At 43.4% G+C, this 141,308-nt stretch overlaps 7 protein-coding genes across 19 annotated transcripts; 5 read left to right on the plus strand and 2 right to left on the minus strand.

Moving 5' to 3' along the window:
* Nucleotides 1-342: 342 nt before the first annotated feature.
* Nucleotides 343-6,359, plus strand: SRP9 (signal recognition particle 9). Its single transcript, XM_056487979.1, has 3 exons — nt 343-514; nt 2,768-2,836; nt 4,062-6,359. Exons 1-3 carry the CDS (start codon nt 356-358, stop codon nt 4,179-4,181), a joined length of 348 nt encoding a protein of 115 aa, XP_056343954.1. The 5' UTR covers nt 343-355; the 3' UTR covers nt 4,182-6,359.
* A 7,455-nt stretch (nt 6,360-13,814) lies between these two features.
* On the plus strand, nt 13,815-41,065 carry EPHX1 (epoxide hydrolase 1). Of its 11 annotated transcripts, none has more exons than XR_008840141.1 (11): nt 13,839-13,912; nt 24,473-24,657; nt 26,070-26,250; nt 28,442-28,669; nt 29,475-29,604; nt 30,225-30,439; nt 32,459-32,567; nt 33,538-33,663; nt 35,142-35,387; nt 37,081-37,170; nt 39,739-41,065. XR_008840141.1 is itself a non-coding variant. In XM_056487973.1 (10 exons), the coding sequence occupies exons 1-9, from the start codon at nt 24,084-24,086 to the stop codon at nt 35,365-35,367; spliced, it is 1,404 nt and encodes a 467-aa protein (XP_056343948.1). In that variant the 5' UTR covers nt 24,002-24,083; the 3' UTR covers nt 35,368-35,387; nt 37,078-37,177. The 11 variants fall into 11 exon arrangements, 5 of the variants coding, with proteins under 5 accessions (XP_056343949.1, XP_056343950.1, XP_056343951.1 ...); XR_008840142.1 differs by having other exon boundaries at nt 37,078-37,170; nt 40,582-41,019; XR_008840137.1 differs by lacking the exon at nt 13,839-13,912 and adding an exon at nt 24,002-24,087 and having other exon boundaries at nt 37,078-37,170.
* A 2,595-nt stretch (nt 41,066-43,660) lies between these two features.
* On the minus strand, nt 43,661-74,127 carry TMEM63A (transmembrane protein 63A). Of its 3 annotated transcripts, none has more exons than XM_056487965.1 (24): nt 74,097-74,127; nt 72,844-73,186; nt 71,971-72,167; nt 69,965-70,044; nt 68,427-68,490; nt 67,219-67,256; nt 65,985-66,127; nt 63,480-63,531; nt 62,234-62,342; nt 61,789-61,859; nt 61,012-61,092; nt 60,281-60,404; nt 59,791-59,924; nt 57,396-57,533; nt 56,130-56,283; nt 55,290-55,396; nt 53,588-53,674; nt 52,897-52,959; nt 51,880-52,042; nt 50,911-51,016; nt 49,834-50,001; nt 46,390-46,505; nt 45,368-45,430; nt 43,661-44,777 (listed from the first exon to the last, which is right to left on the minus strand). In XM_056487965.1, exons 3-24 carry the CDS (start codon nt 72,154-72,156, stop codon nt 44,607-44,609), a joined length of 2,418 nt encoding a protein of 805 aa, XP_056343940.1. In that variant the 5' UTR covers nt 72,157-72,167; nt 72,844-73,186; nt 74,097-74,127; the 3' UTR covers nt 43,661-44,606. The 3 variants fall into 3 exon arrangements, with proteins under 3 accessions (XP_056343940.1, XP_056343939.1, XP_056343941.1); XM_056487964.1 differs by having other exon boundaries at nt 74,068-74,127; XM_056487966.1 differs by lacking the exon at nt 74,097-74,127 and adding an exon at nt 73,992-74,065.
* LOC130250869 (atherin-like) lies at nt 72,273-74,292 on the plus strand. The gene is made up of 2 exons (XM_056486981.1): nt 72,273-72,305; nt 73,633-74,292. The coding sequence occupies exons 1-2, from the start codon at nt 72,273-72,275 to the stop codon at nt 74,290-74,292; spliced, it is 693 nt and encodes a 230-aa protein (XP_056342956.1).
* A 14,545-nt stretch (nt 74,293-88,837) lies between these two features.
* On the plus strand, nt 88,838-92,155 carry LOC130251395 (left-right determination factor 2-like). Its single transcript, XM_056487978.1, has 4 exons — nt 88,838-89,102; nt 89,904-90,150; nt 90,909-91,148; nt 91,416-92,155. The coding sequence occupies exons 1-4, from the start codon at nt 88,838-88,840 to the stop codon at nt 91,747-91,749; spliced, it is 1,086 nt and encodes a 361-aa protein (XP_056343953.1). The 3' UTR covers nt 91,750-92,155.
* A 6,529-nt stretch (nt 92,156-98,684) lies between these two features.
* Nucleotides 98,685-104,596, minus strand: SDE2 (SDE2 telomere maintenance homolog). Its single transcript, XM_056487977.1, has 7 exons — nt 104,436-104,596; nt 102,933-103,050; nt 102,284-102,395; nt 101,952-102,121; nt 101,208-101,319; nt 100,239-100,635; nt 98,685-98,974 (listed from the first exon to the last, which is right to left on the minus strand). Exons 1-7 carry the CDS (start codon nt 104,559-104,561, stop codon nt 98,756-98,758), a joined length of 1,254 nt encoding a protein of 417 aa, XP_056343952.1. The 5' UTR covers nt 104,562-104,596; the 3' UTR covers nt 98,685-98,755.
* A 16,395-nt stretch (nt 104,597-120,991) lies between these two features.
* On the plus strand, nt 120,992-127,572 carry LOC130251207 (histone H3.3A). Its single transcript, XM_056487674.1, has 4 exons — nt 120,992-121,178; nt 122,580-122,734; nt 124,391-124,544; nt 126,916-127,572. Exons 2-4 carry the CDS (start codon nt 122,607-122,609, stop codon nt 127,042-127,044), a joined length of 411 nt encoding a protein of 136 aa, XP_056343649.1. The 5' UTR covers nt 120,992-121,178; nt 122,580-122,606; the 3' UTR covers nt 127,045-127,572.
* Nucleotides 127,573-141,308: the final 13,736 nt, after the last annotated feature.

Consider the following 141,308-nt stretch of genomic DNA (forward strand, 5'->3'; position numbering starts at 1 on the left):
TGGGAGGCCCACGATCGGACACAACAGAATACCTCAGGTGCACGGCCTGGGCCCTGCCTCACCTCCCGCCGGACCCCAGGCTCCCCGCAGCGTCCCCCGTGGCCTCAGACCGTGAGGTGACGCCGGGGACAGCCCGTACCTGGCCTGGCAGAGCCCCGCAGGTGCCAGCCCCGGCCAGGGGGCGCTCTGCCGGCGGCGGGGCTCGAACCCGCCACCTCCGGGCTCCCAGCGGGTGCCGCTCCCCGAGCAGCGAGCAGGGAGCGGCCGCCGCCATCCCGCCGCGCCTCCAGGGGTCGCTGTGGCGGGAGCGCCGAGTGACGCGCGCCGCCATTGGGCGGTGCTGTGCCGCGGGCCAATGGCAGGCGGCGTCTCAGCCCCGCGCCCGCCCGCCCGCCTCCGGCGCCATCTTGCCGCGGCCGCGGGGAGCCGAGCGGGCCCGGCCATGCCGCACTTCCAGGCCTGGGAGGAGTTCACCCGCGCCGCCGAGAAGCTCTACCTCGCCGACCCCATGAAGGTGCGACAGCCCTGCCGGGAGGGGAGGTGCGCGGCCCGGCCGCGGGAGCGGCGCTCTGGAGGCGGCTCCAGCTGCGCGCAGCTCGGCGGGGGCGGCGGGCGGCGTCGGGCTGAGGGGGTTCGGCGGGGACTGCACGGGGGAAGGCAGGAATCACAGAACTGCAGAATCGATGAGGTTGGAAAAGACTTCGGGGATCACCGAGTCCAACCTGTGAGCCAACACAGCCATGTTAAGGAGATCATAGATAGCACTGAGTGCCACGTCTAGTTAATTTTTGAGTACTTGCAGGGGTGGTGACACCAGCACCTCTCTGGGCAGCCCTTTCCAATGTCTAATCACCCTTTAAATGAATAAATTTCAAATGTCTAATTAGCCCTTCTATGAAGAAATTATAACCCCAAAAACATTCCTAGGGAACCGTGTTTCAGGTGGTGTTATTGGCAGCTGGGATGAACATCGCTTACTGAACTTCAGACATTGAGCTCGTTCACAGTGTACCTGTGTGTTAGAAACCGAGTTTAAGAGTTCTGCTGAAATATCAAGAATTGATTTATTTTATGAGTTTGTAGCTTTTAAGACTTGTATCATTTGTATTTGTCTTTTCATTAGCTCTTACATTGCATTGCTGCCTGCAGTGACGTTTCAGACCGGAATCCTAAAGAATAATTCCTCAAGGACTTAATTTCTTAGTTTATGGCTATTTCTTGTTTCCGGTGACTGTTTTGGGAATGTGTTTTATGCAAATATTAAAATTAACCTCAGTCTTCAGAACAAGCTTATAGTTCGCCTAAAAAGCAGCACAAAAAATGTGACATGGAATTCACACCTGGGAAGAGTTCAGTAAAAATGGCCTGGTGTTCTCCACCAAAAATAGGGGTACTGGTGAAAGCTTCAGAAGATTAAATTAATACCTGATTATTTAAAGCAGATTAGCGTCTGCCCTTTAATTAGCACAGAGACACCATATGCGATTGCTGCTGATAATAAAATTGCCCGGTTTTGCCTTCCTAGGGTCTGTGACATTCAGTTAAATGAAAAAGAAGGGATGTCACTGCAGCAAGGAATTGCTCTTCCCCTTTCCTTAAAGGGCCTCCAGAGGCAATCTCTTTCCATCCATGGCAGTAAACTTGTCTGGTTTCAGAGGGGTTTATATAGGCCCTGTTGTGGTAACACAAGTACCCTCCCGTTAATTTGGCAGAGATTTATCTTCTGCAGTTTTGCATTTGGGCTTTCTGGGAAGCTGAAGGAAGAACAAGAACTATGGGGGATGGGTGTGTGTTCTCCAGCCAGGTCCTGAGTGATCTTCCCTTTTGCAAGAGCAGGTTATTGATGCATTGAGTGTGGACCTGCTGCCTGTGGCTCCTCTCTTGTGCTTTGGGCTGCTCAGCAGGGAGATGTGCAGTTACACTGCTGCTGTGGTCAGAATGGGCAGTTTGTTCAGCAAAAAGGGTCTGTCTGTGATGAGATCCACTCTGGAACAGGAATTCCAAAATATGTTTGAAGGAGGTTGTTGACCATGAGCACAAATCACTGTACAATAAAAACTATTTGCACTGTGAGTTCAGAATGTTCTCAAAGGCCACCTTGCTTTGTTTGTAGTTACTGATGTTAGCTGAGGCTGCAAACAGAGCCTCTGTGTGTGGTTCTGTGCTCAGAAGGAACCGTTTAGTGCTCAGTCACTCAGGATGTGGATTTTTATGTGTGGCTTTGAGAACTTTGGTGATTGGAGGGTCCAGAGGGACTGGATGGGTTAGAGCTCAGGGCAGGTGACTGCAGAACTAATTGTGATAACAATTCAGGTGCTGTAGAAGAAAAAGTGGTGATGTTGAGCCTACCTCATTCAGCTGATCTCTTTCAAGTCTTCATGTAGAGCTACTCTTTTATGAAGTATTTCAAGCCTACAAACACAGGCTTCAAGTTGGTTTTTCTGGGGTGTGATACACAGTGAGAGGGGTCTTGTCTCAGCATGACTCTTATGGATTATCCTCCCTGTCTCCAATGTCTCTGTAGCTGTTGTTGCTGTCTTTGCAGCGTTTTTGAACATGCTCAGTGTTAGCCTTGCTGATGCTGCTAGAAAACCAGCCTACAGTGTTAGGCAGGTGTTGGGGGTTGGTTTTGGTTTCTTCTGGGCTGAAAACATGGGGCAGTACATAATTCTGATTAAGGGTAGTCTGAGTGTGGGCAGATTCCCTTCATTATATTCTGAGAACTGTTAGCTGTAAGTGCTAATTCTTAAAATGTTTGTCATTTCAGGTGCGTGTTGTTCTCAAATACCGACATTGTGATGGGAACCTCTGTATCAAAGTAACAGATGATGTGGCTGTAAGTATAGAACACATTCCCCTTTCAGAGCTTCTTGTACCACTCACAGACTTGTGTTATGCTGTCAGTCAGCTTGGGGGATCTTGGACATTGCCTTGAGAGTGCCAGACACTTTTCTAAAATTTGTGCTCAGCCTTCCCTCACTGCTGTGTCTGTGATTGACACTGACCAGTTCAGGAGCGTTTTCAAACAGGTATTTATTAGTGTGAGTGTGGTCCTTTCTATTTGCTCTGTGGTGAAAACTTCCCAACCACAGGTTAAATTCCTTCTTTGTGATTATGAGACTGAATGACAGCAATGTTACAGCTAAGGAATTGTTTTTTTGCAGTCCAGGGTGAGCCACAGTATTCTGCCCTGCTCTTGTCTTCAGACTTGGAAAAGAGTCAAATTTCTTCTTTCCAGGAAAAGTAGTCTGGTGTTGGAATTTCAAGTGCCTGGAAGGGATGTGAAACTCCAGTAAAGGCACTTCTTAATAGGGTAATAGGACTTAGCATGGGTGAGATGTTGAGTGTGGGGCACTGATTACAGGGAGTTTAAGGGTAATTTTGTTGAAATCTCCCATAGATTGGAGTCAGGTGATGCACAAACATGAGCTCTTCTGGGGTGTAGGCTGCATTACCTGCTTTCAGTCACAAAAAGATGATACACCAGGTAGGGGAAAATGAGGGCTGGTTTAAGGGTCTTGGTTGGGTTGTTTTAGCTTTTGTTTGTTTGGGTGTATTTTTTTTTTTAATCGGATGCTGTGTTCCCTATTTAGGGCTGCCTTAGAAATACAGGTTTTGCTTGGGTTAGGGGATCCCTTTCAATGGGAAATACTGAATTTTATTGTCCCTGGCAGTGAAACGTTAAGGACTGTGAAAGGCAAAATAAGCTTGCTTTCAGAATATAAAGAACTGGAAAGTAACTTCAGGTTTAAAGTCTGGTTCTATGTTTAGACAGCACCAAAAAAAATTAGCTTTAAAAGTTTTAACAGCTTTTTGGAGCTAGAAGAAACTAGAATAAGTTATGAGTTTCCCTGTGTTCAGTATGGGAGGCATGAGCATTAAGGAGAAGCTTAAAAAAGTAAACACAGCTATGTTTGTGCTTTGAAGCAGGTGCTGCCTAATGAACATTTCAATGCTCTCCTTGTTTTGTGTGCTCCAAACATACATGGAGCTGCATAGCAGCTCCAAACAAGATAAAACCAGTTGAAGTGAAATCTGATACCAGGAACTTTGTCTTGCAGTGTTTGCTGTACAGAACAGACCAGGCACAGGATGTGAAGAAGATCGAGAAATTCCACAGTCAGCTCATGCGGCTGATGGTGGCGAAGGAATCCCGCAGCGCTGCCATGGAAACAGACTGAAGGGCTGCACTAACATCAGCGCTCCCGTCGTATTTCACTGCAAGCAAATCTCTTGGATTTCAACGAAAAACTGGGGCAGGAGATGCTTTTATGTACTGGAGTGAACTGATGACAAGTCTGAAGCATTTTCACCCCTCAGACTCCACTTTGGAAATCTAGAAAAAGAAGTGCTTTCAATTGAAAGCTTATATTTATTTTTGGGTATTAAGCAGCTGTTCTTACACATTAGGTATGCTAAGAAGACAAGTAAATATTTGAAATCTACAATATGTTAGTCTGAATTTGATAGGCCACAGGCATACTTCTGGAAGGTTACTGTAAAATTTCATATAGGTTTCATTGTGTTCATACCTTATGCTGGTGTATTCCCAAAATGAGAGAGTTTATTAACCTAATTCTGTAGCATGGTGACTGGGTCTGATAAATACATACCTACATTATATAAATCTGTTGGGTTTAGGATAACAGATGTTTTCTGAACTGAAATGTTGAAATTGCCAATTTGTATTACCACTGTCACTGGCAGCACTCTAGCTTTTGGTATTGCTCTTAGTCATAAGATGTGCAGCATTTCTGTGATGCAGTTTGTAGAACTCTTATATTGGCTAAGTGATTAAACCTCTGTATTTTAAAAATTGAAATAGAACTTTACTTGAATATTGCTAGAGATCTGTGAGAAATTGGGAGGGTTTTTTTCTGCTTGTGCCAATACTATTACTAAAAAACAGTCAGTGGCTTTTTCACATACTTGAACAATTTTGTACTAGCAGGGGTTCCTTTTCTCATACTTGCTTCAGGCAGAGTTGAAGTATATCAGCAAGACAAATTCTATAAGCTCTTGACTGTTATGTTAATAGAAAATATCCAACCAAACACTATCCAGATTCCTTATTCTAGGAGCTTGTTAACTGCCTTTTCAAATGTTACATGTGCAGGTGGATGTCAGCCAAATGAATAAATGGATGAAAACAGCTTAATAAATACTTAAATGCCACTGTCAGAAAGAGACCAGTGCTCCTGTAGCTTAGGCATGTTTCTCACAGTAACCTCTGGTAGGCTGATGGAAGCTTTAATTGTCTCTTGTAGAAAAGGTTTTTGTTTGAAAGCCCAGTAGCTAAAATTGATGCTTGCTTTGACTAGGTCTTGCATACTTGAAAACAGATGAACATTTTAATGTAATTAGGCTATTGGTATAAGTAGGTGCTTTCAGAACTGATTTTTTGGGTTAAACCACACGACAAAAGTAAAGCAGGACCATACTTGTAGTGGCATTTATATATAACAAAAACAATCTACTTAAGTAGCTACCTGCTGTCATTTATATAAAAATAATGGAGCTACTGGGAAGCAGTGGACTTTTCACATTTGCCAAAAGCTTGGAAAAAACCCACCAGGCTTGAATATTGCATTAGTGTACCCTTTCAGCTGAACATAGAATGTTGCACGTTGTTGGAAAATATTGCAGTTCTAAATTCCTGCTCAAAATTCCAGTCTGCAACAGTGACTAGTACATATGTAACATTTTTGTATTGGCTTTTGAAATATAAATAAAGCCAGAGAGAAGGCTGGTCTCAGTTCATTGTTAAACTTTCATGAGACACTGTAATACTGAAATATTTCTTTGGTGCACCAAACAATTTTCCTAATACTTGCAATATAGTAATAGAGAGACTGGATGTACTGAGTGGCTGAAAGGCTTCAGCTTTATATTCCTGTAGGTTTTAGAGGAGGACCAATTACAGCACTGTATATTAGAGCAGCAGTTTTCAAAAACAGCAAGGGAATACATTTCTGCTTTTCTAAATTCAGATGTTATTTCTCTAAAACCTTGGGGAAATACTACTTTTATAAGGGTATGTGTTGTTAAGCCTGTTCTCCATATACTCAGAAAATACTATAGTGGTTCTGTGAAATCAGAATGCAAAAGAAAGTATTACAAAGCTGATGCTTTAAAAAATTAAATGGTATGGAAACTTCTTTAGAAAAACATAGGTGCTTCATAACTTTGTCCTGGAATTTTCAGGCATTTCCATACTGTGCTCATGGGGCAGCAGAGAAGCTCTGAATTCCAAGCTCTGTTTCTTTCATGCCTATACTCTTGCTGAGAATGTGTGCTTATGTACACTGATCACTTCCCTAATAAACAGTCACTGAGTTGGTCCATCATGTTCCCAGCTACTTGAATGTGTCCTCTGGTTTGTGATTAAAAAAGGAGTTTATTGTGGCTGCTGCAGCAAAAGGGTGCTCACAGTACCTGAATCTCTGCATTGGGCAGCCCAGCTTGCCAGAGACTCCTGCTCCAACCAGGAGCTGGTCCTGTGCAGTGACAGACAGGTGGCCTTTGCAGAAGTGGAATGATTGAAAAAAATAGGATGCTATTCCTTGCTACAGCTGATTTTGTTGCTGCCTGTAAGTTACCTTCAGTAATTGCTCTATTTTGTGAGAATAGTTTAATGTAAAGAGAACTTGGGTTAGTTTATCCATGGAATTTCTTCTGTTTCTCTGATGTTCTCACCTCCTGGGTTCCCTGAGTGTTGGTATCAATTCTTTGTACAAGGCACTTAGAATGACTGTGTCTGAGCTCTCTCATGTGCAACCTCACCACTTCTGTTTCCAGTTTTAGGGGTTTGAACCCTGAGCTGCTCCATATGTAATCCATTGTGGAAATGCCTTCTAGAGTGCAGGAATATTTTAAAATTATCTGGAGAAGTGAGAAGTTTGGTCACAGGTCTTGTTTTAGAGAGCCTTATGGAAGAGGCTTTCCTGTTAAAGTCCTGCCCTAACTTCTGGGAGTGACAAGTTTATTCTGGAAAACTGGATGCTTTGGGGCTGGAGACTGTCAAAGTGGGAAATGGAACTGAAGCCAAGCAGGTGCTTTTAAAAATGTTTTAACTTGTCAAAAGAATTACTTTTCATCTCAGTAAGTTTCTTCCCACAGTATAAAAGTGAGCAATGCTCAGCATTTTGCTGTTACAAATGTGGGGAAACTGGTTTCTCTCAGTAGGACTGGGATGATCACCTGTTACTGTAGACTAATCTTAAAGGATTAAGTAATTTTAGATGTTCTTAGGTGTTCATCCTGCTATAGGTGGGATGAGTCCCCTCACTTTTTGATCACCTGGAAGAAGGATGGGAACAGTTACCTTATTACCCACCTGTGCTCTCTCACTTCTGGCTTAGGGGAGGACAAACCTCTCACAGGAATTGTACTGTAACTACCTTTTTAATGAAGTTTGGATCTGAAGTGGAAGTACATAGAAGATAAGTGAGGTTTTTTGTTTTTGTTTTTTTTTTCTGTAAACTTACCTAGGCTGCTGATTATGCTCAAGTCCAGGTCCTTCAAGATTCTGTGATCATTAGTGGGTGTCCTTAGGGAGTAGGAGCTGAGCTGAAAACTGGTATTCTTTGTATTCTGTATGCTGAGGGGTGTTCCAATTGACTGAAGCAAAGCTGTTTTGATCAAACGAATCTAAGGAGTCCTTTTGTTAGATAACTGTCTTAAAGGATCTTCACTTTTTTTTTTTTTTAGAGGAAACTAGTCTATGAAGAGCTACCTCTAATTCCTAGCTTATGTTAGTAGTGATTTTGTTTTCAAGGCACGGAGGTGTCTATTCTGAAATGCAGATACTACTTTAAAGGTAGATGCTGTGTGACTCAACACAACTTCTGTTTATAAAGATATTATCTGTTAGAAGAGCTTTGGGAGTTCAAGGACTGGTATTTAAATACAAGCAACAGTTGAATTGTCTTTGTTTCTGGGGATGACATAAAAACATGACTTTCATCTCTTATTACTTTCACATAAGCAGATCTTCAGTCTAAGTAGACTCTTCAGGCTGGCTATCAGATAAACCTCCCCACCCTGATGCTGGGCTGAAATGTTTGAGTCAGTACAGACTGGAGAGAGATGTGGGCTTTTTAGTCTGTAGAAATGCTATTTTTGAGATGAGAATGATGCCACAGTATTTTAGCAGCAGATTAGTTACTCAGCAGAATGCAAAGCATTGTAGTTTGTAAACCCCTGTTTGTTATGCAAGCCTGTGTGTGTGCCCAGTACTGGCTCCACCAGAGTAAATGCTCCTGGGAGAATGTGGGCTTAAACTGGACCGTGTAAAACTGATGTTGGGAACTGAGCAAGCAAAAACATGGTCATGGCATGATAGCAGAGTTAACTGCCTTCGTGCAAGTCCGGGCCCATGTTGCTGAACATAATCTTTGTTTCTGGTGAAGGTGAGTTCTTCATGTTCTTACACTGTGCCAAGGTGGTTGTTGGGGTGTGTTCTTGGAGTCCTGTGATGAGAATGCAATTACTTTCTGCCACTGTAAAAGCATCTTAAGCCCTGAGTGCCATCTCAGAGTGCTCTTGTGTGGAAGTGCCTGGTCTTCTAGCAGGAACCAGAGTGCTTGACCCATTATGACTCCTCAGACAGACAGTTGCTGGGTGTTGTGAATGTTTGGATTACAAAACCAAGAGTATAGAGTTTCTCTTAAACTGTAATGCTGGTATTTATGAAAGTGTTTTCCATTTAAATTAAGACCAGCTCCAAGGATATTTTGCTTTGTTAAGCAAATTTTGGTTTTTAGTTCACATTCTTTTATTGCCTTTTTGGTGATGATCCTTAGTAACTTTTTTAGAACTTAAAACATCAGTCATACCAAGAGGTCTGGAATGGACTGATTTTTTTTTTTTTTTTTTTTTTTTTTAATTTCCTTTGAAGCTATGTGTGCATGTTAGATCCATTTTTTGTCTAGAAGAAGTGGTATCTGTTCTTGAAAGGATTGGTCTGTTTGTCCTGCCTTTACTGAGAACCTTCCTGGGTTTATACAGTAAGATTCCAAAGACTGGCTCCTTGCAGAGGGAGTTGTTTTTGGGACACCTCCTGAATAGCTGTGTTGGCTGGTAGTGAGCAAATGAGAGTTGGGGTGGCTGAAATATGCATTTTAACTGGGTTGCTCATGCATGTAAATGCAGCCACCTCGACTAGCAGCTCTGCTATCATTGTGTGGCCGGGAGATGAAAGGCTCGCCTCGGGGCGCTGACAAATGAGCTCTGGCAAGCTGTGTGCGGCTCAAAATGTTACTTTCCAAAGGTATCTGCTCGGGTAAGGAGTCAGCAAGGCAAGGGGATGAACTAATGCCGCACACACGTCCGTGTTAAATTCGGTGTCTTGCTTTAAATTGCCTTTCGAAATAGATTTTAAATTTGGGGGCAGGAGGGAATCTGACCTTTCAGTGATCGACAGTTCAGGGGTGGTTTGGTTGTTTTTTTTAACACATTTTCTGCGGCAGTGCTCTCATATAGCTGAGGTCAGGAGCCACAGGAATAAACAAATTTCATCAGGGGTTGTTGGTTTGTGCCCAGAGGCGAACCTCCTGTACTTGGTCACACAGCAGAGCCGGGTGACTCGTGAGTAAAACCGTGCAGAGAAGCAGCCGTGGTGTGAGCAGAGCAAGCAGCTGCTGTGCAAATAGCTCCTTACCCAGCACAGATGTGCAGCGTCCCAGGAATGTGCCATTCCACAGCAGCCTTGGTGCATAGAGCAGCTGCTGCTGGTCCCTCTCGCCCCTAGCACCGATTCCAGTGTCTGAAAGTTTCTGCCTTGTTCTAGTTCCTATGGATGATGCAGAAAGGGTGGAACCAAAGCCTGTAGATTATATTCTTCCTAGAAGCCTGTAACACTCTGGTAGTCTCTCAAACAAGAGTAGCCAGACCTGAACACATGGTACAAGGTGTAAATTATACAATGGATTTATAAAACTGTGTTGTAATTCCTAACATTCTTGAAGTGCCAGTGTTGGGACAGGGATTTAAGCAGGGATCAGCATGTTAAGGGCTTACTCCAGCAGTAAGGGTTCAGTGAGCTGTAGCTGCTCCAAAACAGTGGATTCTCAAGATGTCTCCAGAATGCGTCCAGGTGGCCAACCCTCCAAACACAACTACTGAAACACCTCCTGTGTGATTTCACTGGTGCTGAGAATGGACTACTTAGATTTTGCAGAGATGAATTTTCTTTCCCCTTTTTTTTTTTTTTTTTTGACTCCTACATTAAACTTCCTTCTTTTCTGACTCTTCAATCCCTTCTTTTTCATTTGTTTTAAACTTATTCTTTCTCTTTAGAGCCTTCATGCTCCCCTTATTTTCCTCTATGCAGTTAATTATGGTGATGTTACATCTGGCTTAGGGGAAGACAATTGTCACACAGTTGTATTTTTACCTTCTACTTGAGGGTGTTGATGAAGGATTTTGTTCTCAAGGTTGAGCTTCAATAGAATTGAGCTTCAATAAAGGGACATTCTGCATTGTCACACTTGGGAAGAGAGAGTATGTAGGTGTCACTGAAGTATTAATATTGAACTGCATGGCCACCTTCCTCAGCCAGTAATAGTATAAGAAAATGGTTTTACTGGATATAAACAAATTACACTTGGACTTCAGCAAACATAAAGATCCTTCAGCTCATACTCTGTGTTGGAGTATCTACATAGATTGTAGCAATTAATTTGCTTTCTTGTAGGGCAAATTACAATCTTCCTGGCATTATTTTATATGGCTGATGACTGTCTGCCAGTCTGCAACTTGTAAAAGATGAGCTATCAGCAGTTCTCCATAGTAATATTTATCAATACCTGTCATACAACATAAAGAGTGGTTTTTAAAGGTAAAAAAACCATTGTTTCATCTGTTGTTGTCAGTTTCTCTGTGCTTATATGAATCTTTGTTTGAACTCTCTGCAGTTCCCCTCCCACAAATAATCCCATAAGTTTCTATCATGGCCTTACCCTTATCCTCCCCTTAGTTTCTGTAACAAACTCCAGCTGCTTTGGAGATGGATATTGTGTACATTGTTCTTCTATGCTGTGTATTGTTCCTCTACCTCAGCCCGATGCTAAAGCAAAAATTACTTTGAGGAATGCCAGACCGTGGAGTTGCTCATGTTTTCCATGTCTTATTTAGAGTCATAGAATACCTCAAGCTGGAAGGAGTCCTCAAGGATCATCAATTCCAACTCCCTGCTCCTCACAGGAGTACCTAAAGCTAAACCAGATGATTAAGAGCATTGTGCAGATGCTTCTTGAAATCTGACAGGCTGGATGCCATGAGCACTTCCCTGTACCCTGGTCCAGTGACTGACCACTCCGTGAAGAACCTTTTCCTAATGTCTAATCTGAATTTCCTCTAATGCAGCTTCATTCAATTTTTTTTTTTTTTTTCTGTGTGTGTGTCCTGCTGCTGATCAGCAGAGAGAGGAGATCAGCACCTCCTCTGTGAGGAAGCTGCTGGGCTGTGATGAGTTCACCCCTCAGACTTCTCCAAGCTGAACAAACCAAGTGACCTCAGCTGCTCCTACTGAGTCTCACCAGGCTGCTCACTCTGCTCTGAACACACCTTAATTCATATTTCTCCTTAAATTGTGGGGCCCAAAACTGCCAACAGGACTTGAGGTGAGGCTTCACTGTCATGGAGCAGAGTAGGGCAATTATCTCCCTGTGATGCTGTTCCTGATGCACCTCAGGGTATGGTTGGCCTTTTGCCTTTAGGGGTATTTGCATCTCTGTGCTGTCCTCTGCTAGGCTGTGGGAGGTGTAGGGTTTCCACAATAAACAGCCACACCAGTTCCAGTTAGGAGGGATTCATGTAAAGCACTAAACCTGGTGCAATCCTCATCTGTTCCATGTCTGTTTGAGGTACCTACTTTGCTCATTGCTCTTTACTGCTGCTACTGCTATAAGGAATCATAGAATTGCTGATGTTGGAAAAGAGCCTCTAAGATCATCAAGTCCAACCATTGACCCAGCACTGCCAACCCCACCACTAAACTGTGTCTCCTAAGTGTTCAGTGCTGCTAAAGCACAGAGAAAATCTACTATTAAGTGAGTTGTCAATTTAAGAAGGTGGACACCCACAGGGAAATATCTATGCCACAGGGACATCTCCACAGCAGGGACTTTGAACTACCCTGTCCACTTCAAAAAGGGAATAACTGGAGCCTCTCAGTGGTAAAGAGGATGCTTTCCTGGATGACTGAGCACATGTGTTTTCAGAACATGGGACAGCCTGGATAAAGTATGACACTACCTCTTCAGCAAGTTACAGAGGCTGGAGTTACTAGCTAGAGATTAGAATTGGCATCCTTATAACAGATAGAGGACAGAAGACATGCACATTTTCATTAATTAAAATAGTCAAATTGAGTATTGTATTGGCTTTGGCTGGGGTAATTTTCTTTGCAGTAGCTGGTATGGAACTGTTTTGGATTTGTGCTGAAATCAGTGTTGATAACAGAGATGTTTTTGCTGTTGTTCAGCAGTGCTTGCACACAGCCAAGGCCCTCTCTGCTCCTCAGCCAGCAGTGAGGGGCTGGGGGTGCACAAGGAGCTGGGAGGGACAGAGCCAGGACAGCTGACCCCCACTGACCAAAGGGACACTGCACAGCACAGGACATCGGGTTCAGCATAGAAAGCTGGGGAAGAAGAAGGAGATGTTTGGAGTTACTCATTTCCCAGTAACTGCTGTGTGTGATGGAGCCTCTCTTCCCAGGAGATGGCTGAACACCTGCCTGCCCGTGGGAAGCAGGGAACTAATTCCTTGTTTCACTTTTCTTGCATGTACATCTTTTGCTTTACCTCTTAAAGTGTCTTTATTTCTATCCATGAGTTTTCTGACTTCTGCTCCTCTGATTGACTGTGCAGTACTTGGCTGCCAGCCGTGGTTAGAAGTGACTAGTGTCTGTGTGGTAGCTGTAATCAAAGGTTATGACCCTGGCACACAACACTGTTGCATTTTTAACTTCCATCCTATAGGAGCTATGTTTACTGTGAAATTCAACACAGTCTCATTTGTATGTAAGTGAAGTCCCTGTAGTCCTACAGAAGATGGACTGCTACTGACGCTTTTGGTGTCTCAGGAAAAGTGGTACAGAGCAGTTTGTGAAGATAGATGCCCCAAAAGGGGTAGAACTCAGCCAGCACATCTGGTGTGGAAGAAGAAGACAACAAAAAAGGACAAAACTTACTTACAGAACAGTTTAGGGACATGTTGCTTTAAAGAACAGTTTTTAATTTAGGTACTATTGCTGCTCATAACAAAAGAGTGTGAGAGTTGCACCAAAGGCTCTGGGCAAAGCACTGCTCGAGCAGACTGTGGTGATTGGGCTGAAGAGGTTGAAAGATGAGAATCGTTACCTGTGATCACAAGTCTGCCTGTGGAGACCCCAGCAATCCAAAGAGGAGCTGAGATGGCGTGGAGGTGATGAAAAAACATTTGATCTTAGGAGTGAAGTAATATGTGACAACTGAGGTTGAATGGAAAAGCCTCAGAGATGATGAAGAGTTATGGTGGGATCCCTGGTGGGATGAGTTGCTACAGCTTGACTTTCGGGGGCTTTTTAGCTGTCTTTGCCCAAGAGAGTTTAGAGAGGGTTTAGAGAACAAGCAGCCCTGTTAGGTGCATTTTCAGCGTCTCCCTTCTGTCTGGCGCAGCCCGTGTTTCTCCCGAGTCCTGCTGCGCGCAGCGAGCGCTGCTGAGCCCGGCTGAAGGCGCTGGGGCGGCTCGCAGGTGGGATCCGCGACAGCGGCGGCGACAAAAAGCAGCGGAACTACATCTCCCGGCGGGCTGCGGAGCGGGGGCACGGCCGGCCGGGCCGGGCCGGGCTGGGCTGGGGGCGGCCCCGGAGGCTCGGGAGGTTCGGGAGGTTCGGGTTCGGGAGCGCGGTGCTGCTCCAGCCCGGCAGGTGAGAGCGGCGGGGAGGGCGCGGCCCGGCACCTCGTCTCGGGAAGTTCCCCGGCGGGATGCGAGGTTGTCCCGGCGGGGAGAGGACGCTCAGCCCCCCGTGCGGGAGAGGAAAGCGCTTCCCGAGCAGTTCCGTGTGTCCCAGCCCGCGGCCGCCAATGCCGGAGGTGTAAAGAGCGCGCTGGGATCCGCAGCCGCTGCTCCGCGGGTTCCCAACAATGGGAATTGTTCGAGTGTGAACAACGCAGTGGGTCGGCTGGGGACTTTTTGTTGATTTCGGGAACAGGAAGGGCCCAGTCTGCATTCCTTGTGACATTCCCAGGGCTGCTTTTCCAGGGTAAGGTCCCTGATAGGAAACAATAATTTTATTTAGCGTTCCTCGGGAATGTGGCCAGGTTTCCCTGTTTAGTTAGAGTAAGTGGCTTTAACTGCTGGCGTGTAAATTGTTTAGGCTTTGTTTATTTGCTCATTTCTAAACGGGGTTATGAAATTGAAGATTTATTCATTTATGGGTAATTTTGCCAGACCTGAAAACAGTTTGAGTACTTTATGCATAATTCCTTTTGCTGAACAAGGGTTTTAGGCATGAGAAGAAAACCTTGTAAGTTTAATGCCTGTATTTTGTAGCTGAATATTCTCCAAAGACTAAGCAAATTATGTACTCTGCTCAAGCTGGGTTTAGTTTGTCAGAATTCAGGTGGGATTTTGATTGCCCAGGAGTTAAAACGTTCCATTATCAAGTGGTATGCCTAAGTTTCCAACTCTGTTGAGTTAGGCTGCTTTCTCTTCTTTTCCTAGCCTGGTCTTATCTAAAATAAGAGCAATTGCCTAGTAATTTTGGGATAGGATCAGTCTTGGAAGCCAGTGTCTCAAAGTTACTCAGAGAGCCACAGAAGCAGGGTTCATATTTTGATTGGCACTGCTCTTTGAAGATGCTGTGCTTCTCCCCTGAAGCAGATATTACTCCTGTTTGAAGTAAGCTAAAGCTGAGCTCTGAGTGCACAGATTGCTGATGCTTACTGAAAATCGATGGAAGATAGGCCCCAAAAGCAATTAAGCAGCTTTGAAAATCAATCCACAGTTGAAGTTGTCCAAGGACAGGGATTAGATCTTTGTCAGAGCTGAAGTCTTTGTGGGGAAGGTCCTGGCATGGTATCAAGTTCATGGCTCTTTGTTCTACGTCTTTTCCAGTCTGAATTAATCTAAAAACTTGTGTGTGATTTGCTTAAACTCTGCTGGCTTGTTATTTTCCCCAGAGTTTGTTGGGGTTTTTTGTGTGATCATAATGTTGAAGTAAATAATTTGAAATGGAGCATGGTTGGTAATAACCAGTGCAGCCAGAATCCATTTGCAATTTGCCTGTATAAATTGCCCAAAATAGGTTTTGGATTACTGGGTGTTTTAAAAGGCTTTTTTGCCCCTTGTTGATTTGCTGTGCTTTTAAGTATTTGGTCATTCTGTAGGGCAATACCATTCTTTTTAATCTGTTTGGTTATCCAGGGTTTCAACAAAGCTTTCGGACATATCCAATATTTTTAGGCATAAAATGGCAATGTTTAAATCTTGTAAGCACTGTGGAACAAGCTCAGGCTCCTTAGTGGAAGGACCAATTTGTTCTGAGTAATTACAAAAGGTGAATGAAACTGTTTGGGGTAATAATTCTGGAATAGTAATACTCCCAGAAATTCTTGTTGCTTCGGTAACAGTTTGTCAAGTAATTTGTCACTGGAGAAGCAGCTAAGCAGGGCTGAGGGTGGTAGGTGAAGTTCAATTTATAGCTCTAGGCAAAGCAAATCGATTATCTTACATGTTCCTATGCACATTTCTTGCATTATAGTTGGAGTATTCAAATTCTGTGGCCAGATGGGCAGAGGTAAAGCCTTACCTTTGTGGTAGTGTGTGCACTGTTTCATTGAGCCTGCAGGAGTATTTTCTTCATGCCATGCACAGTCCCAGAACCAGGGCAGTCTTCTTTAAAGTGCAAGTTCCAAATGTGGCAGATAGATCTCTAATTACTGTGTAAGCCCCTGAAGAAAAGTCACTTGGAAAGTAGAGCATCTTGCTTCTCTCTGAAGAGCTTTGGTCTGCTTGTAATTAATGTTGAAAATACTTTTTTCCCTTCTGAATACTACTGCTGAAAAAGTCCTGGATTCTTCCTCTGAACACATTATTTTTAATTAAAAGCATCATTGTATGTGTAAATGGGTATTTACATAAATAGTCAAGCACAAAACATCTTCTTATAAAGTGGCATTTGCTCTAATATCTTGGTCATGCTAGACATGGCAGGATGGCTGACAGTGACTGGAATATACCCTGGGATTTATTGTTGGTTTTTTGAAGCAGCATTCTCAGTTTTTATATATATTTAAGCATGTTGTTATGGATTAAATGCTTTCTGATTGGCAGGGCTGGGAATATTTTTGTGGGAATTGTGGTAGCCATGCTTTCTTAGCTGTTCTTTTCCACTGTGCATTTGCCAGAATGAAGGAATTACCTGTGACCATGTTTATGGAGGGATCCTGCTGGATTAAATAACAGGAGCTGTTTGTTAGGTTTCCTCTCTGAAAAGTGAGGTGTTACCTAACATCCCTCCAGGTTTTTTTTGGTTTTGTTTTTTTAAACATTTCTGTGGGAGATTATTAGGTGTAATCCATGGGACAAGAAAGGGCTCAGCAAACTTTTGGGTTTTGTTGTTCTTTCTTTGTCTCAAGCAATTCTCCTCACATTTATTGCACCCAGCAGTGAAATTTTGTTCATCTTTTGAATTCTGCAGTGAAGTCACACAGCTCTTGCTCTCCCTGTTTGTTCTGTGTCTGCAGCCTGGGTGGGCTTTGCTGCCCGACAGAAGACAAGTCTCCCTCTCAGGTGAAACACCATGTGTGATGAATCAGAACCCAAGCTCTGTTGGAGGACTTAGCCCTCCTGGGTTCATCAAGAGTGTTAATTGCTCTGATCTGGGTACAGGCAGTGCTCTTTTCTAGATGAAGGCTATGAATCCAAACAGAACTTAAATATTGTTATTAAGAGAGATATAAAGTAGCAAGAATTGTTCTTGTTACATGTTTACTCTGGCACATCCTTTTGGTGTTGCAGTTATTTGACAGAAAATGATGACTACCATCTGTTCCCCTCCTCTGGCATCACTCAAAGTTCCTTTCCTCACTGGGAATGAAGTCCTCGTAGAGAGTTAACAAGTTTTGATCTCTTCCTGTTTCCATAGTCACATTTAATATTATTTTTTCCTTTTACACTTACAGCTCTAGGCAAAATGAATTGATTATCCTATATATGATTTTGCACATTTCTTGCATTATACTCAGAATATTCAGGTTTTGTGGTCAGGGGGTCTGGTGTCCTGGAAAAAGAAGGAAATCTGAAACACTAGATGAAGTAAGGAGTCTCATCACAGTGCTAAGAGGGAGTCAGACATCATGGAGGAAGGAGGAATGGTGGCATCATAGAAAAAGGAGGAAATGTGGGAAAATTGGACATCACAGAGGATTGAGGTCATCTCACACTGAGGAAGGAGAGAGTCACACACAGGGAAGAGCGAGTCTGGCATCAGGAAGGAAGAAGAGAGGGGTCTGATATCACAGAGCTGTGACAGAGTTGGACATCACAGAGATTAGAGGGAATGTGGCATCCTGTAGGAAGGAGGGAGTCTGGTATCAAAGATTAAGGAGAGAGTCTGGCATCACTGAGAAGGAAGAAATCATCATAGAGATAAGAGAGAGTGTGGCATCACAGAGGAAAGAAAGAATCTGACATCATAGAAAAAAGCAGGAAATCTTCACTAATGGAGGATGGAGTCTCATCCTGGAGGTAAGAGGGAGACTGGTGTCACAGAGGTAAGAGGAAGTCTGGCATCACAGGAGATGGAGGGCATCTTGCATCACAGAGGAAGGAGGGAGCTTGGCATCACAGAGCTTAGAGGGAGTCTCACATCATGGGGGAAGGAAGACGTTTTCATTCATGCTGCCCTTACTACTTGGAGTCATGATCCTAATTTAAATTCACAATGTGCACCTCATCTGTCTTGCAGTTTGCCAGAAAATTCCTCTGGCAGTCTTTATATTCATCATTTCTATCTCCACACCTTCTTTTAACTGAAGGGTTGTCATGTACTTTGTTCTTATGTACCTCAAACTGCTTGTGCTCTTTTTTTTCTGCTCTGAAGCACCACATATACATCAATTCTGCATGTTTTAATAATTAAAGGTTTCAGTAACACAGTTTTCTAGTGCTAATACAGAAAGCTTGTAAATCTGCTAGCTGAAAAAATCTTTCCCTCCCTGATTCCATGGAAGAATCTTAAGAGACTTAACTAATGGAGGGTTCTGCAGTAAATAGAAGGGGACATGCTGTGCTGTACCACCAAGCAGTTTGGGATGAAAACAAATCTTATCTGGAGATCAGGGCAGGCAAAACATTGGCAATAACACCGTGGCAGGGAAGAAGGGTAACCTTTTCACTACTGGAGGATTTGGAAGCTAAAAATAGAGCCCAAATTTGCCTTAAGGCCTGAGGAACAATTACCTCAATCTCATTTCCTTATCTGTAATATCTCACACTCTTGGTTCATTTCCACCTCCTCTGTAAAATGCAGGTGCTGGCATAGGAAGAGGAGGTGAACCTCATTATTGCTAGAAACTCTAGTGGAAGGCAAAACAGAACCGTGTGCTGTTCATAATTTCTTTTCAGACATTAGGAATGAAAAGTTGAGGTAAAGCTCAAGATGTTGTTTGGACCCTGTTGGACTGTGTCATTTAGTTGGCTGGATAGTGGCTAAGAATTGTTTAAAAAAACTTCTTACTGGCATGGTATACTTCCCTCTTTTAACTGGAAGATGGAATTTGAGACAACTTTCAGCTGTGCTCACCCTCCATTGTATGCCAGGCTATTGTCACTTCTCTGCACCTGTGCAGAAAACCTGTTCTTGCTGGGATTTGAGGGTCATTAAATAGAGTAAAAGTTGGGTAGGATAAATAGGATAAAATCTTTGCATGATCTAACCTTAATGCATTATTATGGTAGTTTGAACAGTTCTTTCACCCTTAATTATCATGACTGAGCAGTGCTGATTTAAGAATCCTTTCGTGGCTTTTCTGTCTGCAGAGTCTTAAATAGAAATTATTGCAGATGCAGAGTGCATCTCCTTTCTCCTGAATCATGCACACAGTCATTAGATCACAATAATGGGCATCACACAGATCCCAGGCTGGATTCTGTCAGTTTGAGTTTATGTAGCCCAAAGGCTTTTTTTAGACTCTTGAAAGGGAGTGTGTTTGTTCAAGCATAATAGAAGCAAAACAAGGAAAATTGAGATAAACGAATCATGTTTTTAAGCAGTGTGGAAGAATGTGTGGGACATGGCTTTGAAAGAGCAAGTAATGTTGCTTAAATATGTGTTCCTGTAAATTGAGATTCTTCCTCTTAAGAAAGTGGTGTGCAGTATTTAAAATAATGATTGGGATATGAACTTTGACTGGCCAGTGGTTACATAAATATGATTGCTGCCCCTGAGTGAGGCAAAGTGGATAACAGTGGACTTAGTCCCATACTACTTTTCTTTTATGCTTAGCTAGACTTGGGTCTCAGTGCCTGTGGCCTTTCAGTGTAGTACTGGAGAGTTAACAATGGACTGTAATTGTAGGAAAAATGAGGTGGGAATGTTGTGTAAGGTGCTCAGCCACTCCCCTGGAATAATGTATCTCGAAGGACGAGTGCTCTAAGTGCAGTTTCTGGGTGATGCAGAGGGGCACCCCCAGAGCCTAAACTGGCCCTGCTGCTTGTTCCTGTTGTCCCAGGGACCAAGCAGTGAAGAGCTGCACGGGATCAGTGCCTCAGTGCCATGGGTGTGGGGTGTTCCTCAGCAGGGTATCCCAACCCTGTCTTGGGAGCAGCATGCCCCACTCCTGGGGGAGGCCTGACAGACTGTGGTTTCACTGCTTTGGGGACGTGACCTCACTCCTTGCTTGTAGCCTTCTAATTAAATTCCTTCTGTACTGGCTAATTTCTGATTGTGAACAGTCTAGGAAAAAAAAAAATTGTAAAATAGGATGATATAATCTCTTCCTGCTGTTTTGGAGATAGCATTGTGTGCCACCTCCCCGTGGCAATAAAAAATGTAAATGTTAAATTTCTTATCGAGACAAGCCAGAAACTCTGTTGGATTTGTATTTCCTGTCTTTGATTTGCTTTCCTGTGTAGGATGCTTTATTTCATCCCATGCCTGCCTCTCCTCCTCCCCTACAACGTTAATGTAGCATTTCATGCTCACCTGGGAGATGTTATCTCTTGTAGGCAAAGCAATTTCTGTGTTGCTAAGCTATTTTCAAGCTTGTCATAATGCTCCATAAACTACAGAAATAGGAAGATTTTCTCCTACGAGGGACTTGATGGTTTTCTGTCTGTTTCTGGTGCCACATGATGGCAAAAAGGTGATGCCTGGAGATGGTAGCACAGAGACTGAGGGTGAAGCCGTGAGGCTGTGTCTTGTTTTAGTCCCTTTTAGGCTGTGGCAGTGCTCAGGAACCCTGTAACAGGTGCCATGAGTTCTTGAAGTCCTTCAGTGGAGTTGCTTTTCCTTCCCAAGTTTCTTGGGAACAGTAACCTGCAATTGCTGCTCTTCGGGCAAACCAAAGTGTAAACAAAGATGCTGCAGCAGAGAGGTGTCTTCTTGGTAAAGCCTGATGTGGGACTTGATGTAAGAGAACAAAAATAAACAGAAGAATCACTTCTAAATTGAGCTGTTGTTTCTCCTGCAGAGTAATTATTAATCAATAAACCTTGTATCTCTCAGAGTAAGCCAAGTGCTCTGAGCTCCCTCTCAGTGTTCTGGCAAACCAGTCTTGGAGAGAAAATGTTATTAACCTAAGGCATGATTGACTCTGAAAGCAGCAGAGTCTCACAGCTCTTGCTTCAGCAGTTTTGCACTGGCAGGGGTTGGTAGCACCCTCAAAGCTGTGGGTGTTGTGCATAATTTGCTGCAGCTGGGTTGTGTTTGGGCCAGAATGCATTTCCAGCAATAAGTTGAAGGCTGCACAGTTGCTTGTTTCCCCAAAAACATGTTTCAGATGGATTCTAATGCTGCAAGGCTAAGATGGATGGTTACTCATAGAAGGAGAGGGGGATTTTGCCATTAAGCTGTTTCATAGATGACCTTACTGAAAACACAGAGCACTGTTCTCTGGGGCATCTCTTTCTGTGTGTTGATGAAGACAATGCAAAAGACAGGACATAGCTTTGATGTAAATCATAATTGCTCTGTTGCTGTGGACCCCTTAGCTCTGATGTTCATGCACAGTTAGGGGACAAATCAAAATGCAAAAAGGTGCTGAAAACCAGGAGTGTTTCCAATAGGGAGCAGTAAGACACTGTAAGGAAGTTTTGGGGTTTTCTTGCAAACATATTTCACAAGATGTGCTCAGCCTTCAAGAGGAGCTTGTTTTTGGGCTATTTACTGGGCCCATTGCATTTCAACATTTTTCTTTCAAAACACATTTTTGAAGCAGCTAACCAAAAACATTCCTCCTTGAACTCTTAGGATAAAAGTATTGTCGAAGGTATTTAAGTGTTGTCTGTAAACAATATCCACCCTGGGGTAGAGCAAAGCCTCAAAGCCTAAGGACCATGGAATAAATGGAAATATTTCCTTATAAGGTCTTGCCCTTAGTCACATAAAAAGAGGAAAAAGCCAAGCCAAAACATGAGCTCCCTTTGAAGCACTGGTTTATAAAGGCAATGTGCCAGTGTGGTTGCATCAGGAGACTTCAGATGATAAAACCACCAGCACTTTGTTGACTTCTCTGAAAACTGAGGGTAGAAAAGTGTTGTTGTACCTGTTGGTCCTTCCACATTCATGGTGCTGTATTGTTGAATCGTGGAACAAGTGTTGAGGAGCTGATAACTTCCATTTTACCACAGATTCTCTCTCAGCAATGATTTCTGGTGCAGATGCATCCTGGCTGAGGCTGCTTTGTGCTGCTCAAACCACACACAAGAGTTCCAGAGAAGCAGCTTGAAGAGTGAACTGGAGAAATCACTGCTCTGAGTGGCCTCCTCTGGGCCCAGGCTGGTAGGAACATGCAGCTCATCCCTCACAAAACCATGCCCTGGAGCAAAATGGTGCAGTTAAAATCCTGCTGATGCATTCGGTCCTTCCCTTCCTGGGCACTCACAGAAAAGTGTGACACAGTTGGAGCTCTGGGTCCTGTGTTCATTATAATCAGCAATTTTACAGGCACTTTCAAGGGAACTGGGAGAGATTGAATACAGAGAGTCTCTCTGTTAGCAAAACATAATCCAATCAACATCAGAGGCGCTTCTTCCAAGTCAGGATGACATCTCTTGCAAATCAATTTGTCACCAGCCCCAATAGAAAACAGGATTCTTCTCAGACCTGAAGCTGATTTTGGCACTTACTACTGGATTGTAAACAAGCTCATCCTCTAGTCTGTTTGGAATTCAGTGCAAAAATGGGTGTCTGTTCACACAGCGAGTTCTGCAAAATCCACACATTTGCACATAAACCCTCCCCAGGTCTTCTGGTGCAAAAATTCTGATTTCTCAGGTGTTCTTGAGGGCAGATGGAGGCAGCAGGAATGGTTCTGTATTTCTGGGCACTCCAGGGCCTTAGGACACGAGGGTTTGTGGGTCTGGAGCTGACAGCAGAGCTTCTGTTTGTTGGGGGTCTGTAAACAGATTGGAGCTGGCCAGGAGTTATGATGGTGAATCTTTCTAGTCTAGACATGGCCCAAGCTGTGCTGTGATTTTGGGGAAGTTGCTGTTTTCCTCTATGAAGGCTTAGGAGAAGAAATGTTATAAAATGCTGTGGTAGGTACTATTTCTGTGTAAAGTACTCTGAGGTTTCCAGAAGCCCCTCCAGTTCTGCTTTGCAGTTAAATTTAATTGTGCTCAGGATGCTCCTAAACTGCATTGGTTTGTGTGCTGAGGCAAAGTAAAATTGGATAAACTTTTTCATTCTGGGGTGAGTTATGGCCTGGGTGTTGTAAAGGTGGGAAGAGAATCTTGTCTTGTGCTCCAGATAACATTGTGAAGAAAAACAAGTGGCAGAAATTATGGAGGTACCAGTGAAACAAATAAACAGATCAAGTTTTTTCAGTGCCTATCATTCCCAATAGCTCCAGCCTCTGAGGATTCAGGCACTTTCAAAGCTGTAGCACTTGCTCTTGTGTAAAATAAGGTTTATTTTCTTTTTCTTGGGAGCTTGTTGAATCTGTACAGTGCCTGGCTTCTGTACAAATGTATTATGGGTGCTTATCTTGACTTTATTTATTTGTTTGTTTGTTTGTTGTCAGCCATTAGAAAATTAAACTCAAGAAGTTGGCTAAAACCTGTCCTGCCACATGAAGGCACTTAAACAATTCCGTTCAGTTTAATTCCTTCTCTAATTCTGTGAATTCTCATTGACTTGTGTTAAAATTCCTATTTTGATCCAGGAGTAAATTTGGTGCATTCTGATGACTCTTTTAGCCATTCCTGAGCATCAAATTACTCTGCAGCAGCAAAACCAACAAAACCTTCTGGCTCTAGAGAGAATGAAGACGTTCTGGGTCATAAACAATCCTTGCCCTACAGAAGTTTTGAAATACTTGATGCCTTAGCAATTCCCCAGCAAATCAGTGTTTGAAGCACGACATTCTTCAAAATTGTGCATTAAAATGGTGACAGTACTATTCCCCAAACCACCTTGCAAACATTTCATACAGTTAAAGGCATGCTTGAAAACATTAATTATTGAAGACAAGTCTAAGTGTTTTTTCTACTTGCAGCATGAAACAGTCCAAATATATTCAGGGTTTTTTTTGTTGGGGTGTTCTGTTTGACTGAAGCACAGCAGCCTTGCAGCTGGGTTATGCAGATGTGCTGTGAAATCAGGTCATTCTGCACCTTGACAGAGTTTTATCACTTGGGAATGTGATCACATTTTAGAGCATGGGCTTTTGTTCTCTCTTTAAAGGAGTTCACAGGGAGAAGGAAAGGGAAGGTCCAAGTGCCCTTTGCACTGCTGTTCAAGGGTTGTGCAAATAAATCCCTGCTCCATTTCCTGGCTGACTGGGAGGTACAAGGTGTCTGCCCTTATGCTATTCACTTTTTATTCTGTATATGTGTCTTGCTTTTCTTTCCCTCTGAATCTTCAGCAGTAGATGTGTTAGCCTTGCTGAAGAGATGCTCTGCCTTGGGATTTGTGGGGAATCTGGAGGTTCAGAGGAAGAGAAAGCATTAAAAGTGAATAATATAGTTGTAATTATTAAGTTATGTTATATTTACATTATAATGGCTATTTAATTGCCACATTATCTCTTTACTTGCTTTGAATTCTGTTTTTATTATGTGTCTCTTATTTAAAACAATTCTTCCTCATTTGGGTAGGTTAAAACATTCTATTTCAGAAATTTCACAGAAGTATTGATATCATGTGAGTACCAGAACATCCTGTAGCTGGAATCCTGTCTAAAAAGGGAAAAGTCTTCACCAAGAATGTGTGTCTCTCTGAGCTGATTTGGCTCACCAGAGTTCTGCTCTTCTCTTGCAGGCATTATGCTGCTGGAGGTGCTCCTGGTCCTGGGGACACTCCTCATCTACTTCTTATTTTCCAAGAAGAAAGAAGAGACACTGCCCTTCAAAGATGGGTGGTGGGGCAGGGGACAAAAGCCTGTGACTAAAGAAGACTCAAGTATTCGGCCATTTAAGGTGGAGACTACAGAGGAAGAGCTGAGTGTAAGCAAATCTCTGTGCAGGGGGAAGGGAAGGGAGAAATGGCCAAATAGATGCAGAACATGTTGGGAAGTAATTTTGAAATTGAACCAACAGAGTGCCAGTGATGTCCAGGTCTTGGGGGAAGGGATTTTTCAGTACTTCAGAAGATAGGTATGAATAGGCAAATCTTACTGTGTAATTTTGTTCTCAGCTGGCTCTTGCATGACTGCTGGTAAATAAACCTACTCTGCAAAGCCTAATAAACATAAAAATCATATTACAGATTACTCAACTCTGTTTTTCTGTTTGTGCATTTTCCTCAGTTTGTGTAGAACAGAATAAGAACAATGTCCTTTTTTTCCCCCCTTTCTTTTCAAGGCAGTTACAAATACCTCCTTTTCTTGACTGCTTTATGTTTGCAGCTGTGTTGGATGCTGATTCTTCTGTAATTAATAGTCTACTTTGGTCAACACTAAATTACTGTGGTAATTACAGTAAACACATACGTTGCAGAATTTGTTGGATAGAAAGATTTTGATTGTGTGTGTTTAAGCCAGAGATTGAACGATTTCATAGATCTTTGTGGAGTCATGGTTCAAACAATACTCATGGGATTGCTCATATTATTAATTTATAATGGATTCCGAATTTCTCGGCAAGGCCTGGGTTTTTTAACACTTTCCTTGCCCTTCTTAGTAATATCAAGGGACATTGGTCTCCATTATGTTTTCTCCTTACACTGCAGACACTAAGATGGATAATTTCTAACTTAAAGATGATTGAGGAGGGTTAGATTTCCAGATCTGCCTTTCAGCTGCTCTGTGGTTCTGTTGGCAGTGGGAAGGGGCTCTTGGCTGTTTTACCCTGCTGAGTGATTTTGGAGTCATTTTGCAGAATCACCAGCATCCTCTGTACCCCTGAAGTGCAGTGGGAAGGTGACTGTCATTGTCATTCAAGATTGGCAAACTTTAATTTCAGTCTAGTTTCACCAACTTTCTGTCCATGCAAAATCTTCTGCCTGTTTCCTGGTGAAGACCTCCCAGTCCTGGGTTTGGGAAGGAAAGCAAAAGGTTTGGGCTGGGTTCATGCATTGACTGTGAGGAAAGTACCCTGGAAAGGCAGCAGGACTTACCCTTTGAAGCCACAGCAGTGCCAGCAGAGCATCCTGCCCTTTGTGGTTCTCAGCCTGGCAGACAGGTTAGGCAGCCCTGCAGAACAAAGGCTGAGAACAGCTGTGGATGGAAGAGGAAGGAGGCCATCTGGAGGAGGAAAAGAATGGGAACAGCTGAAGGAGCATCAGCAAAAGGCACAGGTGTCTAATCAGAGATGTTATTTCCATGTTCTCGTGTCACATGGGAATAACTAGAAACCATACACAGCCCAGGACAGCAGACACAAGTGCTTTTAAGGTCTCTTCTCTCTTTTTCCTGTAGGATTTATTTAGGAGACTTGACCAGGCTCGATTCACTGAGCCACTGGAGAACAGCTGCTTCCATTATGGAACTAACTCAGTGCATCTCAGGAAGATTGTGTCCTACTGGAAAAACCAGTTCAATTGGAAGAAACAAGTTGAAGTCCTCAACAAGTACCCACAATTCAAAACAAAGATTCAAGGTGTGTAGCTTTAAAATATAAACAATATTAAAATTATAAAAATATAGAAACAATAGATAAATTATATAGATATTGTTTAAATATAAGCAATAGATAAATTTGTCTGCAAGGGAGCTTGGTGGGAAGAAGGCTCTGGTTGTGTCACAGGGCCTTCCCTCCCTGGCTGCTGTGGTCTGGATCATTGGCATCACTGCTGAAGGAGCAGGGAACTCCTTCCTTGTAACTGAAGCCTGTAGGACAAGGAATGACAAATGGAATTCCCTGTGCATGAGCGGGCTGTCAGCTGGTGTTAACAGGAGCCAAGCACGGGTGTTTGGAAGCAGAAGCAGATCTTCAGATGTACACATGTTCCCTGCCCTGCATGCAGTCATGCAGGAATTCCCACAGATGTCTCCTCATGCTCCAAGGAGCTTCCCAGCTGCTGCTGTCACAGTGAAGCCATCAGCCTGGCAGCCCTGCTCAGCTGGGCAGCCTGCCCCTGCCTGGCAGGGCAGATGTGCTCTGCTGCACCTCCTCCAACATTCCCAGGCCTAGGAGTGCACAGTGCCTCTCTCCTGATGTGCTGCCAGGTGTGAGGAATGGTTTCTTTTCATTCAGAGCACACTGCACCTTTCCAAAGAGTTAATTCAAGACAAGGTCTGCAGGTGCTGGAGCTTGGTCAGACTGGGCTTTTTAAAATGCCTGATTTAGGATGGTGCTTGGGTCTAGTCGTAGATCTAGAGCACAGCAGGAAATTGTCTCTCATATTGACAAAATTTAACCTTTACAGAGTATTTTGTTCAATTTTTTCTTGCACCCATAATGTGTGTTATTTCAAAAGGTGCAGCTTGCCATAATATTTCAAATGGATTGGGACAATAAATGGTGCTACATAGTGGTTAGAGCTTAAAGCATTTATTTAAATGATGGTTAGTGTTGAAAGAGATAAAACCAGAAGGTCTTCCCTCAAAAAAGAAGAAAAAAGCACCATGTGGGACTAGAAAGGGTGAAGCAGCTAAGGACAATGCACTATGTATGGTAATGGAAAGGGAGATTTCTGTGTTGGGGAAGATTACAGAGAGGGGATATGAAAAGACAAGGTCAAACATGCTGTATATCAGATTCCTACCTTCTGTCATCACTTGAAAGCTTTTCAGAGAGTACAGGGATTCACAGAAGTGTCAAGGATGAGGAAATCTCAAGTCAGTGAAAGAGGGTGGGATTGCTGGTGAAGTGGAGTTGATGTGAGTAAATTATGCTTAAATACAAGAAGAAATGAGGCATTCAGGCTTTGCCAGGAGTAAATTCCTGTTTCCTAGAAAACAAAGCTTTGAGTTAGTTTGAGGAACAGCAGCTCACCTGAAGCAGGTGGTGCAATGCTGTGTCAGGCTTTCCTGCTGGGAAGAGTCACAATGGAAACCACACTGCAGATTTTACCTTTTACTGAACAAGTAGGTTCCTGTTTTGGTTTACTCACTTAGAGATAATGAAAGCTTTGGACAAAGGGTAGGAAAGAACTACAAAAATGAATACTTTAAATCTCTTTTAGCAAGGTTGATTGGTTTATCTGCAGTTAAGATGTGTGACCTGATTGCAGGAGGCTTCCACAGGCAGAACACTTAGTGAAGGCTTTTAAAATTCCTTTTGCTGTAGTGTTTAGGGTCAGTGGCTGGGGACAGAAGCCAGACATTTTCAAATGGAAAGTAAGGCATGCACCAAATGAAGAAAGTGATTCATGCCCCCAGTGAACAGCTGCAAGTTGTGATGGATTCCCTGTATCTTGGTGCCTTTGAGCTGCAATTGTAGGCCTTTCAGGAAGAAAAATCTAGGCTGACTGAAGCCTATCCTGTGCCATGCAGGGACATTCTGGTAAAATTTAAGAGCACTTGGGCTAAATGATGTAATTGTCTCCTCTGCCTGTAATCTGTGTGAGTCACTGTGTTACCGTTGGTAGATTGCTTCACTTCTATGTCTTAATTTGCCAATTTATTTTAAAACAGAAATAGCCAATCTCATTTGGCTGCTGTGACACTTAATTGCCCATTATAAAGTACTTTAAGGTCCTTGGGTAAATGTATCCAGAGAGGTGCAGTGTCTTTGGGCACTCACCATAAAAAAGGACTGAAGAAAAGCTTTATTTGTAATCTCTTCTGTGATAAATTTCAGTGCCAAGGTAAATTTGGGCATGCTAATAATGATTTTGTTTTTACAGGCCTTGATATCCATTTTGTTCATGTCAAGCCTCCTCGTTTGCCCGAGGGCCAGGCTGCAAAGCCACTGTTAATGGTTCATGGTTGGCCTGGCTCATTTTACGAGTTTTACAAAATTATCCCTCTCCTAACGGATCCTGCAAGCCATGGCCTTGGTGAAGAGCACGTTTTTGAAGTCATTTGCCCATCTATCCCTGGTTATGGTTTCTCAGAAGCACCCCACAAAAAAGGTAGGACACAGAAGAAGAAACTGAGCCCCCACACGCCCAGTCTCACAGCAAGGCTGTGAGCAGAACAGCACTTCTTGTTTTCCCAGAGAGGAAACAGAGATCCTGTGTGTCCTGTGGGAGGAGGGAGATAAGGGTGGCTTTGGGTGACATCACTGGCCAGTTTCTGGAGCAGTGTGTAGATAATTTTAAAAGAACCATAAAAAGCTATGAAGTGACAACCCGATAATTGTAATTGCATCCATTAATTGTCTGTGAGTGAGCAGGCAGGCTGAATTTAATTTATTACTGCTCCTTTTGGGTGTTTTGCATCCATATTCGACAGCATTGTACAGGTAGGTGAGAAGGAAAAGTTGAAACAAAGCAGTTAATGCATCCATGTGGCAGATTGCAGCCAAATACCTGCTTGCTTAGTTTGTACTCAGAATTATGCAAACACAAGCTGCAGCAAATTGAAGCAAGGTAGTGTTTAAAGTGATACTGAGTTTAGTATTTAATTGCATGTGCAGGTGAATAATGTGGGGAAGGTTGGGTTTGCTTTTCTCTGCTTCCCTGGTTATGATTTTCGTGGTCAGTGTTCAGAGCAGTGAGAGGTCTGCAACAAAGGCTGGAGTTTGTCCACCTCGTGGTTTCTGCTTGCTCTCTGTGCTTGGCTGCTGAGCAAGGGCTTCCTTACAGTCAGGCAAGAGAAATGGGCTTGAAGCTTTTGAGGAGCTTGAACGTGGCCTTGATGTGGAGAATCAGTGCTGCAGGGTTGGAAGTGTGGGTGCAATTAATGCAACAAAAGTGTTCTTTTCTTTTAATGCAGACTTCAACTCTGTGAGTGCTGCTTCTGTTTTTTATGAATTGATGCTCAGACTTGGATTCAATGAGTTCTACATCCAGGGTGGTGACTGGGGCTGGCTCATCTGCACCAACCTGGCCCAGATAGCTCCCAAGTGAGTATCCCCTTGCTACAGCTCTTTTACTGTGTGAATAGTTATTTCCTGTGCACTTGGCAGTTCCTGCCCTGTGTAGTTTCTCTCTTTGGTGCTCAGTGTTAAGCAAAGATCCAAAACTACATACCTTAGTTTATATTGAATGTTTTTTCTTTCAAACAGTTGTGCAGTAGTTTTGTAGTGGCCTCACTGAGGTCTGGAGTGGGACAAGTACTTTCAATGAAAAAAAGGAGGATGTGTGGCTGAGTGCTCTGGAGTGTGTGCTGATTACTGACAGTTGTCCCTTTGATTCATCATTTTTTGTGAAAAGCCACACTACAAAGGGTAGCTGAGGTCATGATGTAATGAGCAGGCTGGAATTCAAGCATGTCCATTTTTGTTAATACATTTTAAACATTACAGGTCACAGCACCAAGCCTGGAAGAGTCGAAGAAGCGTTTGGACAAAGCTCTCATGCACAGGGTGTGATTTTTGGGGCTGTCCTGTGAAGGGCCAGGAATTGGACTTTGATCATCTTTGTGGGTCCCTTCCAATTCAGGGTATTCTATGATTCTGGAGACAACTTTGAACTTGTGTTAACTGTTTGTTAACTTGTGGTGTTTTTCTGTTTTTGTCTTTAGCCATGTGAAAGGTCTCCATTTAAACATGGTCTCGGTTTCGAAGCTGGGACTCACTCACCTGCTCTCCGTCCTGCTGGGCCGCTACTTCCCAGGGCTCTTCGGATTCCAGGATGAAGATGTCAGGAGGATGTTCCCTTTCCTGAAAAAAGGGCTCTACAGGATCTTGTCTGAGTCTGGCTATGCTCACATACAGGCTACAAAGCCAGACACTGTTGGTAAAACAAACAAAAAAAAACCCCCCAACCTTTTATGAGCTCAGAATACTTAAGTCTCTTCACTTTAGTTGTAGTTTCATACAAACAAAATGTACTGCTCAAAATATGCAGAAAATAATTTCTTTTGCAGTGTATCTGCACATCCAAACTGAGCATGCTCCAAGTGCCACTGACCTAATTTTCCAGTTTTCATAAATAAAATAGATTGTTTAATATTTTTCCACTTCTGCTATCACTGGGGACTGTAATTCCATTTCAAATGCAGCTCTGCTGAGAGCAAAAGATAATTTCTTCTCAGAGAATGGATCACATTCAAGTAATGTAAACTACAAGAAGCTTTTAGCTGTCTCAGCACACAATGTAGCTTATTTATTACAGTGATAAGTAATACCTGAGAAGTAAAATAACATTTCACTTTCTCTCATTGTTGTGAATAAATTACAGACTTTCAAGGAAAAAAATTTTAGCTATGAATGTTCTTTCTACATGAGCTAGTCACTCAGATGGTTTAACTGCTTTCAGTATCTGAGTATTAAATGTTTCTGTTTTTAAAACATCTTTTGTGACTAAATTAGACAACTGAGTCAAGAGTACTGACTACATTTTAGTTTGGTGCAGCAGCAATTTAGTGGTGGATTTTATTAAAAACAGAGCTAAGGGAAATATTTCTTAATGGTTTTCAATAAGCTTACCTACAGAGGCAGGTATGCTCTTAAAATGTGGAGGCAAAAGAATAATTGTATGGATTTAAAATAATTTTTCTTCCATTGAGTTTTGGTTTCTAAAAATTGCCAGTCTTGTGTGCTTTAGGAAAGAGAGGAAGGCTGATATCTGAAAGAGCCGTGCTCCTTCTCAAAAAGAATTCTGGCTGATTCTTGTCTTTACCAGTCTCGTGTCAGACTGTGGAGGCTGGGAACTAGAAGCCAGTTCATGCTTTGGGAGCTGGAGCATTCCTGCAGTTCACCAAAGGACAAAGAAGAGAGGAGCAGGGCAGTGGCAGGTTCCTGAAAGGAGGAAAACACTCTGAAGAAATTTCTGACAGAAATGTCTGCATTCCAAGTGCTATTAGAACCAATGCCATTTTTTCTCTATGTGAGCAGATATACTCTACTCACAGTGAGATGAGAACAGGCTATTGCTTGTCATGTCCAGCACATCTGGAAAGTGCTCAACAGAACTTTTTCAAACCCTTACTATTTCAGTTATCATTAGCAGTTGCTTAATAATTGAAACACCACTGTCACATTTAAATAGCAATTACTGATAAAATTGTGCCAGCTGCAGTGTTAGGCACCTTCCTGGAAGGCTGGGTTGCATGGATGGAACTTCAAATACATTGCTGTTCCTTGGGAACAGCTTTTTCTCATGTTTTACTGAGAAGCTGGGACAGTTTTCCAAAATACAGTTCCTGTATTTCACAGCACTAGGATGTGTGATCAGAGTTCCACGTGCAGGTGTGTTCTTTCTGTCCAAGAGAAGCCAGCTGTAAAATCTATATGAAGGCTTGTTCTACATGAAGGCAGTTTGCTATTGCTAATTCAGAGGATGGACCATTTAGCAGAGACTTGCTGTTCCTTAATGACTTTCTAATAATCCTTAAAATGTTTTTGCTGTTAGATAATGCTGCAAATCCTCCTGGTCATGTGTAGGCATGTGGAGTTTGGCTCTGTAATGCTGTTTAATTCATGACAACTTCCAGATTAATGGAGGCAAACCCTCCTTGGCACATAGAGCTTAATCTTATTAGCTTACCAGAAAAAAAGAAAAGCCAGCAGAAATCCAATACTGTTACATCAGTTCAAAAAACGTTCAGTGTGAGCTAATGTGGAGCCTGCTTGTTTGCAGATACTCTCAGTTTATGATTTGGCATTAAATGGCTCCAACTCATTGTACTATTTTATCTAAGAAAGCAGCTGATGGAACATCTTTGTAAAGTTACATCCCCTGTATTATAACAGGCAGCTTCTCTAACACTCTGTTGGATATCAGTTACAGTTAAATTTTCCTCCTCCTTTACAGGCTGTGGCTTGAATGACTCTCCTGTGGGACTGGCTGCATACATCTTGGAGAAGTTTTCTTCATGGACTGATATGGAATTCCAGAATCTAGAGGATGGAGGACTAGAGAGGTAAGCCCTTTCTCTCCTGACATTTTGGATGAGGTGACTAAGTCCAGAGTCACAGCTGAAGATGTCTGTCTGAAGTGGTCACCTCATACTCAGGGAGCTGTAGTGACCACAGCTGGTGCAGGGCTGAACTCCAGCACACAGAGAGGCAGCCAGACCATGCAGGGCGATGGATTCCCTTCCCACTTCAATTTCCAAGAAAAGAAATACACCCTGCAACTCCTGGATGTTAGAAACTGACTTGGGGGAAGAATCTCTTTAGGACACAAAATACAAAAGTTTAACCCACATTAAGAGGCTGGCAACTCATGATTCATTATAATACTGACAATCAGCTCTCTGTGAATTGGCTTTGGATTGATGGTTACTCCTTCATTTACCTACCATTTGCTAATATAGGATTATGTTTATTGTGCAGCAGAAATCAGCTGAAATCCCCTTGGAGAGCTACCTGGCAGGAATGGAGAGGGGGGCATGCTATGGAAAGGCCCAGTGGTAGCAGATTTGCATGGAATGTTTGCTCTGCATACAACTGATAGTTTTATATGAAACATGCACTGTTTACAGCACATGTTGGTGTGTAAGGGCTCTGTTGAAGGCTCACAGTAGCATTTCAGATTATCATTAATAAATGGCACAAGCTGTTGCATGTGCTGTTCTGCTCCCACCCTCCTAGTCTGTGGACAGGAGACACAGCCATGCTGGAGCATAAGGTGCTTGCTGGAATCTGCCTTCTGTGTAGGAGTTAAAATGTGACTTCCCAGTTTGTGTCTGAAAGCCTTTAATTGGTCCTTAATTGGTCACTGGCAGACAGAGGGGGAGTAATAACTTCTCCTCTCCACTCTTAACCACTATTTTTTCCTATAACTTTTTTTTTTTTCCCTTACAGCTAAACCAAAGTCAGGTTCTTGCTAAAGTGATGTAAATCAGTTTTCAGTTCTAATTAAGCAATGTCTTGGGCTTGCCTCTTCAGGAAGTTCAGCATGGATGATCTGCTCACCAATATCATGATCTACTGGGTGTCAGGCTGCATTGTCTCCTCCATGCGTTTCTACAAAGAAAACTTGCAGAAGGGGATAGGCACACAGAAACATGAAAAGTAAGTGTGGCTTCTTCTCTTAAAATATTTTGTCCTGATCTTAATTTTATAGTTGCATGCCTTATAGATTTCTGGATGCTGAGTTAAAACACTGCTCTGTCACAGTGTTCATCTGTAAGACAGACCAGGTTGTTGAGGTACGGTGCTGTGCTGGGAAAACACGGTGCTCAGGAATCCTGAGCCATCAGAGAGGAGATCTGACTGGAGGCACTGCTTGAGGGCCTCCCATTCATGGTGTATCCATGTACTTTCCAATTTGATTTCAGTTACTAAATCAGCCTCTGACTGAGTCACACAGTTGTGTTTAGTTTAGTTGGTTGTTGTTTTAGTACTTTTCTAGACACACTTTTCCTGTTTCTGCAAAAGGCTTAGGTTCTTCCTTTGGAAGCAACTTCAACCTGCTGACAAAGTGCATCATGCAGGAGTCAGTGAGACTGATGTGCCTGCTGCTGCTCAGACTCCAGACAGCAGCTTGGTTGCATGTACTTGTGTCAGCTGAGTCTGAGTGAAGGCTTAAACCTGCCCCGAGGTATTTGCCACCACAGCTGAGTGCCATGGTATTTATTTAACTGTGAAATGATGCTCCCAGGAAGCTGACTCAGTTCCTGAAGTCATTGTGGCTATGCTGTGGGTAGTATCTTGCTCTGGTTCTGCCTGCATGAGATGAGCTGTGTGAGTTTCTATGTGCCTAGAGGACAGAGTCTCAAAGTCTTGTGTAAAGTTCTGACCTCAGGCTTCCAATGGCTACTGGAAGTGCCCAACACATTTTGTATCTACATTTGAAAGTCTGTCACTTCTGACAGTGCAGTTTATTTAAAGATAAGCTGGGATATTTAAAGCTAGAAAATGTGGCTCTTTTAACAAGCACAGATCATTCACATCTTTCAAATCCAGTTGCTTCCTTACATTTCCTAGTGTGCAGAATTTTTTGTAGTGTGCATTTGTGCCTGTTAAAAGCAAGAGCTATTTTATAAGGTATAGTTTCTCATACAGAAATGTTGCTTCTGAGCTAGTCTAGATTATTAGTATTCTTCTCTTCTATCCCCCTATGTAGTAATTCTTCTCCTGCCTACCCTCCACTTGTCCTGCCAGGGTTAGCATATTTGAGTGGTTATCTTCTCTGTAAATCTCTCTCCAGCTCTTATCAAATTGTGTGCTTGTCCCTCAATGTAAGCCCTATGTGCAGCAAGAGATTTGCTGCCCACCACCTCCTAGGGCTCTCCTCTCCCATTCCATGCTTCTGAGCCTCATGCCCTGCATCTCTTGCAAAATTGCCATAATATCACTGTATGCAAAAATGAAAAATAGCTTTTTTCTTTAGGAATTAGAGTGTTGTCTTCATTTTTAGGATCTGGAAGTCAAATTTTTAATTTTTAATAAGAGTGTGCTCAACTGTTTAGGAACATTTCCTTAGGACTTTTGATTTGTTGCAGATTTAAGTGTTTAGAAGATTACAGTGATTCTTTCTCCTCTCTCAGGCTCACAGTACAGGTACCCACTGGTATTGCCTCCTTCCCCAATGAAATCCTGCACACACCCCAGGCTTGGGCCAAGAAGAAATACACCAACATTGTCTCCTTCCACTTCATGCCTCGAGGTGGCCATTTTGCAGCTTTTGAGGAACCTGAGCTTCTTGCTAAAGATATTCTGCAATTTGTTGACAAAGTAGAGAAAGAGCAACTCTGGAAGAAGAAAGGGGAATAACTTCCCTAAGAAACAGCAGGGTAATTACTTTTAGCTTAGTACATGTACAGGGCTCACTAAGTCTACTCTAATCCATGTAATTAGATCTTATTGTTGACCAGATGTGAGCAAGGTCAGAAAGAAAAATGCAGTGTATCTCCATGAGATAATGCCATGGGGACCAATGGATTTTTTTTTATTTTTTTCTTCAGCTAGGCTAAGGAAGTAGCATGAAGAGTACTTGTGTATCTTCTGAAACATGTTCTGTAGTATTCTTGACTCTTGCTTTGAGATTGAAAATAGACCTCACAACTAGTAACAGTTTAATTGATATGAAAGACTTTCTTTTTTTTTTATGGCAGCGGTAAAATTTGAGTTGCTGTGAGTATGAAGTTCCTCACATAGAGAGCGGGGAGCTGCTTGGCAGGACCTAACTTGCATGAGTGTATCAATCAATCAATCAATCAAACAATTAGCATGAATCAAACTGCCTTCTGCTGGCTGCCTTTCTCTTCCAGCCTGGGCTGTAAAGCAGCTTCCTGGCTGTGAAGAAGCTGGACTGCCCTGTGCCAGGCTCCTGGATATGTGAGGAGAAGCTGAAACATGCAGGTGCCTGTAGCTCAGACCAAGAGGAGGGGCTGGGTAGGAGCAACTACAGCCCTAGTTACCTCGGCACTGAATTTGTACTCTTAACTTAAATCATAGCCCTATAGGTAGGCTCAACACACCGTGGCTTTGCACTGTTTTGGCAGGATATTGTAAATACCTCTTACTAAAGAATAAAAATATGATTAATTCAGAATTAAAAGTGCATTAAATTTTTAAATTAATTCTCTGTGATTCTTTTAATTCTTTTAACAACTGAGATTTTGCTTGGTACCAGCTGAGAGAAGCATCAGCTCAGAACCTATCAATTCTGTACTGCATCTGTCACAAAGATCAGATTGAAAGCAAACTGCTCAAAGAAAATTGAAGGGCTGTATGGGTTTACAGCTCCTGCCCCTAGTGTGTGCAGCTGAGCATCAAACAGGCCTTAGACCATATCCAGATGACTGATTTCCATGTGGTTTTGTTCTCCAGTCACTTCTGAAGTCCATCTCTACTTCTGAAAGCACAGAGATACAATCTATCAATAGCACTTGCATGGATTAGTATTATTTCACAATTTTAATTGAAGTGGAAGCTAAGATCAGAAGCTCCATGCCACAAGGCTTTGGACTCGAGCATACCACGTAGTTTGTTTCACAAAAGGCAAGTGGATTCTCCTGCTGGGCACATTCAAATCCTAGTGCTGAAAGCCACCACCAACCCTGACAGAAAATCAGGCAGAAGGACTGTGAACCAGCCTGAATCAGTTTTCTGAGCAGAGATGAGATCTCTTGCTCCCTTTCTCTGCCTGCTGCACCTGGGTGCCAGTAGAGTAAGGCAGAGGAGCTCCCAGATCCCTACTGGATTTGATGCTCAAGCTGTTCTTGAGTTCTTTAGGACTCTTTAAGACAGCTACTTGCTTCCAGAATAGTAGTGAGCACTAATTCCATGCTTACTTGTAAAATGCTTTCCTTCAGTCAAAGTTTGTGTTCACATTTGCAAAATGTGTGATGCAGCCCAGTCTGTTTTGAACACTCAGGAGGAAAACAGAGAGTCATTCCCTTTGAAATAGACTCTCCCTGGAGAAGACCCTGCCCAAACTTGTTTCAGGAGCAGCACAGTGAAAGAGGGTTCTTTATTCAGCAGGAATTGGCTCACCTCTGACAAGAACAGCTGCTACAGGCACCATTCCACAGCCTCCTGCACAAATCTGTCCTGCCCTGCTCTGCTCACCAGGTAAGTGCTCTTTAGGGTTTGATAAGCTGTTGTCTGAAAGAGAGACAAATCTGGACTTAAAAGATCTAGATTTTAAGAGCTTAGAAATTATAATTAAACACTGATATATAGCAGAGTTTATTCTGAATTTTGATGTCACTTCTCAAACCTTAAGCCCACAGCTATCAGCAGCTATTGCTCATCACCCACTTACCTACAGTTAGATACAAATGCAGTGAAATACTATGACAAAGTGAAAAAGTATGAAATTATCTTACCCTCAATTCCTTTTCCCTTTTTAAAATAACTCTCTGGTTTTAGCAAAACAGAGCACATCCAATCACCTTTAGTGCAAGGTTTAACACTGATGAAGTATCTGTGAGCCAGTGTTAGCATCTGCATCTCATCCTGTAGCAAGCAACTTGTCCAGGAGCCTGAGATCTGGATTTGACAAGCACCTTGAGTGAATCCAGATTCACTTCTGATACTCTCTGATACTGACTACAGGCAATTATTTGGTACAGATAACCAGAAATAGTTTTAACATTTCTGTTAGCAAGTAACTGCATATCAGATTATTGCAGTAATAAGAAGCAGTACAGAAGGAGTTCCTGCTCTGTTACAGTTGTTCTTATTTATGTCAGCCAGCTGAGGACTTGCCATTCAGCCTGGGAACTTTCTCTAAAAAAGCCAAATGTGATGCTCTTGGGCTGGCTGAGCTGTTTGTTGGGAATAAAGCTCTGAAAGAGTAGCTACAGCCTTCCAGATAACACAGAATCTGGTGACACTTTAGTGCTCAAAACATTATGTTTTGGTCCAGGGCCATTTCTAAGTGCAGCTTCAATTTCTGGCCCAAAGTTGCCCCAAAGTCTCTGCTCAAAGAAACTGCTGTCCTAAAAGCCCTGCCACATTAATTGCTCCAAAACATGCATTTATCCCACGCTAAAACCAGAAGTAGCTGACCTAAACCCTGCTTTTTAATTATCCAGTTATAGCCCACTGAGAGTCTTGATAAGGGGTTTGGAATCATGCAGATGCCTCCAAAAATAAACAACTTTCACTCTTCCTCCCCAGCTGAAGTGCTTTGGAAAGTGTCTGCTTCTGGTATGGAAAAATACAAGCAAGGTCATAATCTTCTCATACAGCTCTAGCTAAACAAACTCCCAGTACAACCAAATTTGACTTCTGATTTTTAAACTGCATAATGCCCTGAAAAACCCAAGTCACCATATGCAGCCTTTGGACATCTTACATAACAAGACAGGACTTCATATACATTAAACAAAAATGTCAGGTGTTACTCAGATCATAAATGAAAAAAAAAAGTGAATAGAAATTACACTTTCATAAAAAAAAGGAAGTGAATCCATCATTTAAAGGAAATTAGGATGTGTTAAGCTTAGCATCAGAGTTTGCTCTAGATCCATGAGGAGCACCAGTCATCACCACTGAGTCAGCTGCACTTGCTCAGGGGCAGGACTCAGGTTCAAGGCAGTCAACCAAATGCACAATTCTGTTTTACAGCAGGTGCAATACATAATATACGCTAAATGAAGATACATTTTTGTCTGAAAGAGGACTGGAAAGCTCCTCCTGGGTGCTGTGGAAAGAGACAAGGAATAAATCCATATTGATTTCAGTACAGCTTATTTTAAAACACTGAGAAATGATGCTGCTTGTTTTACTTGCTGTAATAGCACTTCAAGGAACATAAGTCACACTAAAACTGTCTTGCTCAGGATTAGTTTTCTTTCATGGAAGAAATACCCTGTGCAGTGCCAGACAGCCCTGATGGTGTTATGCCAGTGCTGCTAGAAGAATTAGCCCCATTACAATTGTCAGCTGTCTTCTGGAACTGATATTTATAAACAGGTCTGTGGTGAGTGACAGCTCCTTCCCCTGGCTAGATGTAGTCCAAAACTCAGGCTTCCAAATACCTTCCTGGCTGGATTTAAAGGTGCTTGTGCCCTCCCTGTGCTTAATAACTGAATGTCAGCAGTTTTGAGGATACTATGAACAATAAAAGATATTTAAATGATGAATTTCATCACCTTCTTAAATGAAGTATAATCCTTTGCAGCAGTACTTCAAACCACTGCAGGTGACCAGAGGGAGTGCAGCACAGGGAAGAGGTGAGCAGAAACACAAAGGAACAAACTCCAGTCAAGCACCTAGTCAAAGAACCAACAGTTCTTAAGCTCTTTGTTCAGCCTGCATTGTTGGGATGGTTTTGTGTGCAAACACATTTGTACCTCATGAATTCTAGGAATTCTTGTATAGGCTTCAGGGAGTTAAGGTCCACCCCTGCATTTTTGTCTCAGTGGAAGTAATTTTATCACCTCAGGTCTTTTGTGGTTAATAAAGCTTTTTGCAGCGATCAGAAGGCAATTTGTAATATTTCAGAGAAACTAGAGGCAAAGAAGGTTTAAGCAATATCTCACACAAACTGAGCAGAACCCACTACAGAACAGAGATGATGTCATTCTCTTAATTTTTCCTCTCTATCTTTTTGATGATAAATAACTTAAATGATTCCTCTTAAAGCTGCTCATTGATTTATTTCTCAATTTCTCCTTTTCTTCCCAGCAGATTTTGATTCCTCATCTCAAAAGGGAGTGAATTCTTCCTATTTTAGGAACATTTTTGTAATTACAGATTTAAAACATAAAAGAACAAGAAAACCCTACTTCATTCTCTAAATCTAGAATCCTATCATAAAGTATTTCAATGCCTGCAACCAAATTGTGGTATTTAGCAATTCTTTAAATCACTTGTTTTTCAATTTTCATCCATGGAGATAGCTGCTGGTTTTATTTATCTGTGTCTGTAGATGGAGGGGGGAAAATACTGATAATTTGCTTAGAAAAAAAACCCTTTGTAGAATTCCAAGTAAGTTTTGACATGGAACATCTTCACTTGAGAGAAGCAACTCAGTGCTTTTCATTTCAGGAGAGCAGGCTATAAAAAAGCCAATCAGTCTGAAAATCCAAGCATAAACCAGCACCAAATGCATGAAAGATTTTCATACAGAAGGGAGGCCAGCTGTGTATAAAAATACATCTCTCTTAAATTTCCTCAGCTCTCAGTCTTCCTCCTGTACTGCAACTTTTTTTTTTTTTTTTAAATTTCAATGAACATACAAAAAGGCAACAGATAGGTACCTTTCAAAACCTAACTTCTATCACAAACTTTCACCCTTTTGTGCCATTGCATAAAAATCACACAGCAGTAATGATGAGACAGCAACAAAATCTGGCTCCTGCTTTATTTAGGAGCACCTTATGACATACAATACATTGGACTTCTAGAACTCAATCTTCAGCATCATTTCTGAGAAGAGTGCTTTCATTAATTATTAACCAGCACTTAGTTAACCACTGAGTCTGGGAGCAGATACAAAAATTTGCTTCTCTCCTTCTTGGTTATTTACAGTCCCACCCATTTCCATTTGAATTTGTATTGGCTGCAGCTGAGATGCTCCATTCTAACCAACAGGATGTGGGATACCAAGCAAATGCCAAGACTTCACCCAAGAACCAAAAAATTATAGGGAAGAATGTTCCATTATAATGACCCAATCTTCAGTCTCTCTACTTTTAGTTGTTTCCTTTCTGTTTTTATCCTTCAGACAGCTGTTCTCAGAAAGAAAAAAAAAACTACTTCTGTATTTCTGAAGTATCTGAAACAGACACTTGCAGCTGTTACAGACAGGTGACAAGCAGAATCCTTCAAGAAGTCTTGTCTAGATAAGACAAAGAAGGAATTTGCAAGAGCACTTTCAGATAAGTCACATGGCCATTATTTGGAATTCAAAGTGTGCATTTCCTTATGTCGTTGCAGTTTTGAGACAATAAAGGGTGTTTTTTCTTTGTAGTCAATAGACTTGGGATAAAGCTCCTTTATCCCCAAATCTTCTGCCTCTCACCTCACTTTTGTTAAAGCCAGGTGAAAAACTCTGGTCTGTTGCTTCTGGGACAAGTCCACCTTCTTGAAGAGAAGGCTTTCAAAAGTAAAAGGTTCATAACCAGATTATCTGCAGAACAGACACAAGAAAGCTTCAGTTGTGCTGCCAGCATGTGTGGGCAAGCAGAGCTGGGAACTGGACCTCTGTAAAAAGACAGAAAGAACATGGCCTACTGCTACACTGGAGCACTTGGAAACTTAGCCAGAACAAAGATCTGCTTTTGGCTCAGGACATGGGAAAAGCCCAGAGGAAAACAAAGCATGAACGTGTGCACCTCATGCAAATGAGAAATTGCAATAATTTGGGTGTTGAGGATGTGTTGTAAGAGGGCTGGAAGTGAGCCAGATGGACCTGGCACACAGAATCCTGGCACAGAACTCCGTGTATTCAAGCAAGCCAAGGTTTCTGAGCCTCAGCAAACCATGTAGCATTTTCCCCACTCTGGAAGAAATCCATCTTCCCTGAAGTCTTTGCAGAAGTGAACCCTGTTGTACAGCATCAAATGAGCTCCATTCTTCAAAGTGTTGGAGGTTGCCCCCCTCAGCTGTGCCAATCCCATCAGGACCATGCTCTGGGGCTTCCTCCTGCAGAGGTAGAGTGCCAGATTGTCCAGGATTCCTGCACCCGGGAGCACTGCTGGAGGTGGCTGCTGGAAGGTGGGGAAGGACTTAGCAAGGAGCAGGGTGGGGGAGGCGCTGCTCCAACTGAGCAATGCAAGGCAAGCAGCAGGCACTGGATCCCAACAAATATGGGTTCTGGGAGCCACAGGCAGCAACTCCAGCTGGGCCATTTGCTTAGGCTGCCTGCCAAAAGGTTTATAAAAAGAACAGTAAAGAATGTGCCATGGCTTTAAATATGAATTGCAAATACAGTGCAGCCAATATCCACATTTGTTGAGGCTTCCATCCCTCAGCTTTTCTCTAAAGCTCAGTCAGGAATGCAAGGAGTTTCTCCTGCTGATCTAATTTTATCCCCTCACAGATATCCAGCATAAAGGAATGAAGTAGAGCCAGGGCAGTTTCCTAATTACTTCCAGCTCTCAGAGAGGGACCCAAAAGATAATAGTGAAGCAAGCACAACACAGCAAAAATGCTAACCCAGCCTATAATTTGTGTGCTGCTGTACACAGATCTTGTGATAATTTACTAATAGGTGACCCCGGCCTTTTCTCCAACTGGTGCCTGTCCTCATACCAAAGACATTTCTATGAGTTTAACTGCAACAGAACACAGTAGCTAACAGGAATGGCTGCTGCACAAGTGAAATATTCAGGTGATTTCCCCATCAGACACATGAACTGGTCCCTCAAATGCCAACAATGAGTTTTCAGCAAGATGTAACTTTCCATTACCTCGGAGGTTTTCCATATTCTGTATCCAAAGCTCCTTATCATGACTGGAGGTGGGTTTATTCAAGTTCACAGGAGAGATGGACCTGCCTGTGCTGAACTTATGCCAGCCACAAGGAGTGTTACCACCAAGGTTCAGCAACCTCCCAGGCACAAAAAGGAAATCAAATCATTAAAGGGGTTTTTGTCCTCAGTATGACACATAGAACCTCATAGTGAGTATCAAAAGTCATCTGTTCAAAAAAGTGACTTATATCACAGAGCATAACATCCCCACAGCACCAGCACAGTAAACAGGTCAAGTGTGGTAGCTGAATGATTTATTTGATTCTTCAAAAAGCACACACAAAAAGCATCCACTGCTGCTGCAGACACTGGACGAGATGGGGTAGTGCAGCTAGAAATGAGTCAGAACAATCACAGGCTTCTCATCTAATTAACACAACAAGCTTTCTCCTCATTGTGACCTCAAGTCTGTATGAGAAACTCACAGAAATGTCTCCACAAAATGTGGAGTCTGTTGGGTTTTTTTCCTTCTTGGTTTGAACACCAACCTGGAATGGCAGTGTGTGCACAAGGTGCACACCACCCTGTAATGCCATGGTTGCTAAAAATCAAAATGCACACACACCCCCTGACTAAACTGCACCACTGAAGTGTGAGCATAAAATAGTCTGATAAATCCATGCCCCTCTCACTAGATAATGCTCCTCTCACCTGCCTTTTAAGAATCCAGAGGTGCATCTTCAGCTAACAGGATGGGTTTGTAATCAGAGGGCTCAGAGCTCCACAAGGTCCTTGCAGCAGGCAGGTCTCATGCTCAGCACTTGTCTGAGTGCTGTTCTTGGGAAGCTGGAGGCAGCCCTGCAAGACACTGAATATCTGCACACATTTATGGCACAAAGTCTCCTTCAGTCTCAAGATGTTGCTGCTTTACAGACATGCTAGAAAAGGTCAAATTCAGGAAATAACAGTTTAACAACAAGCAAGGAAACAGAGGGTCAAAAGCTTCTTCTACCCATAGGACACCAAGATTCATCCCCTAGAGAAATACAAAAGTATTCAAATTCCTCATGGGACATACTGTCATTCTAAGGTTTGTGGCAGTGCTCTTATGAAGAGTTCATGACCATGTTGTGAGGCAGCCAGCAAAAACACTGTTTCAACACACAAGGAAAAGAATAATAAATCAAGACAGCTTGAAATTTTTCTAAACTCACTGTTTTATTGCTCTGTGATTATTAGTTACACTTTGCCACATTGCACTTTGGAATAGATTAGCACCTACTACATAATTTAAAAACTTAGTATCTTACAACTCATATAATTGGCACTATAGAGAAAACCCAAAGATCTGTCATTTTAACCCAAGACTAAAAGAGATAAAATGTTTACATCCTTTATTGTTGGCAGGTGAATTTTCATTGTGGAAGGCCCTTAAAAAAATAGTGAACAGATATTATCAACCTAAATGCCCTTCAAAAATATATAAAAACAGATAAATCACTCCCTTCTTTACACCAGCCTTTTTGCTTTGGTACTTTTAGTACCCAAGTGCACAGTAATTCCCTCATCTCTTTCAAGAAAAAAAATGTAACATGATCAAAACTATGCTGACTACTTTGGGTGAAAAGAGGAGAGACTCCCACACACCATTCTCAGCACCCACACAAACAGCATTTTCATCAAAAGGGGCATTGTCTCAGGATTTAACACATCCCAAGAGGTTTATAAATAATAAATGTTGGGGGTTTTTAAAAAGGGAATAATTTTTTTTAATAAATAAATGAAAGCTCTAATAGCTACACTGGCTTTGGTGGTGACCAGTTGTTTATATGCAGCATAATTCATCTTCATAAGGCAAGTGATGAGCTAGCAGAAGTGAAATCCCTGAGGATCAACATCTCCACATTCAACTTGTTTGTTTCACAACGTGTGTAGGCAGCCTGGAAAACAATCAGTCCCAAGGCATCTGCTTTTTAATCTCCTAGCACAGCTGCAGACCACACAATGAATTATTTCTGTACCTTTTCTGCAGGCAGGAGTACATAAATAACACCGAATACTTAGTAGGAGGTGGCAGGGAATTAGTTCTGCTAAACCTGAGCCAAGTGCTCCATCTTGTGTTCGTCCTCACAACACAACTCAGAGTGAAGCTCCTGATGCCTGCTCCACAACTGCAGGTCCAGTGGCATAGCTTCTGATTCCTTCTGCCTGAGAACAAGTGCTGTCCATGGTGCCATAGGACTGCTGCTCCGTGGGGGCCAGCACCGTCCTTTCGGTGGGATGAGGACGCAAAACCTGGGGGACGTACATCTGCAATCACAAGTGAAGGGGTTTAGTGGTCTCTCAAAGAACAGCACTGGGATAACTCACCCAGGAGAATTTTTCCCCTTGTTACTCTTCTTTTCATCCTTTTCCCATTCTTCACCTTAACATGTCAGGCCTTTTGCACCCTGCTGGAGGCTTCCTGGTGCAACAGTCACCTGCACCTCTTTAGTGGCATGAAGGCCTTTCCTTCTACCTCAGTCCTACATCCTTCTCAGTGACATGGCAAGCAAGACCTGCTACACGTCACAACTTTCATAATCAAAGCAGTGGCAACTGTGTTTGGCAGCTGTCCAGATGTGAGGCTCTGTCTGGGGCAGGGCACAGAACACAGCGCATAGAGCTGTGGGAAGCAGTGTGTCTCAGCTACTCCTAAAACGGCAGCCAAAGGCACTTCTGGAACAGCACCTGGGAGCAGTCAAGGAGCCCTGTTGCAGAACTCTGGTCCCACATGCACGTGGGAAATCCCACAGTCCATTCAGACTAATATGTCCTACACAAGCTCTTTGGGAAGCAGGGTGAGAAATTAAGTTTTTCTAGGAAACATAAGGGAATATTAGTAATTCTTAGCTTCTTACAGAAGATGTTGGGACTGTTGGTACATCTGTGTCTTTTCCTCTTTCACCCTGTGTGTCTTCAATCTGTAACCAGCAAGAGGTGGGAAAAGAGAGAACATCAAACTGGTGAGTGAAAACAATACACACAGATCATGCACCCAAAACCTGCAAAGACAGATCTCAGTGCAGTGCTGGCACTCTCTCCACCAATCCTTCTACACAGAATCATGGAAAGGTTTGGCTTGGAAGGGACATTAGAGATCATCTAGTTCCAACTCCCTGCCATGGGCAGGGGACATCTTCCATGAGATCAGGTTGCTCCAAGTTCCATCCACCCTGGCTTTGAACAGTTTCAGGGATGGGGCATCCACAACATCACTGAGCAACCTGTGCTAGTTCCTCAGCAACCTCACAGCAAAGAATTTCTTACTATTACCTAATCTAAACCTACTGTCAGTTTGAAGCCATTCCCCCTTGTCCTCTCACTCATGCTCCCATAGGAAGTCTCTCTCCACCTCTTTTTGCAGGTTCCCCTCAGGTACTGGAAGGCTTCAATTAGGTCACCCCAAAGCCTTCACTTCTCCAGGCTGAACACTGAACACCTCCAATTCTCTCAGCCTGGCCTCACAGCAGAGGTGCTCCATCCTTCTGATCATCTTTGTTGTCTTCTCTGGACTCACTCCAACAGCTCCATGTCCTTCCTGTGCTGGGGACCCCAGAGCTGGATGCAGCACTGCAGGTGGGGTCTCTCCAGAGCAAAGCAAAGAGGCAAAATCCTCTCCCTCAACCTGCTGGCCACACTGCGGGGGATGCAGCCCAGGATACTTTTTCCATTCTGCTCCTTTCTCTCAAACTCAGTTCCTGCAGAAACAGAGACTTTCCACTCTGCCAAGCAGCCTACCTGTACTACAGGCCCACTTCAGCCATCTTAACCTTTGTGAGCAGACACTGCCAGAAGGAAGGCAGGGACAGCCCAGCAGGACTAACTGGTGCTCCATCAAGCACACAGGTAGGTGCTGAAAGGTCAGGTATCCATCACTTACCCTATAATTCAGTGGACTCAGGTACTTGAAACAGCCAAAACAAGTGTAAGCCAAGCAAATAACAATAGTGATGTTGACAACCAGCAGGGTAAACATGGTGGTAGGTGCTTTAAAACCTATAAAAATACCCAGAGAATACAATATAAAAATGTATAGCAGAAAAACCCAACAAAATCAAAAAAAGCCTTATTTATCCTTCTCATTTCAGAAACCTCATGGATTTTTTTTTTCCTTAAAGGAATGGGCATCCTACTTCCAGCCACAAACAGGAGAATGTCATTACATACTAAGTTCTCCTATTTTTCCTAGAGGCCAAGAAATGTTGCTGTAATGCTTAAATGATAGACAAAACTTAGAGTCATTCTTCTCCTCTCTCATTCATCCATTCTGGACCCATTTCTTAAATATTTTCATTAATGATCTGTGAAATATGATATTAATTACATCAATTAATTATGATGATGGCACCAAATTGGATGGTTTGCCATCAGCTCAAAGGGATAGAGGTGGGGGGAGAGGAGAATCAAAATGTTTTTGGTAGATAAAATCACCCCACCTGCTTTACAGGATCAAAATGAAAAAACAAACAAACAAACAAGGTAAAATTGTATGGAGAAAACAGCAAATAAGTACAATTTGAAAGGAAAAATAATATATAGGTATGAGGGATAACAATGGCACTGCCAACGAGTCAGTAGTGAGATGGTGTCAAAGAACATGGAAAGAGAGGCAAATGAAAAAAAAAAAAAAAAGACAAGTCTCTGGCACCTATATAAAATACTTCAGTGCTGCTAAGCCTTCAGCTGGGTAGCCTTGTGTACAATAAAATATGGACAGAACTGGGAAGAATCCAAGGAAAAAGATCAAGAGAAAAAACAGTAAATATGAACTAGGCTGACACACAAGTTTTAGTTCAGAGACAGTGCAATAAACTATAGGAAAGAACATGGTTGCCTAGTATGGAAAAAGTATTAAACACTACAGTGACTTCTTATTTTCCAGATCCACTAGAGAAATATTCTAAAGAAATTAATCTCATTTTGCAGTAAAGATGACTGGAATAGGATATTAGGGAAAAGTAAACATCACTGCCATCCCTAGCTGCTTCCAAGCTTCTTCAGACAAAAGAGGCAACTTTTGTGGTAACATTTTTGTGGTAACCCCAGCACACACAGTGGCCCAGAATAGACAAGTTTTAAAGGGTTATAGAACTGCTGCATAGGTCTGTTCACAAGGGGAAAAACACCACATACATGCAAAAAAAAAAAAAAAAAAAAAAAAAAAAAAAAAAAAATTAAAAAAAGACCTACAAACACATCACTATTCAAACCAAAAAAGGAAGTGAAAAAACTTTCCTAGGGGTGTTCTGGAATACCCTTCAGAGGAAGTTGTTTTTATAAGCACAGTTGCACAAGTATTTACCAGACAGTGAGGTGTGTCTACACCAAAGCCAATGTATGGTGCAAACCACAAGACAAACAGCAGAGATCAGGGAAGGAAAAGTCTCCTACATCAGTTTTCCCTGCACTGTGTCCTCAAAACTCCTGCTGCCAACAGTTCTGGAGAAGATGGGATTCAAGAGACTGTCCCAGGACACACGGGTTGAACTGCAGATAAGACCTCAACTCCTCTGTGGGGAGAGGCCCAGTAGTTCTGCAGGAATAGGATGAATGAGTGGGTGAAATGAGTGGGTGAGTGGGTGGATGGATGGATGGATGGATGGCATAAGAGTTGAGAAAGTATACAGGCACGGAGAAGAAAAAAAGATAGTACAGCCTCTCACTTTCTGTATGCAGTCAGGTTTTTGATCCTGACTGAGAACTGGGGGAGAGGTCTTTCCAGCCTTACATCAATATATGAGGAGTGAGAAGCAAGAGTATTGTCACTGGACTCTACAACCAGACTGAAAGACCCATATCAAGCCAGCGACACAAGTCAACAACCAAGCAATCAAGCTTTACACCACAAACTGATCTATTTTGCAGACAAGGAAGTAGAGCTCTCTTACTCTTCCTTCCTTCCTTCTTTTTGGCACAAGAAGCAGCAATGAAATCAATGGCAATGAAATCAAAGTATCAAATTCCTACCTCTCAGACTGCCCTATGCACTGAGAAACCACTGAACAACATCCTGTAAACAGGATCCTCGACACTGACCAAGCCAAACATGGTAATCCAGCCTGTGTTTTCCATTATTAAGGTCCCTGACAAATAATGGTTTTACCATGCAGAACTAGAAAGCATTATAATAAAGATTTAATTTTTACTTCACCAGGATTTCCTTCCTAACAATTAAAGAGGTACATCAGATGCTGAGTGCTTGGAGTTGATTTTTCTAAAGCATGCTCTAGAAATTCTCTTGTTAATTTAGAGGACCCAGATCTGTTGGTCTTCCTGGTTGCAAAAGCAGCTCTCAAAACAAGGGAGAAAACAAGCTCTCAAACACATGAGTAATGCAAGAATATCTATTCAAATTCAAGGACAGCCTGAAGCAATAGTTCCAAGTGCCTCTTGCATCCACAGGGAGCTTCCCTCCATAGCTTTATCTATCCCCAAAGTGAGATGACAGATTGCCAGCAATACCTTTCTGACTGCTGGTATGCTGAAAAACACAATGCAAATGGGATCATTTGTCATGAGGCCACAATACAGTTAGCTATCATGAGCTTCCTTCCAAAGAAAGAGAACCCAACCCTTCCAGCATCACTGACATCCCCATTCCATGCCAAATGCTTCCTCCTGTATAAAACTCATAAGCTGTTGCCTACCTTTTCTGACATTTAAGCTGTTGGTTCAGCACAGCCAATACTATCAATGCTAAGTATTTGCAAAACACAGAATGACCCTCTCTTAAAAATAAATTACAAACCATGATGTTTCAAACTACAATGTGGGGAAGAGAGTCACCATCTCACTGCAGTCTTCCATGTAAAATCTGATGGATGATGTAGAATATATGAGGACTAGCATTAGCCAACATTTTAGCATTTTTTTCCTAAGTGATGGCAGTACAACCGAGGCAGCAGCAAATTCACCCAGGCAAACTAAACTTAGGCCCAGGCTGCACAAATGTAGGTAGTGAAACCAGTGATCATCTTATTATAAAAAGCTAATTCTGAATAGATTTTGGTTTTATGTAATGATTTTTCCTGTCTTCCACTTCACAGCCCAACTGGCCAATTCCAGGTATACTGATTTAAGGAATATATGATCTCCCATGAAACAAAGGAACATGGAACCTCATGCTAACAGTTTAATATAGCAGCCATCTCAATGAAAAGCTCTTGTGCAAATCTTGTGTAATTCAGTACCACAGGCAACACCATGACTCTTCCTTTATGGAAGGAAAAAGAAAAGTCCACAAATCTTATAAAACTTCACATCTAATTCAGGGAAGCTGATGAGAGCTGGGAGCAGTTTCCAGGTGGGAACAGGTAATACTTACCCAGCCTCACAAATGAGTAAAAATAGAGCCAGAAAAGGCAGAGGATGGGAGCTGCCAGGGCTTGATTGACAGCTGCAAAGTGCATCTTCTTCTCCAGCTTGGCAGGGAGATAGGCGTAGTACAGGTTGTGACGGTCCACCATGTGCTTCAGGAGGATGTAGATCAAACCTGTCAGGAAAACAGGAGAGCCAAGCAGAGGCTGTTGGAGGTTTGATGAAAAGCAGCAACTCTGTGAGGAGATGTACACTAAGCAAGTGAGTGAAAACAGCCCAGACACAAGGGGGGGGTACAGCTGCAAGACAGCACCTGCTCCTCAGCTTTTTGCATCTCCATCCCTCCCCTCTCCACACACTTCTCTGCAGTGCCTCTTGTGCTCCCAGGGAGAGCCTAGACCAGCAGGGAAGAATTCCCAGCTCCCCTTCCACTCTGCTGTTAAGAAAGGCCTGACAGTGGCTTAACATCTCCCTCTCAGCCTTCACCAGATTCATAACTGTATTTCAAGTCAGCTATTCCTTATCCACACAAACAGGCAGAAACTGCTGTGGCAGCTATGAATTGCAACAGCTTTGGGATGCAGAGGCACATTCAGATATTTACAACTGCATACAAAATGGAATGTGAGTAAATATCAATTACATTGTTACATAAAAATTGGCCACATTCTCCCAATAATAAGGTTGTTGATTAAACCAGTTCTGAACAACAGCTAATTTAGATAATTGTCTTGTATCTAGCTCTGTAAAGTTTTGGATTAGAAAATGAAAATACCAACTATATAAAGTTATTTAGTGCTACTTACATCTGATCTAAAACCCTCACCACCAAAGCCAGTACACTCAAATTTGAGAAATAAAATTAACATCTAATAAATATTAAATATACTTTCAACCTCTGAAGACAGTACAAGAGCTAAGTAATTAATAATCTTTTTCACTATTCTTCCACAAGAAGGGAAGGAAACTTGGATCCAAGTCTTGAGGATTATCAGCATTTGAATGGGAATCAGAATGCAGAGCTGAGTCTTCCAAACTTCCCACATGCCCATCTCACTCCCACAGTGCTCACTGGAAAACTTACCAAAAGGGACAATGATGGGACACGTGATGCTATAGGCCATGATGACAGTGAACACACACAGCATCCAGGCATACATTGCTCCAAATTCATATTCAAATGCCTGTTGCTAGGAACAAAAACAAAACACCCAAAACTCTCAAGTCATCCATCAATGTGTCAGGAGTTAAGAATAGATTCACTAAAGCAACAATTCACCTTCTCTTATTCGCTCCCCCTGAGAGATCAGTTATTTCCTTAAGAGGCAGAAATTATGTAATTAGATGAAGTATTTTGTGTTTTTATTACCTGGACATACAGAAAAGATGCTGTTTCTTTCCTAGTCTTAAAGTAATTTCTCAGGGAATCTGCATCTACAAGAAGCAGCTTCTTAAAATCACAAGACAGAAGATAGTTATGCCAGACTCAGAACCCTGAACTCACTGTGGCAGCTGTATACAGGCTTAAATTCCCATTGTAACACCTGGAATTTTAAGATATAGGATGACACTTCACCTGGTAGTAAAAGTCCACCTCTTAAAGTGGAATATAGGCAAAAATATATTTTTTCCTAGGTGTATGTTTAGTTTAAAGCAAGTTGTACACATCTGATGGCTGACAGAAGAAACTAACTCTAGACAGATTTGAATAAGAAAAATCCCCTGAAGTTTACACTATAAGATAAAATCAGAACTATTCTATAAAATCCAAATCATAAAACTCTGACTTAGAGCTATTGAGAGGTTGATACCTGAAGCTCAGAGCTTGGGTTTTGATTTTTGATCATCTCTGACTGGAATAAATCCCTCCCTGTTATCTGTGCTGTGAATGAAGGGAATATGAACCTGCCGTGGACAAGCAAAACAAAGGCTAAAAAAAGAAAAAAGGAAACCGTCAGGAGATGGTAGTTAATGGTATGAAGGATGGGTGCTCCCACTGCTTCTGACAAGGATCAGTCATTGAGATGCCTCCTGCTGAGGAGGGCTCCAGTACCTGTTTGATGTTTTTCCTCTCTGCTGTGGACTTGGCCATGATCATACGTATGGTGTAAAGGATGAGGCCCGGCAGGCGCAGCAGCTCCATTCCATTGCCCACGAAAGCAGAGGCAATCACATAGTTCACAAAGAAGGCTCCCTGGTCAGGCAGGAAGACACATCTGCCAGGAAAGACACCAGACACTGACTGGGAGGAAGGCAAACAAACTCTGGATGTATGCAATGTATCCCTATTGCCTTTGGAAATCTCTTACCATAAGAATAAGCACTATATACATTAGGAAGTGGCCAGAAGAATTTCTGTTGTTCTAAATGAATACTGCACAGCTATAAATGCAGCCAGGGTAGTATGTAAGAGCCTGGCTGAGTAGCAGTTCAGATGAGGAATAAACTGTTCACAAAATTTGTGCAGCAGCCTGATGGGTGGCTGACAGCAGTCAAGAGCATCATCTGATGTCTGCAACAGCAACCTGACACAAGATGAGATAAGACTGCAGTAGAACAGTCATCTCTCCTGACTTAGTAACTTCTAATTGTCTTCCTGTTACTGATTTTGAAACAGCATTTGGAAATCCATGTCCTAATAATTGCATTCTATTCTTTCCCTCCAGGCACAGGCACAAGAGCTCAAAATAACCAATATCTGCAAACTTGCAATGTAATGTGTTTAAAAACATACTTTTTCCTTAAAATCAAGATTCACTGGATTACAGAAAGAGAACTGCTGCAGCTATTTGATCTCACTGTAATCTTGTGAAGATCTCCTGTCCATGATACACAACAATCCTCATCTAATTCCAATACCTCATCATCCTTTCTGTGAAGAAATTCTTTCTAATGTCCAACCTTATTGTCTTATTCAGAAGCTCAACATCATCCCAGAGTAGCAACCCTGAGCAAGTTTTAATAAGCACTAACCAAGGACAGCAAACAGCAAAAAAAAAAAAAATCTAAGTCCTAAGTATTCCTTTACAAAGGAAGAGCAAAGAGAGAATATTATTTAGCTAATACTTACTCCAGCCTAACTGCAGAATCAGATGATTCTCTGTCAAACAGCCATCGGAAAAAAAAATCAAGGCTGAAAGAAAGATGGTGAGTGTAATTCAGTCTCCCACACCTCAATACTGTCTAAAATTGCTTCTCTTTTTAAGTAGCTTAAATCAAGATAGTGGATAGAGAGAATTTAATCAAATAATCTGAACACTAGTTTAGCTTTATCAGAGTTACTGATAGATAGAAATAAGAAAAAAGATACAAAATCAAACAGAACAAAAACATCTACTTCATATTAAAGTTTTAATGATCTATTTTTAGCAATTATTATACAGATAGGGCAAATACATGTCACCCAGGGAAACAGTCAAAAACTCTAAAGGCAGCAAAAAAATGACAACTCCTACTGAAGTATAAGACAGGAAATTTGGTTCTCAGCTATAATGGTGAGTATGGTTAACTTTTAATTAGCCATTGATCTTACAAGGCCTTACATTTCTTTGTTAAAAGAAAAGCCAGGCTTTGGAAACTTTTAAGGGCTCTGAGGATCCCAGATGTAAGATGAACATTGAAATCTAATGTGTAATGATAACATAACCACACACACTGGGGGGAGTGGGGGGCACAGTGACTATACCTCACAACTAGAAAATAGAAGCAAGATGTCTCATTATAAAAGTACTCAGCCATTATCTCAAACTATGATTCTTTACCTGGTCAGACCAAGGGAAGGCAGAATCAATACCATGAAGATCAAAAATATGTAGACTTTATGCATCATTATTCTGTTCTCTGCAGATCTATCAACAGAAAAAGGCACTGAGTGAGAAACTCATACAAAACACTGCCACATATGAAGGATCTTTTCCTGGACAATGCCAGCACCTGTCAGACTTCCAGCTTCCCCTACCATATCACATTGCTACCAGATAAAAGCCAAACATCTTTGAGATATTCACCAATACGGACCAAGCAGACTCTCAGTATCTTCTTGGGCAACAAAAACATTGCTGAATGTTAATCCAGACTCTGGATGAGCATCAGTGCAGGTCTGCACCAAGCACACGGGGATGTGCGACAAGCACAGCCGGTCTCTCGCCCCAAGACACTCAATCTTGCAACAGCTTGTAAACAAACAGCTCTTCAAGTGTCATACCAGGAGGCATTAAGCAGTTCAGAAAAGGGCACCACTGCCAAGAAACCAGACACTTAGACAACCTCCCTGTCAAGTGTAAAGTCTTGAGGACAACATGATACTACTAATGCTTAGCCCCTACTGGAGTAGCAGAACACGGATCCAGTGACACCCTGTTGCCAGAAAAGTGCAGCACTATGAACACTTCAGAGTTTTAGAGGTGGTATCTGATAGGGCTTTAAAACCATAGAGGTTTTATTACAGGAACACTTGGGCACTGTGAGACCTATCAGTGTAACTACACCAAGGCTTGAAATCAGACCTGTGATCTCTAGGGACTTCAGAGAATTACTTTAACTGGTCGAGAAGTGCTCAAAGTTCACCTCTGTAGCACAGCTACCAAAAGAGAGTTGATGAAAAACATACAATTGTGACAAACAGTAGACTCTGCACATGGTGTCTTAGAACGGAATTGTACAAAAGTTTGAAAAGAAAAAGCACCAAATTTACCTTAGAATATAAAAATAATGACTACAATGGATAGTAGTAGGGTTTTTTTGACTTTATGGATAAAGACTGAGTGAGGTTGAGTGAAGATGGGATTGAGTGTGAAGTACCATGCTTTTATCTGTGTGTAGGTAAACAGGCATCAAATCTGGTACTCCAAACCAAGCTATGCTAAATTCTCCAAGTCAGCAGAATATCAGTGGGCTTGACATCTCTGGGGTGCACCAGTCCAATGTGAAAGCCTTGCATCAACACATCTGCTGGGCCTTTGGCCCATAAGTCTTCTCAGATCACCACTGATATCCAACAGATCACAATCGTGTACCAGGAGTTACATCCAGACCATTTTGTCATGCCAAACAACAAAAAGATGGATGTCCTTTTTATAAGTTGTCAGCCTGGAGGGGATCCAAACACATTGCCTATCTTCCCAGAGAGCAAGGTAATTATGGGATTAGAGGCATTTCCCACTCTCCTGTTGAAGCTACAACTCCTGAGCCTGCTCATACAATTTTTTTCTGATGAAACACAAAGAGGAACGAGGTAGGGAGCAGGGGAAAGCATAAGCAAATCATGTGGTCAGATTACACTTGCTGTGTGGGTTACAAATTACCCAAACCCTGAAGTGTGGTTATAACAATAGAAAGAGACAAGAACAGGAAATTCCCTGCTACAAGAGGTCTGCGAATTTGAGAGCTCTGTGAAAGATAAGAGCTTTCATTTATTTTAGTAATTCAGCTGATAAGCTAAAAACAGAGGAAAATGTTGCTTACTTTGTCCAGTGGGACTCCAGCAAAGTTGAGTAATAGACAATTGTTGGTAGCAAAGCTGAGAAGGACCACAGCAAGAGTGTTGGGAAAAACTGACTGACGACAGGATTCTAGTGGGAAGAAATGAGAATAAGTATTAAAAACACTTTAATGTAGTTGTAGTGGAACAGAGATGCTAATATTTTGCTTTTTGTAAATTATAGCAGGATGAACTGCAGAAATTATATTCAGATAGTCTTAAACTGAATAGTGAGTGTTTAGCACTGGCATATGAGACAAAAAAATCAAAGTGAGATTGGGAATTAAATTCCATGAGAGTGCAGTCTCACAAGTAGTTTTTATGTAGTTTACACTAGCTTGGAGAAATATTTAAAAAGAACAGCTTGCAAATTGCTTTAGCTGCAGTCAAACTAGGATCAGATATATATGCCATCTTGCTTTGAACCCTACAAGCAAAATAAAAACAACATTTTGCCTCAAAGTTAAAAATCTGCATTTCACCCCGTCTTATCATAAAAATCAAAATATAAGTTGGAGTTGAAATTCCATTTATTGCAAAGCTTTTTTCATTACAAAATTTAGAATTATTTAAGTTTGGATTGCAAATTTTTACAAAAACATAAATATGTTACAATAACATAAAGCCTCAGATAAAAATTACTTCAGAGTATTATCCAGGAACAAAAGAGGGCTAAAGACCTGATTCTGGACTTATGGTTTTAATCAGCAGCTACATAAAATAGTCCTGAGAATTTCAACTGAAGGTAAGACAATGAAATCCTATCAATCTACCAAAATTTTGGTCTAAGCCACAGCTATATCCAAATACATGACAATACTTACATTAAGGTAGTGAATAGGTTTAGTGACATTGAACTTGTCCATGGTTGAGATGATTATGGAAGGAGTAGTAAGAAAAAACAGCACAATAAAAAGAAGCAAATTAATGCAAGCCCATCTAAACCACCACTTCAATCCATGCACTGAAAGATTTTTCCTGGGGAAGAAGTAAAAATAAAAAAGACATTAAAACAAGCAACAAGCATTTGCTGTTAAAAAAAGATGTATACACTATCTGTCAAGTAACAGGTGGCACTGCTTTTTCTAAACTGAGCTTTCAAAGTTATATAACAAAGAACTACACAAGTTCCAGTTGCTATTAGAAATAAAGAAAACTGAGCAACCTCTCTTGAGTGATACCATAAATTGTGTTTGCAGAAGAACATATTTAACCTTTCATTTCACATGCATAGTGTCTAATCTAGTTAAGGTTTGGGATAAAACACTTTTTCTTTATTCAATTATACAAATGTACTAAACAGAAATGGAACAAGAAGAGACAGAGATAAAAGACACAGAATTTCTGCAAGGAGAATACCTATCAGAGGCAGAATCTACCAAAAAACTGAGCTCTGAAATAAAATTTCAAATTTACAAACACTGCATCCCTTCCTGCAATATTAAAATAGGAAACACAGACTTTAAACAAGTAAAGTTCTTAAATGTTATTTCAGATGGTTGCCAAAAGGACTGGAATTATTTGAATGCCAGGCAAAGCCAAATATTCAGAACAAACAAAACAAGGATACAGAGGCTCAGTAACATCCCTAATTAAGACAAGCCTTTTTGGCATATGCCTGTGGTCCCTATTCTTCAAGGTGGGGTTGAGGGAGAAAAGAAAAAGAATAGGAAGAAGACTGACCAGAGTTTACAGAGTGGATCAGGTTACCTCATCACATGGCAACCCAGAAAAATAGATACTTATTTTGAGCTCAGCACTAACACCAAGTTGCTTTCCTCAGGTCCCAACAGTAGATATGCACTAACCTCAAAAAATGGAAACACTGAGGGACAGACAAACAGGATTAGGGTTTTTTTTTTAAATCTTGGGGTGGTAAAACTCTAGTCCATTACCCCAAGTAATGTCCACAAACCCCAAGAGCAATGAAGAACACAAGTAATGAAAATCAAGAGGTAAATTAGCCACATTCCAACACTACATAAAGTTTCAGTTTAGGGTTAAAGAAAAACACTGTCATCCCTGTTTCTCCTGTGCCCATTCTAAACCTACATTATCAACAAAAAGTGGATGTAAGACAGGAATCTTACCAACAGATATTCTCAGGGTAAGGAGCATATGTAACCTTCCAGTTGGATACACACAGCTCCCTGCTGTAGGGTGATGGCTGGGGTTCTCCTTTACACTTAATGCTCTGACATTTGCAGGCATTGAAGTCCTTAAGGATGCTATAAGGAATAAGAGGAATATTTTTCCAATTTTTTGCACATGAAAATGCTAAATATGTAATGAGAACAGTGAACAGTGATAAAAGCTTGGGGTTTTTTAAAATTTTAATAACCTGTGATCAAGATAGAACCTAAACAATGCAATATATTATGCAAATGACCATTATATAAACAGTTGCTACCACCGGCCTGAGATTTATTTTGTTGGAAATAAAAATCAGTCTTAGTTTAAACTGTTTACTGCTTCTACCAACATGAACAACAGCAATGAATCATATTAAAAAAAATTAAAAATCAAAGCCTGAGAGCATTGGAAAAAAATAAAAGACAGTTTCCTAAATACATCTTTACATAATACAGCTGTTTTCAAACCAAAGTAGACTAATGGAATGAGACTGCAAACTAATCCTTTACACTAGTATCAAAACCAGCCAATTTTGCCTTGAGTATGAATTCTCAGAAGAATTTTTAGCATGCTGGTATTCTCACAATTCAAAATATCAGCCTCTTTCACCCACTCCAAAAATAATCACAGTGCTTAATTCAATCTTCCAATATTATGAGTTGACTGACACTCAAAATATTTAAAGAAAATTTAAACATGCCCAGAATAAATGCTTTTGAAGATCTCCCAAAGCAGATGGCAGTAAAAGGGCAAGGCACACATTCAGAGACTATTTTCATAGAAACAATATATATTATATTTAAATGGGGAGATTCTAAAATCTGAACATGCTTGTTTCTTAGTTGCAATCTTAACATGAAGAAGACAAAGAACCACACACACAAACACCAAACAAAACAAACATAACCCTCAACCCCCCAGATCTTTTCCTTACCAGAATTCAAGCAGTGATGTCAGATTGCCAGCATCTTGCAGCAGCAAGTATTTAAGACAGTTGATTATTCAGATTAAACAGAGCAAGTTTTAGCCATCATTTAAAAGCTTCTACAACTACCTGAACCTGATTATTCTTTGATAGTTTATTTTTTAAAATACATAAAGAGCAAGTTTTAGCCATAATTTAAAAGCATCTACAACCACCTGAACCTCACTTCTGGCATCCTGTATCTCTCATCCTATTTCAGGGCTCTGCAGAGCTGAGCATCCTAAGGGCACCAAGCAACTTTCTAATTTCATAGGAGCCTCAGCTTCATACATAATTTAATCTAAGTTCTCAGAGAATGGAGTCCAGCACATTAATTCCAATATAAACAGACTAAAATATTTTCAGGTCTTGATGATTCAACTAGCAGATGCCTGCAGCACAACTCAGGACACTTGCTCAAGGAAGGACAATCCCATCAAAATTGTACACAGCACAGCAGTAGTTAGAGAAGGAACTTCAGCGTTTATTTCTTCTTTCATTTTCACATCTCAAAATGTTATTTCAATATAAAATTAGGAGAGGAGCCAGATTTCATCACAAAAATCACTACTCAGTGAAAGAGTAGCAACTAAAACTTTCTCCAATATACCAAATTCTTGCAACAAATTCTACATCCTGGACCTCCATGAAAACCTCTCTCTCTAACATGACTTGAAGGCCAAAAGAATGTAGACAATTTAAACCACAGAGGCTAAGAACAGAAAAAAGCACTATGTTTTATGTTGTAAGACAAATATTATTCTGCTTCCCTTGACCCACTTTGTGTTAGCAAAAGATGCTCACAAAGTGCCTAAAGAACATGAGAGGCTACAGATATTTTTCTCTGCAAATGACTGAATAAAAGCACAGAACAACTTCTGCTATTAGATCTACACACATATCTATAACAACAGGTAAGGAATATACAGAATATGAGTATCTATCACCTGTGGCCAGGTCCCTCACTGACCCTACACTGCTGAGATGACTTAATTGGCAGTGTAATTTGTACCCACTCTGGTAGTTTGGTAATTGGACCATTTGCACAGTAGGAAATGGAGATGTCAGTAACTCATATTCAAGAACCAATTAGTCTGGCCTCCTATTAACCTACACTGATGGACTGGATCCCACACAGAAGAGAAAGGTTCTTTATCCCATTAAATGTCCCAAGCCTTTTAGTCCCTTAGATATTATTCCTTCATTCAAAGCATAGAGGCTAAAACACATTTATGGAAAACTTACCAAAAAGCAAAGCAGAGTAAATCCACAGAATGGTGAAAAAGAAGAAAGGAAGAACCAACATAAGCAAACAAGGGACACAAACAAGAGATCAGTTGTACTATTTCAGTAAAAAGAGAACAAACAAGACAACAGACAAAACTTACTAGGTTGCCATGGATTTCTCTTGAAATGTTACAAAAGCCATTCCCAGTGGGTTATTATGAACAGCTTGTTCCTCTTTTGAATATTCTTCCTCAAGTTCATTTCTAACTTTGGTATAATAATCTACAGCATCCTCCTGTGGGGAAATTGGTGACTTTTACATGCAAGTACCAGATGGCCAATATCCTCATTAACACACAGCTTACACAAACCATAATCATGCCTCCTCATGCCACTCCCACAAATTACAAATCTTGCCACAAGGCAAAGACAAACAGGAAGATTTTCTTGTACTTCAGTTTGTGCACTAAGATTACATTTCAAAAGTTTCAGGGAATTCCTTTCCTATGCAGTACAAGAACATGGCGGATGAGCTACGGGTAATGAATGAATAAAGAATTTTCCTAAGGTCAATGAAATATGACAAAAAATATTTTCTACTCCTCTAATAACATACTTAGCCATAACTAAAAAAGAATACAAATCCCTTACCCTTTCACATCCTCTCATTTCACAGCAGCAGAACTGACCACATGGCTTAGGATTGATCTGGACCCTCTTGCCATACTTCTGATGCAGGTGTTCATAGTAAGTCAAGCTTTTTTCTGCCTGTTTTCTGCACAGAAAAATACATCCATAACACTTTGCAGGAAAACAGTATCAACATCAATCTTAAAAAGATTGTAATCCCTGAGAGGAAAAAAATATGCCAAGAACTTATAGCAAATGAATCAGTCACCAAATATATTTACATTAAGTTTGTTTTGGTTACTTAGAGAGTTTATTTGCAATTCTGTAGTATCATTATACAGCCTACACTTGTAGTGAGGTTCCAGGAAAAAGAATGACCCAATGCTATTCTTGAGAGGCCAGAAGATAACACTTGTCTCTCCTGTGATCAGCACCTCTGGCCAAAGAAGCAGAGTTAAAAAGAGTTACTTCAATAGTTCAGTTTTTCACTTTGCACTGCCTCTCTATAAATAACTAAGTACATACATACATAAATAGTCAGCAAGTCAAAAGTTAACTTAGGTAACACACAACATATCACACCAACAAGAGATGGGCTGAACCCCTTTAAAACACAGCTGAATCTAACTGAAGTCCAGACAGAACTCGAAGAGCAGAATCCATCTTTAGGATGCACCACATTAGTGCTGTTGGTACTTGTTGATTAAGGACTAAAATTATGCTAAACTTGTGTAGGTTACAAAAACAAGTACCTTTTTTTGAACAGGTTGATAAGCTTGGCTACGTCGTAACACAGCTGGACCTCCAGCACGGTGCAAGTCGGGTAGGCATCTCTGAAAGGAAGCAGCACATGAGAACAATAAGAACAGAAAGTACAATGAAGAAACTTTCAAAGAGCAGCACTGGTATCTACCTGACATCTCAACACTCATTTAATTTTTGGATGAGGTATCAGAGAGCAGAGACTTCCACAGACAGTTGTTAGAAGTTACTCAACACAAGATGTACAGCTTTATTCCGTGTAAAAGTTGTGTAGGGGCATGTATGGATAAACAGTTTCTTAAATTCTGATTTTAAGATCAGCTAACTAACTTAATTGCAATATAGTCTTTTCTGAATTTTAAACAGTGCAAAATTCAAAAAACTTATCTGGGCAGGGAAAACTACCAGGACAATTTTGCATCTCTTATTCCTGAACTAAGATGGAAATAAACTTTTTACAAGGGCATGTAATGACATGATAAGGGAGAATGACTTCAAACTGAAAGAGAATTGGTTTAGATTAGATATTAGGGGGAACTTCTTTACTATGAGGGTGATGAGGCACTGGCACAGGTTGCCCAGAGAAGTTGTGGATGCTCCATACCTGGAAGTGTTCAAGAGCAGATTGGATGGAGCTCTGAGCAAACTACTCTCATGGAAAGTGTCCCTGTCCATGGCTGTGGAATTGGACCTGGATGATCTTTAAGGTGCCTTCCAACCCAAACCACTCTGTGACTCTAATGTTATTCCTCAAATATGGAACTTACGTGAAATGGTTTTGTACCGTCTGTTCACTCGCATTTTTTGGAAGACCAGTTATGAACAACGTGCACTTAACCTGGGAGAGAAAATGCATGTTACATTTTGATAAACCACATTGCAAAAGAGAAAACAAGAATACAAAGAAGGCCAAGAGACAGCACAATTAGCTGTGTAGTAGAGCAGGAAAAAGGGTAGGTAATTCTGGTTTTGGTGGGAGCTCATCTATTTGGGACAGCACTTTCTACATTGGTAATAAGTTACAGCAAAATTTCACAAATCCCTCCCCAACCCCCTTCTCTCCATCCATTTTCACAATTCAGAGTATTGCTTTCAGTGAATTCCTTCACATTTATGTCACACTCTAGCATGCAAGAGGTGCCTTAACAATTTGCTTTTTTAGCATTATCCATTGGCAAATACACTTTTTTTCATTCCAGTACAGACACTTACTATGTTTTCTTCTCTATATGTGACATACTTCATGTGATGCCTCATGAAGACAACAGTCAGGATCAGGTAAACAACAGCAAAAACTGTGTGCAGCCAAAGAAGATTATTGCTGTTGGGCAAAACATTAGGAATATGAGAAACAGGAAGAACCAATTGTCCAACTGATATAAGCAGCTATAAAAATGATAATCAGATCTAAACCTCTCACTGAACACAAAACAAGAAAAAAAAAAAAAAAGGCAGTTACTGGTAGTCAGTCACACCTATGCAAATGCCTTGGACAGCCAACAGGATTATTTGCTGCTCATAAAATTCTATGGGTCATGGAGCTAAAAAGAAAACAGATACTCTATGACATGGGCATATTTAGTCAGCATTTGGTTTTCATTTTCTCATTCAGATGACATATAGGATATATGATGCTATTTGCCAAAATTTTTGTTATTTACTGTGCTGAGTGCATAACTGAACTCTCCTTGAACACAATCCTTTCTCAAATTGAAAACAGCCTCATATAGGGAGTAAATTCTGCTTTTATGATAGCTTCTTCTTCAAAGCTTACAGAAGTTCTGTTCTGTGACCAGCTCTTCAGTTTTGTGAAGAGCATTAATAATTGCAATTAAACTATAATACAGGAACCTATTTTATAGATAAAAAACCCAACAAAGTAAAAAAATCCCCATTAGTTACTTGGTTTTGCAACATGGTTAAAAAAACAGAAATTCCACTGGATATAGTGCCAGGGATGGATGTAGATTGATCAAGAATAAATCAGAAGATATGTGCAGCTTTGTACTTCAACTGTTTTACAACCTTTTTAAAACACATAGAAGTAATTTTAATTGTAATCTTGGAAGAGATATGCACACCCACAAATCTAATGTAAGGGAATTTTAATCATCCCAGCTACACATTCCAGTAAAGTTATCAGGTTTACCTTCTTTCTGAAGTGTGGTTTCCTTTAATGAGGAAATTTCTGAAAATAATATCACTGGGTGTGCAGTCATTAGCCAATAAAAACATGGTGCAAGAAGTGAGAGCTGAGAGACCAGAAGCCCAGTCTCAAGATTTCTTATCAGCACTGTGAGTGCACAGCCTGAAGCAGGACATATCCCAGTTTCAACTGATGGAGGGGGACTAAGTTATTCTAACCCCATGAGCCATGCTGCAAGTATCAATTCTTGTGTTTAGAGACTATGGCAGGAAACAGACACCAGCATGGAGGGACTCTGCAAGACTTACTTACCTAGTCTGTAAGTTTACTATAGTTGTTCTTCCAAAACTATATGGATCTTTATCTAGGAAGAACAAGAACAAGTATGAAAATTAACTGGTGCAACACTTACTGTCAGAAAGTCAGCTTTTATTCTATTTTTTAAAGAATTTGATATATTTCTTTTTAACGCTCAGCAAGTTCATTGATAAAAAGATTTAGAATCATAATCAATGTTGGTTTACTCTGTCTGAGTTTTAAAGTCAGAAAAAATAGCCCTAGATTATACAACATTCAAGTCATCAAGAAAAACAGTAGAGTGTTTTGAAAAATCTAAACACTAGATCCTTGAAGCAGTTCCCTTTCTCCCTCCAACCTCCCTTCATGTCCATTAACAACATTGCTTAGGGATGAACACATTTCCTTCACATTTTTCTTTCATCTTAACAGATTTCTTATCTCAGGATTTTAAGCTGCATTAATTCAGTGTTGACAAAACAGTGCTGACAACCTTGGTAAGGTCAAAAATGGGTTTACGTGACATTATTTCTCTAGACTGTCAAGTATTTTAAAAAATGATAATGCAAGCGAGGGAAAATTGTGTAAATGATCACAAAGGAAAAGGAGTTAAGTGTATCTAGAAAGTTAAACAATCCTTCTAGCCCAGACTGTTGAACCATATTGCAAGTGAAGTCATCACAACTGAAAGAACTGCAAATGCACAAAATCAGCTTACACTGGAAGAGGAGGAAGAAAGGGAGAGAATGCTAAAACTTTGGTTTCTGCTATATTTCCCAGACTCACAAAGGTTAAGGCAGAAAACCAGAAGCTATATTGTCTTGCTTTAAATAAAAGCTGATATTAATACAAACAGAGAATTGCCAAGAATGAGCTCGCAAAGGGAGGTCAGAGATGGAAGTTCCACAGAGAAACAACAGAAAAAGGAAAAGGTACAATCCATCCTATTACAGATGTGAGCTATGTCACAAGGTTCTTAAAAACTATGAATAGCACTGTAAACATGATCTTGACAAGAATGATACAAAGCCAGGTATGAAATGGGATTGTAAATGCTCATAATAAAAAATGGAAGAATGTATAAAAAGGGTTTAACAGAGATCTCACTCAAAGAGCTCAGGTTTCCCACCAGCAAACTGAATGGCAGACTACAGGACATGATTATTGTATTTGTAGGTGCCACACTGGAAGACATAATCAGGACTAGAATGCAAGAAAAATGAAATAAACTTTATTCAGTCAGCATTGACAAAGTCTCTGTAAGATTTGTCCAATTTTGAGGGACAATCAAGACAAAAAGTAACAATGGGAGACAGTGTAGCTAGACTAAAAGAAAAAATAAAAGGCATGGCTGACTATTACATTATCAGTCAAATGGAAAACATTTCTCATTAAAGACCAAATTAACTGGTTTGTTTATAAGAAAGAAGAAAAAGCAGATAAAAAATGTTTATAATTCTCAAGCAACTACAAGGATTTTGTAAAGAGGAAAAGAATAAAGTATTATCTCCACAGACAGATCAAAAAATTGATTTTAAATTAATTGAAGCAAAAGAGATTCAGACTGGATACTAGAAAAAGATTTCTCAGATGTGAAGATGTTTTCCACTGACAATCACAAACAATAAAAACCACAATGATCAACATCAGTTAAGAGAGCATGGGTAAAGTTAATCCTGCCTTGAGCCTTTTAAGTCTTGTCACCTATGTTTGCAGGAGGTCTGCAACCTTGTTTCTGACAACTGTTTAAAAAGCCCCCTACAATCACAAAAATTTCACATCAGACTGAGGGAGTGTGTTGGGTTTGTGTGGCCAGGTTTGGGTAACAGGGGGGCTACAGGGGTGGATTCTGTGAGAAGCTGCCAGAAGCTTTCCCTATGTCCAAGACAGCCAATTCCAGCCAACTCCAGGACAGACCCACTGCTGGCCAAGGTCAAGCCAATTAGGAATGATAGTAACACTTCTGTGATAACATATTTCAGAAGGAGAAAAAAGTTATTGTGCAGATCTAACTGCAGACAGAGAGAGCAGAGAATATGTGAGAGGAATAAGGTCAGTGCAGAAGGAGGGGCAGGAGCTGCTTCAGGCACCAGAGCTGAGGTTCCCCTGCAGCCCATGGTGGAGAACCATGGGGATGCAGAGATCCACCTACAGCCTGTGGAGAAGACCCGCACTGGAGAAGGTGGATGCCTGAGAGGATGCTGTAATCCTGTGGAAGGCTGTGCTGGAGGAGGGTCCTGGCAGAGAAGTGTGGACCCATGGAGAGAGGAGCCCATGCTGGAGCAGGTTTCCTGGTGGGACTTGTGACCCTGTGGGGACCCATGCAGTGATGAAGGACTGCACCCTGTAGAAGAGTGACCTCTGGTGCAGCAGTTTGTGAAGATGTCATCCAGCCAGAGACAACCCACTACAGTGGTTAAAACACCACCTTATAACCTTTATAAAAAAAAATTCTAAAGAGTTTTTACTCTTATATAAAATAAAGAATTGTTCTAAGAATACAAAAAAATAAATTCTTACCAAGCAGATCACCTGACAGATTGACAGGCAATATGACACACACGGACAAAATGCTGATAGCAATCAGCAAGCAGATGATGTGACGCTGGAAGGCGAGGTAATGGATGGCATCCTCACCACACCTCTCATGGATCTCATCATCACTGCATCAGGCAGAAAAGCACATGGTCAGCTTGCTTCGTCTTCTTGGGAGTAGTTTATGAATACACATTAAATCCTCAGTCTCCATCAATCCCTATTGCCTTTCAAAATGGCTTTATTCTTTCACATGTAAATTCAGGCTCCAAAAGTGTATTTTTCTTGTGCAATACCACCATACAAAACTTAACATTGGGGAATTTAAGGTTAAAACAATAATCTGAAAAGCAAATATGAATCCAAATTCTTTTGGACTATAAGAGGACAAAGCCTTTTGCTGTGACCTCCTGCTTTATGCCAGTCAAAAGCCTAGCTCTCCAAATTTAAGATCAGTGACAGTATTCACTCATCTCCATAAAGGCTCTCTGTGAGAATCACCTCACTCTTATGACACCCAGGTAACAGGAGATATAGAAGGCTTTGGAATGAGCTCTCACCATGTCTCCACTGTCAGCAGATTAGATCATTAGAATAAGGGAACTTGGAAAAGAAAGGAACTGAACTAGCAAAAATGGAGAAAGACTTAACTTCCACTCCATTCATATTTCAGTGTATCTAAATTAGAATCTGATTTTTAAAGTCATGATCTACTGAGCCCCAAGAGACATAAAGCACATACATCACACATCTAACATTCAGTTTCTGTGAAACATTGGAAAGGACTTCCCCTAGTTAGTCAATTCCAGCCCCAACTAAACCACTAGTTCTCCACAGAAACCCTTCCAGGGAAATCCCACTGCCTGCCTGAGGCCCTACTGGCTTCAAACAGGGGAACACACACAGGGTACTCTTTGAAGAGTAAAATCCTAGAGTGTAAGTATTAGCTCTGAATCCATATAAATGCTATAAATTCACTCAGATTCACACACTGTCCCAAGGCTGGGAAGTCCCTGGGATGCTAGCAGGACAACTGTATCCTGAAAGTTGACCTTGTTTTCACTTCTTTTTTTTTCAACCAGAGTCACCTGTATCAGTGCTGATATTAAAATTCTATCTACTCAAAGGGGAAAATAACCCCCAAAATTTTTGAATTAAAACCACCTTTCTAGATTAAAAAATATCAAAGCAAACCACTATTTCTGTTTCATATACTTACTGCATCCGAAAAGCAGCTGTAATCCAAGAACAAAACCCCTACAAATAAAAAAAAAAGTTTTTAGAAGCTAACATACAAAAAATAGAATCTAATCCATCCAATTAAGACAAGTCTTTCTATTAAGAAAGACTTAACTATTAACTGTAAGCTAAAAAGCTGGTAGTTTTTTCCTCTGAAGTACAAGGGTCTAATACAAGTTAATTAGTTAAATGCTTGTTGAAAACACTGCTGTGATTACATTAACAGAAAGGCTTCTTATATAGGTTTACAAATCCCCCAATGAAACTGGAGAGCAGAATTCACATCTCACTGAGTGTCCCACTATGGTTCAAAAAAAACCCCTTCTCTCTCAAAAGGGCTATTCTTTCAAGTGAACATTATCCAACTAAATAGACACGTGTTACTCAACAGCTGAAGTTCCTTTAGGGTTTTGAATAGATGAAGTAAAGTATACAAATAGCAGAGCAAGCCTGATCAAACACTAGTATGCTTTTGATGCTGGCACAAATAATAAATTGCCAGGCTAGATATTAAGTTGATGCATGCATATATAAAATATTGAAAACTTAGGATGCTACCACTGGACAACTCTTGCATGGTCCGTTCTGAAGTTACAACACAAAATTATAGAGGTGTACCAATTCAATAGAAAGACCATGGAGGGAGCCAGTTAAAAGTTTGGCCAAAATATTACCCTCCACTCCAAACCAGTTTGATTATTAAGAGTGCACAACACTATTATTAGCCACATATTTGCATCCAGTTTTCTCAACACAGTGAGGAAAACAAAGTACTGTAAAGAGCAACTAGGTATTATTTTCAATGTGAACACAATGTAACTTTTTGAACTGCTATCCCAGTACAAATTATTTACTAGTCTTTTTTTCACTCTCCCCACTTTGAAACATTAACATATAGTCCCTGTCTAAATTTAAAAAATCAAATTAAAAAAAAATAAACAAAACAAAACAAAAAGCAAGAAACAAAAACAACCAACCAGACTTAGAAACAATAAGACTCAAGATACTGGTTTTATGACATGGCAATAGTTTGCCAGGAAACAGAGATTATGCATGGTAACACAGTTAACAATGTATTATTAATTTTTGCATAGAAATCAACTTCCAGTCTAATGGTGGTTCATTGGACTATGTGGAATAGCAAATGACAGCAGATTCCATTCAGAAAGTATTATCTAGAATACTTACCTTGTCATATTCAAGATCTTCAGGTACTGATGATGATGTTGACAACCGGTTATATCTTGATTCACTAAAACACATTAAATGATGCTTTTAAGTATCTTTAACAACAGATGATGGAATTCTACAGAATTATTTCAACTTTAACAATTCTGACTGAGGGATGTAGTATAAACACACTTTTGCATTTATGAAAGCTGTGGTTTTCACCCTGTAGCACATGCTTGATTATAGCAACTTGTGTGTGTCTCATGTTGAACAGAGAGGACACCCGAGCTCCCCACATGAAAGCACATAGCTCAACTTGAAAGAAAATAACATTTTATCAGGATATTCAAGCCACAGTGATGTAACCTAATGCAACACAGGTTTGGGAGCCTAGCTAGCATCAGATTTGCAAGCTGGCTTCCTGTTAGGATATTCCTCACTACAAGACATCACTTCTTTTCCCTCCACCTTTCTTCCTTTATATTACAGCTACTGCTCACAATTTCTCCCCACAATTAAATCCCTGCAAAGCCGCCTCCTCACACAAACACTCTTGTAGCAAGGCTAGAAACATTTAGAAACTCTGTAGCCCTTAAAAGTAGCAGAGTGCCTGTTTGCAGTTTGTTGCTAAAAAGAAATGTTGCAATGGTAATTACAGGAGTCCACCTGAGAGAATGGACTGTGTTCCTATGTGTCTCTGTAATTTTGGGCAGCAGGCTCTGTTCACAGACCAACAGGACAAAAAGACAGGCTCCTGGGTGTCTGACTGCTCCAGCCTATTGGTCCATGCCTCCACAGCCCAGTACCAGAGCATCTTCATGATTGCTGCCTCAGCCAGCTGGATTAAAGCCTTCTCAGTTATTGCCCATTTCATTTTACATAATCTATCTTTCACAACTGTCCAGAGATTACATGTAAAAACAGGCTTTGTGTTTTCCTGTTGCTCAGTTGAGAATTTACCACAACTTGATTGCACCAGGAAGAGGCTCACTATTCAAGTTTCCCTACTTCACACACAGCTTAGATTTTAAATATCACAACATATCACCCTCCAGAAAAAAAATAAAAAAAAATTTAAAGCTCACTTGAAATATTACTAAAAATCAGAATTTCAGAAAACTGCAACAGCAAGTTTTTATTTTTGAACCCTTGGGAGGTTTTGTGGCACAGGGATCTCTATGAATATGCTGGGCTTGAGCCAAGACAAACAAAATGGTTAATATCCCTGTCTCTGTACAGAAGCACACTGCAAACATCAATGTGCAGAATGTCAGCAGACAAGCAGGCTATTTCCTTACCTACACTTCCTTAACTCACAGCTGTAGGATGAAATTCATGGCAATGGAAACACAGAACTTATGGCTGAAACCAGGGACAGTATCTCTCTGAGGGGGATGTATTTCTAATAAACAGGGCATTTCTAATAAACAAGTGCATGTGATTACAAACATATCTAATTGATACAAATGCACTTAATATAAGCCACATTTACTGTACTTTCTTTTCCACTCCCCAAATGGTTTCAACAAGTCAGTCTGATTGCATATCTTTTTTACCTTTCAACTTCTGACACCAGAGCAACACGACCGTAGTCCCAGAATCTCTTTCTTATAATGGAAAACAGTAATATTAAAATCTAGAAAGCAAAAAAAAAATATTTAAATATTTATTTTTCCTGTTTCATACTAATCATTCTTAGGTGTATAAGAACTGACAAAAATGCTGTCCTAGCTCCTAAATCAATTACCATATGCCAACCAACTCAGTGGTGGCCATGCTACAAATCAACCTGTCTGGGACCAAAACTATCTCTGATCTCTGCAATGTATTTCCAATCTGCCCCTTGAATTTTCACTTTTCAAAGGAGATGAAGGAAACAAGAAAAAAGCTCCATCACTGAGTATTTCATAGAATAATTTTTTTTTTTCCTTTTTTTTTTTTTTTTTTTTTTAAGAAACAAGTTGTACAGAAAGCAATGAAGTTACAAGGCCTGTTTTCTATGCATATGTAGCATACACCCTCACTTTCTGGTTCCTCCTCCATCCCATACCTGTTTGGCTGGAAAGTGGTGTTAGTGATGTAAATTACTGGGATCAAATACTGACTGGCCAGCCAGGATACATGTCCAGATTATCTCTGTGTCAAGATTACACAGCTAATTTCCACATTTCACAATGAATATAACCTTCTTATGAGAGCCTTCCCCCTAACAGAGAGGATTAATTTAGATCCTCCTCTATCATCTGGTCATTAAACTTGGTGCAAGTGAGAAAGTTCTCTAGATTCTTCACAACTTTGGTTGAAATTGGCTATAGTAGTCTACAGTTATTAGGCACTACTGGCAGATAAAAATGAGAATACAATGAAATATATAAACCTCACTTCCTCTGGAAACCAGCCTAGACATAACATATCAGAAACCCATCAACTGACAGTTACTAAAAGGATATGCAGTAAAAATGTCATGAAAATAAGAATACAGGAGTTGATAAATAACTGTCAGTAGTTGGTACCTGAAGAAGAGAGAAGCCTTCTGCACTGCACCCAACTCTCTACCTAACCCTGCTTTGAGTACAGTTCAACAGCAAGGAACTCAAAAGCAAATTCGGTGACATAAAATTGAGCCCCAGCTTTAAAAATAAAAAAGCAACTTTTTTTCACTTAGGCACTTCAGCTAATTCTTATTAAATGCTGTGCTGTTGGTCACACAGAGCTGTAAATACTGTACATCCTCAGAAAATGGGTTTATGGTAGTCTACACCTAATCAACAGCAAAGAATGCCACTACATAACTTTGAGGAATATCCTCTACATTCCTACAGAATGATCAGCTCAGACCACAGGTACTTTAAGTTTCTTTACAGCAGATTTCTAGAACTCAGAAACTGTTATCCCTTTAGTCTATTTCACTAGCCCAGACCCTCTTCTCAAGTCAATTTGTAGATCTGCAGCCCTGTCTCTTGTTACTTAAGACCACATAAAACCAAACTGACAAAAATAACCACAACTTTTAGTGCAGTTTCAGGCTTGTCCTGGAGCCCCCAGATAGCAACTAATCATATTCCACCTTTTGTCAGGACTGAGCTGGTCAGTACATTATTTCATCTTCATCTACAGCTTCAGAAAATATAAATATAAAAAGCTGGTTTTCCAAAATGCAATACAATATGGAAAAGCTGTCATTTCCCAACCAGGCTAGTAATGGTGTCCCCTTCCTGAAAATGTACCCAGTGCTTAAACCCAAATGCTCTTGCAGTTGAGATAAAACATGAAAATTTGAGCTACAATCACAAAATTCACTGACTCCACACATAGATCCTGTAAAACAGCACTCTGCCTATATCTACACATCCAACAGTGGCACCACCATCCCATATGTATGCAAATATTTATCAACACTTGAAAAGTACTTTGATGTTCCCAGGATGGCCTCAACTCATTTCTTACACTGAACATTCTCAGAAACCAAATTCCAACCCGATAAATAAGAGAATTCTGAACAATCTAACTTTTGAGAAGGCTAGAAGTACTTTCAATATGAGAAACAGAGAACTGGGCTTACAAAAAAGAAGGTTACATCAAGTAGCAGGACTGTTGGGATTCCACCAAAAGTTACCCCTTGGAGCACTGTGCTGCCCTGGGCAGTGCTGTAGCAGTAAGACTCATTTGTTCTGTTGAAAGGTCCACTCCTGTTCCCGAAGAAGCCTAGATGAGAATCTCCAAAACCCAGAAAATAGAAAGGGTTCATTTTGTCTATCCCTTTAAAAGAGGAAAAAAAAAAAAGAAATGGTGAAACCAACTTGCTAAAAGCCTGGTTGGTATTTATGAGATATACTAATATTACAAATATAAAAATGCAGGAAGATGCAACCAGAAAACTACTTAGGAAAAAAGAAGGTGCCTTTGACAATCTCTTCCCTTCACATGTGAAATATTTTGCAATAACTGGCAGGTTCAGCTACCAGCAGTGCCCAGACAAGAATTCTAGACTTCTAATGAACCACATCCTCTACAGAGATCTGAGGACAACTGCAGAAGATCCCTCCCAAAAAAAATGTCCCTATGATTTAATCTGTAACATCAAATGACAGCCTGGACTGTGATTCTAGGAATCACATAGGGCATTACATATTCCAACAACAGCAGTTTGAAGATTTTGCTCCTAGCTGATGAGCATGTGTGAATGCACCAACTTGTGAACTTTGTATTCAAATGTCAAAACCTTGAGATCATTAACAAATTTAAAGCTAGTTCTACAGAAGACAACTACTACACAAATAACCATTCTCCTATCTGTTCTTGGAATATTGGGTGGTTTTCCTTTTTCAAAGTAATTCAGCTGAAAGGACAGCACAGTAATTACAGTATGTCACAAAAAAGAAAAAAGGGAGTATTTCTCAGAGAATAGCCATCTACTACACTTTAGTCAACTGACCTGATCAGATAATGTAGTACCATACAAGAATGCACGAGATTTGGCTATTGATACAAAGTTCTTTTTATCACCGCAGGCAATTGCTCCTTTATTTTGGGGCATTCCACTTCAAACATTTCCTTTCTTGAATCTTATTAACTTGCTGGTTTTCAAGTACTGCTTCATGCAGAACACACTTCTGATTGATAAATTCACAAGAAACCACTCCTCTCCAAAAAAAAGCTCAATCCTTCAAAAGCAAATATTGTAGGTCCTCATCACATAGGTCCAGGGATACTACTCTTGGGATGTCGTGCCTCTAAGAGGAATGCACGTGGCTCTGACGACAGCACTATTCTGGATGCTGAAATAAGATTAAAAAAAAAAAAAAAAAGAAAAAAAAAAGAAAAGTACAATAACTAAATATTGCTTTTAAACAGCGGGAGAACAGCATGGAGAATATTCCTCCCAAAACAGCATTTGCTAAATGTTGGACAGTGTGACATGGTGATGAAGACATTTTATCTCAGCTGACGTGTTTCATCACAGGGAAAGTAAAAAAAAAAAAAAAAAAAAAAAAAAAAAAAAAGGAAAGGGAAAGAAAAAAAACCAACCGACAACGCCCATAAAAGTTGTGCCGTGACTCTATCCTTGCTTTCTACGGACGGAAATCTAGTGCTGACGGAAAAGAAAGCATTTTTGAAGAGCCTAGGGGAATCTCCAGCACAAGCCCGCACGCTAAACTCTAAGCAACACACTAGAGTTTATCAGACACTGCTTCCAATTCTAAAGCCGTTCTTTCTAAACAAGCCAGCTGCCGGGAAGATAAAGGGCAGGGGAAGACGTCCTCCCACGCAGGAACCCAAGGAGCACCGGCAGGAGCTCCAGAAAGGAGAGCAAGTTGAAGGGGAGCAAGTCCCGGCCGCGCTCCCGGCTCCGGCAGGGACGTGGAGCGGCGGCGGGCGGGGCCGGCTTCCCCAGAGCACGCTGCAAAGCGCCGGGCTCGCCGCTGCGCTCCGGAGCGGGGCGGGCTGGCTCAGCTCCCCGCGGGGAGGGGACGCTGCTCCCGGCGCCGCCCGCCCCGACCCCGCTGAGGGGGGTCCCGCTGAGGGGGGGCCGCACTCGCCTCGCCCGCTGCCCCTCACAGCGCCGCTCCCGCCCTCCCTTACCTGCGCCAGGGCGGCCTCTCCTACCCCCTCCCTTCCCTTCTCTGCCTTTCCCGTCCCTTCCCTCCCGCCCCGTCACCTCACGGGCGGTCCCAGCCCCGCACTTACGAGCGCCGGCTACAAGTGCCGGGGTCTGCGCATGCGCGCGCGGCCGGCGCTCAGCGCTCCTCCCGCCCCCCGGAGCGCGCGCCCCTCTCCCCGCCGCGGCGCCTTCCCCTCAGGCGGCCCCCGCCGGGAAAACTGCCCCCCCCGCCGGGAAAAGTGCCCCCCCCCGCCGGGAAAAGTGCCATTCCGGCCGGGATAATGCTGCCCCGCCGGGAAAAGTGCCATCCCCGCCGGAAAAACTGGCCCCCCCGCCGGGACAGTGCCATTCCGGCTGGGAAAGTGCCGGCCCCAGGCCTCCCTCAGGGAACCGACCCTCAAATAACCTGAAGCTGCTGCTACTGTCCAAGCCTGGAGAAGCTGTACTCTCCCTGTAAGGGGAGACCTTATAGCGCCTACCGTGTCTAAAACCAGAACCGAACGGGGTATTTTGTTGCACAGGAAGAAAAATGATCCCTGAGAAATGTGAGAAGTTATTTCCAGAGAGATTTCACAATTTCACGGCTAGTGAAGGGGGCAAGTGTGCAGGTGGAAGTGGAGCAGGCCATACACTGAGATCATAGAATCATGGAATAGAGAGGTTTGGAAGGGACGTGAAATATCCATTTCCAACCCCCACCACAGGCAGAAAAACCTTCCACGAGAGCAGTTTGCTCAGATTTCCATGCTCTTGAACACTTCCAGGGATGGGACATCCACAACTCCTCTGGGCAACCTCTGACAGTGCCTCACCACCCTCAGAGAGAAGAATTTCCTACTACCTAACCTAAACCTATTCTCTTTCAGTTTGAAGTCATTCTCCCTTATCCTATCACTACACATCCTTGTAAAAGTCCCTCTATGCCTGTGTAGAAAGTCCCTCTCCAGCTCTCCTTTAGCCCCCTTACAGGTACTGGAAGGTGCTCTAAAATCTCCCAGGAGCTTTTTTCTTCTCCAGGCTGAACAATCCCAGCTCTCAGCCTGTCTTTGTCAGAGAGGTGCTCCAGCCCTTCGAGCATTTTCATGATCTCCTCTGGACTTACTCCAGCAGGTCCACATCTTTCTTGTGCTGGGGGCCCCAGAGCCAGACTCAGCACTCCATGAGGGCAGAGTAGAGGCGGAGAATCACCTTCATTGACCTGCTGGCCAAACCTCTTTTGACAGGTAGCTCTGAAATAAATCAATAAATTAATGGTAGTAGAATGAATATTCCATGAAATATGCATAGCCCCTTGTCTCCACACACCTACTTATATGATATGAATTGGAAAAAACCTAAGACCCAGGGAGTTCAAATTAATGAGTCTATGACAGAGCTGGGATAAGACCAATTCCCAGATATCCATAAGGACATCATAGCCTTTAAGGAACCCCTTCAAGGAACCCCTTCCTTCCAGACAAGAGGCCAGAAACACTGTACAGCAAGTCGCTGCTGTCCACCTCTTCTCTACCCTTTATCTTAGTGCTCCCTCCACAGCCATTTGATACCCAGCACTACCAACCATCCTCATCCTCCTGTGCCTTCATCCTTTGCCCCTGACTGGAAGGACTGATCTCTGTGAGCAGCAGGCATATGAGGAGGAAGAAGGTTGTGGTAATGATGAAAATGTAACTTTTCAGAGGGAAGCAGGGACCACTTGCCTTCAAAGGCTTGCACCCCTACCTGCAGTCTCATGGATGAAGCAGCAGTGATGTCTTAGAGTAGCAACCCACTCTAAAGCCAGCCAAAAGTAATTAGGGCATTGCAAAGTTCCATCTGATGTTACATTGGTCAAAACCTCAGTTAGATGCTGACTTTTATGTTTAAAAGGAATTAATGTCCCAGCTGCCAAGAAGCCACTATCTGCTCCATTTGATCCTGCCCCTCCATCTTTAACTCCTGTATTCCTGCGTATTCCAATTCTGTGGATTACTTAGGGCCCTGCAAGCATAGCTGCTGTCCTGCTCCCTGCAATTTTAGTCATCCACAATTGTTTTGCTCTTCCAAATCCTTGTTTCACTTTTCAGGAGTGCCTGTTCAGTGGAAAGCAGCATCTGGCTGTGCATGTGCTTGCCTGCCTTCTCCCACTTCATCCCACAAAAGGGGAAAGTCCTGGTTATCTGCAGTCACTGAGAGACATTTCAAGATAGAATTACTTCATTTACCTAGTAGATGCATTGTAGATAACCTGTGATTTTAAATTGGCTGTAACAATTATGCTAGTTAGAAAATTACATAAAAGTTGTCAGCTCAAAGTGGTTCAGATTCACTATTAAGAAAACTCACCGCTGTTGAAGAACGTTACTTGTTTTACCTTTAAAGACACTCTCCTCTCTAGGGCCGTGTTGGTGGGAAAGTTGTTCAGCATGAGTGTCGTAGAGTTATTGTTCCATCCTGTCTTTTCTGGAACAACTCTTCCTGTGGACAGCTTACAGATCTACCATGTAGGTAAAGCCTCAGTGTATGCTTGCAGCTCTTGCACTTCTAGGACCAAAATCTGTTTAGTTGGTTTTCTCACTAATTTCCTAAGCTGTTTGTACTCTCGATTGTTGCCAGGTTTTTCAAAATTGAGAAGGCCTTGCTCTGGTTAGATTATCTTACTCTGCAGTGTAAAATATTCAGTGATCTCAACATTGTAGTCTTGACATTCTTCAGTGTGATGTAACTTTTGCCTAGCTACAAAATAATTTTTCCCTCTCTCTCTCACAAGGATAACATCAAGCTTTTGTCATTTGTTTTTGTTCTTCCTCTGTCTAGACAGGCTCTTTAGCTAAGTGGTGTGATTTTGTTTATCTCTAATTTCAACAACAGAGTCACATTTCCCTCGTCCCTCCCTCTTGTAAATAGGGTTTTGTTTACCACTGTCTGTTCTTGTGGTGACAAAAGCCACATACTGTCATTAGTTCACGAACGTTTAATTATGTTGCTAGAGCAGATGGAAACCACCCTCAGGACCTAGGGAGCAGGTCAGTAGACTCTGAAATCCTTCCATCTTTTATTTTGCATCCTCCATATCCACTTCAACAGCTCTTTAGCACCAGGTTGCACACGTGTGCAGGTTATTTGCACTTCCACGTGTGACTCTTCCCTTACTTTTTAAAATGACCTTATGGCTGAAGAGCTCCCTTGTCACTTTAGTTTGATTTATCACAGTAGGACATCCCTTGATGGGTGAATCCCAACAGGACTTCAATAGTCTCTGGAGGTGAGTAGCAGGTGGCCTGAGCTTTGCCATGCATGGCAACTCTCGCCGTGGTTTCTTCTCTCTGAAGAAACTCATCAGCCCGGCTTGCTGCTCCTTGCTTATCTGTCTATTCAAATATACCTTAATGGATTTAATTCAGGCTTCCAGTCTGGCAGCCCTTTGCTATCTTTTAATCTTTTCCTTCATCTGGCAATCTGTTTACAAGCCTCAATACACCACAGGATGCAGTGTGGGCATTATGAGATTTTCCTTTGAAAAGTCTGAAATGTTCATAATGTGAACTAACAAATAGCAAAATCTAGACAGATACACAGATTTAAATGTCCTAGTACATAGTACAAATCAGCAAGCAGCAAGTCTTAATTTAAGTTGACAATTCACCCTTCTTTTCTCTCTATTCTTTTTAATTGCTTTTGTCATGCTGCTTCTCATTCTTAGGTGGTATATTGACTTTCAAGGTAGAAATAGCCTTTCATTAAAGTTGGAAAGTACTTTTGTTAATCAATACAACAGATTATTGTACAACATATTTAGCCAAACATATCTAGTGATATACTATAGAAATTTGCTTTTCTTTTCTTTTACATTTAATGTCAGATAGGAAATGGTAAATGTAGCACTATTGATGCTTGAGCATGATTCATTTTTCTTATCATCTTCATCAAGTCATACTTGGATGAAAACTGGAATTTTATTAAAAGACACAGGAAACTGCAATCTAAAATAGCAAAGCTGAAAAGTACAGGAGGAAAATAGGCTTATTGCAACATACTTTGCATAAACCTGATTTGTGACGTGGTGAATCCAGGAGCTTCCTCATCACTCACCTCTGGGCAGGGTGAGGTTTTAAACCTTGGGGATTTTTTGGAGTAGTTGCAGGTGTGGAAAATCCCTTGCTGATATATAGGATTGTTAGGTTTATTGTTAGCTTGTCACGATGCAACCGCTGTTGGCATGACACAATTTGGTACAAAACTAGGGCAAGGTGGCCTGCAACGTGGGTGACTTCATTGTTTCCTGAATGTACACATTATCTTAATGCCTATCTGTGCATTAGCCCCATGTGTATAGAAGCTGAAGCATAATGCATAGGTGGCACAGCAGTAACTATAATTAAGGCAGCTCCCTGAGAGAGAAAGGGAGATGAGGAAACCATCTGGCACAATCTGGCTTGTCCCACTGAAGAGGAGGGCACCTGGCCACACGAGCCCTTGGATTTATCAGGCACCAGGTGTGCTTGTTACCAGTATGAAATATCAAACCACTCAGAGCTTGCAAAGTTTTCCCATTCCCAGGTACAATACACACTAGTTTTACTGAACAACTCAGAGTCCTCAAGAGCCTCTGTGCTCCACAGGTGTCCTCACTGCACACAGTGAGTCCTGTTGCAACAGTACTGAGGTGAGTCCTGGACAGAATTTAGCATCCTTGCCTTAGATTCTGCTTTTCCTGGAGCACAAAGATGAGTGGCTGTTTGTGCAGGAGCCACAAAACTCTCCAGGAGATCTTGCAGTCTAAGCTATTGGTGGGTCAATTTCAGCTGGGTTTGCTACAGTCTTGGATTGAGAGTAAATTTTTGTGAAGCAAACTCTGATATCCTGGTGTTAATCCAAATAGGTCAGAAGAGGAAAACTAGTTTTTCCCTTTTTATTCTTTTTCTGTCCAAACCCTACTCAGTTTGACAGCTTTGAAGAAACTAGTCACTAGGTTGAATCTGCTATATCCACGCTCTATGTGCAGAGAGTCCAGTGAGATTACCAGCTTTTAGACATAAGAACCCTGTTCCAAGGCCTTGGCAACAACACCTCCTAGTTTACTGGCATGATTTCCCTTAAAATGTCAGCATCAAACATGCTGCTTGATCATTTATTAATTTATAGATTAAATAGGTTTTTAAGGACTTTTATAATGAGCAGTCTTTTTTTTCATTTGGGCAAGAATTCCCCCTTCCCACTTCTGGATTTACAGATGAAAATAATTCAAACTGTGAGGATTTCAAAGAGCTGGCAAGGTCTGAGTTACAATTTCCACAGCAGCAGCGACTTGGCTCCTTTGCAGACAGAGCAGGCGAGCACAGGGGGTCACTAATGACAGCAGGATGATCCTGGTGAGCCCAAGCAGGGGGTCAGGTGCCAAGGATGCAAGAGGCAAGTGGCTGGGGTGACTTGGTGTCAGGATGCAAAGTGGCTTAAGCAGGAAGATGTGAAAAGCTTTGGCAACGGCAAACAGCCACAGCCAAGGACAGTGAGGCCTTTTCCAGCAAGGAAGCTCCTGAAACCAGAGGAGCATGACTTTAGTAGAGCACGACTGGAAATGGTGGGGAGCAGCAGCAGTTCCAGTTCCAAGTACATGACTGCTGCTTGAGGCACTCCACAGGCATGTGGATCCTCAATGTGTGCTTCCTGGCATCTCCACTTTAGGGAAGCAGTTGCCTAAATCTCTCCATTCCTCAGTGTGTGGCTACATGATGGACATATTATCACCATACTTTCTGATTTTCCCATCTTGTCCACTCTTTTCTTCCTCTTTCTGTAGTATTTTATTTCTTCCCCCCATTCATCCTTGCTTATATTTCCTTTCCTGTGATTCTTTTACTCCCTCTCAATCACCTTCTTTTCTTTCTGCTTCATCTTTTTCCTTTCAAATGGATGCAAAGGATATAAAAGTATATCCTCACATCTGTTCCAGCTTGACATGGCACGTTTGACATTGCCTCATTGCCCACTCAGTGGGAGTGTGGCCTAACCTGCATAAAAAGGGAAAGTAATGTCGTCACTGCAGGTTGAGCAGCTTAGACACACAGGTGATCTTGTAACAGATGGCAAGAGGGACATGGTTTGTTTTACTAAGATACTTTAAGTACAGTAATCATTAGAGTCTATTGGTGATTAGAGTTTTGTTGATAGAAGCTGTGCTTGGCTGGTGCCTTTGAAAATCAGCTTATTTATTTTGGTGTCTAAATATGGACTTGAAAATTTTGGCCAAGGCAATATGCTCAAGGTCATAGTCCTGACTCAGGGACAGAACTGGGAAGAGAGCCCAGATGTTTTCAGCTCTCCTTTCCTACTGATATTATGTATAGTTTCAGTAAAGCAGATGTTTATATTTAGATTCACTGAAGTAGATGTTTATTTATTCAGGTTATATATCAGATAATGATAGAGTAAGTGGTCAGAATTAATCTGTTAAGAGCAGGTCCTGTAAAGTGGCATGGCTTCTGGAATGAGATGAACTCCAGGATGGAAGAAAGGATCAGTGCTACATGGGTACACCTAGGCAAACTATTCCTGCCTTCACAACATGGTGTACCTTTTCTTTTACACCCTGTCTGGGTCAGTTCCTGGGGCTGTTCAAGCACAGTGAAGAGAGTAGATGCTGCATGCAGAGCCCTGGCATGAGTATACCTGAGGTTTAAGGCCCCAAATTGCCAACTGCTCTGGGCAACAGTGAGCCAGGGTGATTGTAATTCCTTTGCACCATTGCTCCTGTGAAGTTTACAAGAGTTTCATACATCAATGTAAGACCTTGAACTTATTAATCAAATTATCATAGTGAGAGCATTTCTCAGAGGACATGAAATTGGGTTAAGGAACCAGTTCCCATCCACTTAGGAAACAAGACAACTGTGTTCTGTTATTGCTGTGGTTTCTCGATCAGTTTCAAGGCAATCCAAGCAACAGTGTATTTTCATGTCCTATTATGAATCATAGCATTTTTTCATTTAGGACAGCAAGTGTTAACAGTTTACCAGCCTAGAAATACAGTGAAAACCAGAGGTAAGCTTTCCTACCATGAGGGATTAAAACCAAATCAAACAGTGAAGCCTTCAAAGAATTTTAAGAACCAGTTTTCCAAGTCCGCTTCACATAATGATTTTCAGATTCCTTCCATTGGATTTGCAGAAACTGAACTTCCTTGAAAACATTGTTTTCCTGTAGTCTGCCTCAGAGGTGTTCCAACAGATCTGGTCAAAATGATCAAGTATTTTAAATTAATTCTCGGGTCATCTGTGTCTCTGGCTCACATTGCAGTAATTATTTCTAGTTTTGCTAGAAAACACAGGGTAAAATATTTGTCACAGGGTAAAATATTCCCTGCTCTATTTTAGAATCAAAACAGAGAAAAGGGACTAAGCACCCAAGTTTTGCTCAATGAAAAATAGATTCTAAATTCCTTCTTGTGCCTTTGAAAAATCTTCTCCATGTTTATGATTTGTCAAAAGATGCTGAATTCTGCACTGGCAACTGCTGAAGCTAAGAGCCATGCTGCATAGATAAAATAAATTTTAGTCCCCATGTCTTTAGTTATTCAGCTGGAAAGCTGACAGATGTCAGCTTCAAATGCATGGCATTTCCTGCAGAATCACATGTCAAAGCCAAAATTAAGTTCAGAAATGCATTTGGTTGCTATGTGGAAATGCTGGCCATTAATTAATGGTTTTGAATAAGCAAATGGTAAGGTAAGAAAAGGAAAAAAACCAAAAGCAAACAACTAAAGTTTGTGTTTCACGCTTCAAGTGACCTGACCAAGTGTGGCTAAATTCCCTTTTAAAATCAAAAGACCATGATGCATCTCCCATGGTGCTGCAGTATGAATGCTAAAAGGATTAAAACTGGTCAGATCACAAAGCTTCATTTTTTTCTCTTTTAAGGGTCATGTTATATCTGAGACCTTATACTCCTTTACATAGATATGAGTGTGTGGCAGGAAATTACATAATTTCCTGTGCCATGAAGTAAAATACCCTTTTCTGTTCTGTTTTGGAGTCAAATACACAAAAAACGGTGTTTTTTCAGTTATTTTCTTCTGAATTCTTTTAAATTAAGTAGTTATAACATTCAAAAATGTTAGAAATCAATACCTTGATAATATATATATATTTAAGTGAAAACAGCTTTTATGTAACTGCTTGAGTAGGAGCAGGTTATCCTCATTTTCTGAACATTGCAGCATTATTTGAAAACAAAAGAAAATTAGGGGGCTATTTTGATATTTGTTGTTGTGCAATTCTCGAAGGTATAGCAAACTACCCAATCTAGACAGAAGGGGAATGGAATGAAGAGGATAAATAACAAATCACCACTAATAGTAACCAGCTCACTTGATTTTAAAAATGAGTTGATTTGAAATTTTATTAACAGATCTAAAATCTTTTAAAAGGAAATAAAATCTCAAATAATCTGCAGGCCTTTAAGACTATTCTCTGAAGAGACATCAGCACTCTGAACACAAAGAAAAGCTTCCTGCAAAAGTTCACTGCAATGCTTACAGCTTCTTTCTGTTTAAAAAGAATGAACATCAAGCATCAGGGTGAGGGAGTGTAGTCTGATCCAGATAAGGATTTCCAAGATGGTTTTGTACCTCTTGGAACTCCCAGCTTCCCGGAAGCCTCTCAGACATGTTCTCCCTGTATGAGCCCAGCTCACCCAGAGCTCAGACAGGCAGGCCTGGCGTGTTTGCTGGACCCATTCAGAATTCTACCTCACCATCCTTTTGGTCACAGCACTAATGTGCTGTTAACATCAAGGACAAAAGCCATGTGCAAGTAATTATTTTTTAAACTGAATACATCCATGGTGTAAAACCCACTGACATGCAATAGCCCCAGAGTCACTTCAGCAGCAGATGCTACAGATGAAAAACAATCATGTGAGCAGTTTAGCTCATTGTCCTGTTGTTGCAAGTATATTTTTGCCAATCAGTAGATTTGCTAAGGCACTGCCCAAGCTAATTTTGAATATCTCAGTGAAGAATAGCAGAAGCCTTTGGGCAGCTGCTCTTCACTCTAACTGATGTACCAGATTAGAGAAGTTTAAACTATCAATTCTGTCTTGTCATCTGAGCTTGTGTTATCACTTAATTTTGCCTTTTACAATCTTGTATTGGGTTTTGTTGTTTTCTGTGCAAGTAGCAGGCCTTTTTAGAGTTTTTTTGCGCTCCACTAACAAATTACTGTTTTGCACAACAGCTCATCATTTTTAGCAGAAGATATTGCTTTTTAGGTCACATTCATCTTGGCCTTTCATCTTTATTTTTGGCTTGCAGAAAAAAAAAAATTCCAGCAAAGTTAGTAATGCAAATTATTCAACTTACATTACCACATACTTCACGATCTTTCTGCCTGTACAGGTTCTCCTGGTAATAGAAATAAATTACAGCTGCTAAAATATAGTGTTATTCTTTTTCTATCTGAGTTGGGGAAAAGTGATTAATTTTCTCTCTTTCTTAGCAAAAGAGGACAGTCTGTTCAGTGAAGGGAAACTTATTAGAGCTGAAATTAACTGGAGGAAATACAATTCATAATTAAGCCAGGTTAGTGCCACAGATGCAGTATGAATAGTATTCCAACTGTATTAGCATGAGAGGAAAATGGGTACATCTCTCAGTTTTTGGAATGCCAATTGCCACACAAACTTTGCACAGAATCAGTAAGGGCTGTGGGACACTGAATCTGCACATCAAGGCAGAAGAAAAGCACTTAAAAAAAAAAAGCTAATAAACTTCTACAGCATAAATACAGTTACAAGGTAAAAGCAGCATTTTAACTAGGCCAATATATGGGCTCTGATTAGAAATTAAGTGGTGCTCCCACAGAATTCAGCCATTTCTCAGTAATTAGGACATTCCTTAATGAAGTGGACTGTGGTATAAAGCAAGCAGTTCAGGGCTGTATGCTTATTTATCTGATTCAACTGCATTAGCTAAATGTCAGTATTTTGCCAGCAGCCTATGCTGCAGCCATCAGAGCAGTCACAAATCCTGCTTCTCCAGCTACAAACAAGGAACAGACTGGGGCACTGGGGAGGAGACTGCTGAAGGCATAGAAAACGCTGTATTTAAACAGTTGTGTTTGCTTTTCTGTTAAAAAAAAAAAAATCTTCTCCATTCTGCCAGAACACTGGCATTTTGCAAACACTGCCAACACAAACCCCTGCGAGCGAGCCAGCTGACATCAGCTGACCAAGGACATGGGGAACTTTGGACATTTCATCCATTCCTCCTCAGACAGACAGCCTTTTGTCCTGGCCATCTGACCAAAACAAGCTCACGAGTAAAAGCAGAAGCTGCCTATGGAAGATGTGGTTCTGTCAGTGCAATTGGAGATAGATACACAGCACCAGAAGAGAAGAACCCAATAGGGTGTGATTTTCAGGTATTTCCATTGGAGGTGGCCAGTTCTGTCTGGCCTGTACTGATGAGGAAAAACAATCTCATGTCCTTGCCTAGATGAAATAAGCTGGGCAATTTCTGTATAGCTCAAGCAGGTGATTATTTGGACCACAAAAGCTGCATCTGAAACTGGTTCCTCAGCAGGAGAGTAAACACTAAGGGCTGGGGCTGAGGTTGCAGCATCTTTGGAATGAGATCTGTGCACTCAGAGCAACCACAATTTATCTGAGACATAAGACATGAAGTTCTATTTTCCAGAACAAAATTAGCCAGCGCTCACAACACAGATCTAATGTTCCTTTTATGACTTTATACCCACTGGAAGGAGGAAGGGAATGCATGGGAGGCAGGTAAGTCAGGTGATACTTGGTTGACCCCAAAGCCTTTTGGCACAAAAATTAAGAAGGACAAATTTTTGCAACAAATCACAACCAGCAGAAAAATCAACACAACTGTATTGAGTGGCTCTACTGTTTTCAGTCTAGCCCTGGGAGACATCCAGATGTCTTGTGTTGTCATGCCTTACCTTCTGGAAACTTTTCCATGCCAGATACTTGCAGAGCAAGCTGAGGCCATGGGGAGCAAACTCCAGGGAGCTGTACTGGCCCACAGAAGTCCTGGGAGCTTCTATTCTTTCTTTGTACTCTGAGCCAGCTATTCATGCTCTCCTATAAAGGCTGAGAGAGTTGGGATCATTCAGCCTAGGGAAGGGAAAGGCTCTGGAGACACCTTAGAGCACCTTCCAGTACCTAAAGGTACTTATGAGGGAGCTGGAGAGGGATGTTTTACAAGGGCTTGTAGTGACAGGACAAGGTGGAAGGGCTTCAAAGTGACAGGAGAGAGGTTTAGTTTAGATTCTAAGAGGAAATCCTTTACTGTGAGGGTGGTGAGGAGCAGGTTGCCCAGAGAGGTTGTGTCTACCCCATCCCCAGAAGTGTTCAAGACAACGTGGAACATGGCTTTGAGCAGGGTTTGGTGAGCTCCACACTTTCTGTCTAGACCTGTTTGACTCAGGGCCAGTGCCTGCAGAGGAATAGAGGCCCCACCACCAGCACAGGCCATGACAGCCAAAAAATAAGCTAGAGATTCCTATGAAATCCCACTTAAAGGTGTGCAGCCTGGGTTTGCTGGTGGGAATATTGAGTTTGGAGCACTGTTGGGTGGCTGGTGGGTGCATTGATGGGGCAGTGTGAGAGGGGCATGTTCTCATGCATAGCCTGCAGTTTACTTCCAATTTTGAAGCCCCTAAACATGACCAGCCTCTTCTGCAGTGCTTTATTAGCTGTGTAAAACTTGGTGTGCTTGAGGCTGAGAAAGAACATGAAACAGAACTTGTAGTTGAATTCTTTTTTAACTTAGCATATTTATTCCTGCATCTTAACCACTCCTATTTTTATTTCTACACCCCTAGATTCAGAAGGCCCTGACTTTAGGGAAAGACAGACTAAAATCTACATTGAGTTGTGCTCCCATCTCTGTATGACAAACGTGTTGTACAAACATGGGCACTTCTTGGAGCACACAGAAATTGTTGCTTTCACATCACTCAAGCAAGGGTTTTTTCAATATGGGCCCAGCTGCAACACAAAAGAGTTATGTCCATGGCAATTGAAATCCTCAAAAGTTTAATATTCAGACCCTGCAAATACATTTCAAACATTCTTGCTTCCCAGGATAATAGCTACATAATTAGAGTAAGCCTTTCACACTTTCTCTTTGATCCCAATGGATTTATTTATCAAAAATCATTGCATAGATGTGCCTAGCAGATGTCTTACAGAAGCACTTATAACAAAATTAAAAGCTTAAATATAGAGATTGTCTCTCCACTAAGTACTGGCTTTTATTATAACTGGGAGTTGCTCATACTTCACCTCTTGCAGCCTCTTTGAATCCTCTGTTTGACAGTTTCAAAAAGTGCCATGCAGGTTCTAATACACATTACACAGAAAGAGCTATTATAAAATTCCTGACTTTTTCTTGTTTGCACGACAAAAGGGGAATGGCAAATCCTCCAATTGGACCAGATAATCACTCTCCTGTGAAAAGCCTGCAATACACATCCTCTGTTTTCTTCTTAGCTGAGTTTCAAGTGTGTTTGGTCAAAAATTTTATTTTGGGCGTGAAGCCCATAAATCACCTTCCAATACACATTGGACAGTGAAGAGTCCTGGTGGATTTGGCATCAGCCGCAGGAGAAATCACATCCAGATACAGGAAGGTTGGGTGCTGCTGGAGCAATCAGACATTTTCATTTCATGTTGTCATGGTCTTTTGAACAACACTCACCTCAGAGTAGGACCAGTCTCTGGAGAAAAGACTTACTGTATGGGTAAATAATTATGGGATCATACCTTCTGACATAAGACAGAGACCATTAAAATCCATGGATTGCAGTTTTATCCAGGTGACCATATAAACCTAACAAATTCCCTGCTGGAACTGAGCTGGCCAACACTTAGAGAGCCCATTTGCAGAAAACATTGTCAGCCATCTGAGCATTGCTCAGGTGGTTTCCAAGGCTCTGACACAGCTCATTGTGTGAGCAGTTCTTTTGCCCTGGCCTCTGGGAATCAGCAATGTGCCATTTGGCTGGAGAGACAGTCCTGAGTGAAGAGCTGGGTGTATGGAGCTTTCCCAAAGGGCTGAAGGGTCACAAAGATTTCAGAAAGAAACCTTCCCTCCTATTTGGAAGCATGGGAATATATGACATGAGCAGAACGTGAAGCCAACAAACGAAGTGGATTATTTTTCACTGCTGTTTGTGTATTTTGAATTAATATACAAATACATGCCTAAAATTCATCTCTGGAGAAAGATGCTACACAAAGTGCAGGATTAAAGAATGCCCTCCCTTGGGCCATGTGCTATTATTTTGTAATCTGTTCCATTTTTGTATTAAAACTCTACTGAGCTAAATAAGGTGCCCTTTTAACATCTAACAGAGTTTTTATCATGCTTAAGAAGACAAGTTTCTTAAAAGGTTGTAAAGACAAAGTGAGCAGTAACAGGGGTGTTGAGTGGGGCTCTTTCAGACGGCTTTATTGCCTTCCCCTGAGTACAAAACAGGCTGCCTCCCTCGGCTGACACTTGTTTTAATGAGGGATGAGCCACAGCGGGGTGATTTTGTGCAAGTTCATTACATCTCATCCTCCAGCCAGACTGTCCTCAGGGCACACTATTCAGTCTAGGTATTGGGTGAGACTGGACAAATTTTAAATCATTTACAGAGGCATATAAAATCCAAAGGGCCTTTGATGCTGAAGACATTTGTATGTGAGCTCAGGTATGTGGCTGCTGGAGAGGATGAGAATCTGCCCCAAGTGCCATGGTCCTTCATGCTTTTATCAATCACATTTTATTTCTTCAATTCAATTCTCCTGGGATTGGTGCCAAAAATAGATTTCCACATCTTATGCCAGCAAAGAAAAGGGTGTAAGTTTCCAGTTCAAGTATTACAAGGTAAACATCCATCTCCTTACCCCAGCCTTCAGATCACCTTCACTCTCCAGAGACAGTGCTCTATTATGGCTGTTAACGGCATCCAAGATACTGATATTCTTAATCCATGCTGAATGTGGAATGGTGCAGTAGTTTCTTATGTTCACTGAGAAGTGATCTGCCTTTACATAAAGCCTTCTTCTTCTAAGCACGAGTATCATGAAACCCACAGGAATCCATGAAGAGTGATGGGATGTTTTTCTAAAATGTCACATCTGTACATCTTCCACCTTCTGTGATTCAGAAGCAGCATAAAAGGCCATAAATCATTCAACTGCTGTGATTCACTGCCCTGATTCATACACTTGATACAAATATTCAGAGATCAAAGTGGAACCTAATCCCCCCCCACCCCAAAGATTTAAATTATTTTTCAATGTTTGCCATTAAAAATGGACTTCCAGCTAAAGCTAAATCTTCTCCTGATTGATATTGGCTGTTTTAGGTAGCAAGTTCTCTGTAGTAAAGATTGATGAAGAATCATATGGCATAGCACATAAAGCAATGCATTCTGCATTTGTGTTTCCTCCCTAGCAAGGCTGAACAGGGGACACTGATTGCTCAGGGGGCTTCTGGGCAAATATTTACAGGGAATTTAAAAAAAATGGAAATTTCTTTCTCGTGAAGGAATCTGGGAGCCCCTTAAGCCTTCTTGTATTAACTTTGCAGTGGATGGAGGTGTTAAACTGGCATGTGTCTACCAACAAGGCAGTGATCCTTTTAAGTCCTTTGCTTCATCCCCACTTGTGAAATTTGTTGTGCCAGTGGGATGAGGCTGGCTATAAAACCCCAGCACCGGGGACCTCCATCCAGCTCGGGCAGCCTGCCAGCACATCTCTGCCGAGAGCAGCCCCAGGGAGATCCCGCCGTTCATCTCTGCCGGGCAGGGAGCTGCTTCACTGACAGAGGAGGATGGACCTGAGGTGTGCCGGGATGCTCTGCGTGCTCTGCCTCGTCCTCACGGTCCAAGCGTTTACCCAGGAAGCGCTCAAGGAGGTGGTGCTGAAGCAGCTGGGGCTGTCCGAGGTCCCTAAACTTCACCAGAGAGACTTGGAGAATCTGGTTATCCCAGACCACGTCAAGAACAAGTACATGTCCCTGCTGAAGCGCCAGAGGGTGAAGCGCCGCGCACTGCCGAGCCTGGCTGGTATCCTCAGGGGGATCCCGGGACACGCAGGTAATGTTTCTGCTGCTGGGAGCATCCCAGGCACCCCGCTGCTGCCAGAGGAATCTGCCAGGGCTCTGCCCCACGATGGGCAGAGATAAACTCCTGAGGGGAAGGGGAATGAGGGTCGGGTTTGGCTCCAAAGCTCAGCTGGGCAGAGGAGGTGTATGCAACAACGTGGTAAAGATTAGCAAGCACTCTGCAGCTGGAGAGGGGGTGCCGCAGTCCTTCCAAGCTGCTGGAGCTTGATAGAAGCCTTGGTACCCGAGGAACAGTCTGGGCAGGTGGGGGGGCTGGAAAAAATGAAAGCCATGTAGGTTTTGGGTGAAATCTGATAGGAATCACACCTCTTGGAGGATGCTTCACTCTCATCTCTGTATAGGTTTGTTTTTTACAGGAAAAATTATCAAGGAGGAAAATAGCCATACAGATACAATAATGGCAGTATAAGAGCACTCAGAGCTTATTGTGCTTTCAAAAGACATACACAGCACCCTGGGTAGCAAGTGAAAATAATTTTTCACTCTAAGTGGTGAAGTTTCCTGCTTTCATGCCCAGCACTAGCACATAGGTGCACATCTTTTGAGGTGTGCCCAATTGGGGGTCATATTCTGTCAGAGATTTAGTTCTTCCAGGCTATGCACAGACTCAGACATAGGAGAATAATTAGGGCATTTGCAAGACATTGATTCAAGTATGCATTAGAAAAGGTGTGTTTAGTGGCTGTCTCTGCCACAAGGGGACTGGGAGCATGGAAGGAATGTGCAGCAGGATGGCAGTGACAGGCCATCTTTTTTGTCCCCAACTGCACAGGTATGACAGGAGAAGTCCTCTACTCTGACACAACCACACGCCAGAAGCTGATGTTTGACATGGAGGGCAGAATACCTAAAAACAGCGAAGTCACAATGGCTGAACTGAAACTTTTCAAAAAGCCTCTGGACAGAGCAAACCTGCCTGCCAAGCAGTCTCACAGGCCCGTCTCCAACGCCAGAGTCAGCGTGTACTGGGTGCAGAGGCAGCACGATGGTACCAACAGGACCTCCCTGATAGATTCCAGGTAAAATAGGGGCCTCTGCTGCAGTTACAGAGTTTGGGTCCTCTGGGGTGCATTTGGGTATCATGTGGCTGTGCCTCAGCTCAGTCTGGTGTTTACATCTGTACAACCAGGCTACACGGCCTCTAAACCCAGAATGAGCTTGTAAGAGCAGGTATTATGCTAAGAATGCAATATGTGATGATTCTTTGAAATAATCTATGAAATGATGTCATGTACTGCTATGTCTTCCCCTCTAAAATCCCCCACCTGGTTCAATTTTCTGTCACTAACTCAAGTGGGTTACTGACTCCTGGTATTCTTTCCACTGGCCATTCATTAGTTGGTTTAAACAAGTAAGTAATGCAGAAAGCATCTGATTCTGTGATGGTGAGATCTGTGGAAGTTTTGCAACCCTTGAGGGCAGAACTAGACTAGACTAGAAAGTTATGGCCCTAATGCAACTCAGACAGGAGCAGATGGGAGCCTGGTGCTCACCAGGCTGTCATCACAAATACTGAGGCTGCACATAATCCTGCACCACCTATTATTTGTATGAGCATGTAGAGGGGGTTTTTTCTGGCCCTTCAGTGTGTTTTAGATCTGCATGCCGCTTTTTGAGGTGGCAGTTAACTGCTGTGGGTGCTCACCCAGATCAAAATGATCATCTAATCAAGGCAAGTGACAATCTACAGGCAGCAAATTATTCTGCTGCAATAACAGCGCTGCAAGCCCGGGATTTATCTGATGGGCTTTTCTAATGCCAAGCCCTTGTCATACAGGCTGGTTCCTATTCGTGAGTCGGGCTGGAAGAGCTTTGATGTGACCCAGGCCGTGCATTCCTGGCTGCGGAGCAGGAGGCGGGAGCCGATGCTCCTGGAGGTGTGGATCGAGGGGGAGAGGGTGGGCAGCTATGCCTCGGAAATGGCCAGAGCCGTGCGCTTCACCTCGCAGGACACCAAGGACAGAGCCCTAGGCAAGCCCGAGCTGGTGCTTTACACCCTCAACTTGGATGACTATGGGTATGTATGAAACCTAAATCTGTAATTTTGTCCCTGAATTATTGTTGGGGTGGGCATAGCCAGGGTAGGAAGCTCTTACCCTCCCAAGTGTTTACCAGCTGTGAATGGAGTAGCTAGAAAGCTACTGCTCAATACTCAAACAAACCCTGAGCACAGCCCAGGTTTCCTGTCTCAGAGTCCACCCGTGCTATTAGCAGCTGGGAGGATTTCTCCCACTTCCCAGTTTGCAGCTACAGCACTCATTCTCGTTTCTCCCTTGGTGTCCAGGAGCCCTGGGGACTGCAGGGAGGAGGCGGTGATGGGGAAATCCACCTGCTGCCGGCAGAAACACTACATCAGCTTCCGCGAGCTGCCGTGGGCGCAGCACTGGATCCTGGAGCCGGCGGGGTTCCAGGCGTACCGCTGCTCGGGGAGCTGCCTGCAGCCGCCCCGGTCCCGCCCGGGCTCCGGGCAGCGCTCCTGCGCCGTGGCCGGCAGCTCGGCGCTGCCCATCATCTACCTCGCCAAGAGGGGCAACCACACCGAGATTGAGGCGGCCGAGTTCCCCAACATGGTCGTGGAGAGGTGCAGCTGCGGCACGGACGGCGCGGCGCTGCTGTGACCAGGGGCTGGCCCGGGGTCACCGCGCATTCCCCGCAGCCCCCGAGGTCAGGGATGGAAGTCCTGGGCTGTTCCTGCCTGCAAGGGTTCGTGTCCCTGCTGCCCTGCAGGGAGAGTGCACTTAGAGGCGCCGGGCTCAGAGCAGCATGCATTTCACATACGTGAGGGAGCTTAGTGCTTCTCGGGGCCCCCTTGGTGCCAGCTAAACGTCACTGAATTTATTTCAGCCCCACCCTGGAGGATTGCAAACAGCTCCAGGCGAAAGGAGTGTGCCCATCACCAGGTGAAGAGCAAATGCGTGGGCTCAGCTTTTCATTCTTAGGCTGCTGAGTTTGGTCCTTGTCTGTGCAAGCTGTGTTTTTGGTGAGCTGGAGAGCAGAAGCACTTACATGTATATAATCTGTACACACACACACATTCACATATGTACAGAGTGTATGAATAAATGTGTGTTTTGTCTATATACTGGATATCTACATATTGGTTACATACATATATATATATGTACATAATATATTGCCTAGAGCTCAAAGGAATATATTTATGTGCATATGTATTGCATGTACATATACATATCTAGATGTACATAAAATATTATCTGAAACTCAAAGGATTATATTTTTGACCCCTGCACCAGGGGCTTAACCCAATTTTAGGCAGAATTTAAGAGTCCTGGAACCAACAGGAACATTAGGACTTAGGTTTGCTTGCATGGATAACAGCTTGTTTTTCTGATTCTGTATTACAGTTATTTCAATTTAGGGATATTTTTCAAGTTGTGTGTGCTTTCAAAATAAAGGAAAAAATAAAATACAAGTTTTAAAGTTGGCATGTGTTTGTTCTTAGATCTGAAAGTGGAGGGTAAAAGATCTGTCATACTTGTGTGAGTATCCAGTGCCCAGCTCCTATAAACATACACACAGTAGCTTCTCAGCTACCTGTGTGACCCCACCTTCTTCTGGGGAAGCTTATCTGCTCCCCCAGGGACTGGGCTGAATCAGCAGGCAGAGCAGAGCTTACACTGCCAGCGCTTCATCCTGAGCTGCTGCAGAGGTTAAGCCAACGCTTTCTTAAAGACAAAAGCTGGAGTCTTATCTGCCAGCAGGAGGTGATGCTCTCCTCGCGACCCGCAGCGGTGGCAGAACCAGCAGGGGTCAGCTGGAGCTGAAGTGCGGGGAGGGATGAGCTGCCTCCCATCCCTTTCCTGCCCAGGGAACCTGACCCTTCCTGTTGGGCATCTGGCCAACACATACCCTGGAGAAACGCTATGATAATGTGGTTTAATCCCTCTGTGAACTGTTCTGAACTGCTGGGCAGGATGTCACCATGCTGATGATTTCCACCTTCATGTCAAACTCTTCGGTTCATAACCCACTGAGATGGCAGTGGCTCTGGAGACGAAGCATTTGCTGCTGACCATCCCTCTTGGATGGTGGGATGTGGTCCCTGAGGCTCTGCTTGAACCTGCTGCTGGTGCAAGGACTCTGAAATGTGTTTGTCTGACTAGACAGGTGACCATGGACCAGGGGAGAAGAGGGGCCTGTTTGACTCTGCAGCAGCTGTGTGTCGTCCATCAGGAAGATGTGAGTATTCCTGCTGCTCTGCAGCACCCCAGGTCTGATATATCACCCAGGCAACTCTGCCATCCCCTCATGGGTAGGCTGGCACCTCTCACTTGTGGAAACAGCTGTGGCAAAATGTGACTCACCATTCACCAGCGCTGGCCTGCAGCACCATGGGTCGCTGGAGTCAAAGTTGGATGAGCCGGAATGATCTCTGGCCGTTCTCTTCTCATGACAATGTAGGATCCATCTTAATGGCATCGGCATTCAGCCCCAGGTCCTCTCCACCCAGCTCGGGGCAGGGCATAGCCTGAAGGCCAGGAGCTCAGCTATCACCGCCAAGAACAAAGCCCATCATCTAGCCGCACACTGAGCCTGGGAAGAAAGTGTTTGAGCTGCTTGCTGCCTGAGAATGAAGAGCATTAACTCTGGCTTCCCCCCAGCCTCCAACACTTGGACTTCAGACATCATTGGTCCTCCATCCCAGGAGAAATTCCATGCAGTGCAGTTTGGGGCAGGTTGTTGTGGGAAATGGGGAGCAGAGCATCACCGGAGCAGCGGGGTGGACGAGGCTCTTCCCCTCCACCAGGATCCCGTGTCCGCGCCTCTTGCTCTGAGTCCGGCTGCCTTTGCTCGGGTGTCCTGTGGATAGGAGGTACCCAGAAGCGAGCGGTGGGTCTGTGTGCATGTGTGTGACACCTGGAGGGCGGGGACGGGGAGGCGGTGGCCAAGGAGACCCGGTGTTACTGTGGGGAGAACTGTGGGTATTGCAGGGTGCAAATCTGTGAGCTATACAGCCCTGCCTGCCCTGCTGCCTGCATGGACACCTGCATTTATTGCTAGGGCAGCTGTACAGATGTCACAGCATCTCTGCTGGGGCTGGCTTTGAGCTTACATTTGGACTGAAGCTCCCAATTTTGGGGAGACAGGACACCACTCCTCTTAATTCCAGCTGGCTTTGCAATGAAAATGTTGCAGTCTCTGATGTCCAGAGACTTCTAAACTGCAAACTGCTGGGCAGAAGGCTGTGGATGAAATACTGCCACACCCGGGGCTTTTTCATACATCAGCCCATGCTACAGGTAATTATCTCCCAGCCTGTCATCTTCAATCCAGGCTGCATTTGCTGTGACACCTTCTGTGTGCCGCTTGCATGGGTACAGCTTGTAATGCACACGAAGGCTGCCAAGCTGTCATGTTCTCCTTTCTGGCTGAGCAGCACCACAGTCTCTGAGGAAAGGCAGAACATCTCTCATACCTGGCAGCAGTGTGGTTCAACACTGTCATTGATGCTCTGCTGTAATAAAATAAAAAAGAAGAGCATCGCAGGGGCGTAAAGAACCACATGTAGCCAGAAACTATTTTAAAATAAGGAAAGGTATTTTAAGGTAAAAATAGTGTTAAACCATCAGGCATCCTCCTGCACTGCTGAAAGCACAGAGCACCCAGGTGCTGCTCCAGGAGCAGGAGGTGTGTGTATTCTTCACGTGGAGGGCTTCAACAGCCCTGTTAGTCCCACACTCCAGCTCAGGTTCTTGTGAGTGTTCGCGTGGCAGCGCCTGAGCTAAATCTTATCAGAGGCATGAGCTTATCATGAGTGTGAGCTCTGGCTGGCCCTCATGGCACTGCTCACAGGGTGACCTTCAACGGCCTGGAGTAGCTAATGGAGCTGGACATGGGGTCTGGAGCTGGTCCTATCAGTCTCAGGAAAGCTTTCCTTAAGAGAGAGCCCTGGCCATGCCAGCAGCACTTTCTCTCTCCATTATTTGTGCTCGTTATCTCCATTCTAGGAAAGAGAGCAGAAGTTTCAAGCCACATTAAAGCCACTGCTAGCTGGACTGCATTGCCCTATGTGATCTTTCCATGGTTTCATTTAAACCACGGCTGCTTTCCCATTTTCTTTCAAAATCTGTGAGAAGTTGTGGCTTTTCCCATCTGGTGAGGCCTTATTTCCTCTCCCTCTCTTGTTTTTTTCCCTTTTGCACTTCACAGACCCCTAGCAAGGGTGTCTGACACTTTGCCTTTCAGGGCAGCCTTCTAATTGCCTGTGTAAATGGAAAATCAGATGCCCAATCCACATCACAGCAAAGGTGATAATCAGGGAGCTCCTCTGCCTTTGGCTGGCAACAGCTGGAGTCTGGGAAAGGAGAACCCAGGGCAAACAGGGGTGGGGAGGTGACAGGAGTAGCAGGGAGTATGACAGAGATCCTGCAGGACTTTGATGTTTTTAGAGGACTTGGGCTCCTCTGTCCACTCCTGGAGCAGGTGTAGGAGAATAGGATGAACAACATCAGCACATTCCAGAATAAAAAAGAATTAAAAGCTCTTTGTGACTGCTGCATCTGGCCTGTGCTCTGCAGATGCTTGGGCACTCCAGAACTGCTGGGGTGCTTTGGTTCCCTGTGGTAAAACCAGCAGGTGCAGAATGGTCAAGAATGAGTTTATAACCATGGCAGGAAATAGTAAATTCTCTGGAGATACTGTGCACTGGAAAGTCATATCAACAATCCACAGGTCTCAGTATTCTTTTTTTTTTTTTTAATAACTGTTAAATCAGGGTGGATTTTTGTTTGTTTGGGTTTTTTTTTCCCTAAAATATTTATTAATTTTGTTTTAAAGTTTCTCCTAAGTTTATTTATTTCTCCTAAAGTTTATTTATGGTTTCTCCTAAAGTTTATTTATGGTTTTCCTGTTTACATTTTTATTTCTGATTTTCTCAGTTATGGCAAACCTGCCTCTTTGAAAGCCTGCCTGGAGTGCCTGTATCCCTCTGAAAGTCTCTTTTCTGTTTGCTGAAAATGAATTTCCATCAGTTCATAATCATACTTCCCAGCTTCCTGCCAGTGGTCAGTAGCCCTGTCACCCCTGGGAGGTGCCAGGTATTTATTGGATGAAGGGTACAGCATCTCACTGGCCATATATTGCCATCTATAACCACTAGACCTCAGAGAATGGTTTAGGTTGGAAAAAACCTCCAGGATCATCGAGTCCAACCATTAACCCAGCACTGCCAAGGCCACCACTAAACCAAGGCCCACAGGTACCTGCAGGGATGGTGATTCAATCACCTCCCTGGGCAGCCTGTTCATGTTTTCACTGAGGTGTGTGCTTTTCCCAGCAGATGTTTCACAAGCTGGCTGCCTCCTTATAAACATTCCTTTCCATACAGCCCAGACAGGTCTTTCAAGAGCTCCTCCTTCCTTTCTGCCCTGCGAGTTTTTGTGCAAATTCCTGATTCCTTGTGCCTGGTTAGAGGCACCCAGGGAAGGCAGCAGGGAGAAGCAGGACAGGCAGGTGGTGCATTCAGGCCGCTGGATATTTTCCAAGCATGCACAGCTGCTGGCTCTAAACCCAGACTAACTACCCTGGATTAGCCCAGCCCCTAGCAGGGCTGGAAAGCAGTGCTGCCTGTCCAGCCCCTCCTCTACAGCTGGGTGAGGTCGGAATTGTCCCCTCCCTCCCTTCAGGTGTCATTAGGCATGTTAATCTGCAAAGCCACCCTAATTGCTCAGCTGTAACCAAAGCCGAGCCAGCTGAGGTGGCGATGCTAACAGGGGTGCAGGCGTTACCATTTCCAGTTAAATGTTTCGGAGAAAGCTTTAGGATTTAAAAATAGCACCTTCCCGAGAACAGGCATGGCTACAAACAAACCTTTCAAAGGGTATCAATTTCCGGAAAGCAAAACGTCGGATAAGGACGAGCTGCGGGGGGATCAGAGGGGTTGATGGTGGCTTTCAGGAACAGGCAGAACGGCGCAAAGGTGACCCGATGTCCCTGCTCCTCAGCGGGACTCGGTCAGGCGCCCTGTGCTGAGGGGCGAGGCTTTGTCAGCGCTGCTGGAAGCGGACACATCCTCCGTGTCAGTCCAGTGCCACCTACAGCAGCCAGAGCAGCATCGGCAGCACTCGGCAAACCAATGGGAGCAATTCCAGCGGGCTCCAGCAAGAGGTGTTTACATGAGTGGCTTTTGAGGAACTTATTTATTAGGACCGTGCAGGTGAGGACAATGGGATGGAGCCTTTTGGTTGAGGGCCGGCAGCTTTTGTTGTGTCTGCCGGTGGTGATATTTCTAAACCTCCACCAGTTCCTTTCCTGATGCTTTGTGTTTTAGATGTACTCATCTTTCTTTCCAGGGAAGAGATGGATCCATATGAAATAAGGAAAAGCCCTCCCTCAGGCTCGTGCCAGTATTTTCACTCATTACTTTTTCAGTCAGTAACTCTGAAATGCTTAGGTGTTTGAAATATAAGCATTTTAAATGACACTTCAGAAGTGTGATTTCTCTAAGTCACACCATTTGCTTTTTGGGGAAGCGATTCTGTGAGAGAATGAACCTTTTCTCTGGGAAAATATTCACAGTTTTGGTCCATATACAGTCAGAAACATCTTTAGAATCTAAAGCTACATAAATACTCAGGCTGCAAGCTGCATCATCCTCTGGCCCCGGACTAGAAAGATCACCTCTATCCTGAGGCCACTCTCTCCTACAGAAATAGCCCATATAACACTGGAACAGTTTCAAGTTTTATTTATTTATTTTCAATTGTTGACTTTCAAGGTACAGCTGCTGCCCTCTAAGATAGATGTAGGGCATTTCTTTTAATTTTGGCACTACTGAAGACACAGGTGGTCAACAGAGTTTGGTGCTAGTGGTGGTTTAAAATATCCTAGTTCTTCTTCACAACCAGTGCTTTTATGTAATCCTGCTTCTGTTGTGCTGGCACAAACTTGTTAGACCCACATCAGGGAACTGATTTGGTTTAACAAGGAACCCATAACACTAAAGGGAAGTAGATGACACACAGGGTAGGCCTGGAAGTGGTTGCATCAGTACAACTGAATCAAGAGAGCAACTACAGTGAGAGGAAATAAACTGGGTAGGAGTTGCTGCCAAAACACACCGTTAACATGGTCAATTCACTTTTGCCCCACACTCCCCCTCCCATACTAGAGGAGCTTGAGTGTGCTCAAAGAGCTGAAGGCTCTCTTGTCCCACACACTGTCCCTGCCTTTTAGAGAGCTGGTTTGCCACCCAGGCAGGGACTACCAGCATCTAACATCCCCACCCAATGGATTTACACCAGTAAAACTTCAACATGACCTCCCAAGCACCCTCCATCCCAGTTTCCTAATGAAACTTTCAGTAAACACACCCATTTCCTTTCCTCACAGAGTCCACTTGTCCTGTCACAACTTCCATGAGATGTGATTTGCAGAGCCTCAGTGCTTCTCTTCTCCCTCCAATACACTGTGGAATAGATCCCATAGACAGCACTGTGTCTATGATATCCTTCCCACCTGTCTATCCTTTCCACAACTCCTTGAGGTGCTAATAAAGGTTGTGGATGTGAGTTCAGAAGCTGGGGATACTCAGTTGAAAGGATACCAAGAGCTTTTATTTAATGACATCAAATACACATGCAAAAAAGGTAAATATTCCCAAATCTAACCAGAAGATTTCCCTTTAGGGGGCTTTGCAAATAGGGATGGCTTGATCTGGTCTCTAGACAGACCTCTCACTGAAAAAAGCCTTGCAGCTCTTTCCTTTAAAGTGCCTCCACATTTCAGTCCCAAAGACATCAATCCCATCTTCAGCTTCTCCAAACCCAGGGCTTCCAGTTCAGCAGCAGAGTTGAATGCCAGCAGGTCTATAGGTTCTACCTCCTGAAAAGAGAAAAACATTAGAGAAAAACAGGAGTTCAAGAAGCATTTGGACAATGCTCTTAGGCACAAGGTATGATTCTTGGGGCTGTCCTGTGCAGGCCCAAGAGCTGGACTTTAACTCTTGTGGGTGCCTTAGACCTCAGAAGATTCCATGATTATCTCCAGGAAAGCTCAACACTCCCAAGAAAACTGAATGAAAAACAACAGTTCACCATCTTGCCCAGCAGTTCAGCAGCTTAACCTCAGCTCCCAGAGGCACAGCAAAGCTGACAGCCCCTTTTTAGCCTAATGCAGAATACAATCAATATACCTCCAGCAGGACAGGAAGGAGGATGAAAAGTTATTTCTAATGCAGTTATACTGAAATTAAAGAAATAGATTAAAAGCATCTGTTTTTAGTAAGATTAACCCCAAAAAAACAAGTTAAAAAGTTCACATCTCATCCTGCCACTAAAAGAATACATGGATTAAAATTTTGTCTTCAAAGGAAATTGGTATATTTGCAAACTGACTGAGGGTAAAAAGGACCCCTACAGATAGTCTAGTCCAATCCCAGGGTCTTGTCTACAAAAAAAACATGGAATAGATGGGATACTTCAAATGCTGGAATTTACTAACACACTATATGACACCAAAATCTAAGTAAAAACAGCAGTGGGAATGAGAGCACTCCCCTTATCACTCAGCAAAAACCAATTCTTGCCAGCAGAATCAGAGCCTTTGTTCTGCTAAGCACACAAAAACCCAACTGCTTGCCTCATTATTCTCACCCTACTTAAAAAAAAAGGTCATCAAGGACTACTATAAAAATATTTCCACCTGCAATAACAATCTGCCACAGCATTGGTGGAGTTTCCTGTTCTAGGAATAGAAAGTCTCACAAATACTGAGCAAAAAGTAAACAGTGAAGAATGGTAAACATCCTGTTCAAAACTTGCCAGCTCTAATAGTACAGTAGATGACAAAGCTCTAATTGATCAGATTATATCCTTGGTCTTTTCCCCACTGAACTGCAATAAACTTTCACACATCACAGTTCAGTTGTTGCCAGTGGCAGACTTTCCACCCAAGGTGAAAAAAGGCAGAAAATTCCAGTAACTCCCTAGCCTGAAAAGACCCATAAAGCAGAGCTGTTGGCATCTTGGGCTACCAAGGATCAGTTGGCTTTCATCAATCCAGTGGGAAAAGCTACACTGCTGAAGCTTGTTTGCTTCTTCAGTTCTAAAAGCAGCTGAAGACACATTTTGTACTGCTTCATACTTACTGTGCTCTGTGACTGGTTTGTTTCCTGTGCCTTAGCAGGAACGTGTTCTTGCTCTTCTTTCTGAGCTTGAATCACTCCATTCTTTCCCTGGGTTTCTTCCTTTGAGGTCTCTGTCATTTTGCTGTTTTCTTCAGACAGAATTTCAGCCTGCCCAGCTGTGCAAACCTCTCCCTGCAGATCTCTTCCAGGACAGTCTGGCTGCTCCAATGGTTTCTCACTTGCACTGGTAGATGGACTGTCCTCTGCTGAAGCCACAGAGCTGCTTGAACATTCATCTGAATTCCCAACACTTTCATTAGCACTGCTGCCTGATGGATAACTTCTGTCAGATGTACAAGGGGAGTCATCCTTGTTGTCATCCTCACAGCCTGAGCCTGTGGCCTCATCCAATCCTGGCCTGATATAGAGAATATGTTTCCTTATAACTAATTTTTTAAAATTGCCACATTTCTTTTTCCAAAACCCACTTCAGAGAGATATATAAGGAGCTACTTAAACTAGCTATTTAGACTAGTTTAGTTAATGGAACAGCTGTTGATACTAAAAGCACCTACAAATGCCCAAAACAGGTATTACAGCATTCCCAATACAGAAATGACTGGAATGTTTGACTTCTCTTTCATGTTAAATTAGCTGAAAGATGCCAGGGGAAAAAAATAATCTTTTTAAGTTCGTTGTAAATATAATTAATTTATGAAGAAAAGGACATTAGGAAGCAGAAGAATATAATAATTTAGAAGAGGTGGGGGAATAAAGTGTCTATTTTTGCAAATGAAGTTTTTCTGCTCCGTCTGAGACAGAATTATAGGAATGCAGAAATGTTTACTTTCAGTTCCTTGATTTAATCAGTTCAGTTTTCTTATTTCTACTAAAGTCTACATCTCAGACTAGACTCTGCTTACTTGTATCTAACCTTTCATCCTTTTTCAGGGTTAAGACTGGAGTATAAAAGCAAGGCATAACTCTTACCAAGGACATTTTCTTTTTTCAGATTTTGTTTCGCTCTTTCCAGGCTCACCCAGACGCTTCCGACTCTTGCCACTTTCTGATGATGCTGCTTTGCTGGCAATAACCTGCAGGCCTTCAAAATAAATTTGAAAGTGAATTTCATCAGGACAATTCATGTATGCTGTAAATACTACTTATCTTTTCACTTGAGATGCAATTTAAAACACTAATGGAAAGATAGAGACTCAAAGCTTGAACATAAACTGAGTAGCAGAAAAAGCTTTCCTACGTGGATTTACTAAGGCACAAAGTCAATTAAAATTGGATTCCTGAACTGAACTATCAGGTTCTTCATCCCATTCAGCCTCAAGTTTCACTATCTAGCTGACAGGAAGAGAACAATATAGGGATAAATAAAGGAACTACAAAAACCAGGAAGTGAAACAAGGTATTCTGCAGCTGGATCCAATGTCTAGTTTTTACAGTTTCACTGTGTAATTCTTACAGCTCAGCTAGCAACACCACCTTCACAGAATCTGGCTCTTATTACAAGGTGACCTAGCAAAGCAAGGTGAAGCATCACTTGTATCATGTCACGCTGTTCAACGCAACAGACACTGCAGACAAAGAGGAAAAATGAATCAAGCAAATTTAACTGAGATTTAAGATTCCGTTGTATGGAAAGAAAGCAATTCTTTTATAAATGCTGCTGCTGGGGTGAGGCTAGGGAGGCTGTGGGGCAGAGCAGGCGGGGCAGGGCAGTACCGATGCGCAGGGACTCCTCCTGGCGCTCGGCCATCTCGCGGTACTGCCGCTCGTACTCGGGGTCGGTGAACGTGTGCCGCGGCTCCGCCAGCTTCCGCTGCAGCCGCTCCAGCCGCCGCTGCTCCTTCTCCGCCTCCCGCTCCGCCTGCTTCTTCACCCACTCGGCCATCCTGCACGCACACACCAAAACAGCGTCTGGGGTAACGCCAGCTCGCTGCTTTGCTTTGCCTGCTAGGATGGGAAAACACAACAGCACCCAGCGGAACTGCTGAGGAAACACAGACTGTGGTACAGGAGCAGGGTTTATTCCGAACACCAGGAGCAGGCCTTACGCTTTCTCGTGATTGACATCCCGCAGTCTCCTCCCACTGAGATCTCGACAAGCCTCTCTGTTGGTTGTCTTCTCAATCTGAGCGCCAAGGGCTCGCAGCATCGACCCAAAGCCTTCCAAAGGAAAAAAAAGTTATCAGGAGTCAGCTGAACAGAAACACCTCATCAATACAAGCAGTCTGGCTTAGGTTGAATTCTTTAGTTCTTTGGCTACTGAGATCTTGGCATTTATGGGTTTTTTTTAAAGTAGAAGATAAAGACAATTAGGTCACGTAACACACTCAAATCACAGACTATTTGTACCTGAAATATTTGTCCTAAGTGACTACTGAATGAAACTTAGCAGCCTAAGATGACAGGTCCTTTTCAACACAATTTCAACTCTGAAGTCACTTTGGTGCATGTTACAGGTTTCTACTATTAATGATAAGCTGAAAAGGGATGTGAGGAAGATCTGGACTTCAGCTTCCCTGGTCAATCCTCAGCTTTGCACAAACACTTTGGTTTTAGCTCAGAGATTCTGTATCAGTCATACACACAACAAGAGATCTGTCAATATCTGAGGACTCCTGCTATCAGCATAGACTACAACACAGCAGAAGTTTTTTTACCTAAGAATCTAATCACCAGCAAGCAGAATAAACAACAAACCTCCTTTTCCACCACAAAGTCTCGGCTCCAGGCTATAAATGACTCCACTCTGCAACTCATCTTCATCGCTGGCCAGTCGCCCATTACACTTCACATACAAGCTTTCTTCTGGGATGTTCTAAAAACACAGCAAAACTGAGTCAGATCAATCAGCCAGAGAAAATGAAACATTCTGACAAAAGAAAATAATTAAGCAGTTGTGTTTCCTTCCTTCCAGAGGGGAGGCAAAAAAATCAGACAATCTGAAAAGCATGGACATTCGCTAACAGTGCTCGTTATAATTCCTGGTTACCAAAGGATTGAACACAGTCTAAATCAGGTTGTAAACATGAACAGCAAAAAGTTATACTATGGGAAAAATTCAGAAACAACCTGTGATGTAACCTGCCCATAACCTTCATTCCCGGTCCTTCAGTGCCACAGGTGGAAAGGAGATAGAACCCAGGAAAGAGAGGAGGAGGGAAGGTATTTTTAGGATTTCTTTTACCTCTCATAATCTTATCCTGATTTTGACTAGTAATAAATTAAGTTCATTTCCCCAAGTCGAGTCTGTTTTGCCCGTGATCCCCCGCTCTTATCTCAACCTTTGACCCTGTGATAATTGATAAATGATTCGTGTTAATCATAGAAGTTTTGGAGTTTGCATAAACCAGAATGCATAAAATAAGAAAAGAACATGGACCTAGGTAAAGGGAAATATGTGATTAAACCCACTCTGTTTAAATCCCCCTGTTATGAATATTGTGTATACCAGTTTGTAAAAGCAAAAGAAAAGGTTTTCCATAGTCTAAAAGGTTTTTTTTCAGAATCAGATTTCCTGCCTTTGTGTGATCAATCACAAACTATCTGCTAAAGATCAGACTTCCCACTTCTGCTGTTCTTTATCTACCAAGACCAGATGGTTACATGACCAATTGTCCGGAGAGCTGTCCCACAGAAGTTTGGAAGTTTCTTTGACCACCACTGCTTACCTGGCAGAATTACCATAAGAAAACAATAACAATTATTGATTACTACAAGGAAAACTATAGTATAAAAAGGAGCTGCAAACCAAGTTCGATGGAAGCGTGCAGTGGGCAGTGACCCCTCACGTTTTCCCCAGCGCTGCTTGCTCTGTCTATATAAAATAAACCAATCTAAATTTTGCTAAATATCGAGACTTTTGTTTGTCATTTATAACGACCCCTTTTGTTACATTTTCTCTCCCCTGGAGGGATAGAGCGGCTTTGGGGTGCGCCTGGAGTCCTGCCAGGGTCAACCCACCACAGTGTGTACGTATATATATAAAAACAAACACTATATATCTGATGTAGATAATAAGCTACAGGGCTCACTTAGAGCAAGCCCTCCTGCTCAGCTAAGCGACAGCGAGGTGCGCACAGGCGGGCACGGCGCCTGCCCGTCCTCACGGCGGCCGGGCCCGGGCAGCGGGCGGCCCGATCAGCGCTTCCCGATGCCGGAGGGCCCCGCACCGCCTCGGCCCCCCGCTCGCCCGGCACTCACCAGCTCCCGGGCGCGGTCACGGCGGAGGCAGAGCACGGAGCCGCCCCCGGGGGGCAGCGGCAGCGGCCGCGCCCGCGGCCCCAGCGGGTCCCGCACCCACAGCGGCTCCGGCCCCAGCGCCGCCATCGCTCCGGCGCCGTCACGTGACGCGGAAGGGGCGGGGCGGGGCGAGGGGGCCGCGCTCACGCCCCTCAGCCCCGCCCGGCGCCTCGCCGCCTGCTCTTAGCTCGTTTATATCTCGTTTTATCGCTCGGGGCTCCTTGTGTGAGGGGTTAAAGGCGGATCCGAGGAGCCCCGCCGTTCCAATTCACTCGCCAGGGTGTGCAGCCTTCCCAGAGCCCGTCACGGGACAGCGGCGGGAAGGGGAGCGCTCGCGCCCCCTCAGGGAAGGAGGAACCCGGAAAGTGCAGGAATGGCAGCGGAGAAGGGCAGCGCTGCCTTGTCCGGCCAAACGGCGAGGATTTCACGCGAGTATTGGCAGGGCGATGGAATCCGTCGCTGTGGATTCTTCGCCTTGTTTACTCCCACATGCGGCTTTGCATAGTGGTGGGAGCAGGCCCGGAGCTCTGGTATCTGGGGGCGATCCCAGACATGAGGGCACACTGGGAGATAAATTCATCGGGAGCTGCTCTGCGGAGAAGGATTGGGGGTTGTGGTGGGTGAAAGGCTGGACACGAGCCAGCAGTGTGTACTTCCAGCCCAGAAACCCAAACACATCCCGGGCTGCTTCAGGACAGCTGGCAGGTCGGAGGAGGCGTTTCCCCCCTTTCCCCTCAGGACACCCCACCTGCAGTGCCGTGCCCGCCTCATCCTCAGCACAAGGAAGGCAGCGTGTTGGAGCGGATCCAGAGGAGGCCAGGAAGGTGCTCAGTGCAGCTGGAGCTATGAGGACAGGCTGATACAGCTGGGGTAGCTCAGCCTGGAGAAGAGCAGGCTCTGGAGAGGCCTCGTTGCAGACTTCCAGTACTTAAAGAGCTTATAGAAAAGAGGCAGAGACGGATAGTGATAGGACAAGGGGGATTTGTTTTGAACTAACAGAGCAGAGATTTAGATTAGATGTTAGGAAGGAGTTCTTGTAAAGAATGCCAGAGAAGCTGTGGATGCCCCATCCCTGGACGTGCTTAAGGACATGTTTGATGGGCTTCTGAGCAACCTGGTCTAGTGGGTGGCATCCCTGCCCATGGCAAGGGGTTGGAACAAGATGGTCTTTAAGGTCCCTTCCAACTCAAGCCTTTCTATGATTCTACGATTCAATTACACGTCACATAAAATGTATTTAAATCAGTTGATCTGCAGCGGGAGTCCACAATCAGCTCTTCATGATATGTGGCAAGTACCTGTAAGCAGGAGGCTGAAGAATTGGTTGGGGGGAAAAAAATCACCCTTCTACTTGTCCAGGAAAATATGTATATAGAGGTATGATGGTCATTCAGGCAGTGGAACCACTGCATTCTTTGGTGGTTCCAAATCTATATAACCATCCAGACAGAGGATATTTGAAGGCAGGTTGCTCCCAAATGTCTCTGGTAGGAATTGTTTCAAGCATTAGCAAAGGTGTAGTTGGACTGCCCTGAGACCTGCAGTGTGGTGCACCTGATCTCCACTCCCTGCACTCACCTGCAGTACCTTTTTGTTTAATAGCAGCATGGGCAAGGACTGTTGCTCACATCTGCCCACTTCAGGTGTATCCTCACCGGAGCTGGGGGCTTCACTGCCAGTGTGGCACCTGGCACCCTGAAAATCCCTGCTGGCAAGTGAGATAGGCTCCTGTGCTGGAGCCTGCAGCTGAATTAAGCATGGTGCTGTTTTGGAAAGGTAGGGGTTGTGTCTGAGCTGCTTGGCTGTTCCCAAATTTTGGTGATGCTGCTGTTCAACCCTTTCAGCCTGCTGAAGAGCCGTGCTGCCTGGCCAGGCCTGTGCCAGCATGGATAAGTGGCTCTCATGCCTGGCTGTCTTAAACTGATGTGATAAAGAAGGAGGAAGCTGGGAAACAAAGAGGCAGAGAGATGACTTGAAGTGGAGACTTCAAAATGTAAACAAATGAGTAATAACTTAATTAAGGGGATCTCCCGATGAGTTTGTCTTGGCCTACTCACAAATCAAACATCACCCACCATTTCTTACACTATAATTTTAGCTAAAATGTTTTTTGTAAAGGATTCTGACCCAGTCCAGACAATCCCTTACTGCCTTTTTTTGGTACAACAAGTTGATATTTCTGAATTATGTGTCATGTTGACACAGTGGAACCATTGAAACCCTATGTGCCTGTAGCCTGCAAAAGCTGTGGTTATTTTTTGCTGGATCAGGTCCAAATTCAGTTGACATTGTGTTTTAAGTCACGTGGTACAGCTTGTTTCACTTATAATCACATGCCATACCTGTGGCATGCCACCTGATATTAACTTCCACCAGATTTGGGGTATTTTTATTCATTTGCAGTATCTGATTGAAATGTAATTGGTGAACTGTGAGGTATTTATGTATACATATGCAGATGAATAAGTATTTTCTTCAATCTGTGGGATTTCACTTGCATTCTGAGGACATGAATCATTTCCTCCCCTGAAAGTCCTGTTCTTGGCATGGAGGGTGTGGAGCTTGCCAGTGCAGGCCAAATTAGGTGGAGGTGTCCAGGAAAGAGTTGGGCCATAGAGCTGCCCTGTGGATGTTCTGTATCAGTGTAATCCACAGGTTGTTTGAGCAATGTTTCAGTCTACTCTTTTATTTCTGGGGTTTTGTATCATCTCAGTGAAACATGGATCTAAAAAGAGGCCCCACTGCATCCTGAGAGAAGTCCATCCATGACAGCATTCCTAATGCTGACACCTGGGTTCTGCCTGCAAGTTGGAGCTGTTGTACCCTGCAAGCAGGAGAGCTGATGGCAGTGGAGCTGTGCTGACACAGATCAAACCCTTTGCAGATCCTACATCGCTGCCTTACAGTGATGGTTTTGGGTTTTTTTACACCTTACAGGTGGTTTTGGGTTACTAATGCCATTCTCTGTCCAGTGCTGGGGTCTGTGGCTGGGTGATTGTACCTGTGAGACTTGCCCAGATCCTTGCACATAGTCAGACTACAAGCAAGCAGCATTTAACAAGCAGAGGAGTGATTTTCTCTCAGCTCAGCCCTACAGCAGACCCAGCTCTCAGGATTTATGCAACGCCATTTAGCTGGTTCATGTCAGTGGGCGAGTGTTCCTGTGTCTCTTGTTCTTGATTATGCTTCTATTCCTAGAACTCATCAAGAGTCTATTGCCTTGCTCCTCACAGAAAAGTCTAAATAAGTCAAAAGGGCTGTTATTATAATTTCCCATTTGAAATGTATTTTATGAGAAGTGCTTTTCTCTTGGTAAAACAATGAATACTTTCTGATTCTGCAGTGGTGCTTTAGACTTAATAAATCAAGCTTGCCACTTTTCATTTAGAGAGGATTTCACAGACATAGTTAATTAAACCTGAGAGTATCCTTGTGAGATAAATAAGTACTCTGACTATTTCAATGGTGACACTCAGGCAAACTGGTTATTCTGCCTTATCAAATCAGTCAAAGGATCAAGTCTAGAATTTAAAACTTCCTGCTATCTTGACATGATTTAGGAGATGAGACCACCCATCCTTTTTGTATTTCATCCTGATATCCATGTGTGTGATGCCTAAGATAGCAGGTTCTGTGGCCTGCAGGATGCAGTGTGGGAGCCCAGGCTGTGGTCTGCTTCAAATCTGTTACTTGATTTGACATGGAACACAGATTTTTCAGTCTATCTGAAACCATCAGAAGTGTTACTGTCATAACACTGCTATTCATTCACTTGTTCATTCATTCACTCTCATTGTTTTCTCCAGTGTGTTCCACTTTAATGGTGGTTTCAATGCTTTCCAGGGTATTTTAATGGTCTGTCAAGGATCACATTATGCAAGACTGTAATGAGGAAAGAGTAAGGTACTCTTTCCTGGCCCTTGTCTTCTGATCTGCACCTGAAAGAAGTGGGAGTGGGAGTGAAGAACACAAAACCAGTTGTTCAGGAGGGGCCCAGATTAGCAAGGATGGGTCAAGAGTTGTTCTGATAAAAATTCAGTGTTTCTCACTTCTAAAAATGCTCCTGGACACAGGTAAGAGAAAGGATGAAAGACTTCACTAAGAGTATGAAACACATGCTTATGTTCCTTTTAGAATATTCTAAGTGTGCAGAGATGTTAACAAAGGTGAATTTTGTCCACTGAGGTAATTTTCAAAATTTGAAAACACATCCTTAAAGAGTGAGGGGTTTTATCGGCCAGGCAGTCAGTCATGTTCTATCATAAATATATGGAACTGGATCATCTGGATATATTTTCTTTTACATTTTAATGGTATCCCAAAGGGCAAATTCCACATAATATATCTGCAATTAAAAATTTGTTGCATGCTTTAATATTATTTTTCTATGAATAAGGGCAGGATGAAAAGAAACCTGTGTATTCATGTTCTTAGGACAATAACTAAGAGGGTGTATGACGTGAGGGAACATTTTTTATATCAGACAATAGGATACTATTTTGGCATAACATACTGTTTGACAAAAATGTAATTAACTGTAATGAATCTAAGTTGATATTTGCAAGTGCAGTTCCCTGCCAAATGTCAATAATCAGTTGCATCAGTTTCTGGGGCTTGATGGGGAGAGACAGGGTGTTAAGATACCTGATACTGGGATGAGAGCAGGTGGGGGAGAAATGAAAGAATGTTACTTGTACATTGTATGAATGCAATAGCTACTGTTTAATATTCTTATTCTCTCACAGAGAATGCCTGGATTTCAATCTCTGAACAAGTCTGGAGTGAATAGCTGGATTTTTTTATTCTTATAGCCCATAGTTGTTGCTAGTGCAGATACTTAGAGATAGTTAAGATTTTTAAGTAACTCTAAACACAGTTTTACCCTCACATTGATTCCTTTGCTGTGCTTAACACCTTTGCCTCCATCCTATGCAGGGATATTTAAACTGTGAGTTCTTTCAGGGGAGGAACATGCATTGCTCTGGACATATGTATGTGAAGAACCTGAGAAACCAAGGTCCCTCTTTGGCCATAAATATCATCAGCACAGTCAGCCTTGTTAGTGTTCTTAATAGCAATTTGAAATTTAGCAGCAATAGTTTGCAATTAGTTGGTTAATTAGACACCCAGGTAACACTGTAGAAGGTAACACTTCAGGTTCTAAGAATTCCTTAATTTGTGTTTTCTCTGCTTTGCTAGTCTGAATGCCTAGATTTGGTCTGCTCTGGTTAATTTTAACCAAATACAGCTGGGGAGTGCTGAATGGGTCACTTGTAGTGAACAGTATATTTTATAGGAAAACAATACCAAAACCAGGTCTCTGCCTCTTTACTTTTGCTCTCCCTCTAATGAAGCTTTTAATTACAGCTTGCAGAGACACTGCTTAATTACTAAATCTCTGTGTAGGGACTGGATTCTAGTTTCCTAATTGGCACCTGTGTGTTTGACAACTTCATAAAAATCCAAAGCTAAGAGTGAGCATAAGGTATGAAATGTGTATATTGTATACAAGGTAGATCTCTATTGTCTGTCAGATCCCTATGCCTTAAAGTTTTTAAGAAACAGGAGAGAGTAACATTGTATGGCTTTGCAATGTAGACTTTTCATGTCATTGTCTGCAATGAGCTCACTGTCTGCAATAATTAAACTGAAGTTACACTCTTCTTGAAGTGATCGGCTGAAGGGGAAAGAAAAAGATCATCAGGTATCCTCATTTGTTTTTCAACTGAGATGAAAATTGATTTGGAAATGTTCCTTGCTAGAACTGAAGTTGCATTTCCAGTAATTGGGAGGAGCTCCCAAATTATATTACCCCACCCATGTCTGGCTGCTTTCGGTTTACCTGAGGAGACTACAAAAGAACAGAAAGAGGATAAGAGGACAGCAACAAAAGGGAGAGCACACAGAACAGGTCTAAAAAGACAAATTTCAAGTGGAGTGTCTCAAGTGGATAAACCCTCATTTTGCGTTATATTCAGCAGAGATCTCACGTGCTCGGCAGTCTGTGGCACGGTGGTGTTCATAAATCCTGTTTAAAGCAGATCATGACACTGATCATTTGACCTTTGATCAAGTGTTATGAGTCAGATCCTCAGCTAGTGTAAATTCTGAAAGGTCCCCTGGTTTGAGGAAATGATGCCCCAAGTTAAGGATGCAGTCTGTAGTGGAGAGAGGCCTTATTCTTTGGGTACCAAGTTTGACATGGTTGCCTTTTGACTGATGGTTTGCCTTTTGATACAAGCCCTACTTATACTCAGACAGCATTTTTGTAGTAGTAATATTTATCTTCTTGTGTAGAGAATGTTCTGCCAGCTTACTGAGGACCTACAAATTAATAATAACACATTCAGTTATGTATTTGTTTCTCTTAGAAAAAAGCATAAAAATGCTGATTTAGGGAAAATGTGTGGGGTTTTTTTGTTGTTGTTGTTGTTTTATACCATAAGTTTGACTTGGAGAATACTGACATTATAGGATTACAGACATATGTAGCTTCTTTTTGATTTGATATTGGAATAATTTGCCATTTTCTTTATATGTTATCTTTTTGCACCCATGGAATTAAAATTAAATTGTTAGTGTGATGTTCAGGGAATACCACTGGTTGGATTCCCCTCCAGTGTTTCTTCTAATCCTTTCCAAAACAGAAGTAATTATGTGTCATCGATGAGGAATGTGTAATACAGCTCACTATGCCTCTTGAGGATTCTTTTTAAGTCATATGTATGTGAGGCCTGGAAAAATCATGTCCTCACATGGTTATATTTCAGTATTAGGAACATGATGATGATACAGCTGTGCTTTTGTTCCTTCGTGCTCCTGTCTGACTTGGGCTCTGGCCTAGAAATGATGTTGGTGTCAGAATATGCCAGATTGGTTGTTTCTCAAAGAAGGGCTAGGAAGAAGTTCTTGCCAGTGTGTGAAAGTCACAGTTGGAAAAGCCTGTTGATGATGGTTGTTTTGTTGTTGCTTTTTTTTTTTTTCTCCCTCACTTTCTTTTGTATCAGGAAGTTACAGGAATATTTTGTCAGGGGAAGGCTTCATGCCAATCATACCCCCATATCTGCAGACTTAGGCATAGCTCCAATGTGTGTTCACTCCTGATTTGTGCAGGTGGCCTTTTGCCTGTAAAGGTTCTACAGGTGACCTTGTGCTTCTCAGAACCAAGAATCTTAAGTATTGCAGAGCAGTCTTCCTGGCTCTCTGAGCCACAGCTCAAAATTCAGGACTGCCAGCCAGCCAGCTTGTCCTTCAGTGCACAATGGGAAAAGGGTGCTGTGTGCTGTTAGCAGGGGGAAGTGACAGTGACTCCCAGGAATGCTCACTGTCTATTGGGGGTCAGGGCTAGGCCAAAGGGCATAACTTCAAGATGTTTAATGTCAACTTCAGTAGCATCTGATAAATTACTCCCTCTCACAGTGGGGGTTCATCCTGCACAAGCACAGCCTCTCTGCTGAATGTGGGACATAGTGCCAACACGGAAACTGTGTCTGGAAGACTTGTGTAGCCCAGGGGAAACAGGCTGGCAGTCTCTCCTATGGTTCTTTGCTGCTGAGGTTTCAAGTGGTTCTGCTTCTCTTCCTCTGCCCTGACATCCATGCCGTGTGTTTAATCCAACTGATGTTCTCTACTTTGGTTGCCCAGGCTTGTGGCTTGTATTTTAACATCACTTGTACACTGTAAGTTGTAGTGCCAAGACTTAGCATGCAAAAGTTTTAGTGAGTCCCCACAGAACCTAAGATTTGCCAGAATTATGCAATGTTAGCACATGCTAAATTTGTGCATTCTCATTTACCTTCTGTTGTTGTTTGTTTTGATGAGTTTGGAGTTGTTAGAGGATCAAGCTTGTGCCTGCAAATATAACTGTGTGACACTTTCTTTAGAATTTAAAAACAAAAGATGAGATTTTGATGTTATCAGCTGTCTGCAGGGATGTAGGACTTTTGGTAAAACTCCCCAGTCTCACTGTAAAACTTAAGAGGGAATTTTGTGAGCAACTAAGAAATACAAGCCATATATGATGAACTGGTGCTGCCTTACAAATCCTTCTCATCACCAATGATGCCTAGACTCCTTTAAGGCAGCTGGGCCCCATGAGAGCAGCTTTGTGGCACTCACAAAGCAAGTGAGGCCTGACAGGCACTGTTTGATCAGAAGGAACCACCTTGTTCCTGTGCACCCTTGCTTCCGGCCCCCTTCTCTGACACAAGAGATGTGTGGTCAGAGCATGCTTGGGAGACAAGAATTTCTAATTCTGGCTCTGGCACTTTCTTCTTGTGATGTGAAAGCAGCTCTATGGGCATTTTAAAGAAGTTTTTTAAAAATAGCCTCTAATTAGGATTCCCACATGTGGGTATGTAGTCAGAGGCACACTAGGCCTCATTTTCAAACGTGAATATCTGTGAATCCTTTTATTCTCAGCTGGAATTGTGGATACTGAACACTGAGTAGTCAGGGCAAATTGTTCTTCATTAGGCTTGAACATGAACTGTGTTGCAGAAGTTTCTGAGCATTAGGAAACTAATGAGAAGTGCTACTATAAAGTGCTATTCTCAATAGCAACTGCAGTTTTCATACCGTGATGCCTTGTGAGATGTGAATTTAAGAAGGAGAAATGAAGAAAAATAATCTAAAAATATAGTACAGAAAAGTAGAGTCTACAGAGTGTGTAACTTACAAAGAATGTTGGGAAAATAGGAAGCTTTCATTTCTTTAAAAACCCCCAAAGCTCTGTAGTCTCATAAGACTGAAAATAACTTCATGTTCTTTGCTGATGCTTTAAGATATAATGTCTGCTACTTCATCTTCCCTCTCCCTTTTCTGCTCTCAGGAGACCACTTTCTCCAGAAGTGGGTTTTGAGAGTTGGGAATACTTGCTAAGAAAGATGGGACATGTCAGAACACTTCTCAACTGTCTTAAAGCCAGACCTTAGAACAGTATTTTCATTTTTGAGACCCTTGCTCAGCTAAGGCTTGAAGAAGCATTACAAATGAGGCTTACGAAGCATCAATGCCATTTCAAGACAGTCTTATATTTTTATGAGGAACAAGCAGATCTATTTTGAAAGCAGCCAGCCTACAGAATATTGTTCCAAATAAATTAAGATATAGGGTGTTGTAGCTGGTATTTTGGTCTGCTGTTTGCTGTTAGAGCCTGAGTTCTTTGGTCTGTGCTGTTTGCATTGTACTAAAGAGTAGCTGAGTTTCATTCTGCCTGCTATCCCCAGGGCCCTCATGAAGAAGAGATTCGTATCTCATGAGATTACCCCACTGAGCAAGGAAATGAAATAAATAATACTATCTTTTAGTTCTGTCAAGTACAGTAGCTCTCAGAGCCTTTCAAGGCAGTGTCAGCAGGGGCTGGATCCTTTACAAGAACAGTGCTGCAGAATGAAGCCGATGTGAGCATAAGGAGTGATGGAAAAGAGTGAGCCTTCTTCTCCCCTCCCTAATGCAAGCCTCCAGGGGTTTATTTTCCAGCAGGTGTTAGCCTTGGGGCAAATCAGCCTGCTGGAATTCTTCTACAACAGGACCTCCTAGGAAATCAGTGTAGTTGTAGTAGGGATCTTATTTGGGAACCAATTAGAGCTTATGTTGGTTGTTTCTCCTTGGCAGCTTTAATGAGCCCATAATGCAGAAGTACTGGAAATAAAAGATTTTGCAGTAGTCTCTGTTAGAAAACCATGGGCTACCCAGTTCCTTCCACAGTATAATACAATGCTTCAAAAGACAGCAAAGGCTGTTATGATAACTTAGTCATGTATGAAGAGCCAGGAGAGCTAAAATGAGTTAAATAATTTTATTGTGCTGTAACGTTGGGAAGAAATATTCCCCAGAACAATTGTTCTTCGCTACTCTGCAGAAAATTCTGCAAAAACCCACTTGAAATGTGTCTGTCAATGCAAACTAACTCAGGAGGCTACAGTAAATTTCAGATTCTTGCATTATCATTACAGAGGAAAAACTCCCTTTTCTTTTTACTTGTCCACCAGTGCTTTCACACAATGCCTTTGACATATTTCTATAATTAAATTTCACATCTCTCTGAAGTATTTTATCACATTTGATCATACTTTATCTAAAAAATCACAGATACTCCTTGTCATACCATACAGTTTCCAGGCTTTGGCAGGGCTGTACAATAACCTCACAATTATCTGTTGTGCCCTATTCCCTATCAGGTGCTAGGACTTGGTTTCTGTTTCAGTTAACCCTTTAGTGCATTCCAAACTGGCAGTACCTAAGAAAAAACCATAATACTGTACTGAGAAACGGAAGAAGAAAGGGCATAGAAATTCTCCTGGGAAGGTGTTTCTGTTTAGGGTTTTTTATAGTGCCAGTGTAATAGGAATACAGTTTTTTTGGGGTGATATTGCAAATCCTGTTTCCACCTTAAGATACTGAACTGTTGCATGCCTGTCCTTCAAAGCTGATAAGAAGAAATGAAGACTGTGGTTACAACTACAATGCATTGTATGTACCTGGAACTGTTCTTAGCTCTGGATCAGGCAATTAAAGATATTTTTACCTTCCAATCTTCATAAGGTAATGGACAATTTTTTTACTTTCTATTAGAAAGTATGCTAAAATATTAAGCATGTCTAATAGGTTATTATGAACAAACAAATAAGCAAACAAGACAGGAATAGGAATGGGGTTCAGGATGCCATTATAGGGTGGTCACACAGGATTTTTATCACTCTTTCCTCCAGAAGAAACTCACTAGACCATGGAAAAGAAAGGATTAGCACTATTTTATGTAATGTTATTTACTCTTTCATGTTCTGTGGGACCTCATTAGAAGGATGAGGGATGAGTTCCATCAGTGCATGTGTATTAATAATAGGCCATACAAATGAGATTATAATTAGAGAATCCTGGATGATACATAAGGAATTAGAGTCAGGAGTCCCTATATAAAAGCAGGCATATACTCAGTGAAACTAAGAGCTTGGGAAGTCTTTGTAGGAGAGGATCCACAAAGGTGAGTCAGACTCATCAAACCTCCTAAAAATTAGTGGTAATCCACAAAGAGGAGCAAAACCAGAAGCCCTGAATCTTATTCTCTGAGCTACTGTAGGCTTATTTTCACTCTTTTAGAACTTTGTCCTTGAAACACCTTTTGGGAGAAACTTTTCATTGAAACACGTTAATTACCAAAAAAGATTTGGGAAAAAAAGCCAACAGATTTACTGCTTTTGGGTTATGAGATGTTAGAAAAATGCACTTTGTCTCCAAAGTAGGTTGTCCTAAATCCCCTGGCCATATGTGACGCTCAGAGTATGAAAAGAAGTACCTTTGGACTTTGGATGTCAGGACTGATGATTTTGCATTTTAGAATAGCTCTTTTAAGCTTTCCTGAAGAACCCAGGAATACCAATAATTTTTTTCACGTGGCACTTGTACACTTTCATTTTTATTTGAATGGGGAGACTTTCCTTTGGGCTCAGTTTTCAGGGATACACTTTAGCACAGGTGTAAATTAAAAGCTATGAATCCTCCACAGGAACCTGTGGAGCTTGAGAGTTGCTTAAAAGTAAACATGTGGGGAAGAGTATTCTTTGAACAGTGGGGCCATAATGTCTGATATATATGAAGCATTTCAGAGAGCTGAAAAAGCCAAAGAACACTACTAAAAGACATGATAAAGGTGAGGGAAAAGCTGTGTTCTACTACTACTGCTACTACACAACTTTTTCTTATCTGTGTTTCCAGGAGGTGCCAATCTCTAAAGACAGGTGTGCTACACAGCTGCTAGTTCTGGCCAGTGTATTTTTGGTGTCTGTATTGACAGAGAATATAAATATTCCAAAGGATAGAAACGTGTCCTGTGCAATGGGCAATCCAGCACATCAAACAGCTGTGCTGTTTGACAATGGCTGCTGTTACAGTGCTGTAACTTCTGTGCTCTACAAACCTGTGACATAGAAACCTTCAAAACAAATACTAATAGAAAGCTATTTACACAGAGGCAAAATTCTTGTAACTCATTTTGAGGTTTTTAGGTGACTTGTACTTTCCTTAACAAGTGCCAATGATTGCCACCCCTAGTAACTTCCTAGGAAAAACCAGCAAATGTGTATTTTTGTCTTTTATGTAGATGGTTATTTAGGAATACATTTAAATCTGCACCAAATGTACTGTTAATGCTAAGTTAAGGCTACAAATATTTTCATTCTGTCAAAATGCATTTTAAGAGGAGGATAGTTTTAAAGCTTGTGAGCATTTTGTACTGACGTTTAACTTTAATTTCCAGGAGAAATTGGAAGTGCATAGCAGCCATAACCACAAACTGGGTGGCAGGCCTGCCAGGACCGCAGCAAGGATGAAGCAACACAGTACAGTGTTTTTTAAGGATGGGACTGAAATTGGCTAGGAAAGGCTGTTCAGCCTGGGAGCTACAGAAGGGAACACAGCAGGTATGGGACTGGGGCTGGCTGAAAAACTAGGGGAAGGTGGGAATTTTGGCATCAGAATCGAGAGGATAAAAGATAAGGATAGGGGAAATAAAAAAAAAAAAAAAAAAAAAAAAACAGAAAGAAGAGAAAAATGCAACTGTCTGAGCAAATACATTGAGTCAAAAAGGTGTGTAGGGAATATGAAATAAGGAAATGGCCACCAGGCTGTGAGTTAGGGCAGGGGATAGGTGAGAACTTGCAGATCTGGAGTGCAAAGGTTGATTGGAGGTTCAACGAGTCAAAGAAGGGAGATGGATCTGTCTGAGAACAGGAAGGGAGAATTGGGTCTGGAAGGAGATGATTGAAAGTAGGAGTCAGGTGAAGGCTGTAGATAAATAAATGTAGTATTTTGTACTCCTTCCATCACCAAAATGTCTGAGTAGCTTTTTAGATAAAATTAGTAACAACCCCAGTTTTCCCTGGGTAGTAGGGAAGGACCTTTATCTTTTGAGACTAAGTCATTTTGGTCTTTAGTTTGTGCTTTTGGGGGGGTAGGAAAGAAATGTTTCTTCTTTGATCAGAGACCCTTTGGAGTTTGGTGACAAACTATGAATGTCTTTTGTAGTGGGAAGCCTTTCTCAAATGATTCTGAAAGATCTCCTGCAGTGTTGCTTAAAAACAACCATACTCTGATCATACTCTGGACTCTCTTTTATTGTTTTTTGGTCCAGTTAATCTCAAAAAAGGCAAACTTTGTCTGCTCTGCCGTGTTTTCTTTAGCTTGTAATCTGTGCTGTTGCAAAGGGAAGAAGCTGCTACAGTTTTTTGGAGATGTTCCTGCAGTCTGTGATGTTACTGGGGTTGATCTGGTAGCTCTTCCTCCAACTGGGCCAGGGCATTACACTGGCATTGGAAGCTGACTAGGAGCTGTTTGGAAAGCAACAACGTGTTAGTTTTGCTTGTTTTGCGTGTTTGGTTTTTTTTTCCTCCCCCTAGTAACGTTTTGAAACAGTATTTTTAGCTTGATATAATAGTTGCAATTAATGTATCCTGATGGGAAAAGTGCCTGAGTTCCTCTGCCCGGAGTCTCCCAAGCAAGATGACAGTTTCCCAGCAAGGGAAGGGTGAAAGAGATGATTTTGAAAAATGTCTGCAACTTGGACAGCCCAAAGTCCTATAAGCAGTAACAAGGTACAAGAGGAAATCTGCCTTTTTTTTTTTTCTTTTTTTTTTTTTTTTTTCTGAGTGAGGCCTGTCTACTTTCTATGAAAGGTGCTGTAAACAACTTCTGATTTGAATGTTCCTCTTTTCTCCTCATTATCATTTGAGTCTTCCTTGGCTCCAATCTGCACCAGCTGTTTTCCACCCTAATCTTCTTTCCCGTAGCAATCTGGCCACGTTTGCAGCAGCGGTGGTTACGCAGGGTGAGGATGAAGTACTGCCGTTGTCCTTGGCATGTTATTGCCGGCTAAACCAGTGGAATCTCATTAGGTTAGATTTCTTCATGGCCGCTTATGGATGCCTTAGGGTGGAAGATGCCTGTGGTCTGCAGAGATAAAGGCCTTCCGAAAGGAGGAGCAAAGGCTTATCGGTGCTGCCAGGGAAAGATGAACGTCTGGAATCTTTTTAAAAAGAGTTGGAGCAGCTCTTTCTGTGCTGTCCTGTAGGCACTCAAATAGCATTTGTGGTAAAGCTCAAAGGGTCGTACCTGTTCCTACAGCCCTGGAAAAGCACGGGTTTAATGGCATTAATCAGCGAGGATGAAACGAAGGTGCAAAACCTGATAGTACTGGAATAGTTTTTCCTTCGCTGGACTTTCCCTGTGTTCCGCTGCGGGCAGTGGACAGACAATACCCTGTAGTCCTGCCTGCGGCGTTCCTCACGCGGTTGAATCCAGCCAGAGCTGCAGCCCTCCAGGAGAAGACGAGAGCTCTCTCTGTCCCCGTGTTCCCGGAGGAAAGCACGGGCTGGCTGTGGGAGGGGGCAGCCCGGGGCCGGGACAGCCGCGCGCCCCGCCCCGCCTGGCGTCATGGAATTCCAGGGCGCTCCCGCCAATGGCGGCGGGGGCACGTCCGGTGGCACCCGCGGCAGCCCCGGCGCGGGGGGTGCGGCCCCGCCGCTGACCTCGGGTTCGGTCACGCCCGGCCGCCGGGCAGCTCCGCCTGCGGGAGAAGGGCGCGGAACTGCCGCAAGGAGAGCGCGGCGAGCGGGCCTCTTCCTCCGCGCCTCCGGCAGCGGGCAGAGCCGGAGCTGATGGGGTCAGCCTATGGATTATGGGCAGCTCCTTGCGCCTGGCAACTAGTCCTGCCCTCTTTTAACTTTTCCGTCATGGGATGTGTGTGTTGTGTGGGGAATTTATGCCCGTTTCAGAGGCTTTCAGAGTTTACGGAGTGTTTGTAAATAGTCTTATTGTATAATACTGAACAGCTCAGAGTTCACTTCTGCCTGTCCAGTAAGATGCTGTTCTCTCATAAAATACTATCGATAGATAAAATCAGTCCACTGGTACTTCTATAAGTATAAATAAAATCCTTTGTGGTTTCTCTTTCCTGACAGTCGCCTCTCATAAACTTGCTGTAGGGTCAGAGGTGTGTGTGCCATGACTGGTCATGTCTGTTTAGTGCAGCCCGTTGTTTTTATCTGAGCACTAATGCAGACTATATCTATTTTAGCAGGGTGTTCTGCCCACGATAACACTCTCTTTCTTGTCAGGTTCGATTAGCCCCAAGTGAATGCTCACATGGCTAAACCACTTCTGCTGCTGGAGGTAGTTTGGATGTGTCTCCACACAGAGCTGCATTACATCATCATCCGTAATAAAGATTTTGCAAATCAAATATGGCTCCTGCTAATGCCTAAATGACAGACAAGATGGTGGCACCAGTTTGTGTGAGCACAGGATCTGACTCTGTAGTTGAGATGAGCTTAAGACAATTGCCAATGACTCTTCAGTTGTATTTGAGTGCAGGTTACTTTCCCCCAGGGCATTTTGATCCTGACATTAATAGAAAATAAACAGCAAATTTTCTCACTGAACATCATGGCAGCTGATATAACCAGTTTGGATCTGCTGGCGATGACAGTGCTAAACTTACAGTTGCTTTTCTAATAGCTGCATTTCAAACTTCACAGTGGGACAGCACTGATGCAGCAAATGAGTCTCCTTTTCTGTCCCCAACAGTAGATTTTCCTTACGTTTCCATCGTGCCTGCGCTGTTTCCGAGACAGAAGTAGTCCAAAAGCTCCCTCCTGACACTCAGCTCTCATTTTGCACACCAATTATGGCCCTTTCACAGCAGATCCTCAATGGGTGAGCTCTGATGGGCCAGCTTACAGGGAGGTTTTTTTTTGTTTTGCTTCTATGTAAAGAAAAAAAATCACAGAATCAATTAGGTTGGAAAAGACCTCCAGAATCATCGAGTCCAGTCTTTGTCTGAACACCACTTGTCAACTAGACTATGGCACTAAGTTCCATAACTTTCCAGTTTCAGTCTTAAACACGTCCAGGGGACAGTAACTCCATCACCTCCCTGGGCAGCCTGATCCAATGTCCATCAGCCTTTCTGTGAAGAAATTCCTCCTAATGTCCAAGCTAAACCTCCCCTGGTGCAATTTGAAGCCATTTTTTGTCGCTGATTGCCTGGGAGAAGAGGCCAATCGCCGCCTGGCTACAACCTCTTTTCAGGGAATTGTGGAGAGCAATAAAATCACTCCTGAGCCTCCTTTTCTCCAGGACAAACACCCCAGCTCCCTCAGCAGCTCATCGTAGGATGAATGCTCCAGACCCTTTACCCACGCAGCTCCACATCCTTCCTGTGGTGAGGGGCCCAGAACCGGCCTCACCAAGGCCGAGCGCGGGGGGAAATCCCTCCCCGCGTCCTGCTGGCCCCCAAACCGCGAGGATGCCGCCCAGAGGCCGGCAGGAGCGGCGGGGGCAGCGCCCGGCCGCGGGGCGCGGGTGGGATCCCCTCGGCCGGGGGCGGCGGGCCCGGGGAATCCCCCGGCGCGCGCGGCGTGCCTTTTGTGTTTGTACACACGGGGCGGGGGCGGGGCCGCGGGCGGGGCCGCGCCTTCCCTCCATTGTGCGCCATTGGCGGGCGCGCGGGCCGGGGCGGGGCCGGCGCGCGGGGGGCGGGGCGGCGCGCGGGGCCGGCCCTCGCCCGTCAGCCATCTTTCAATTGTGCTCCGAGCCGCCGCCAGCGCCAGCCGCAGCAGCTCCGGCTCCTCCTGCGCCCGCCCGCCCGCCCGCCCTCCATCCCTCCCTCCCTCCCTCCCGCACGGCAGCCGCGCTCGCCCAGCGGACGGGGTAAGTCTGGCGCCGCGCCCGCCGCCCCCCGCGCCCCGCCGCCCCCCGCAGCAACCCCCCGAGCCTCCCCACAAACTTTTGGGGGGCTCGGGAGGCGGCGGCGGCTCGCGTTCCCCTCGGCCGCGCCGCCTTTCGCCGCGCAGCCGGAGCGGCTCCCTCCGCCGGCACCCCCGGCCCCGCTTGCCGCGGTCGTTGCCCCCCTCTGCTCCCCTCGCCCCCGCTCCAGACCCCCACCAGCGGCCTCCCCAGCCCCTCAGCTGCCTCCTCAGCCCGGCATCCCCCGGATCGGGGCCGGGGAGCGGGCGCAAAGCGGAGCCGCGCGCCAGCCCAGGCTAACTCTCCTGCCTTCCTTCCCCTGCTCCCCACAGTTGTTGCTCAGCTTCACCATCTTGTCTCTTTTCTCTGGTCACCGACCATATTTTTTTTCCCTATTGCATAAAAAACAATAAAAAGGGAAAGAAATTCGCCGAAGGAACGACCCAAACGCGACGCAATTTTTTGGTTTTCGAGTGCAAACTTTTCCTCTGCCTCCCCCTGCATCTGCACCCGCATGGTTTGGAGTTTCTGGCAATATTTTTGGCGTTATTTTTCGCAGTTTATTTTTTCCTCCTTTGCAAAAGGACTAGGGCTGCGTTTCGTGATTGTTTCCATTTTGTTCTGGCTCTGGGAGCCGAGTTTGCCTGTGAGAGGCGCTTGGGAGCGAGGCAGCTCTTGGGGAAGCAGTTACACAGAAAGAGAAAAGACGGCACCCAGAAAACAACCCCCCGAAAACAAAGTTTGTCGCTTTCTCGCACTTTACCCGGCCCCTTTCCTTTTCGCACGATAAACGCCGGGCTGCCTGCGGCGGCCGGCGGCTGGGGCGGCGCGGGCGGCGGCGGCGGCAGCCCGGGGAAGGCAGGCGGGGGCCGCCGCTCCGCTGCCCCCTCCGCAGTTTGGGAGCAGGTTTTGCGGCGGGTGGGAGCGGCGGGTCGGTGCCAGCCCCCCGATGTTTGCCGGGTGGTATTTGCAAACACTTGGCAGGTGACGGCTGGCCGCCGGGGGGGAAGCGACAGCCGCCTCTCCGTGCCTGCTGCCGTGCGGCTCGCTGGGCTTCAGCCGCCGCCGCGTTGATATTGAATTCGTGGGCAAAAAAAAGCTGTATTTTAATATTCCGCGATCGGCAGGCGTTTAATTTCTAATTTAATTTTTTCCTTTTTTGGTGCGGGTTTTTTTTTTTTTTTTTTTGTTTTTTTCGGAGGCGTTCGGCCGCCTCGGGCTGGGCGCTGGTGAGGCAGGGACGAGTCGTGCGGGACGGGGGTCGCGTTGCCGCTCGCCCCGGGGGCAAGTGCCGGGGGGGGGCTCACGCCGAGCGGGGCGACCACCTCCCCCTTTGCCCCGTCTGCCCACGTTCCCCCCCGGCAGGTGTAAGGCAGCGACGTCGGCAGGAGCATGGCCCGTACCAAGCAGACCGCCCGCAAGTCCACCGGTGGCAAGGCGCCCCGCAAGCAGCTCGCCACCAAAGCCGCCCGCAAGAGCGCGCCCTCCACTGGCGGGGTGAAGAAGCCGCATCGCTACAGGTAACGCAGCGCCGCGCAGAGGCGGCCGAGGGGCGCTACCGGGAAACATCCCCCGCCCCCCCCCCCCCCCCAAAAAAAAAAAAAAAAAAAAAAAAAAAAAAAAAATCCATCCTTCCCCCCCACCCCGCGGGACCAAAAGGGCGGGAGGCGCTTCTCCCCGCCTCCTCCGCTCCCCGAGGCTGACGGCGGAATAACCCAAAAAAAAAAACAAAAACCAAAAACAATCAACCCAAAACCAAAAAAAAAAAAAAAAAATTCCACAAGCGCGGGTCCCCACCAGCCGGAAAAATAACCAGAAATTCCCAGGGCGGCACCGACCCCCAGCGTTTGTCATCAGCCCCTTTCCGGTCGTTCCGGTGCTGGTGACTACAAAACCGACACCCTTCCCCCCGCCGCGGAGGCGGCTCGGCGGTTCTTTTAAATTTTTGTAATTTTGCACTCGCGGTTATCTGGAGGCCGCAGCAGGGCCAAGTTTATTGTTGGCGGCGCGCTGCGCGCTCCGCCGGCGGGGCTGGGTCCGGCGGCGCGGGGCCCTGCAGCGCGCGGAGCCGCCGCCAGGGGGAGCCGCGCACCCGCCGATCGCCGCAGCGCCCCGCGCCTGTCCCGGGCCCCGGTTTTGGGCTGGGTGTAGCTATTCCTTGGGGAGAACACTGAACGGGAAAAAGTGGCTTTTCAAACAGGGGACTTAATGTATAAGTCCAGGAGGGGATTAATTAATGTATCAAGGAGTCTGAAGAGGATGGAGCCAGGTTTTTCTCAGTGGTGCCAGACACCAATTCACCTGAAATTCCACCTGAACATGAGGAAGAACTTTACTGTGAAGGTGACTGAGCATTGCAACAGATTGCCCAGTGTGGTTGTGGAGTCTCCTTCCTTGGAGACATCCAAAAGCCATCTGGACACAATCCTGAGAAGCCATCTCTGGGATGACTGTGTTTGAGCAGGGAGGTTGGGCCAGGTGACCCACTGTGTTCCCTTTTAACCTGACCCACTCTGTGATTCTTGCTCTAGGTACAAGGCAGAATGAATTAATTGGGAGAAAAGTAATAAAGCTGGAGTGGGAAAAGACAAAGCTTCCACAGAAATAAATGTGGTACTGGTTTCACAGATGGACATCATGTTTGCAAACATATGTTGCTAATCTGAATTTGTCATTCTGACACCAAAACTAACGTGGGGAAATACGCTGCATACTTTTGACTGACAAACATAACAGAGAATATAAATTTTGTTGGTTCTGTGAGTTTTGACAGTAGAGAAGAAGTTTTCCCTTAAAATCAAGGTGCTCCTCACTGAGAGGGTACAGTTGAACTCAAGGGCAGCTTTGTGGTTTGGCACATCTGCACTGAGCTGTGTTGGTGTCGGGTGGACTGTATGTGTTGGCCAACTCTTCCCTTGGTGAAGTCAGGCCTCGGGAGTCTGCCTGAGAGATCCCTGCTGATGCCAGTGGGAGTTGGCACAGATTGGTGCTGAGAGGACAGTGACCCTTTGCCAGCAGAACTGATTTTGTATTGCAAATGCTGGGACTGTCCTAGGGAAAACAGAAGTGTATGGTGGTTGATTTAGTCTGGAGGATGGACCCCTATTTTTAAGGTGGTGCAGAATTTGTTTTCAATGCTATTTTTTTTTTTTTTTCACTGTATTTAATTGTAATAGGCCGGGTACCGTGGCTCTGCGTGAAATCAGGCGCTATCAAAAGTCCACCGAACTTTTGATCCGCAAACTCCCCTTCCAGCGTCTGGTGCGTGAAATTGCTCAGGACTTCAAGACAGATCTGCGCTTCCAGAGCGCTGCCATCGGTGCTTTGCAGGTGAGCCTGGCAGGGTCCCGGCCGGGATTCCCGGGATTCCCGGAGCCCCGCCCCGCTCCCCCATTGGCCAGCCTGTTTCCAGGGCCAGTTTGGGATCCCTCTGATTGGTGGAGCTACCGCGGTGGGCGTGGCCCGCTCCGCTGGGGAGGGATGCGCACCCCTCCTTACAGAGCCTATGAGTGTGTTTGTGGGGGGTGCTTTGGTTTTGGGGCTTTTTAAATGGCCCCTCAGTTTGTTAGAACAGTGCTTAAGGTGCTCAAGAAAAGCACGTTTCCTCCATCTTTGTGCTCTGCAGTTGGAGGGGGAACGTTGTGTAAAGCAGGTTCTGGGGAATCCTAATGGGGAGGTCCTGGTGTCCTCAAATGCCCTCTAAGGACAACAGCCCAATAAGCAACATCTAAACACAGTTAGGGAAATAGCTGCTTTCCTAGGATGTTGTTGATGCTAAACACATTTTTTTAATGTATTAGTTATGTAACTTATTTAGATTATACAGTGAAAAAAATATTAGTTGGTCTTTCTGGCCCAAATTCCTGAATCTAAGCTAGGTACTCCCCACAAGACTCAGTTCTTATTGCAGGGACATCTCCCTCTTGTGATAAAAGACACTCCTGATTAAAGATAAGTCTTTACTGTTCTTTTAGCTGTTGAAAGATTGTTCCAGAACATATCTGTAATTGTAGTCTGTCTGACATGCAGACAAAATAGTCTCTTTCTAGTTAATGACTTCCTCTTGATAAGGGGCCAAGACACTTTCCATGGGAGCCCATAAACTTGGGCATATGCTTGTCTTCAAAAGGTGCCTGTGTGTGTTTGCAGAGTTGCTGCTTTTTCTTTTAGTTATTCTGAGTGGTAGTTCTTAAATCCTGAGGTTTATTTGTGTGTCTCTTTATCTAGAACTGCCTATTAAAATTTAGTAGTTAATAACACTTTTAGAAGGCACCTGGTTTGAGCATTTCTGGTTTTGCATCAAGGAGATGTTGTTATAGAACTTGGTCACATGCAATTCCTAGTGTTTTCTGCTTGCATATTTGAAAAAACAAACACAAAAAAGTAAAATTAAAAAAAAAAAAATTAGAAAAAATTAATCCCTTTGGTACTATGTTTGTTCCAGCATGGATATTTGGTGAAGTGTCTTAACTTTTCACATAGTGATTTGACAAAGCTTTGTTAGGGATTCTTATATCCTACTGCAAATGAAACTACTTAGTAACACCACAGTCCTTATCTGCTGTAGTAAATACTGTTCTTTCTTTATATTGGATAATCTTAAGTTTTTAAACAGGATCTTTGAACCTAATAAGTTGATTTTTGGAGTTCCTGGCAGTGAAGTGGTTCACACACATTCTTCTCTTGCATGTATTGTAGAAAGGGTGACCTCCCTCTCCTTCCTACAATTGGGCCCCATCATTCCCACCTTCTCAGCCCAGGTGTTGCTGTGTCCAGTACTGGCATACTAAGATGCTTCCTAGGAGATTGATAGGTGTTAGAATTCCATGTCAAGCCAAAAGTGTTTAAACAATTACCATTACTTTGCTGGGTTTAGCAGCAGCTAACTTACCATGAGTCAGGAGAATATTTAGGTCCAGCTGAACATCATACTCAGAGTCCTGTCTGCAGCTGTTCAGTAACTGGGAAAAGCCACTGTGGTCAGCACTGTTCTTGTGCTGCTCCAGATTCTCTCAGGTGTGAGGTGAGAACCTTCTGGGATAGTGGGGACCAGTGCTGTGTCCCCAAGTAGGCAGGAATAAAGTACAGGAATGGGACAAATGTGTGATGGTAATTCCCTGACTGATGTCCTGGTTTTCATGGTTCAAGGAGTTCCTGAACTACAGGACTTCTCATATTTCTAATAGTTCTTGGTATATTTTTTTTTCTGCTAATTTTTGAGTTATGCCACCTCTTCAGTATCTGTGGAAGGAGCTGTGTGTTGGGAAGGAACACATTTTCTTCTTTTCCCTGGCACCTGCCAATTTCACCTGATGCTCAGTGACTCTTACTCTGGAAGAGGCAGCAAACAAGTCCCTAAAAAACTGTTACCCAGCCTTTGGAAAGAGAATGTCCTAAACAAACTAACCTGTTAATAATTTAACCCCTTCTTGTCAGAGTCCAATGGGAGTATTAACTCTGTTGTGTTCTGGAGGATGTCCTTACCAAATGGCAGCAGTACACTACTTTAGACATAAATATTATGAGAAAGGGAAGGCTTTTCATTTCTGAAAATTAAAGCTTTTGATATTTGTGAGTAATAAAGATCAAAACCTCGACTTAATACAATGTTATGCTGTACTTTTAATTCTCAACTATGAATCTTTTTTTTTCCTTGTACTAAGAGAATAAAAATATTCTTACCTCTTTTCTTCCACACTAGGAGGCAAGTGAAGCCTACTTGGTTGGCCTGTTTGAAGACACCAACCTGTGTGCTATCCATGCCAAACGTGTCACAATCATGCCAAAAGATATCCAGCTAGCACGCCGCATACGTGGGGAGCGTGCCTAAAACCTCACCACGATGGGTTTGTCCTTCTCGAAGCAAAATCTTCTTCCTGTTATTGGTAGTAATGAACGTTAGATATTTTTTCCATGGGGTTAAAAGGTACCTTAAGTATATGGTTGCAAGTGGAAAAATAGGGGACAGAATTGGGTATTGGCAAGTTTTCTTTCCATTTTCATTTGTGTGTGGATTTTTAATATAAACAAGGGGACATAAAAAACAAACAATGTGGTCAAAAAAAAAAATAAAAACATTAATCGTTGAAACTTGTTCACCAAAACAACTTTATAAAAAAAATTATAAATAAACCTGTCAAATTTTTCTGGACAATGCCAGCATTTGGATTTTTTTAAACAAGTAAATTTCTTATCAATGGCAACTAAATGGTGTTTGTAGCATTTTTATCATACAGTAGATTCCATCCATTCACTATACTTTTCTAACTGAGTTGTCCTACATGCAAGTACATGTTTTTAATGTTGTCTGTCTTCTGTGCTGTTCCTGTAAGTTTGCTATTAAAATACATTAAATGATGCCTGGTTTTAGTCTTGATTTTTAAATAATGGGTTATATTGATTAAAAAGTGATTAGTCTTCCCTTCCCTTTTGCTCTTCAATGCATGGCCCAATTCCTTGAAGCAGATCTAGGAAATGCTGGGGATACTGCCTTGGCTGAAGTAGTGTATATGCAAGGTTCTTTTAAGAGTGTAAAATTTTTCTGCTCCACATAAAAGCCAACGTGGTGTGTATAGTACCAGGTAGAGTCTGGAGCTGAACTGAGTTCTCTGAGCTGCAGCACTAAGAAGCAGCAATCTCTTGTAATTTAGATTCCCTTCTTACTTGATTTACTGCTGGATTTGGAAGCATTTCTGATTTCCATTTTTTTTAGTATGGTATAAGTGGTGGAATGTAGTGGTTTGGGTTTTTCTGTTTGGGGGTTTTATTTTTCTTGGGTGTTTTTGTTGTGGTTTATTTTTACCCTTTTTCACTCCGTTAGTTTCTTGGTTTGTAGATGTTCCCTTTTTGGTTGACTACCTTTCTGTTTCAGTCACACCCTCTAGCATTTTTGAGAGCTTAGTCCACATGTGATTGGTTTCAGCTTGTACACCCAATCTAAAAGACACTGTTGTACCATTTTTGTTACAGTTCTTCACACAAGCAGTACTTGGACAGGGTGACACATTTGAAACTTACTGGGCTTTTATATTCTCTTGTAATTGCTGATGAAAGTTCACATGAAGAAATTTACTGCTAAAATTTAGTTCTGTGAAAACTCAGTTTTAATTTTTTCCCCTGAAATTTGTTTAAGGGTTCTGGCAGACCAGTCTGGAAACGAGTTATGTGCTGTAGCTCTTGATAGCTCTTGCAGATAATGAAATGAGCTCCACAGAAAAAACGTAGGTGGTGAACAGATTTCACCTCCATTCTAAGGCTCCTGCAGAGCTTATTTGCTGCTAACTTCTTTCAAGAGGTTTTGAGTGAGCTCTAAACACAAGTGAATTTGTCTGAAGATTTCCAAAGAGGATTAATAAAGATATATTATCTGCTTTGGTATCTTGAACAGAGAGCCAAAAATTACAGAATAAATCACATTATTCATAACTTGCTCAGCTTTGGTAATGAGTGCTGTCTGCCAGAGTTGTGCAAAGTAAAGTCTATTTAAATGGAGTAGCTTGTCACAGGCAAGACTAACGCTAGACAAAATGTGATCACATCCTTTTGATGCCAAGCAGTTCATAGCTATCAGCTGAAAATTAAGGAAGGCTTGTCTTGGAGCACCCAGAACAACAGAAATATCGAAGGTGAGCAACTGAGATTTAACTGACTTAAGATGTCACTTCTCTCTACTTGATCACAAGCCTGTTTAACTTACTATTAATGCATTTCACTATAATTAACTGCTTGTTTTGTCCTGTACTTCAGAATTCTGTTTCACTTATCAGTCAGCAGTGCTGCAAGCACCTACACAAACAGGTAATTAGGCTGGGAGCTTTTTATTAAATAATCTGAAATTGAAGTATTGATAAGGAAATTTTTTCTTTTCTTGGGATTATTAGGAAACCAAATCTTGGAATTTTGGCACTCAAATGAAATGCTGAGTTCTTTCTTTTTGAGAGAATTGGGGTGAGGAATATCCCAGTTTAACTGAGAGTGCAATTGTTCAAGGCAGAGTAAATCCTAATGGAAGACAAGGGGATCAGGAATCTGGGCAGATGACAACATTTTAGTGTGCAGTGCTTTACCTCCAGCTTAGGGATAAACTTGGCCTTTTTGAAAGTTGTGGTCCTAGGGATGCCAGGTGAATTCTATTAGTGATTAGCTGTCTGTGCCTGTATCAATGCCAAGAAACTTCAATTTCTAGAATAGTTTACCTCTTTTCCCCTCCTTCCCCTCCCTACTAATTTTGCTGTTTCCTGGGCAATTCAGCTACAGCTGACATTTTGAATACCAGAAACAAGCTCTGGTCCTGTGGATGTGCTTCTGTGGAGCAGTTTAACTGTACTGGGTGGAGGGATGGATGTGGAGTGGCTCCTTGTTAGTAACAGTCACATTCAGAAGTTGAACATCTCTTTAAGATGTTGTTTGGTGCAAGTCCACAGCCCAACTTATTTTGGTGAAGTCCTTTATAAAGTGTATGTGATAAGTTGGTATTTAGGTCTCTGTTTTATATTTGAATTTTAAGCTGTATTGACTTATTTTTCCAGAGTAAGTACAAAACCTTATTTTAAGTTGGTTGCTTTGTACCAGCAACACAAAAAGCCAACTTGCTTACCAGAGCCAAAAAATTAATGTAGTGTCAAATAATTTCAGACACAAGATCAGCCCTTCTTGTAGCTTTATCAAATTCAACGGGCAGTTCCTGAGAGCTTTACTAACACGGAGCTCAAACCCAGCGTTTCAGATTTTATTTAGGAAAGTAACTTTCTGAATATAAAGTAACTAATGTTAGTGTAACTATGTTTTATTGTTGCGTCTCTAGGCCGTGTTCCTCCAGCCCTTTATCCCACCTGGCAGTAGCTATTAGGTTATCCTGATGCAGGCACCAGATTCCACTTCTTGATGAGACTGAAACCTCAGACTCACTATGGATTTGTGTCTCAAATCCATACTCCTGTGCCACCATTTTTGGTTAATTACCTAGAACTGGACTCTGCATATCCACTTGCTCTGAAGATCTGGAGCCTAATTTTAAGATTCAAGGTTTAATAAAATGCAGGCAATGTTCTGGTGAAATATTTTGTTCACTGCAATTTTATTTCTTGCTCAGGAAAAAAACCACATGACTTTTCTTGGCCTTCATAGGAGTAAGAACTTAATAATACTTTTCACATAACTTGGTTTCAAAGGCTGGAATTAAGAGGAGGAATTCTAGTGTCAGGATAGTTGTTGGGTTCTTTTTTATCCCTGGTCCAGATCAGGAGGGTATTGGGGAGCTTTTACTTGTGTGCTAGTCACATGCATAATGAATCATCCTCAGTGATGAGATGTTTCTGCACTAGGTGGATGCTGCAGACCTGTTTGTGCCAGGTTGGCCTCTAAATATTTTGTTGAATGGAAAACCACTGTTTATGTATTTCTTTTTTATTATTTTTATTTTTAATCTGTGAGGAGGCTTTGATCTTTTGACCTTGGTAATACAATGTCAAAAAATAGCTGAGTGTGTAAAAAGCTTTACATCTGTCAATAGTAATGTTAAAAAGGGATTGTTAGGACTGGATAGGCATCTAGGATCTTAATGTAAGCTGCCTTTTTGATTGCCTTCCTGGGAATATTACCTGTTACATGATCACAACTGAATATATACACAAGAAATTACTTATTTTAAATGAAGAGACTTGCCTAATTCTGAGAAATGGCTGCAAAGTGCTGAGGCTTGAGAATGCTCTCAGTTGCATCACACCTAGGCTGAAACTTTCTGCTTTTTCCTTGGTGGTGATCCTTACTGTCCCTCTGCAGCACTAACACCAAAGATCAGGACACTAGGGTAAAATCCCACAAAAAACAAGCTTGAGGTCAAAGGCAGGGCATGTGTGCTCTCCAAGTCAACATCACATTGCTCTTCAGTGGGAAATAAGCCTGGAGTTTCTGTCCATCTCTCTTGAGAACACATTTGTAGGTTTATATGTAGATCGTGGTTTGAGATGTGCGCTCACATTCTCTGCTGTTTTGTCCCTTGCCAGCAGCATCTCCCTCATCTCCTTCTGCAGGCAGGCTATTACACACAGCAGGGCCTCTAGCAGCAGGGGTGCTTTATGTTACTGAAAGCTCCTGTGATGTCAGAAAGATTTAAGAAGAAAAACAAAAAAATCCCCACAGCTCTGGAAACCACTTGTGTCTCCTGATGGTGTCAGGACTGGGGGTTCTCACCCTGCTCCCTTGAGAGGAGCTGCCCTCACCTCCTCTTGGTGCTCATGTCTGTGCTGTTTCATGGGAGCATCCCAGGCAAATCCAGCTGGAAATTGTCTGTTGCCTATACATCGCAGAGAGAGGGAGAGCTAATCCCAGGTGCATTGGTGATAAATGTTGACCCTTGGGTTTGCCCCTGAGCAGTTGCTATCCTCTCCTGCCAACCCAGATTTGCAAGTTTTGTGATTTCAGCTCCTTTAGTTGAGTTGATGAGGGGTATATTCTCTCTTCTGCAGCAGTGCCAGCCCTGCTCAGGCCTCCCTCTCTCAGTGCATCACCGCCTGGCAGCCGAGCCGCTGTCAGGCTGCCAGGTGAACACATGGGCACGATGGCAGAGCCGGGGATGGCAGCATGGGCGTCCCAGCTGGAGCGGGCAGCGCTGCGGGGTGCGTGTCCCTGCGGTGGAGCCGCTGCCAGCAGCCCCGGCGCGGCTGAGTCGGGCACGGGAGCGCGGCCAGGCTGGGCGGGCACACCGCAGGGACCGAGAGCTTTGGCTTGGCCGGGCACGTTCTGTGTGCCGTGCTGTGCCCAGAGGGGCCGGCGGGGATGGCTTCTCCTCTGTGCCTCCTGCCACCTGCACCCCTGGGGCCGGGGATGCTCGGAGGGGAGGAGAGGTGTAGGAGCTGGTGGTGGACGGCGGTCAGGACAAACCCAGGCGCTCCTGAGGGTGTCCGAGGGCATAAGAGCAAGAGAGCGTGGTCTTCTTTTACAGAGCCTTAAATCTCCTTCCATGTTGAATATTCTGCCCTTTCACTAACCAATCTAGTACAATATTTACATACAACCTATAGGAATCGCTATAACATTACCATGTTTTACAACTTTCTTATCTCTAAACCTTTTCTTGGACCCTTCCTGTCATGCCAGGAGAGGGTCTCTGCTGGCTCTTTGGTGTGTTTGCAGCAACTGGCATTATCTTAACAAAGGGAGAAGACCTTCATGCATCCATATTGCTGTTCTCCAGCCACTCAGTCCACTGCTTTCATCTCAATCTCACCTACAGTTTCTATATTCTTAGCATCTTTTGCTAGGCAGTCATATCTATAGGGCATTCCTATTTCTTCCTCCAGATTCTCCAGCAGATCCTGGGTGTGCAGCAGCATCTGGGGCACGGGGGGCTGATGCCAGCACTGCCCTCGCTGTAAGGCAGGGTGAGCTGGGACTTCACCGAGCAGATGAGAGCCACAGGAGCAGTGCCAGGTGCTGGTGTGAGGGATCCCGCTGTGGATGGATGCACTGCCTTCCCGGCACGGTGAGGTCTGTCGTTCCAGCAGGGTTTGCCGTGTTCCCTGAGCCGTGCTTTGCAGTGCTGGCTCTCGGAGCAGTGGCTGAGGTGACCCCAGGGAGCTGTGACTTGTCCCTAACCAGACTGGAACCGAGCTGGGTGGGGAGCTCAGGTGTTTCCTGAGACAGCCCAGCCCCGGCCGAGGGAAAGCATTACACAATGTGTTGGCATGCAGTCGCTGCTGGCTCCCTCCAGCCCCCTCTTCGGGTCTGTGTGTGCAAAAAATGAGCAAAAGTGGTTTTCTTTGCATTGTTGAGGAAGAGGGAGTCATTTAGTGCCTTGGGGTTAGGGGTTTTATGGTGATGCCATCCCCATCCCCAAGAGAAGAAATCCTTCTTCCCTCTCCTTCCCTGGAACATGAAAATCTTTAAAATGATGGTATTTGTCCTTGTTTAGAAGGGTGGGACTGGCTCTTTGGTAAAGCCTCCAGCTCTGCTGTGCAGCTCAAACATAGTGGAGTTGAGAGATGTTTTCTGCCTAGTGTCATCTTGAAGCCTCACAGACACTGAATCCCTCTAGAGGAGGGCACATCTGTTCAGGAATCTGATCTCATTTCTGCCTTATAGGTTCTCCAGCTAAATAGACCATTTGCTTTCATGAAAGCAATTGCTTTGAATGCTGTGGAAAGGAGAAGCCAAAGCCACAGACAGCATCTAACATTGCTGGTGTTTATTCAATAAATTAATAAACACTAATAGGGTAGGATTCAAGTTCACAGCAGCACACAGCCTATTTTTAAGCCATCCTAGATACTGCTAGAGGAGCAAAGAGTGCAGCAGCCACTCTGTAATGTGAAAATCCTGGCTGTGGGTTGCAGAGCACCCAGGAGCATTATGGAGCTGGGGCACAACAGCTGCACTGAATATTTGCTCCTGCCCTGCAAAATGCACCGGTGGAAGCACCAGGATGCTGTCCCATTATTCCTGAGGCTGCCCTGGCCTTCCTGCTGCCCCAGATGCTGTGCAGGCAGGGAATGTGCTCCAGCATGGAGGGAGCACAGCGAGCCCTGGGTCGCTCAAACTCCGTGTCAGGGTGACTTGTCTGCTCTGCCTGCATGTCAGAGAGCAATAATTCCCTTCTGGCCATTAATCTTCTCCTCCACCCTGCCCCTCTCTGCACATCCATAGCCCTGCTCCCTGGAAAACAGCAGTGCCACAACCTTCCCTGCCTGGAAAGAGCAGAGGGGCTTCCCCGTGCCCAGGCTCCCTCTCCTGCCACTGCACCCACCCACAATGAAAACAGTGTTATATATACATGTATTTATTGTAAATATATTATTGTGAATTGTATGTAATTATATAGGTGCATACTAAAATATATCATAATAATATGTTATTATTTAAGCATGTGACGTTAGGCAGATGCTTTTTAATATTTAAATTATAATATATTTATGATAATTATGTATTTAGACACATTAAAAAATATTTCCTCAATCTCATACCAACGTCAGAAGGGGAGAGGAATGGAGCATTAAAATGGATGGTTGCTGCTAGCTTTATATATATAAATCTATAATTTTTTTCTATAGGGCTGTTAAAGGCAGGTTGCCCTAGGTTTACTTGTTAATATTGCCTTATTTGTATTTTTTTTTCAAGTGGCAGAAGTTACTCGGATCCTTCAGAAAGAAGAAACATTTTTACTGCTGTACATTGTTTAAATGGCACCAACCAAACTGTGGAGCTCATGTTTCTCACCCAGGCCACAGCCAGCAGAGGCCAGCCCAGGCACTTTCTGTGCAGGCTGTGAAGGGCTGCAGGGGGGAGAGCAGTGACTTCTCTCCCTCCTGTGCCTGGACCTGCTCTGCCCTGTGCTCTCCTCACCTCCTCTGAGCCACCTGCACAGCCTTGAGACAGGCACAGCATGATGATGGCTTCTTTCTTGTCTTGCTTCTGCTGAACATAAGAACATTAATTTTGTTCCTCCAACATTCTTCCATCCTGCTGGGATTCCAGCACGTGCTCTGCAGGGCAGCTCAGACTCAAGGTGTTTGTTTGCCTCAGCCTCCCTTGCAGAGATGGTGAGTGAGGGAGATGAGGAATGGGGTGAAGCCAGTGACAGAGAAAGTGTCCAGTCCCAAAAGGCTCCTGGCTGCATTTGGGCTTGCACAAAGCTGTGGTTTCCCCTCAAGGCAGCAAACCTGTGGGGTTGTGGGTTTTACTGCAGATGGCTCCACTGTCTGCAGCTCACTTTTAAGTGAAAGAACCAGATAGAAGGTAAGGCCCACTGTAAGCTGACTGGCACCACATGGAACTGCTTTTATTCAGCACCATGGTGCTGCTGCTGTCCTCAGCATGGATCACTTCTTCAGCTGGCATAATTATGATACGTTGGTCCTGAGTTGAAGCTGCTTTTATCCCAGTAAAGTGGGGATTCAGAGTATATATTATATTATATATATATATGTATGTGTATATATATGTATATATATATATATATATATATATATATGTGTGTGTGTGTGTGTGTGTATATATATATGTGTATATATATATATATATATGTATATATAATAAGTATGTTGCTGCATCCCATGAGTGCAGGGAGCTGCTGGACCAAGGTGCCAAATCTCAGCTCCTGGGTGAAACCTAGTAAGGTGCTGAGCTTTAGCTTTGGGGTGAAGGCAGTCAAAATAAAATTAACCAAGCCTTTACCCACTGGTATTTGTACAATGCCACAGTTGTGACCAGGGCTTCACTTCACAAAGCTAAGAGCACACACTGGAAGTGTTTCCATATCAAAGAAACTCAGGACCAAGTACAACAAACCACAGGGTGGAGCAAAAGTGTGATGGAGACTCAAACAAGTGAAAAATGAGGGCAGGGGATGCAGTCAGCACTGGGAATCAGCACCCAACTCTCTCTGTGAGCCCAGGAGCACAATTTCCCTCCCAGCCTTGCCCCAAGAATGGCTTTCTCAAATCTTTTGGGCAAGTTACATCACTTCTGAATTTTTATTTTCTCACCTAAAAATGATGTTGCTGCTTTTGTGCCTTTGCAGTGCGGCTGGGACAATTGTAGCTGTTTGCAACAGGCTCCAAAGAGCCAGCAAGCACCAGGTGAGATTCACCCAGGAGAGGAAGGTTCAGCCTCTGAAATGCACCCTCCTCCCACTGCAGCTCCTCTGAAAGCTGGAGTGGATGTTCCACTGCTGGCAGAGCAGGAATTCAGGTGGGACCACGGAGGTCTCTCCTGGGAGGCTGGGAGAGGAGAGCATTTCTGCTGATGGAAATCAGCTTCCAGCAATGCTGCTGAGCTCCCTGCTGCTTTAAATGCTGCCTAGATGTTAATAATGATGTTGTTCCATAGCTGAACAGATCCAAACAGTGGCTTATTTAGAGGTGGCTGAATAAGCATATTTTATTTAATAAAATGTCATAACACTCCTTTGGCATTAGGGCTGTTCTGGGTGTCCCCTGTGCTGGTTCCTGTGTCTCTGTTGGGTACAGGGCTGCCTGGTGCTGAAATTTGCCACCAGTTTTTTTTATTATTATTTTTTTAATGAGGAACCAACATTTTTGACTGAGGATTTTGGCTCCACTTTGTGACTGCAATCAGCCAGTGACAGTTGAACACTACCCATTAAAAATATATTTTTTAACTACAGTTAATTGATCCTCGTGGGACATTAGCATGCAATGGGCTGCTTGCTCTCTATTTATCACTCTGCTCTTCTGAAGGGACTTGGCTGTGCTGTCTGCTCCTGTATTTCCACTGTCATCCATGAATCCCCCTGCACCTTGGTGATGCCAGGCTTGGATTCCAGAGGCAGAGGAACCCCAGGCTGGTACAGGCAGCAGCCAGGTGCCACTGGCGGACCTGGGCTGCTGGATGGTTTCAGACATCCTGTGGGTGCTCTGCTCCAGTCTCCATCCACATTTTTCTTTCTGCTGCTTTCCCTCTCCTGCCCTGCAGTGGCTCCAGCCAGGAGCCAGGGCCATGTGTGTGTCTGCAGGCTACACATGGAAACTCTCTTTCTGCAGCTGGCCATGGCTCTGCAACAAACAAGGGGAGCCTGTCCCTGCCTGCCTGGCACGTTCAGCAGATGTTCAGCCTCCAGACCTCATCCCAGGCAGTCAGAAAAGAGGAGGGAGAGGATGATTTTCTCTCCTCCCCAAGAGCCAAGGATGCCAGGCTGCAAACCTGGCAGGGGCAGCTGTGCTGGAGCTGCTGGCTGCACTGCAGGGATGCTCCCTCCCAGGATGTTTGGGTGTGCACAGAGGGAATGGGCACAAAGGATGCTTTAGAGGCACTGGAGAAATGCTGAGAGAACAGGCTGGAAGCTTGGGGGTTATGGGGCTGTGTCACAGCTGAGCTCTAGCTCTCCTTTGAGCTATTCTCTATTTATTTCTTTCAGAAGCAGCTCAATTTTTCATAACTGCCCTGTGTGAAAGGCTTATTATTTTCTGTTGTTGTTGTTGCTCTCCAAGGTTACACAGAAGGTTTCTCTGTGCCAGAAATCCAGCCCTAGGAAGGAGCTGAGCCATCTTGGCTCCCTTTTTGCATCCATCCTGACACCTTTGCCCTCCCCCCAGGCAGCAGTGGTGGGGAGATGTCCTGTAGACAGAGGGATGTAATCAGGGTTATAAATGGAATAACTGGGCACAAAGAGCTCATTAGTGTGTAGATGTGCTCTAGTTAATTGGGGAGACTGTAAACACCACTCTGGGCTGGACACAGTTAAGGGGAGGTGGTTTGCTCCTTCCCATCTGACACATGAGGAGCACAGTGAGAAGCTCTCAGCCCTGTGCTCCAGATGAGAGGTCAGCTTTCCCATTTCCAGGCTAGCCATGCTCTCCCACCTCCAGCTATGCAAACAGTTGTTAAAATGACTCCCTGTGTTCCCATTTAAGTTGTTTTAACTGCACAAATGACTTCTGTGTAGTGGTCAAAATTATGGGCAATGGCTACTTGGAGAGCAGAGCATCTGTGCAGCAGGCTGGGGAATTCTGAGTATTTCTTGGAAGAAAAAGAAGGGCAGTGGTGCCCTGTCAAAGCTGTTCCAGAATAAATCCAGCACTGAGAGGAACCACTTCAATCCATGTACTTCCTGAGGAAGGTTTTCCTTTCAGCAGCAGCCTAGTGGTCACCACAATGGGATGCTCCAGCAAAAACCATCTCAGGGCAGCCTCTGCCTTTCACAGAATGCTGCAGGAGTGACAGGCACCAGGCTGGTGTCCCCAGGGAGCATCCATTGTTTTGGGTAAAAGCTCCAACCTCCCAGCACAACCAGGGGTGTCCCCTATCCTAAGGCTTCTCCTTAGTCCTACATCCCCCCAGAGACCACCACCAGAGCCTCTCTGGAGGCACAGCTGCAGTGAGAAGAAACGTGCTGCCAGCCAATTCAGCACTCACAGCAAGGCAAGGGTGTGGGAAGCATTCCCATGGGAAGCTGGCCAGGTCCTGCTCCAGCCAGCTCACTTGGCTGTGCCTGCAGTGGGACAGCAAACCAACCTCATCCAGGGCTGCACCAGAGTGAGAAGCACATGCACTTGCTGGAGTGAGCAGAGCTGGTTGTCCAGCTTGGAGAAGAAAAGGCTCTGGGAAGACTTTCAGCATCTTCCAATACCTAAAGGAGACCTAAAAAGAAGCTGGAGAAGGGTTTTTGTAAGAGCCTGTAGTGAAGGACAAAGGGTAATGGCTCTAGGCTGACAGAGGGTAGCTTTAGGTCAGATATTGGGAAGAAATTCTTTGCTGTCAGGGTGGTGAGGCACTGGCACAGGTTTCCCAGAGAAGTTCTGGATGCTCCATCCCTGGAAGTGTTCAAAGCTCCACTGGATGGGCTTTGAGCAGCCTGCTCTAGTGGAAGGAGTCCCTGCCCACAGCAGGGGTGTTGGAAGTGGATGATCTTTAAGGTCCCTTCCAACCCAAACCATTCTGTGATGGTTCTTAACTGATTATTTTTCTAAATTAATTGAAAATGGCTCCTGCTGTTATGCACCTATTCAGGGAGCAGTGGATCTGAATAATTTCATGAGGGGTTATTTGGTGTGCACAGGGCAGTTTGGGCAGTTTTCTTCTAGCAATATCAAAAAAGAAATGAGAGTAAAATAGGACAAAGTGTGCCTGTGGCTCAGAGTCAATTCAGAGATGTCTTAGAGTGCCTGTGTGTGGGAAAAAAGTGATTTAATGGATCACAGGGCTCCATTCCCAACAGTGTGGAATACCTGGAGTCCAAGGGAGGTTTTCACAGGAGCTTCTGCCCTTGGCAGGGCTTCTGAGGGCAGTGGCCATCCCAGCACCTGCCTGGCACTGAGTGACACCAAGGCCACTGCAGCTCCACCAGAGCACCCAGCACCAATAGCTCACCTGGAGAAAGTGGCTACTGGGGCAGAAAAGAAGGAGAGGATGGGACTGGGAGGTGATTTTGGGTAGAAAGGGGGAGAAACTGAGGGTGTTTGCTCAGCAGGTGTGCTGGGGCTACCTGACAGAGAAGGATGGATCCCTGACTTCCTCTGAGCCAGTCTCACCACACGAAAACAAGAGGCCAGAGAATGAGATTTGTGGCTGGTGTGTCTGAAACAAATCAGAGGAAAGAATATTTGGCTTGCCTGAGTGTGGCAGGGAGCATGCCAAATATTTCATGTAGGAGCACAGGGGTCAAGGGGTTGCTGAGCTCTGTGTTGGAGTGGCACATCCTGGTGGGCAGGGACTGATGGCAGCAGCAAGGAATGGGCCTAAACTCACAGATATTGGAGCAGAATTTAAATTAGAACTCTGCAATTTTTTATACAGCTCATTGGGACAGAGTAGGGAACAGAAATGTGGGTGTCACCCCAGGGGACTGCAGCCTGCTTTAGGGAGCTCCAGCTGCTCTACATTGCTGATCTCCTGCCTTCCCTGTCCCTGCCCCATCTCCCTTCTGCAGCTGAAGCTGGCTGTAGAAAAGGACAGGATTTCAGAGACCAGACAAAAATGATCCTTTCCCTTTCCCTTTCCCTTTCCCTTTCCCTTTCCCTTTCCCTTTCCCTTTCCCTTTCCCTTTCCCTTTCCCTTTCCCTTTCCCTTTCCCTTTCCCCTGTGTTTGCTCACTCACTCATCTGACTTCCTGTGTCAGAATTCAGCATTTATAATTTCCCCTTCCCACCTCCCCCTGATTTTCCTGCCCTGTAATTTGGATTTTCCCTGGGCTCTACCCTACTCCTTGGGATGCAAAATCTCCTGCTAGGGGCATCACTGGAATAGACACATGTCATATAAAGGCTGACAAGGGGAGATGAGAGGTGTGGAAGCCATGTGAGGGGATGGTGTTTGTATGAAGCTTCCAGAAATGACAGATCACTGAACTGGATGGCAGGAATGGCTCTGCAGCCTGAGCCCCACACTGGGTCAGCTTGGGGATGGAGGTGGGCATGCTGCTGGAGGAAACTCCTGAGCAAGCTGAGCCAGACAGAAAGAAACATTGCCATGTCTATTTTAGGATTTTTGTGCTGCTGCTCCTCACCACCCTGTCCAAATACATCCCTTTAATGGATGCTGCCCGAGAGGAAGCACATACATCCTCCTGTGAGAGGGTGCCTGTGCCCATAAGCCTGTTTCCCAACACATAAATTGGTCCCGTAAAAGATGTTATTCCTCCCTGCCTCTCCTTAATAACTCTGTGCCGTGGCTATAACAGCACTTTGCTGCCATCATATTTTCCACCAGGACTCCAGTCTCCTTCCTTCCTCCTGGGTACTGAGCAGCTCCCAGCAAAGCCAGGCAGTTCAGCATCCCAGAGGGCTCTGGTAGGGATGCTCTGGGACTGGGTGCAGAGGGGAGGGTGGTGGCAGCAGGGCCACGGGGGAATTTGGGAGCTGAGTGGGTGCACAGAGTGAGGCCCCAGCAGCTCTGCAGTCACAAGGGTAAATCCACTGTTTTTCCAGACTCACCCTCCTGGGAGGATCCCTCTGATGGTCACAGGGCCCTGGGGGAAGCCCAGCCCTGAGACAGCAGCTGCAGAGGGGCTGTGGGCTCCTCCTCAGGGACTCAGCATTCCCTGTTGTGTGGGGGGATCTCTGCTGCTCTCATCCAGCCTTCCTCATGGATTGTGCTGCCCAGTGCCAAACAACACAAATATGGGGGTGAAATGGAGCAGGGAGGGTTCCCAGCTGGCTGCACATCCCAGCACACCCTTGGCACAGTGCTGGGATCCACAGGGAGCACCAGAGACCCACTGACACCCCTTGCCACTCAGAGGTGTCCTGGTTTGAAGGACAGGTGTCTGCCAATAAAGGCAGAAGCTTCTCCTTGAAATGGAGAATGTAAACCCCCTCCTCCAAATTATTATTATCATTTTGAAATTAAGGGGCTCTCAGGCAAAGATATGGGAATTAGGAATAACAGTTCTTTACTAGCAAAATTAAAATAGAAATGCAATATTACAAAAAACAATCCCAAAACACTGACAGAGTCAGAATACAACCTGACACCCTGTCAGTCAGTCAGGGTGTTGGTAGCAGTCCCATTAAATGGTGGCTGCATCCTCCTGCAGTGGCAGATGTGGTTCAGCTGGAGCAGTGCTCCTGTGGAAGGTGCAGTTTTCCTCTGAAGGTCCAGGGATGACATGGAAAGGTCTGGTTTTCCTCTGGAATCCAGTGG

Source organism: Oenanthe melanoleuca, chromosome 3 (genome assembly GCF_029582105.1).
Source record: "Oenanthe melanoleuca isolate GR-GAL-2019-014 chromosome 3, OMel1.0, whole genome shotgun sequence".
Classification (NCBI taxonomy): domain Eukaryota; kingdom Metazoa; phylum Chordata; class Aves; order Passeriformes; family Muscicapidae; genus Oenanthe; species Oenanthe melanoleuca.

Bases quoted from the DNA above. Each gene is read 5' to 3' on its own strand.
- SRP9 (XM_056487979.1), top strand. From the start codon at position 356: ATGGCAGGCGGCGTCTCAGCCCCGCGCCCGCCCGCCCGCCTCCGGCGC. The intron at 515-2,767 runs GTGCGACAGCCC...TTGTCATTTCAG, and splicing joins ACCTCGCCGACCCCATGAAG to GTGCGTGTTGTTCTCAAATA. The intron at 2,837-4,061 runs GTAAGTATAGAA...TTTGTCTTGCAG, and splicing joins AAGTAACAGATGATGTGGCT to TGTTTGCTGTACAGAACAGA.
- EPHX1 (XM_056487972.1), top strand. The intron at 26,251-28,441 runs GTGTGTAGCTTT...TTGTTTTTACAG, and splicing joins ATTCAAAACAAAGATTCAAG to GCCTTGATATCCATTTTGTT. The intron at 29,605-30,224 runs GTGAGTATCCCC...TTTTGTCTTTAG, and splicing joins CTGGCCCAGATAGCTCCCAA to CCATGTGAAAGGTCTCCATT.
- TMEM63A (XM_056487965.1), bottom strand. From the start codon at position 72,156: ATGAACCCTTTCTATTTTCTGGGTTTTGGAGATTCTCATCTAGGCTTC. The intron at 52,960-53,587 runs GTAAAGAATCAT...TCTTTCTTTCAG, and splicing joins CCTTCCCTTGGTCTGACCAG to CCTTGATTTTTTTTTCCGAT. The intron at 50,002-50,910 runs GTAAGTTTTCCA...TTTTCCTGACAG, and splicing joins TCCCATCATTGTCCCTTTTG to GTTTGATCTACATCCTCCTG.
- LOC130250869 (XM_056486981.1), top strand. From the start codon at position 72,273: ATGCAACCAGAAAACTACTTAGGAAAAAAGAAG. The intron at 72,306-73,632 runs GTGCCTTTGACA...TTTCTAAACAAG, and splicing joins ACTACTTAGGAAAAAAGAAG to CCAGCTGCCGGGAAGATAAA.
- LOC130251395 (XM_056487978.1), top strand. From the start codon at position 88,838: ATGGACCTGAGGTGTGCCGGGATGCTCTGCGTGCTCTGCCTCGTCCTC. The intron at 89,103-89,903 runs GTAATGTTTCTG...CCAACTGCACAG, and splicing joins GGGGATCCCGGGACACGCAG to GTATGACAGGAGAAGTCCTC. The intron at 90,151-90,908 runs GTAAAATAGGGG...CTTGTCATACAG, and splicing joins ACCTCCCTGATAGATTCCAG to GCTGGTTCCTATTCGTGAGT.
- SDE2 (XM_056487977.1), bottom strand. From the start codon at position 104,561: ATGGCGGCGCTGGGGCCGGAGCCGCTGTGGGTGCGGGACCCGCTGGGG. The intron at 103,051-104,435 runs GTGAGTGCCGGG...CTGTGTTTTTAG, and splicing joins GTGACCGCGCCCGGGAGCTG to AACATCCCAGAAGAAAGCTT. The intron at 100,636-101,207 runs GTAAGAGTTATG...TCTCTATATCAG, and splicing joins GAAAAAAGAAAATGTCCTTG to GCCAGGATTGGATGAGGCCA.
- LOC130251207 (XM_056487674.1), top strand. From the start codon at position 122,607: ATGGCCCGTACCAAGCAGACCGCCCGCAAGTCCACCGGTGGCAAGGCG. The intron at 122,735-124,390 runs GTAACGCAGCGC...TAATTGTAATAG, and splicing joins AAGAAGCCGCATCGCTACAG to GCCGGGTACCGTGGCTCTGC. The intron at 124,545-126,915 runs GTGAGCCTGGCA...CTTCCACACTAG, and splicing joins CTGCCATCGGTGCTTTGCAG to GAGGCAAGTGAAGCCTACTT.